Below are 144,179 nucleotides of genomic sequence, written 5' to 3' on the forward strand. Positions count from 1 at the left end.
TACTGTTGATTATTAATTATTTTGAATAAAAATTGTTTTATTTATATTTTCTTTTCATGTACATTATATTGATCTTTATTGTCATATCATTATCATTATTATTATTGTTATCATTATTAGTATTATTAGTATTGTTCTTAAAGCATGAATCCACACCACTATGAATTGCTACGAATGAGATTGAAACTCAGTTTTCCTGCAAAATAAAGAGAACGTGAAAATCTTTAAGGTATTTATGTGATGCCAAACAAAAACACTCAAATCTTCAAGTCAGATAGTCTTATAGTTTTTGGAATATGTTATGTGTACTTGGATAAAGGAGAGTAATGAGGTATTTATAAGTTATCGGCATTGAATTCTTTTGTTCCTCAAGATATCTGTATCATCAACCCTAATACATTATGAAAGCAGTTACTTTCCTAATTTACATGATTCAAACAATCTTATTTAGCACATTTCATGGTATTTAATAATTAGCTAAAATATAGTTCTTGAATATCACTGTTATCTTTTCTTGGACACTCTAAGAAAGACGTAATCATAATATTTTAACAAAAGGGCAATAATTAATTACACCTTTGACATATAATGCTTTGACAGCATCCTTGTACAGACCAAGGTGTAGGCTAAGCTGATAACCTTATTCCATTACCATTACCTATTCATTTCGAAATTATCTCTCAAAACATTCTTGTTAACATTAGCCAAGACATCATTTAGACTTTAGAATTGATTTATTGCTCAAAATAAATCCAACCCGAAAATTATTATTACTATTTTGAAGGTGATAGTTTGTCTGAGGATTATAATATTTTGGAGGAGATTATTCCTTATTTAGTGACAAATGTTAAGAATCAAAGCTCAATTGTTTTCCCCCTTTCAGAAGAAATTAAAGTTGTAGTTTTTAATTTAGATTCTTATAATGCTTCAGGCCTGAGTGGTTTTTCAAATCCCCTTTTTCAAAAATTTTGGGATTTGATTTCTTTAGATATTTTTTTGTCGCTGGTAATATTCGATCTGAATTGAATTCTAACTTTGTGGTTTTGATTCCTAAAGTTCCTGGTGCAGATACTGTTGATAAATAAAGGCCATAATGTTAGGCAATTTTTTATTTAAAATTGTTTCAAGGATTCTGGTGGATAGACTTGTTGATGTTGCTTCTAAAATTGTTTCTGATAATTAATTTGGTTTTATCAGAGGTCGGAATGTGGAGAATTGTATAGTAGTGGCATCTAAGCATGTCAATCATCTGGATTGTAACAACTTTGAAGGTAATATTGCTTTAAAGTTGGACATTCGTAAAGCTTTCGATTCTATAAAATGGATTTTTTGTTGAAAGTCTTGTACAACTTGGTTTTTCTACTAAATTTTGCACCTAAATTAAGAATATTCTTGAATATGCAATAATTTCAATTTTGATTAATGGAGTGCTTGAAGGTTATTTTAGTTGTTCGAGATCGATGAGACAAGGAGATCCTTTGTCTCCTTTTTTCATTTGGCATTACCGAAGATTTCTTGAGCCATTATTTTTCTTGTATGGTGGATCTTAATTTATTAACCCTTATTTCTTCTCCAAGGAATTGTGCAGCTCCCAAGGTATTTTAATGCTTTAACCCATTGTAGCTCCATTTTTGGTCAGCATGTGAATTCAAATAAATCTTTTGTTTATTTTGGTTTTGCCAAAAGAGTATTCTGGATATCATGGGCGTGGGCTACAAATTTTTTGCCTTTTGTTTAGCTTGTTGTTCTTCTTTTTTAAAGGCAAACCTAATTAGGCTTCTTTTGACCTTATTAATTGCATTTTGAAACAATTAGCCATTCTTTATCTCGGACATGACATCTTTGTTTAATTAACTTTGTTGTTACTTCCAAATTTGTTCATACTTTCATGATTTATAAATGACCTGGAGATTTGTTAAGCTCTTTAAATAGAGCTATTTGAAATTTTCTTTGCTCTAGTTCTTTTTTAATTAAGAAACCAATTATTATTTCTTGGTCCATAGTTTATTTGCCGATTTAAAAGGGTGGTTTGGGGAGTGAAGAATTTGGTTATGCTTGATAAAGCTTTATTAAGCAGATGAGCTTCAAAATTGATGATTGAAGCTTCATTTGTTTTTCGATTTCTTTGCACTCATTTTTTTGGGTTATTTGAATCCTTCCTATTATATGCCTTCTTCAACATGGATGGGACTTTGAGATATTTATATTTCTTTGTCGAGGAAATCTTTATGGATTATTAGTAGACATTCTTGAGTACAGTTTTTTGTGATGACAAGTGTGGGCGAGTTGGGGCATTGACAGGGTATCTGATATCCAATCTCACATCGTCCGGATATGGATAAGGGGATAGTTCAAAAATCTCTGAATAAAAAAATCTCATACCGAATGTCATAACTAAATTGGAGACAATATCGGCAGAGAATGAAAAATCCACCAGTGAAAACGAGATGTTATAAATGGTATTAGACCTTGTACCTGATAGAAAGTGTGCTAGAAAAGACATTGAGCCCAAGGGGGTGGATTATGAAGACCAGTGTGGGCTGACGAATGGCATTAGCAGGCTGTCTGATGTCTAATTCTACATCGCTCGAGTGTGAATCAAGGAATGGTTTAAATGTAACGATAGTCATTCTCATAACACCAATGCCTTTTTAGAACGGTTGGCTTTAGGGTTCAAAAGAACTCTGAAGTTAAGCATGCTCAGGTAAAAGTAATTCAAAGTCATATGATCTCTTAGCAAGCTCTAAACAAAAAAAATCTCATACTTAGTGTTGTGGCTAAATTAGGAATAATATTAGAAGAGAGTTATAGGTCCACTAGTGAAAGTAAGAGTAATCTAAGGATGGGAGATCTCCTGGGGAGCAATGAACAAAATAATCCTATACCGAGTGTAGAGGCTAAATTGGAGACAATATCGAAAAAGAATGACAGGTCTGCTAGTAAGGTGGGATATTAATGACAGGTCTGCTAGTAAGGTGGGATATTACATGTTGGGTTGATAATTGATTGGGGATTTCGACTATTGAGTTTGTACCCAATTCTTCTTCTTCTTCTTCTTCTTCTTCTTCCTTTTTTTTTTTTTGAATGTTAATCTTTGTGTCAAAGATTTGCTTGATGATGATGGCAATCGGTTGTTGCCATCAGCTTTTCATTTGGCTTTTCCAGTTTATGTGATTATATTGATAAAGTTGTAATGATTTGCATAAACCAAAAGAAAGGTTGGATTTATTTAGTTGCAGGTTGACTTTCTTGTTAGCAAGCTTACAATCATTTTATAGGTTTAGTTTGTGCACTATATTGGGTCAGTTGCATTTGGAAGAGCTTTGTTCCTCCTTCTTGTTCATATTGGTTTAGTGAGTTCTTTTAAGTCATCTTCCTATCAATGATGCTAGGAAAGGTATGTTTTATGTTTCTAGTTGTCATTTGTATGGTTAACATGTGGAGACTTTGAATAATATATACGTTTTTTGTCTTTATGTTTTGGGCATTTAGGATTGTGTTGCTTCTGCTTTTGGAATTTGGCTGGATTTGACTTTGTCCATTTAGGATTTTGTCCAAACAGTTTTATTTGCTCATGTTAGTTAAAATTGATATATTTGTTGACAGTTGCTTTACTTTTGGGATTTTATGCTATTAAGTTTGCTAAAAAACAAAAGCAACTTATGTTTTTATTCCTTTGGCTCATTCTCTTGCTTTTATATGGGCTGCTGTTTAGGAATCCAATAATTTGCATAATGGTTCAATGTGTAATTTTATCAATGATTTATTAGTTTTAAGGGCTTTAGGGGGTCATTGGTAACCCTTCTAAAGCACTTAAAAAAAATTTCTATGGTTTGGTCTTTTCCTTCACTTGGTTGGATAAAGGTGGATACAAATGGAGCTACCTAGGAATGTCTAGTTTCAAGGTGTTCTTTTTTTTTTTTTTTTCAGTTTTTATATAATAAAGGAGGTTCATTAAAGGAAGTTTTATTGTTCTTTTAGAAATTTGTTGTGCTTATGAAAGTGAGCTCTGAAGTTGACTATGGAAAAGACATTTGCATCCGTAACAAGGATGAAAACCATTAGACTCATCCTTACTTTTTCGGTTACCAAGCAATGGAAAATGTTTCATTTGGATGTGAAATCGGCATTCTTGAATGGTATGTTGCAAGAAGAACTGTATGTGAAGCAACCCGAGGACCATGTGATTCAAGGACATGAAGATAAAACTTATAAGCTTCACAAAGCCTTATATGATCTTAAACAAGCACTTAGAGTTTGATATGGAAGGATTTGTGATTACTTGCTTGGACATGGCTTTAGGAGCAGTCAAAATGAACTCACCTTGTATGTGAGGATTGAAGTATAGTAGTGATTTCTTTGTATGTGGATCACTTGTTGGTCACGGCGAGTACCCAAGGAATGTAGATAAGTTCATGCATGAACTTGAAAAGAAGTTTGAGATGTCTAGCTTGGTTCTCGTGAATTACTTCCTTGATGTGGAAGTAATGCAACGCCAAAAATGAATATTTATATTACAAGAAAAATACATCAAGGATCTCTTGAAGAAGTTTAATCTTGAAGAATGCAATCCAATCCTATAATATAATTATAAATAGAGGAATCCTTATCTAAAGTTGAAATGTGACTTTAAATTATTCCAATATTGTACAAAATAGCCCAATATATAATAATTTAACAATAAAAGGAGAAATCTTTGAAGATTGAAATGTGATTTTGAACTACCCAAAGATTATACATGTTTGTCTTCAATTATATTGCTTAAAAAATTGTAAATAGCTTCCAAAAATGAAGAGGTAGATTCACTTAAAAAATATAAATAAATAAATAAATAAATGAAGAGGTAGATTAATCACATCCAAATTTAACTAACAAATAAAACAAAGCCTATAAAAAAATTACATAAATTAATGTAAATATCAACATGAGAACAAGTATGATGGATTTTTGTATTCTAGCTTTCTCTTTCGTAGCAAATGGAAAGACTAGCTGTTATTTAATGTTTTTCTTGCCATTCTCTCGATACACTCAAAAAAGAAAAAGTGTATAAATGTTCAAAATGTGGTTTCACATGGAAACAAAAAATGCAATTTTGCCGTTTAGGTGCCATTTAATAAAGTGGTTAGTTTTTTTTTTTCTATCTAATATGTGTAATTTTTTTACTTTTAAGTGGTATTTAAAATTTATTTGGTATATATTTACAAAGTTAAAAGGGAAAAAAAATTGAACACAAGTACAAATTGTATTGGTTTTTCTTTTAAATAATACTAAGATATTTATAAAATAATATGCATTAATATATTATTGATTTATATATTTGTATAATTTAAAAAATAAATCCTTAAATATATAAATAAATAAATAATATATTATCATATTATTTGACAAATCATTTTGTTAAATTTTTAATAGTTTTTGAATTATTATTTTTCTTTTAATTATTTAACTGTTTGTAACATCTAATAAACTATAATTTCAACTACCAAAACTTGGGATGAGCAAATTATACCTATATAGGAAGAAAAAATTAGAAAAAAAAAATTAACCTTGTTAACAATTGACATCTTATATTGCAAAAATCTGTTCTTATTTTACCAGCCAAAAAAAAAAAAAAACCGTTTCTTATTTAATGAAACTTATAGCTGCAATAAGGACATTTTCCAGTCTTTCAATGCTATTTTTGGTCAAATTTTAAAGTCTATGAGAAGATTGTTATATGCTATTTTTTTACTTTTATTTATTTATTTTTGCTAAAAAGAGCTTTATATGTTGTTAGGTGTTAAGTACACTGGACGTTTAATCAATAAAATAAACAATAATTTTCTTTTATCTGCTCATAAATCTTTGGTTGCAATGTGTGAACCAATGAAACACAATATTTCATATAAAAAAATTTTTAAAATAAGATTTCCACCGATCCGTGAGCTCAGCTTGTGGGCTTTGCATTTCATTACGAATTGCGGGTCATTCACCATTCGGTAAACCCAAAATAAATACAAAAATAAATTAATTAATTATATGAGCTATTCTAAAATAGCTCTGTTTTTCCATTCCAACATAACTTTTTTTTTTCTTTTTTTTGTTTGCCTGTTTTCCATTTATATTCCGTATTATTTTGTAATAGGCCACACATAAATAAAATGATAATCATTAAAATTATACTGAGACAAAGAGGGGGAGGGAGAGAGAGAGAGAGAGAGAGAGATGAAATTAACCTTATCTTAAACAAAATTAATGTTTTTTGTTTTTTTTTTTTTTGGGGCCAACAGAACATATAGCAGCTATTACTTAAGGTTTCTATGCGCTAGATAGTCTCCCTAATTGACTTTTTTTTTTTTTTTTTTTTCTCCCAAACAATATTTTTCAAGCAGAAACTTGGAGCAAGAGTGTTGTCTGCTGGGATTCATGATCAAGAAAAATAGGTTAATTGTTTGGTTAAAAATGAAAAGAGTATGAATAAAACATTAAGAGATGAGTTTTTTTATCTAAAATAATCCCTCTAGAGGAATTATTAGAAGAAAATATATTCAATTACTACAAAATAACTAAATTTATTTAAAATTTTTTCCTTTCTTTCATTTTTCATTTTTATACTCAATAAAACATAAAAAGTAGTTTTCTATCTTTCATGTCATACCAAACAACATTAAAAACAAAAACAAAAAGACAAAAAATTTCCATGTCTTTTTCTCTTCCATTTTTCATCTTTCCTATTTTCCATCCATCCTTCAAAACAAGGGCATAGGCTCTTAGACGAGAATGAATTGTTGAATGTTGGTTGTGAGACTTTTACTTGGTAATCTCCCTAGAAAAGGGAGGCTTTATTGAACCTTTGACATCAATTTTTCCATTGACTTCCTCCAAACGCCGCTCATGCAATGGCTTATCAACAACATCACCAGCTGGCAAATTCTTGAAATTGTTCTCAGTCAATCACATTTGGTAGCATCCTTGGGGACTCCATGCTGCCCAAATTACAATTCCTTGTACGTGAGGATGTAATGTTCTCAAGTTCGTAGCTGCCCACGTAAAGGCAAGAAATAACAACTCCCTACCAAGGATTCTCGTATTATTATTATTATGACATATTTAATTAAAAACATATTTGCATTACCAAACCCCATTAGGCTATACTACTAGAAGGATTCATCAGTAATTTTGACTACTGCCCGCAGCCTTGAAAGATTTTTCAAAGACTTTCATATAACTCATAAAATTAAGGTGTCATTTGTTAATACCATTGGTTTTTAGTTTTTTTTTTTTTTCAAGTATTAATTAATAATATTTATTATTATTCAATATTTTAAATAACTATAAATTTAAAACAAATAAAATTGAAATTAAAAACCAATATAATTTAAAATTGTATCTAATTTGGTGTTTATAGTTAATTTTTTCTCTAAAAATTATATTAAACATAGATGTCTCACAAACTCTAAATAACATTTAAAATAAACAATTATATATAATTATGTAGAAAAAATTTTAAAAACAAAAAGTAAATACCAACAAATGGCACCTAAATAATATATATATATATATATATATATATATATATTCAAACGGCACCTTAGTAACATGGATTTCTTAATGCCTTTTGGAATCTCGAATCCCCATTGCATCAACAAACCCATGCACTTAGATCTCATGTTCACAAATATTTAAACTGAAAAAAAAAAAAAAAAAAAAAAAAAAAAAAAGAAAGGGGTTGGGTCAAAAGCAAGTGGTTCAACGGAGGGGTTTCACATTCAAGACAAGAAGCAAAGTAGTCAATTTTTCAATTTTTTAATTTTTTAAAACATAGATGGGGGTAAAATGGGACTTCAGTGTAAAATAGCTTAGTGGGTTGGGTAATTTTCATTATAGCCCAATCTCAATGGTATTGGCTGAAGAAAGCCCAACAGGGGGTTTTGATGTCTCAACAAAAGAGATTACTTGTATAAAGCATATTTTAGAAAGGATACAACACCGATCCTCGAGCCTGAGTCTCTTGTCATTGCACACCGTTGAGACTGGCAAGATCCTGTGTTCGAGACCTGATTGGTGAAGAAGACAAAAAAGAAGAAAATGAAAAAAAATGAGCTATTCTAAAATAGCTCTGTTTTTTTATTCCATTCCAAAATAGCATAGTTTTTTTTTTTTTTTTCATTTATATATAATCACCAAAAGAGAGACAATGAAAATTAATATTTTCATTTTCAAAAGAATATATGGTAGCTATTGTTTTAAGTTTTTTATATACTAGTTTATCCTTATGATTGTATTTTCTGCCATCACATTGCTAATCTTATATAAAATTTGTACCTCTTTTTTTTTTCATTTATTTTATTTTTATTAATCCTTCGAAATAGCATTTTTTTTTTAATGTATATATAATCATTAAAATTACACCAAAAAAAAAACAAATAAAAATTAATATTTTCATTACCAAAAGAATATATAGTAGCTATTGTTTAAGTTTTTTTATGTAATAGTTTATTCTTATCATTGCATTTTCTACCATCACATTGCATAAAAATTACACATAAAATTTGTACCTCGTTTTTTTTTTTTCATTTTTTTTATTTATTAATTCTCTGCAAACAACAATTTCTCAAGCAGAAACTTGAAACAAACGTGTTGTGTGCTGGGATTCATCATCAACCCGTGCTGCCACACTCAAGCTCTGAGACAAGAATGAATTGTTGAGTGTCGGGTGAGAGACTTTAACTTGGTAATCTCCATGGAAAAGGGAGGTCTTATAGAAACCATGGCCATCAATTTTTCCATTGATTTCCTCCAAACCCCACTCACGCAATAGCTTATCAACAACATCACCAGTTGGCAAATTCTTGAAATTGTTATCGGTCAAGCACATTTGGTAGCACCCTTGAGGACTCCATGCTGCCCAAATTACAATTCCTTGCACTTTTGGATGTGATCTTCCCTCTCTTAATATCTGCTCCAAGTACGCCACCTGCCCACGTAGAAACAAGAAACTACAACTTGTTATCACTCAACGATTCACTCTGTCTTGCTCATTATTGTCTCATTCTCCGTCTTATTATTACTTTTATGACAAGTTAATTAAATAATAAAAACACAAAGAGCAGCCAAATTAACCAAAATAGAAAAAGAGTCTTTCTTTTTTTTTCTTTTTCTTTTTTTTAACCTGGTTAGGACTGCTTTTAACATCTACTTCTGTAAGCCAAATGGGAAATCCTGTTGCAGCAAGAGTATCAATGGAAGATCTTATATAAGGAAGATTAGGAGGAGTAGTAAAATGGGACTCAAGGCCAATCCCCAAACGAATATTGCCATTGCCAGGAAAACTTTGGATCTCTCTAAGCTTTGCAAGGTATTTAGCTGGTGTTGAGAACTGATCTCCCGGTTCCTCTATAGTGTTGTACTCATTTAAGAAAAATGTGGTAGTTCCATCAGCTTTGGAAGCCAAATTATAGAAAACCGATGAAGCTGTATTACCAATCTTGCTCTCGAAGAAATTGTGGTGCAAATTTTCATTGACAACATCCCAAGCAATCACTTGGCCTTTGTACCGGGACATAATGGAATTTGGCCTCCTTGAAGCAGCGGAAGAAAGTTATTGCCCTGAGAGAGATTTGACCCAGAAGGGTTGGCCTCGGACAGAAATCCCATGTTGTTTGGTGAATTGAAGCATTGCATCAGAGACTGAATAGTCTTCCTTTCCTTGATTTGCTTCATTTCTGTACCATTTCATTTCGTTCTCGAACGTGGTCACTGTGAATCGCCGCAAAGTGAACCAGTTCTTATACGCATTGTTGTTGAGGATGTTCTTGTTTATAGCGCAACCAAATGGGAAACTAGATTGCTTTTGTTGGATTGAGATTGTTGCATTTGGTAGAGGATTTCCTTTTGCATCAACATCTTTGATTTTCACATTCCTCTTATTTGCCTGCCAAATTTAGGTTTTGATGTTATATTTGCTATTGAATATGCTAAAAAATTAATTGGACTCACATTTGGATGGAATATGATTCTAGCTATATGATTGGTTTGTTAAAGACTCTGTCATTAGATGTTCCTTGGCAATTAAAGGCAAGATGGGCTAATTGTGAGGATTATATATTTGGCATTCACTTCAGGGCTTCACATATTCATGGAGAGAGTAATAATGTTGTTGATCCTTTATCCAAGTTTGCAATTTCTACTTTGGAGAAGACTTGGTGATTTCATCTTCTTAGTTTTTGTTATTATCTTCATTACAAGAATGTATAAGGTTTTGAGAACTATAGATTTTCTTTGTTGTCATTTTCAGGTTTTTCTTTTTTATATGTTCTGTTACTCTTTTTCCTTTTTGAGGTTTTTTCCCATTGAAGTTTTTACTAAAAAAGAATTAGATGAGGCCAGTCGGTGTCTTACAATTTTATCTGTCCTTATGGACTAGACTTTGATTATATATTCTTTCTTTATTTTATTGAATTTAATTAATTGTTTGTACGGTTGATGAGGTATGAAGAATGCCCATCCAATTGGGATGTCTCTACGCTATTACCATAGAAGTAATCTCTTTATTATTATTATTATTATTATTATTATTATAGGCTTGTGGTTTGAGGGATGTTAACCCAGTTGGGATATTCTGATTATTGTCCATTTTCCAACCGGCCATTTTAAATTATCAAACCTATTTACACATTTTGTACTATTGATTATTAATTATTTTTTAATAAATATTATTTTGTTTATAAATTATACTATCTGAAAAATTGAAGGCTTAAATAGCTTAATTTAAAAAATTAAAGGAATAAATTATATGTTATGAAGAGGGCTTAAATTGTAGAAACCTAAAGATTAAGGGTACCAAAATGCACAAAGAAATTGAAGGTTTAAATTACACAAAACTGAAAATTAATGATACTAAAGTGCAATTGAAAGAGATCATGGTGTAACACATATAGAAGATCAATTTGTAATTAGATCAATTTACACAAAAATTGAAACTTGATGGCCTAAATCGCACAGTTTCAAAATCTGGATAAAAAATGTGCAATTAATAAAATTCAAAATATTAAAGTGCAATTAATCTTAAAAAATGTTGTCCTTGGCATCTCTGCCTCATAAATAACCGTCTTCTTGAACAATAAAGATGACATTTGAACTCACTGACTAAGAATCATCATACCATTAACCCATTTAAGTACCATTTGAAGATTAAATACCAAACATATTAGGTCCTCATCTTTTCTAGTGTCTCGGTTTCTTAATTTTGTGTACTTTAAGCTGATGTGAATTTTTCTGATTACACATGGCACTATATTATTGGCCATGAGCACCAACATAGATTCCAAAAGGGTACACAGTATATACCTAAGAATTTCTGTACCTTCAAAAGTTTTTTGAGTTTTGAAGGGGCCTAATTCGCTGGTGCTTACTTTGCAAGATGATATAAGCCATTGTTTTAATTCTTAATAAATTCTTCTTTTATTTCCAAAAAAAAAAAAAAAAGAGAAAAAGTTCGTGATCCTTGGTGCATATTTGGTAAAAAAGTTCGTGATCCTTAGTGCATATTTGGTAACTTTTATGTTTTTGGTTTTCGGTTTTTTTTTTTTTTTTTTTTAATTTTAAAAAGGTTTTACTTTGGTTGAATATAATTGGTTTGTGCTTTAAAATAGAACATCTTTTCACCTAATTGTAAGCTTAAAATAACTAACTACAAAATTAAAGCAAAAAAATATAAATACTATATTGAAATCATTTAAAAATGATTGTACAATAAGTCTTATTTAAATATTTTTTTCTATTCATTATTATAAATGACTATCATAATCAGTTTATAAAAAGAAAAAATGACTATTATAATAGTCATTTATGATTTACCATACAAGCGTTACCAATCAAGGAATTAGGTTTTCATTTGCGTTAGATTAATATTTAGGTTGAACCAGCATTCAATATCTGCCAATTGTGAAGGTGGTATTTAATTTCATTAAATGATAAAGTTTATTGGCAATGCAATTAAAAACAATAATAAGAGGTTTGTAACCACAGAAAAAAGAAAAAACATTTGTTTTTCTTTTTTCTGTATGGTTAATTTATACAATTGGCCTCAAATGAATTGTTATACAAATATATGAAAAGGAAAAATTTGGGTTTGATTTCAACTAACCAGGAACAATTTGGGTTGGGGAGTCAGAATCCATCTAAGATTCTAGTTGAAGTTGGGTTGAAACAAGCAAAACAAGCACACAGAAAGACCCATGGTATCTGAAGCCCAGCCTACATAATGCTCTTGGGCTGTGGAGTCCCAAATGTTAAGCAAGTATTTGATCGGCGAATTTTCTTTTCTTTCTGACATTATGTAATAACATAAAAATGATAATAATTTAGGCCTTATCTTTTTATTTCTAGCCCCAAAAGAAGCTATTAACCATAACCCTTCATGTCTCTTTCGAGGAGGTGGTAGGATAAAAAAACTTGGAAAAGACACAATCAAAAACGGGTCCTCTTTAAATTCTTGACGGAAAAGGAAATGGCCTTCTTGCCAACCGTATGCGAGGTGCCATCTTAGTTTTCGTGATCAGTTTACTCAACTGTGTATTGATCGAAAGGTTGGATGGCATCGCCCCCAACTAAAATCCAAAACGTCCCCTTTTATTTTCTTTGGAAAATGTTAAAATTTTGAAGAAAATTCTTAGAAATTAATTTTTTAGTGCTCTGTTGGTTAGTAATGAAAGATTTAAAACTTATAAATTATTAAATTAATTTGTAATTTCAAATTGAGTGTGAAATTTGTCTTCAATAAAATTATATAAAACAAGTTTGTTGGGAAATCTTACCCCCCTTTTTTTTTTCTTTTTTTTTAATGAGAAAAACCACTTTCCACACTACTTTTTCATAATGAAAATTAGTTTTATCGACGGCTTGTTTAGATAACAGTGAAATTAGTGGAAATTTTATTTTTTTTAAAAAGTGATGATTTTTTTTTTAAAATATTTTTTGTGAGATGGAAAAGTATAGACCCAACGAATTAAATTTTTATCAATGTAGAGCAATATGTAGTAAAGTTTTTCTCACATATAAAGGTAATGTTTGGAGAATCTCAAAAAAAATAGTTTTGAAATTTTTTTAAAATATATATTTATCCTTAATTTATCATACAATATTAAATTTAATTATTTACAAGTCGCAACTTTTTTATTATTCACCAAATATAATAAAAAAAAAATTAATTTTCAAAAAACTAATTTGTAGGAAACTAAATTTTGAAAATCAATTTCTCTTTTAACTTTAATACTTTCTAAACAGGATCTGAAAGTCACAATTTTAACCTTTTGAAAATTATCCAAATGTTGAAAATTTTAACATTCCTAAAAAAAATTCAAATTCTGACCATATTTGACACTTTTGAAATGGGGTTTTAAAAAAATATAATATTCTCGATTCAGTTTTTGCAAATTAAAATTTTACACTTCCATAATTTAGCATGAATATAAATTTACTTTTTTGAAGATAATTTAGCGATAAAATTACTATTTTTCTCACATTTAGTTTGAATCCTCTTACATCTGATTTTAAAAAACAAAAAACAAAAAACAAAAACAAAAAAAATCAAAGTAATACCTTGCTCTCTATTTCTAAATTTAATATGGGCATAAGAAAGATTTTATTTTTGTGTTTTATTATTTATTATTATTATAGAAGATGGAAGGATTTGGACTTAATTATTATATGAGAAAATAGCAACTTTTGTATTGAAGAAGATAAAGAAATTCGAACTGTTAATCATTAGAAAATAGTAGCTTTAGTATGAGAAACAAGAACATACAAATTTTAGACAAATATGGTAGTTCAGGTAAGAACAATCCTATCTATTTTTTTTACACTGGATTCGAATTTACCAAAAAATAAATAGTGTCCAGGGACATATAATCAGTCCAAAAAAAAAACAAAAGAAAAAAAAAATTGATGTTTCAATAAAATATATAAAATCTAAATATGTGTGTCTTTGTGTGTGTATGTATAAAGTAAGACTTCCCATACTTACGCAACCACATCTCCAAATGGCGGCTATTCAATGAACTCTCATAGTCATAGCTAGCTACTTAAACGTAAAACAAAACAAACAGACAAATAAAAAAACGAAAAAACGAGACCAGTCTTCTTTCTAAACAGTTGAAGCAGCCATAATAGAACCACATGGACCAAACTTTTTATAGCAAAATGAATATATATCTCATCATCCCAATAATTTAAAGAGATCAGGATATCTATTCTATTTTTCTTTCTCCATTTTTTTTTTACTTCCATAATTGAATCTGATCATCCATTTAAGCACATAGAAAAATAAATTAAGCAGTTAAAATGTAACCCTTTTCTTGATAAAATATAAAATTATATCACCGATAGTACATGTAGAAAAAAAAAAAAAATCGGTTAGACAACCAATCCAATTTAAATGGTGTTTATGTTCAATAAAGTCAAGTTTGGATGCAAGTAGACACGCCAAATGTTATACGTTGGCCATGGACCAAGTCAACAAGTCACCAAGTACCAAGGACCAAGTTTGCTAAGCAACTCTCAAAACCCAAATGGAAATCAACTGTTTTTTTAAGAGACTTTTGGTGATTGGTAGGAGGGGTTTATCTAGCTTCTTCGTTATTTCCTCATAAAGGTTTATATATATATATATATATATAGAGAGAGAGAGAGAGAGAGAGAGAGAGAGAGAGTTCTCTCTAGCTGTACACTTTTCTGGTTAATCCTCGGGCTATGAAGTACTTCATTAATCAAATACTGACAACTTGGAAAGAGACTCATTATTTAGCATTAAATAAAAGAAAGATGGTGGTTGAAAATATCGAAGCCTCCCCTTTATAAGAGAGGTTCATGCATTATCCACTAATATTAAGCACATATACAACTTAACGCAAAACATGGTTGCCGAGAACGTGATGGTGGATCCACTCTTAAACAGTTATGTAGCTATCTTCGACAAGCACATCAGTGCCACCCAACTTGGGCGACCCACAGCCGCCACTTCCATCCTTCCATAAACGTAAATTAACTTAAAAAAAGAAAAAAAAAATATATATATATATATATATATATAAAAACAACCAAATACTTGTATTGTATTTAAATTTGGTGTGTAAACCTTTTATATACATATATATATATATAAATATAAATATAAATATTTTATTAATTATCACATCATGTCAAATATATCATTCACAAATATTATGGGTTTCAAATTAATTTAGTAATATAAGGTGGTATTATTTTATTGGTTTGTATTGAAGTTCAATTATCAATTTAAAGGCCTATTTATTTATATTAATTTTTTAACCAATAAAATAATAACATATTATCACATCAGTTGATAAACAAGTTAATATATTTAGCATTACTAATTAATAGTATGTATATTCTCAGAGACAATTCTAGTGCAAACTTCACCATTTCGTCCTGTATAAACTTGAATTCCATTCTCCTTATTCTCCAAAAAAATAATAATAATATAATAACAAATTTAGACATATGATGATGAAAAGTTTTAATTATAATAGTCATTTTTCATGCTACAATTTTGTATTTTACTCTCATGGGGATGGTTTATAGGGTTCATAACCTCTTATTATAAGATGCTTGTCTAGCTAACATTTTGATTCGACTCTACCCAATTTTTTCTGGTTCACCCCCAACAATTTTCACTTGTTTGACTTTGTTGAGTAGTTTTTGGGCATCTAGTGGACCTCTCATAAGGTATTTTTCATGTGGTCAACTTCTTTGCATTTAGTTTCAAACACCTATTGCTCTAACTAATTATCCTCTCTTCCAAATGTGATTTCTATGCTGTATTTTTTTTATTTCCCTCTATTAAGCTTATAATTATATGAAAATGTCTACAATTTGAAGAAAATATCAAGGTAACTGGATTTAACAAAAAACATAAAACAAAAAATCAGAAAACAGAAACATTACCAAAACCAGTACAGCACATTCACATTATACAAATCTAATTGCTTGAGAGAGAGTGTTTAGCTTACCTTAGAAGATATACTGTTATGGATATTAAAAATAGGATTCACATGCTAATCTTTTATTTATTTATTTTGTTAACATGCTAATAACTGTTCACTTGGTTTCAACGTTCCGTTAATTTATTTTTAATTTTTACAAAAGTATAAAATCTAATATTTCAAAACTAAACTTGTATGGATAACCAATTATATATATGAGAGCATTTGGATCTTAATCTTAGAATTCACATTAGCACGTATCTTAGGATAAGCTGAAAACTATCTCCAGAGATACCAATTACATGTATGGAGTTTATTTCTTATCAAGTTAATATGATAAATCAACCTTTTAAATATATCTATATATATATATATATATATTTGGTTATAATCAACCTTTTAGATTTAGTTTTAGAAATATGCCCAACCTAATTAAATAAACAATATTACCGAAAAGGATTTGAATGTTTCAAATCCAACGATTATTATTATAAATCTTAGTATAATATTATTATGCCAATTAAATAAGAAACTTGTTGAATTTATATACAATCAGTCTTGTATCAAATCAATCTAATAATACTATACTAAAAATAGATGAAATCAACTCACTATATTAAGTTTAAAAAATATGTCAAATCCAATTAAATAAGTTTAAACAAATTCATCAGCTGTGATTAAAAACCTTAACATATTGTTATAAGGTTAACTTAATAAAAGACTTAGCATATTGTTATAAGGTTAACTTAATAAAAGACTTTTTGTACATATATATTGACAATTGCCTTAAATAATAATTTCAAAATGTATTTGTTTTTTTTTTTTTTTGGGTAAGTAATAATAATTTTAAAATTTAGGGAATAAATGTAGCAACAAGGCACGTGTCTTGTATTGCTATTTGTTATTTATGTTGAGAACGTTTGGGATGTATCAACTGATAACCCTCAGGTTTGGCAGGTCATTATATATCTAACTAATCAAAAACCAATGAAGATACATTGGGATAAATATACAGTGATAATCAATGATAATCAACGGATAAATTTAAAATGATTAATTTTTTTACTAAAATTTTGATATATATGATATGACATCATTTAAATGGTTTATTTTTCCATATATATATGGCAATATCAATTTAACATTATTAAAAAACTGTTATATAATTGATTATCAAAATTTTGATAAAAAAAATTTGATATTTATAATATTACTCTAATCAATTTAGTTAACTTTCATATTTATAAATTCATATACAAAATAATTTTATAGTATAGACATCCACGTATAAAGATAGAAATCTCTTCATATAGTACGATAAACTTTACATATATATATATATATATATATATGGAGTTAAGGTTGATATGATATTATTGTGAGTTCAGGTTTATGTGAAGTGCTAACTATGACAGATCCCTGCATGCAGTGAAGTGATAATGGCCAAATGAAACAATCTTAAATTCTCAATTAACTAAAGAAAAAGGAGATCTAATAAAAAGCCAGCTCTTCATGATGAAAACTTGACCACATAAAGTACCTTGAAAATGAATGACGTGCACATATACGTTTTAATTCTCATTTCCTCTTTCTTTCACGTTTGTCCCGCTTACATTAAATAATCTCCCCCATTCTTTCTCCAAATCAAATTCTCATTAATTAATTCCAACCTCAGAAATTTTCATCATACATTTTTTTTTTCCCGTCACAATTTCGTGCAAACAATTTGTTAGAAATGCCAAGGATAAAATCAAGGAAAATGAAGTTAAAACATAATGATATCATTCTCCATTCATAATTCTGTCTATTTGCTTTAAAACATAAATTTGTAAAAGCGTTTTCATTATTATTTTAAACAAAATACAAATTAAAGTCCCATAGCCGTGGTCCACACAAATAAAACCTTTGTTTGGCTTAAAAACATAAGTAATCCGAATATATTTGGATTAATTAGCAGTGTGATCAAAAAGAACTAAGCCAAAAATTTAACATATTATAGAAGATATATAGGATTGAAAAAACCCCTGTATTCTACCATGAATATAACGAACATCCACATGTACACAAACATAAATACAATATACATATATAAAGTCCCACACGCAAATGCACAGAAACTTATGGTTGAATTTGTGGTGAACTTTTTTGCTTTACAGAATATATATCTATCTTTCCAAGTGTAAAAAACTGTCAAAGCAAGCAATCAAGCCAAGCAAGCAAATCGTCCTATCTAGCAAGCTACGTCTGTGATTCTCTCTTGGATATGTGCTTCTTATTGGACAACATTATATTTGCTTTTAACTTTTTGGCTACTATTTTTCCAAATAGCTAGCTTTTGGAGCTGGCCAAACAAGGCATACCCACAAGTGTTTCTGTTCCTTAATTCTCAATATCTTATATTAAAATATAATAATTGACAGATTATTCCAGATAGGACGCTCCCCTTCTATTTATTTATTTATTTTTAAAGTAAAAAGAGAATAAATATTATAATAAAACAAAAATAAATATAATATGTGTGTCTCTGTTTGAGAAGATGATAAGCACAAAAAGATGTCTGTCAAGGCCGCGATTGGAGGAACCGGCCGCGCTCACACGCCACGCATCATATTCATACTTTAGTCTTGACCCATCCATGTACATGTCGGTTTTGATTAGTATTTTCTGTAAAAATGTATTCGTATTCATCTAAAAGATATTTATTATTTGCAAACTCATCAAAGAAAAAACATTTTTTTAGTAAATAGTTTTTGTTTCTAATCCTTTCGAAAAGTAACCAAAAACAATAATAGTAATAATAATTGTTGGGTTAAAATTTTTTTCCTTTTTTTCTGAAAAAATAAAAAATTAATTTTTTTTTGCTATTAATTAAAAATACAAAACAAGAAACCAAAACCACAAAAGGATTCCTTTAGAATTTCTTTTTTAGGAAGTCATACTAAAAGCATTCCAAACATTTCATTAATAGACTAGCTAATAGTTTTACCAAAAAAAGAAAAAATAGACTAACAGGACAAATTGCTAATTGAAACCTAATTCCATTTTTCTTCCTTTGAGCAATGTGATGTTGTATTAGGTTGAAAGTTCATAAAACTAAAAAAGTCTGTGAACAATCCGTGTCCTTCTTGACATCTCATCACAGTAAAAAAATTTTAACCAAACCAATAAAAACCAATTGATTAATCCAATCCAATTGCATTGGTTTTATCATCAATTATTATTTTAAAATCAATCAATCCAAACCGATATAATAATATAATTAATTTTTAATTGGTAAATTTTTAACTATTAGTATGTAATATGCAAAAAAAAAAAAAAGAATATATATATTAACAATTTATGTTTTTAATTTATGAAATTGTTATATTAATTTAGTAAAATTTTACTTTTGAGTATTTTAAAACATATGAAAAAAAAATTAAATGGAGACATAATATTAATGTGTATTTCAATACATTTTTAAATATATGAAAAAAAAATTAAATAGAGAAATAATATTAATGTGTATTTCAACACATTGAATACGACCAATCAACACGGAACTTAGTTGAATTGGATTGAGAAATAAAAAAACCAAAGTGAATAAAATTGGTTGAATCATTTGCCAAGGACTATTGGATTGTATGAACAAACCTCAAATTACATACAAAAATAAATAGGATTTCCATTATTTAAAAAAAAAAAAGAAAAAGGAAGGAACAAATTACAACCATGCTTTTACTCCACCGTGTTGACATATAAGTAGGAAGGAGAGAAATTTAATACTCCTATATACGTATATATATTTTTATATATTAAAAAGAAAGTAGTGTCCTAAGGCACGCAAAAGATGTCGCCAAAATGTGTAATGTGGAATCATAATTATGCTAACATGTGCATTAAAGGCAAAATATGTGCCTACAACCACATGGGAATATCCGTGTCTCACCCCATGTTATCACACCCCCTTCCTACCATGCCCTCTGCACTACGCACCACCAGTGCCCACCATCACCATGTCAATGCCCGCAGCTGTACCTTCTCTGTTCACGCGGCTATCCACCCCCCTTATACGACCTCGTTTACTTGGATTATTTCCCAGTCAATTTCTTGAATTTTCTTTTTTGAATTCATAAATGAGAAGACCAAAACCAAAGACTACCTTGACTTCATCATCATTATTGGGTTTCTTAATTTTGTGTTTTCTTTATTTTTTGGATTTATATTTTAGTTTAATTAAATAAGAGAAACTATACGATTTATAAGAGAAAAAATATACATAATATATATATATATATATATACACACACATATATCCAGAATAAAAATTGAATTGAATAATAAATCGGCCAAATAATACACTAATTTATGGAGTTTTACAGAGGCAAATTAATGAACAAATTTTCCCTGTACAGAAACAATCATCAATAAGCGAAAGTCAACACAAACCACAAAAAAAAAAAAAAAAAAAAAAAAAAAATCATGAATTGTTTTTTTTTCTTTTTTCCAAACTGTAATTCTTCAATCTTGAAGATAATTCAACAACCGTGGTTTCTTCAACGGCAAAGGGCTCTCCGCCTCTTGGTCACCGGGAAGTTGAATTCTCCTACCGACGTCAAGAAATTCCGGAAAGGCAGGCAGATTCAGGTCGAAACCACGGTGGCTCTGACTAAGACTCTGGCTGGAAGCGCCGCCTTCCGACAAGGTGAGACTACTATTTCCACTCGCACCACTATTTCCACTCGCTCCGTCATAGTGACACCTTTTGTGACCACCCAAGGCCTGTCCCGTAGGAAAAGTCTTGTGACAGATAGAGCACTCGTGGGTCCTACCACTTGTAGGGGCGGCACCGCCAGCAGCAGCAGCAGCAGTTGTAGTCGAGGCGGTGGTAGTGGACGTGGCAGGATTGTTGTCAGCAGCGGCAGCGGCAGCATCGGAAGTCGAAGACGCTGACGACTTCCGATGACTGGCTTTATGTCCACCTAAAGCCTGATAAGAAGCAAAAGCCTTATTACAAACACTGCACTTGTAAGAAAGCTTCAAAGCCGGGGGCTGCGGCGGGAGCTGAGAGGCGACGGAGGCGGGAGCAGGAGCATCGCGGTTATCTTGTTTGGGAGGAGGGCCGCCGTGGCCGCGAGCGAGCATGATGAGGCAGAGAGCAAGATACTCTTCTTCAGAGGGGGTGTTGTGGTTGTCGACGTCGTCGTCGTCGAAACGAGGTCGTCTAGAGCGCTTTCTTTTCATCCAAGGCTCGTGAAAGCGGGAATGATTATTATTCTCCATGTCTTCGAAAGAGAAAGGAGGAGCGGTGCTGGGTGATTTCAGAGCTTCCAAGGCCATGATTGTTTGATTGTTTTCTTAGTGTGAGACTAAGAAGGATTTAGTTTGAAGAAGCGAGAGAAGAAGTGTGTATGATTCTGTGTGTGTATTGAGAAATTGAGAGAATATGGAAAATGTTGAAGATGGGAAGAGAAGAGGCAGGGTAGTGGGGTTTATATATAAAAAGTGGGGAGGTTTGGTGAGAGAAGGAAGTGAAGTCGGTCAACTAAGGAGGTTTGTTTAGGAAGGTGTGGAGTGGGAGTGGAGGGAGGGAGAGGCGGTGGACTGAGCTTGCTTTTTTTTTTTTTTAAATAAAGTTTTTAGACGACTTCTTCCAAGTCAAAAACTGTCTTGAACAAAAAGCCAATTAGCACAATATCTCTATTTTACTTAACTCTCAAGGTTTTGTGTGTGTGTGTGTGTGTATATATATATATATATATATTTTTTTTTTAGTAAATTTAGACCCGGCCATTTTTTTTGGTTGGTCTTTAGGTCGTATTGAGCACGCTTCTCTCTTTTTTTTTTTTTTTTTAATCTTTTACAACCGGATTTTAGCACAATTTTATCCCCACTAATTTTTGACCACGGTGGTCAAAGGCGAGACTGGTCAAAGGTTAGTTTTTGATAAGTACTATTTTTTTTTTTTTTTTGTCCCCATACTGTGGTGGTGGTGGGAGAGTGGAACTCTATTCCAAACGTTTTGATAGAGAAAGTAGTGCTTTACTTTATAAAGACAATAAATGACGATAAAATCGGGATGTTTAAACTGATCTTTAATTTTGTTAGAGATAGTGTTTTATTAGGTTGTTCCTAAAAGGTTAATTTTATGGGATGCAAACATATTTACTTTGTTAGAGAAAATATTGGCTTACTAAATTGTCTCCAAAAAGTTAAAAAATAAAAGAAACACTCAAAATATATATAAATATTTGTTCTGAAAGCACATACCTTGTACATGGACACATTGGCATATTATTAGCATCTTTATCATGTGATGGTAAAGTTTTATCTCTTTCTGGCAGAAGATGAATACTGATAATTATTTTTTTTTTAAGATCAATCTTTATCATGTAACAAAGATTAAACAATGAGCTCGGTGAAAACACAAAAACTTGCACGCCCATTGGAACATGTAGGGGTGAGAACCAATGAGCAACAATGGAATTATACCTTTACCATAACATAATTATATAATATAAAATAGCATCAAATATTTAATTAGTGAGAGTTTAATTAAATTACCCACGTATAGAAACCCCACCTTTGGCTCTAATTCATTGCATGATCATCAGCAGCCGGTTTTGGATGAGGATAAGAGGTCAAGTCCAACTACCCCTTTTATTAGGTACACATTAATCTCTTCCTCAATTAACCATGCTTCTAGCTAACTTATTTCTTTTCATTTATCTATTTTTATTTTTTGAAGATTTCGTTGCATAATTTTTGCATGGCCATAATCTAAAATTTTGATTGCAATAATAATTGAATGAGTATTATATCTCATAATGATCATCTTCATCATACGCTTGATTTTTTTTTCTTTAATTAAAATTAATGATGATGGTTTTATTGATTGTATATTCTTAACCTATCTTTCAATTTAATGGTTCTTTTTAATGCTTAATCACCTGAAAATAAGGGAAAAGGAAAAGAAAAGCACAAAAGTGTTACGTTCCCATAACTTTCAAGTTAACTCAGACGTGTTAAAAAAGTTGGAGAGTTTGGAATACCCTTTAAAAAATGAAAACCTTTTTCTTCCAATTTCCTGTGTCTAAGCTTAATCCCCAATCTCTCTTAGTTTTTTTTTTTTTTTTTTTAATCCTTTCTATTGCGCTAAGTTTGCCACGTAGACAAAATCCAATTATACTCTAGAATATTCTAAAGAATAATGTCTTTCCGTATCCAAACACGTACTCCGCTCTACACTCCTACTCCACACGCATGCACATTTTACAAGTAGTTAAGGGTAAAATATATTCCGAATGATATACATTAGTAGCAGACATATAATTTAAATAAATTTGATTAATTTGTATTTACCCTAACATGTAAATTTAACCATTAAATAAAGTATGTGTAGACCACCCGACAAAATAGTTATTTAGCGTGGATTATAAATGGCTTGTAACATGTTATCTCGTCCATGTATGGAAAAGTTTTTGTCCAAAACAAACAAAATTTGTGTGGAAAAGATATTTTTTCTACTCTAGAACCCATTTTGGTATTTGGTAGTTAATGGTTGGTTGGCTTCCTCAAAAGACAGCTAAACTTGGTGAGGATCATCCATCATTGGCCACGTGTTTAATATTAGTCCCATGATTATCCTTATTGATTTTTCTTTTTCCTTCTAGAAAGTAGAAGTTACTTTCCTTCTGTGAAAGTTTGTAATTGCTATTTAGTTACTAAAAGGTCCTTTTCCTTTCCCGCAAGCTTCTTGATATTGAATCTTCAAACGAACTCAGAAAGATCTATAAAATAATAATAATAATAATCAATTTTTTTTTTTTATAAAAATGATAGGGGTTTGATTCGTTGCCTTTACTATCATACTTTGATTTCATAACTCGGCTCACTTCCACTCTCTTTCCTCTTACTTTGACTATTCCTTCTTTGCTCATATTCTTCTCCTTCAAATTTTATAATATTCCATTCAATACCAAGAAAATCTCAGTCTCCCTTATATTCACTAATAGTACTCTAGTTGGTCGACGTGCATATTAATCTAGAAACTCATATAATATATGGTTTTATTTATTTATATAAATATATAGTAAATTTGTAATTATTTTCTTTCAAAAGCAGCCGCGATTAAAAAAAATATTAAAAACGATGACAACTTATATCATTTTCGTTTCTCTGGAGGGTTTTAATATAGCTGTGACAGAAACTTAATGATTGAAAAACATTTCACCAATGACCATTTATAGTGAAAATTGAATACTAAAACTGAACGACATTTTCATTAAATGATTATATATTTTTATATTACGGAGTAAAACTTTGGATACTCAAAAATGATGAATTAATTGTGGAGATTAATTATAAATATTTTATTTTTATCCATGTGTTATTAACTATTAAACCAACCCAAAAAAACGTTTTAAAAATGACTTGTGGATCTAAGCTAGTAAAGCTTAGTCAGATCTTATCAAAAAAAATATATATAAAAAAGCTTTCACATTAAATAAAATATATAATCTATCAGAATGAGATTAAACAACAGATTTATCCAATTATTTAATTTTCAAATCGATGAGTAAGCAGGGGTATTAATGTCAATTCACGGTTCAGACCAGTGAGCTCAGTATTATACGAGTGGTGGTAGAGTGCTGAGGTGCGGATTCACCGACGCGCAACGAGCCGTCGATCACACGACACGCAACGCGCTTCTTTACAGCGATGGACACGTGGCGAACTGGGTCACTATTGTTGGATGCATTCACATGCTTTGGAAAACCGACAACAAAGCAATTGAAAAAACATCCACATCCACGCCGTCCATTAAATTTGGAGTTCTCTCAGTCGACGCCACGTGGAAGATGTTGACGCCTTAATCGTGCCACGTTTTGCTTCTTACCCAGTTGATCAATCCCCACTCCACTCTTTTTGAGCATTCTGATGGCTCTTTTAAGTGTTTGGGGAGATGCCTAAGATGTGCACGATTTTGTGGACAATTGCAAATTCAAATGGTTTGGTTTGGTTTTGGGTATTGTTAGGCTATCTTACAAGTTTTGGTCCGTGACTTCAAAAGCTTTGAGTTGGCGTTTATCAGTTGGATTATACTATGAATATACGTGGCCAAAAAAGGAATATATTCATATTCATGAAGTTAGTACTATTTTTGTAGGAAAAAAACAATATATATATATATATATATATATATATCCATTAGGCAATAATTTGGAGGTCGGATTTGATGTCTAAATAAAATTGAGAGATCAAATTGATAACCATTTACAAAGTTGTATGCTTTGGTCTATCAACCATTAAAACTACTTGGCATTCCTTGTTACACAAAAATGTGAAAAATGGATTTCGTGTCCTTAATTTTCCTCTTTTCTTACCCGTACAAGCCACATGAGCTCAATCTTTTCTACCTCAAAAAATCAATCAAAGTCCTGAAAAAAAAAAAAAAAAAAGAAGTTCGAGAGGGAAAAAAAGGTAGTTTCCAATGCTGTTCTAAAATCTTTGGCTTGTTGGCTTGTAGCCAATACATATTTGACACGCAGTAAGGTTCTTAACATTTGGACCAATATGATTTAGCCATTTAAGAAACGGAGACAAAAGACGTTTGTTGTCCAACCGCCCAAGTCGATGGTTGAGAGTGGTGGTCAAAGTTTGACACAGTGAATGTGAATTTACAAACACTAGATTGCATGAATTTATTAGTAGTTTTTGTGTTGGTGGCATTTGGTAGGAGAAAAGAAGGTATTAGCAAGGCTGCCTAAGTCGCATGATCAAAAAAGGTTGCTTGAGTCATTCCTTGCATAATCAACTTCCATTTTTTTGCTTGAGTCATTCCTTGCATAATCAACTTCCATTTTTTTTTTTTTAATACAAATTTTAGAATTTTAGTTACACTTTGCCTCATTTTTCCAGCCACCATGCTTATTCACCCTTTAGAAATCAAATGGAAGCTTGAAAAAGTTCACGAGAGAAACTAGCTATATTAATAAGTATCAATTTCTTGATCCTTTTGGAATAATAATACCAATAATAATCTTCTTTCCATTTTACTTTTATTTTTTGTTGGGGTGACTTTTTGTAAGTCTAAAATTCAATTTGTAAGCCAATATATGTCAAATAACTCATAAATTGCTTGGAAATATTGGGCTTGGTTGAATTAAAATTGTTACTAATGATTTTCTTGTTAAAAATGAGTTGCCAATCTATCTAAGTAAAATGGAGTACTATTATTTGGATTTAGTAGTGATTATTATTAATGGAAACTATGATGATATGGCCATTATCAATATATTGTATTTAAATCATTTTTAACTTTTTGAAATTAAAAATCTACACAAAAATAAATAAATAAATAAATAATAGGATAAACCATTTAATAATTTAAAAATCGACCTAGATCATAATAGTAATGATTATCACTTGTAACCAATTATGACAAAGAGCATTTCTTTTTATAAATTTTACACTTGAAGCCCAAAAACTATATTTATTTATCTCATAATACGAGTATAGTATATTGCATTTACTATACAAAGTCATAATATATAATTTGAATGAGAAATTCATTTTGTAATATAAAAATAACTTTTAAACAATTCTATAAATATTAAATTATCAAAATATCTATAAAACAACAAATTTATCTAAAAATCCTTTATTTGCATAATCATCTTCTTTTTTGAATTAGGATTCAGGTTTTACCTATGAAATTTTTTCTTTTAATTCCTCTTCTCCTTCATAAATGCTCACAACGTAACTAAGCATTCCTTTATAACATTTTATTTTTTCTTTCAAAAAAAATATAATATCGATTTGGACAACCAACATTCTCTAATCTATATATGTATACAAGAGAAGGATGTCGGCATTTAGAAAACAATTCTATATTTTTTTTTTCCGAACGAAAATCAAATCGAAAAATGGAGTTTAAACTATCGGTGATCTTCTAGCATCCCATTGCTGCCTATGGCTTTTGACAGGAGGAAAGTAAGTATATATATATTTTTTTTTTCAAATTCAAATTTAAAAAGAAAAATTTAAAAGATAATTTTAAATAATTTTAAATTTTTAAAATATAAAAACTGTGTAGACTTTTTTTTTTTTTTTTAAATAGAAATTCTCAATTTAAATTTCGAACCGGAATAAATTTTTTTGAGACCCCTATCGATGATTCAAGACCATTTGACCGTCAACCCGAATTTGGGCCTGGAGATCCATTCAAGTAGGCTACAATTGGACTGAGCTAGGGCCTTGCATCTCGTAACGAGAAACCCATCATTATTATTATGATTTTACATTTCTAGAAGTAGTGAAACAAATTTATTTTTTTATTTTTTTATTTTTTTATTTGTTTGGACTTACAAGTTGAAGTATATTTTTTATTCAAAAAAAATATTTGGGTAATTTTTTGAAAATAAGTTAGTCAATTTTTTTTTTTTAGAACAAAATTACTCTCTTATTTGTTTTACGGGTTTGCATATAAATATTTTATAATTTTTATTTTCCTAGTCTCATTTTTGTTAAACTTTTTTTTTTTTTTCTTTTTAAGCAAAACAACAAAGCCTGCATTTAAATTTTTTTTTTCGTTTTGTTAATTTCATTTTTTTATTTGTATTTCATAGCCATGTACATTTTAAAGATGGTAACAATTTTAACCAATTCAATGAAACCGACTGATTTTTGGATTGGATTTAAAATTTTACAAAACAATTAGATTAATTCATTTATTAGTTTTAAGTTATAAAACAACGGATTCAATAATATATCGATTGTTAATTAATTATTATAGTTTAAAATTTGTTATATGGTATATTTTTCTTCATTAAATATTGTTTAGTTAAATTTGACTTCAAATCTTATAAAATATGCTAAAAATTAATTTTATTAGATTTAATATTAATATATTTTAATTTTTAATAGGTTTGGATTAGATGAAAACCAATATAAAGGAAACGGGTTAAAACAACCAATTCAAATCAAAGATCTCAATTGGATTGGATTGAGAAATAAAAATACCAACTCTAATGAGATTGGATTATTATTACTAAAATAATATTGGATTGGATTGAATGTAATCCATTACTCATCATGGTACTAGCAGATCAATCGTACACATATACTTAGAAACTAAATTTTTCTACAGGCTTACTAGTATAAGGAGCAAAAATATATATAATAAACATCACACTAAAATAATTCATATACGTACATATACTGCTCACAAGGCAATACTCAATATATACTATATATAATATGAAAATTATTGCAGATTACAAAATTGTCACTGAGCTATAACAGTTCCAACTACTACACACCCATCCAGAAACATATGCTCTGTAAACAAATCTATAGATTAGCCTTTATTAGTGGGTTTATCACCATATTGGAATAAGGATGCACACAACAAATGAAACCTTAACCAAAATGATACAACTATAGAATTACTACAATAATATTATGGGCCATATCACAAAATTGCATCCAAAAGCATTTATCATAGTCTCAAAACACGTCATATACCATGCCTCTACAATCAATGAAGTCATAGGTATTTATCCAAAACTAATTCATAAAATAGCTTTTACTGCCATGATTACATTTTTGATACTAGACTTTTAAAAAACATATATTTATATATGTACATATAGCCATTATAATCAGCTTACAAAACCCTATTGCATCAAAATAGTGGTACATTGATCTTAAATCCAAAAGTAGTTATTTCATAGTACACATAACTGGAACTACTCAAGCATTTATTAGAACACACCCACAACATAAATGAACAACTAAATGTAAAAGACTACTAGATTATTCTTATTTGTCCTTTTTATCACTCTCTCACTCTTAGAGCACCGATCCCTAGAGAGCTTATCACTAATATTTGCTGTCATTACAGAAACCTTCTTAAATTAACCTTTTAATTGGTCACCGTAACAAAAGACTTAAGCTCATTCAACTTGATGTTATCCTTCTCATTAAAAAGAATAATAGTTATCTTCTTTAAACTATATCCAAACTTTTTAATGTAACGACGCTTGATTCATATAAATATCTCAATCAAAAGTCGCTATCAAATTTTTACCAACTAATTCCTTTTTATTTTTATTTTTTGGTATTTTAACCTATATGTAAATATATTTAAAATCAATGTGCTCTTTTAGAACTTATTTTTCTATGTTAGACGAGAAACATTAGGAAATTTTTTTTTTCATTATATGCTTAAAACAAAACGTCAACAAATACACTACTCTCCAACTTTTATTTTTATTTTTTTAAATGAAGACAATATGCACATTTTACAAACTTTAATTTCTCATGAAAATATGTGAGAAATTTTGTTTCTCTTCTTTTCTAATCCTATGTGAAATTTTTGTGTTTGAACATAAAGTTGGTTATTTTTATATTTGAGGTGGAAGGATGTTGAATTTAAAATCAGAAGAAATGAGAGCAGCCATTAGGTTGTTCCTAAGCCACTAGATTGTTTCTTAGGGAAAAGATTTATAGAGTTCTAAAACTCATTATTTTGTACATCATGAAAATGTTAAAAATTATATCTAAATAAGTTTATAGTTGTTACTCAACAAAAATATATAAATTCTTAATAGAAATAAAGAAAAAGATAAATTTAAAACTCAAAACTAAAAATGATTTACTTCGCAGAAAATTTATATTTGTATTTTATGATTTAAAAATGTTAAAATCTTTAATAAAGATTATTATTATTATTATTATTATTATCGTAAATGAATAATTGTTTATGGCTCATAATGGGTGTACTAAATATTTATTTTCATAGATTTTTAATTTTATTTTATGGGTAATTTTTAGTATTAAATATGAGGCTTTACAAAATCAGGTTTTTTGGCACAAAATTTTAATCAAACAGTTCTATAAATGATAAAAATTCAATATTAAAAATAAACTCCTAAAAAAAAAAAAAATTGGCATTTTGGGTGACCTTTTAACCTCATTCGTTCTTTTTCACAAAATTCAGAATGAAAAATCCAGAGTTCTGAGGAACAGCAAACAAACCAAATACCTGTCTTTGAATTTCTCTCTCTATTTTTCCTCCTTCCATGGCCACTTCTCTAATATCCTCTCTCCCCACTATATCTCCTTCAGCATCCCAGCTGGGTCCTTCGATTGGGCTTCCAAGGTCATCCTTCCTCCATGGCACCAAGCTCTTGTCTGCGCCATCTTCATCTTCTTCTTCTTTGGCTCAGTCCAGTTGGGGCACAGCTCGAAGACGCTTCAGGTTACCTTATGCGAAATCCTTGGACCATATACCTAAGCAGTTCAGGCAAGAGAATCTGAAAGATGGATGTGAGTCTTCTTCATCTTCTTCCATATATATATATATATATATATAATTTTTTTTTTTAACTGATTTTTGAAAGATATCCATCTTTGCAAATTTGAATTAAAGATGGTGTTTTTGTTGGATTTTTTATTTGGGTATTGATTTAATTTAGTGTTGTGGCGATATATTATGTGGGTTTTAATTCGATAGAGTTCTTTTGGGCTGCGTTTGGTTGCCGAGAAAAGGCAGTGAAAGAGAGGCACTTGAAATTTGGATAATTGGATATTGCTGGAATAGAGAGGGGAAAAATTTTATATTTATTTTAGTAATTATTTGGCTTGATTAAGCTGAATACTTAATCTTTCTTTGCCTATTGAGAACCAGAAGGGAGGACCCATGCTTTTTTATGATTTTTGTTCTCTCTATCTTTTCCTCAATCTCCTCATTTTTATATCCGTGATCATCATTTTGAGGTTTTCCATTTGTTTCAGATAGCAAGCGCCTCAGTTACTTGTAAAACTTATGTTCACCTTTTAGTGTTTTTGCAAAGAGTAAAGAAGTTACTCTTTCTGTGAGGGAGTTTGGACTTGAGTCTAGTGATGAAAATTAAGTAGGGAGTTTGAGTCTATGGTTGCTCATACATTTGACAATGGAATCGTTGATGAAAATTCTTCTTTTACCAAGGCAAGAGAAATTCATCTTTTACCAATGCATGAGCATGGGCATGAGCATTGGTAAAACAGTTAATTATGATTCACAAATATATTCTGACACGTTTTGTCTATAATCAGATACTAATAACGTTGCAAAATATAGCAACACCTTCATGTATGTACTGCATCTTAGAAGTAACATCTGTACTTAACTGAGTATTTACATAGAATGGGATGTGGCCCACCTCAAAGATGTTTATTTGAGGTCCTGAGCATAGGCCCATTATCTATTATTTAAATTCCCTTAGGTCTTAAATTTGATCCCCTTTTTTTGGCTCTCGTTGTCAGCACTGTAGTAACCTGCTAACTTGGTTGTAAAATATTTCAGAATGTATAACCGAACATTTTTTTTTATTGGCTTATCTGTGCATATATGTGATGCCTTCATTTGAACCCTTTTGTAATGGGTATGTGTCAAGAAAAAAAGGTTGTGTTATTATTACTATTATTATCAATAGTATTATTATTATTATCATTATCATTATTCTTTTTCTTCTTTTCATTGAAAATGGTATTCGACGATAGAACTTCAGAATGCTGATTGGCTGTAATCTTAAAATGAATTTCCTAAATATTGGAATCTCATTTTCATTCAGAAGCATAATAAGTTTAAATTCGTAATTTACCTTTATCTCCATATTCTCTTTTGTAGTGATGGATAATTACAAGAATGTTCCTGAGTCTTTGTATGGCCTTAGTCCTTCACAGATGGACATGTTCATGACAGAAGATAATCCCATCCGGCGTCAGTCAGAAAAAATTACAGAGGTTCACTTGCTTGTTATTCTGTGGTTGTTTCCTAGTAGCTTGATGATGTTAAGATATATAAAACCATTACATTTCCCAAAGCGCTTTTTATGCTTGTTCAAAGTTTATTTCTGTAAGAACCTTAATATATTGCAGCAAATCAGTTTGGTGAGTATTATTTTCTTACCACCATTGACAGGATAACATCTCATCCTCTTACAACTATTTGAATCATGGAGGGATGTATACTCTATCAGGCGTGAATGAAAATGGCCCTTCAAAATATAGTATGAGTGTAAGCATGTATCGTGGAGGAGGAGCGAGAGGATATGGAAGACCCCGCACTGCTCCCCCTGATCTGCCTTCCTTACTCTTAGATGCTCGAATATGCTATTTAGGCATGCCAGTAAGACACCATATTATGTTTCTGTATCATTCTAACAATCTAAAATGTTCTCATGTCTCTTTCAGATTTCTACTGTCTTGACATTGTCCTATCTGATTGATTGCTCCAGATTGTACCTGCAGTGACTGAGCTTCTTGTTGCTCAGTTTATGTGGTTGGATTATGATAATCCTTCTAAGCCTATCTACTTATACATAAATTCATCTGGGACACAGGTTGGACTTCAAAGTTGATATTATATATGTCAATTTTCATTCTGTGAAAAAATGCTACATGTTATTCATCGCCCATTTGTATTAATTTTATTTCTTTCATGCAATTTAGAATGATAAGATGGAGACTGTTGGATCTGAAACTGAAGCTTATGCTATAGCTGACATGATATCCGTAAGTATTTTCAGCTAGTGAACACGGAATTTTTGCATCTCTGGGTAAAATTACAGCATGAAACAAATTAATTGGTTACCCTCTTTTTATATTTTATATGTGCATATTATCTGATGACGCCTGTAAGTTATTATATAATGGTCAGTGCCAATTTCAAATTATAGTCTGTATTAGATCATTAAGGAAAAGACCAACTTAATTAAACCATTTTTATTGTCTTTTGGTTAGTAAGCCAGTCAGTTGACCTATTCTTCATTCTATCTGTGCATGTCTGCATAAAGTACGTCAAATCAGATGTGTATACAGTGAATTGCGGGATGGCATATGGTCAAGCAGCAATGCTTTTAGCACTTGGAGCAAAGGGTTTTCGTGCTGTACAGCCCAATTCCTCCAGTATGGTTCTAACTTATTTTTTTCACAGTTTAACATACTTTTGCAGATCATGTTCATTTGGAAGTAAGATGGAATATGCTGTTTTTGCATCTGCATCCTTTTGCTGCATTTTCGTTAGATCTCATAGTTGAAAGTTAAGATGCAGCTTACCATTTTGCTACATTTCATCCATGTGCGAAGATGCTTTTGTTTATCTAGCTTGCTTGTTGACAATGACTAAATATGTAAGCATCTCCATCTACTTTCTGATACTTCTCTTTTACTGAATTGCAGCAAAATTATATCTGCCAAAGGTGAGCAGATCGAGTGGAGCTGCTATAGATATGTGGATTAAGGTACTTTTTCCCAATTCCTGTTTCTGTCTCTGTCTCTCTCACTCGCACTGTCTCTAAGCTTCTGAAGAATGTGAACAAATTTCTTCTGTCAGGCCAAAGAACTGGATGCAAACACCGAGTATTACATTGAGCTATTGGCAGAAGGCACTGGTAAACCCAAGGAAGAAATTGCTAAAGATATCCAGCGATCTAAATATTTCCAAGCACAAGACGCCATAGACTATGGTCTTGCAGACAAAATAATTGACTCACGTGATTCTGCATTTGAAAAACGGGTAATCCTCGCTCTACAGTCTTCTCTGGTTTGTTTTTGTTGCATTTCATGCCTCCATATGAATTCTAATGATTTTATCTCTATCAGAATTATGATGAGATGCTTGCTCAATCAAGAGCCATGAGGAGAGCAGCAGGAGGCAATCCACAAGCGGCTCCTTCTGGACTAAGGTGATAACCGAGGCTGTTATAGAAGATATAGGAAAGGAACTCAACATCTATTTTCGTCCATAACTAGTGCCTAGTAACTGGTCGTACTCAAGGCTTGGATTGAACTTCAGTTTGTAATGCAGATATGATAAAGTCTCATTTCATGATCATTTTAGCACTTCTTGACCACACTGATTTTGGGACTATCAATGCTGTAAATTTGGTTAGTTTTGGACAAAATGTTGCTAATACCATACTCACAACCAAAGGAGATTTACATAGTAATTGTCTTTTTGTTTTACTAGTTATATCTTGTTTCTGTGTTGTGCAAGACGTTCCTAGTCATTTTGTTTCCATGTTGCAAGCTATGCTAATCAACTGCATTATTGGCTATTTGGCTTGGCATTCAAACATCATAAGACTGTTTTTAAGGTTTCTTTGGTGAAATTTTTTGATACCCTCTATGGTTTGTAGGATTAGTATCTCTCCACTTGGGTGTTTTATTTATTTATTTATATATTTATCGGGATTTTATTGAGTAATATTACCAAAATTAATGGTTAAAATTTTATTTTTAATTGGTTCCAATGGTAGTCCGCATTTTATTATTTAATTAAAAAAAAAAAAAAAAAAAAAAAGGAAGAAGAGAATTCTGTCATGGAATCTGAAAACCCTGATATTGCACATACCTCCCCTGACATTTTAAGTTTGTTGCAAATGGAAAAGGTATCATTGTTTCTTAGACGGAAATCTACAGATCAACCTGATCGAAATGATGTTGATAGTATTGCTTTTGGCTTTAAATCTTATATACTAAAGCTAGATAGGCTATATAAAATATAGAATATAGCACCGAGTACCACCTGTTCGAGTGTTGAATGTTGGGATATTTTCATCATGAAAAAATAACCTGTGTTTACTAGTAGATACTACGGTTTAATTGGATTTTGATCTGTTGGGAATCGCAACGAGTATTATAAGGATTATTGTTTACCCAACTACGTTTTTACGGTGTATACCTAACTACGTTTTCAGAATGTATGCCTACTTGAAGAATCACCCATAAGTGTAGCTCTTAAATTTTGTAATACATACATACATATATATATATATATATATATAATTCGTAAATCTAAAATTTTGCAAAAATTCGTTTAGCTATCCATACAAGTGAAACATAATTGATTGATGCTTCCATTAGCTATACTATGACGTTTATTTGGTGGAACACTTTTTGAGTCTAATTTATAAGAACACAATTCAAATAAAGAACATTTTATTAGGTTAAAGACTAAAAAATGCATGGTGAAAGAATTTTAACAATTCTTATTAACCCTCTTTTGGAACAATTTTGGATACTTTATTTTATAAACTTGTTGGTTTACATTGTGGGTTAGCCATTCTAAAAACCATCTTCTCTATTTCTTTCCTTTTTTTTCTTTGGATATTTTATGAGTTAAATTAATTTGAGATTTTTTGCGGCACAAAAATGGTAGCTACAAGGTCCATGCTTAATGTCTTAGTACAAAGGACGATTAATTGAATAGTACAAATAACAGAGAAATGAATCAGCTAAGAAAGCTAAAAGCTTGATCTTCCTTCGTTACAGAAAATTCAACCTGAACCAGAAATAGCTTCCTGACAAGCCTCTGAATCATCAATGCTGGCCAAACCATCCTCGAAACTAGGAGCTTTTGCAATCAGACCAAGAACCTTGAACATGTGTTGATCAGCATCAAAGTCATTGTTAGGCGTGGTCAACAGCTTCTCACCAGTGAATATTGAATTTGCCCCAGCAAGAAAGCACAGTGCTTGCTCAGGCATGGAGAACCGAACTCTTCCCGCTGATAACCTTACCATTGCTTTTGGCATGACTATGCGTGCTGTAGCAATCATCCGAATCATCTCCCATATTTCAACTGGCTGCAGAGAGATGAAATAAACTCTGTTAAACCAGTAAAAAGCTTGAAAATGATCGCTAACCATTTCTGAATATTACTACCAAGACTCCTGAAGTTCAGACCAAGGTGAAATTCGATGGACCTAGACATGTCATAATAGGCGCGATTGCTAGAGATAATGATGGTCAAGTAGGAAATGAAAGGAGTTCATATATTAGAATCAAGGAGTGTTCCACAACTTAAAAGAAAATCAAATTCATGTCAACAATCATTTTGGCCTTGAGGTGCATACTAATTCAGTTAGGTCTCTTTTCCATCATGATCATCTCAAAGTAACTTGGCCTCATCATATTTCTTTTCCATTGCTAATTCTCCAATTTTGGTCTTCCATGTACACTCACTGGATGGAAAGAATCATAAAAATGAAAAATTGTATATGAAAAAATCTCAACTAAAACGAGATCACCAGCTAGGATATTACAAGTATACTAACATTAGATTTAGTAATCTCATATTATTGCATGCACAAAGATAGAATCAAGTAACAATTATTGTTTTTCAACTAAAAAAAAAAAAGGGGAGTAAAAACTATTAAGAAGAGACTGAATTAAATACATAAAAACTTTAATGACAAATATGCTATCGACATATTGCATGCATGCACAAGATAGCTCGAGAAACAAACAGTATCTTCACATGTTTTACCATCATGCAGTATTACAGTTACCTTATGATCTTGGAGAGGTGTGCCTTTCACTGCAACCAGTGCATTGATGGGAACGCTCTCTGGGTGAGTGGGGAGTGTTGCCAATGTATGCAATAAGCCAACCCGGTCCTCCTCTGCTTCTCCAAGCCCTATTATTCCTCCTATCAACCAAAACAAAAATATATACAAAAGTTGTCAGTTAAATATAACCATATTGCTTTTCCTTCCTAAATTTAGGAATGAGTTTATAGTTGGAAATGAAACTAGTAAATGTTAAATATTTGAAAGGCACCCTGTCATTTGAGAATAATATATAGTCATTATAATGCCGGTAAATTTTTCTAATTGACAACTGTAGACAGATTGTTTGGTTCAAGTTTCAAGTTGCCACACCGAGGACTATGGTCTTGCTTCATATTTCTTAATTCAGTTCTAAATATGCGAATTTAAAGAAATTGTAGGATTTTTAAGATAATGAGTCAAGATGTAAGGATTTCATGGGATTATGACAGATTTCAGGCTTCTTTATTTGAGGACTTAATCAGTTTAGTATATTTTTAATATTTTAATACTAAAACTAAGATTTGGCTCATCTGATGTTGCATCTAGAAGCATGAAAAAGGTTATTACAATAATTTTAACAATTACTGGTGTTTGGTAAAACTGATTATGAGAATGTTATTTAATGATCACACTAATTTTTTTCATAAGTAATGACTTATTTCTAGAAATGTACTTCCCTCATAATCAACGCCTTTTTTTAATGGGTTCAAATACCCATCATACTAAGGAATCACAAATACAATGAAGAAGAGATTATTGACTTGGGAAAATAATTAACAACAGAAACAAGACATTAGCCAATGAATTTCCCCACATGTAAGGAAAAGCATCAACGCAACTTTGATAAATTTTTCTTGGTCGATTGCTAACAAGGGTAAACTCATATGTACATGTCCGTATTGTAACATCTGAAACCTGGAGGGCATAAATGAGATCAGATTAGTTGTTTTCACTATAAACAAAAGTAGAAGCAGCTTACCACAACAGACATTAATCCCAGCATCCCGGACAAACTGGAGGGTTTCCAGGCGTTCATCATAACTCCTCGTTGTAATGACGTTTGGGTAATATTCCCTCGAGGTGTCAAGATTGTGGTTATATGCTGTGAGGCCTGCCTTCTTTAGTTCTATAGCTTGCTGTTTCTCTAGCATGCCCAAAGTGCAGCATACCTCCATCCCCATATCCCTGCAACATGAAACATATTGCTAGCATAAACATTTTACCAAGAAGAAAAATAGCATGTACAAGATGAATAATAGAGTCCGAAGATGTGAATAAAAAGAGAAGGGCCATCAAATAGTGGGATCAAATATTACTTGCAATATAATTCCAATTCAAATCAAATGGAAATTTTCCTTATGACTTAAGTTCTTCAGACCTCATTCAAAAAGGGACACAAGGCAGAATTTATCATTTCATACAGATACATTTATTCTTTTAACTATAGATGGGTAAATATGTAGAAGAAAAGTAATAAGTGCCATTTAAAATACTTGGTTATAGAGTTGACATATTTAGAAAATTTCTATTGCAGTTTCATTTTCCAGGTAAGTTTTGAAGCATCAATTGATATGACCTTTCACTAGACTGTCCCTTAAGGACCATAATGACACAATAGTTAAGACCAGAGTCATCACCTATGCAGAAAATGCTAAGATTACTCCAAGAATCTATTGTTAAATGACCATAGAGAGCTGCTTTTTAATGTCTTTTTGAAAGTTCGTTTGGTAAGGATGTTAGTCGTTTACAAAATTTATGACAAAATTCCTCTTCACTAGCTGCTATAGACAACTACTGCATCCTGTCCTTTTTTCTCAACCACAATTTGAATCCTCTCTACCCAAATTTTCTATCATTTGCACGATTGCAATTCATATCAGAATGGATCTAGGTTCTCCACATCCATTTTCCTTCCTAACACCATTGGCTACACCAATCTTCTTCTATTATCTATACAATTTTTTCAATGACCACAAAATGACACACTACAAAAGTTTCCTTCTCACTCAATCTCATTTACTAAAAATGGTATAGCAATGTTGCCTTTCAGTCTCCATATTCCCATTAACTAACTGTATGGTCTTCAGCAAAAGAAGAAGTGGGAATACCTAAATTACCCAGTAATATATTATTAACAGGTTTTGAACTTTTGACAAATGAAACAGGACCAAGCACAATCTTTCCGAAATGACCAATGGCATCACCCTCAACCACTGAAGAATTACCATTTGCCCCATTGTCATGAAGTATCATCACAATAAGTACCATTTTTGGATGGATAAATATTCATAATAAACAGATCTTAATTTATAAGCAAACTAAATAAACTAAAGAGACAATAGTGATCCAAGGTGGTGTTATTTTATTGTATGAATGTAATCTTCTATATTGAATATTATGGATCTTCCTCCCAAGTGATCAGTGTGTCCAACAGTTAACATTTCCTTACCTAATTTCTTTTACATATTCAAGTATCTGATTGAAGTTGGTTTTTCTTCCTACTGTATCTCTCCATGCTGCACCCATGCAAAAACGTGTACTACCAGCATCCTTTGCCTGCCAAAGAATGCAATCATGTCAAATAAGGCAAGAAATGGAAAAGGAAAGACAAGTGAAATCAAGAGGGAATTTTGTACAAAACTCTAATAAAATAATAATAATGCAAGAAGCTAATTTTATAAAATCATTAGCACCTATCAATTAAAGTTCCCAAATTTAAACAAGTAAAAACATGTTCCTAATTGGTATGACTAATATCATATATATCCACATTTCAAGGTGTATTGCTACAATGTTTATGCTAATAACTAGTCATGTGAGAGAAAATGATACAATCTTTGTGCTAATAATAGTCATTCTAGAGAAAACATCTATTAGAAATTGGATATTCAACATCTGTCCACTTGTCTTGCAGCACAATCTAGTCTCAAGAAGAACATTCTTTGTTTAATTCAAAACAAACAATCAAAATGTAGGTTTCTAAAACTTGGGGATATAATTGCAATAAGGACATACCATGTAAAAATAATCTAGGCAACATAGTACATACTTTCTACTACCTAGGCTCTAATTGGTGCAGACTAACAAAATTGGGTCTTACAAGACCTATAATCAGACTAATATCTTCTTCTGAAGTTTACAGACTTAGGTTTAATCTTCTTCCAATTACAACACATCATTTACTAAAACTTATAAAACCATCAAATTGCAACTATGGAATCTTCATATGCATATCTCATTGATTATTACATATTTTAGTTAGTCCTACTAAAGATGCATAAATATGACTCAAGAAAAACATATTTTCATGTCATATAAATTTTTTATAGTTGATTTGTAGGTAGAATATAACTATCAGGCATATGCAGAATTCCAACATAAGCAGTTAGAACACCAAATCCACCAGAGCGTGGTATAGGAAATGCCTTTAATAATAAACTACAAAGCAATGAATATTTCAATCTTCAAATGCAAAAAGTACCAAAGAAACTGACCCTTTTAGCTGCCTGCAACACTGCATCCTTGGTCATAAGCCTTTGGGCTTTTAATCCGGTGTTATACCTGGAGGATTGAGGACAATATGAGCAATCCTCACTACACCCACCTGTCTTGATAGAGAGGAGAGTACACTGCTGCACTTCCCTGAAGTTGTGAGCATGTCTGTGAACTTGAGCCTAAAAAACATAAGAAAATGGTTTTCATACTTAAATGCCACTATTTTCTATCAAAAAAATAAACAATAAATACAAATCCATAATGCCATTGATCTAATTGTTCTAACAAAGAAACTATGGAAAGAAGTACAAAGTGAGCTGCAATATACTTGTAATGTAGTAGATATACTGATCTTTCACACCACAACAACTAGTATTTCCAGAGTGAGAAGAATTTGTTAGAACTTTAGGAAAGAAAAATGTTAGTTCAAAATCATAATATAGGCAGCAGTTCAATACAGAAAGTGAAAAGGTTCAAAATGTTGTGAGTGACTGCATGGTAGATGCTAATAGAAACCAAGGCCAAACCTAATCTTAAGTGTTGAATCTAATAGGAAAAAAGGAAGTTTAAAGTAAAATGAATCGCTCACTAAACACATGGAAAGTTAATATATTCATTTTCAAATTATACATTTTTCTTCTCTATACAGTTCTCATAGCCAAACAATTTTCCTAGTTCATTGTGGAAATGGACGCAATACTAAGTCGAAGCATCTAAATTCACTCCACAAAGAGTACTATCCAAACCCATTTCACTTCCAACAAAATCACATCTTGCTCTTTAACAATCTAATCAATTAGGCCTCGTTTTACTCAGAAATAAAATTCCCATTTCTCCAAACCAAGCAGAGCATTTCAAAAAATAAATTAATAAATAAATAAATAAACGAACAAAAAAAGAAAAAAAGAAAAAAGAAAGAATGAGAAGAAAGTTGGTAATGGCGATTATACTGACTCCGTGGAAAAGGAGATCGAGAACAGGGGAGACATAGACAGACTTGATCTCGTCGCGAGTCCAATCGTTTCTGGAACCTTCTCGAATGGTTCGCTCAGCATGAATTGCAGCAGCAGAACAAGAAGAAGAAGAAAACGAAGAAGAAGTTGAATGTAATCGGAGAACCGTAAATCGTAGTAGTGGCCGCCGAAATGACCCAATCGAGAACATTGCTGCTCTTATTCCGCTTTTTATATTTTCCTTTTTTTCTTTCCTTTTTTGAGTTTCTAGAGAAACAAGCAAAAGGGTGAGATCTTCATTTATTTATTTATTTTTTTTTTGAGACAGCCAAAGAATGTTTGAAAATAATTTTCCGAGAAAATGAAAGGGAAAACGTGAAAGAAAAATTAGGTGAACGGTGGCGGACAGAACGAGAAAATTAAAGGTTGAAGGGTAGTTACACACACACACACACACACACTTAGGTGAACGAATTGACTGAGAAAATCTTTTTTTTGTTTTTTTTGTTTTTTTTTTTTTTTGGAAAATAAGATTGACTGAGAAATTTATTTATTTCTACACAAACACCGTAAAACTTTTTAACAAATTCTCTCTCTCTCTCTCTAATTCTTTTTTTTTTTTTTAATATTTATGGCATTTACTTGATTTTTAATTCAAAGGTTGGGTTGTATTTGTTGATTTCAATAAGTCCTTAAACAATGCAATAATGCTTTATTAATTTTATTTTTTAATTTAATTATTTATTAAAGGGGTTATTTTTTATATTTAAATTAGAAAGAAAATATAAATTAATAATATTTTAATACCCATAACATATTATTTTGATTTTTGGATACAAATCCTTATAATCACACTGGAAATGTTTGTTACCTTCACTCTTACCCAAAAAAATAAAAAATAAAAGAAATAAACAAACTTCACTCTTATCCCCCAAAAAAAAAAAAAATTGTTACTCTCACTACATCCTGACCATTTTCATAAAAAAATTATTTTTACTTCTTATACTAATAGAAAATAAATGTGATTTTATACTAAAGAAAATTTTGAGAAAAAAACAAATCTAGTATTCAAAAGCTGGAACTCATTGTATATCTCATTTATTGCATTTGTTACAAATGTATGACCTTTGCATGCCAAACAACGTAATCCATATTTTATTTACTCAATTTGTTTCAATCATAGCTTTTTTATATCGTTTACATCTTTTATAAAAAATACTAATTATAATTTTTCAAATTTGAAAGATTAAATTATAATATATGCAAACCTTATATAAAGTATATAATAATAATAATAATAATATATTACTATTATTATAAAAACGTTGAAAGAAAAATTCAATATTAAAATAAGAGAAAATTTCATTTATATCTTTTGAAATCTCTTAAAATTTGAGATAAATACAAAAATCCTTTAGCTTTTAATTTCAATAATATCTTTCTCAGAAGAATCTAAATTACCCTTATACCTTTATTTAAAATTCCTTTTATATCTTTTTTTAATAATTTATTTGTAAACTTCAAAGGGTTTTTTTAAAACTATGTGCTTTTTTTTTTCATTTTTATAAAATAATATAATAATTTTAATTATATAAGCTTTTTAAGTAGGTTATATATTTGACAAATTATAATACATTTAATAAAACACATTTGACAAATTATAACTTTGTTGTAAAAAAAAAAAAAAAAACTTATCTTATTAAAATCACCACAGTTTTTCCTTCTTTCTTTTTTCAGACTGAAAAATTACAATTAGTTTAAATAAAATTAATTAAAATATAGATTAACAAAACATTAAAATTTTCAAATTAATTTTTGCTAAAAAAGAAAAAAATAAAAAGAATTTTGAAAGTAATTAACTTAAATAAAGATATAAAGCCCTATTTGAAAAGTATCAAAATTTTGAAAGAATTAGATTATTTTACTAGAAATCAATTTTTTAAAATTTAATTCGCAATGAATAATTTTTTTAGAGAGTTTGGTTTATACAATGATATTTAAAATTTACAAGTAGTTAATTAATTTGTATTTTAAAAATTGTAGATAAAATTGGTTTAAAAAAAAAAAATAAAATTAATTTCCTAGTAAATTTTAAAATGACATTTTCTACGTCATTTTCTCTTGAGATTTTATTTCCTCTAGGATCCACAATATCCTCCTTTTTAAAATTATCCAAATATAGAAAAATTTTATTTTCCAAAGAATTTTAAATTTTCATTAATTGACACTTTCCAAATAGATCTTAAATTAATTTAAATATTAGATACCTGAAAAATATTTTTATATTTATTCCAAACCTTAAAGGTGTAAATAAAATATTCACTTGAATTAATGATGCCAGACCTTTGCAAGAAATAATACATCCTTCTCCACATTTCTTCTTTGAGACTAGAGCCGTTTAATAGAGCTCAAAATTCACTTTATTAGTAAGGGGAAACCATTTTACTCAAAAATTAAGCGTTGTTTTCTCATTGAAATATACAATCAGTAAAGGGATTTGGGCAGAGCCAATGCCCATATTCATGGCAAATATAAATAAAAGAACCCTTCTGCAAAATGAGTTGAGCATATGTGTTCTTCAAAGAGTAAAAGTGAGCTTAAGATTCAACATAACATCATCGTTTAAAAGGTAAAAGCTCAGAGGTTAAATGTTCCTTAAAATGGTTTGTAAGCTTGAATTAACATCTGAGAAAGACAATATTTCTTTTCTTAATAATGTGTAAAAGCTCAAAAAGCGAATTTATGAGAGTTTCTACTAATAAAGGCGACAAGTCGGGGTTAAAAACTAAGAAAAGTAAAAAATGGAGATCATTCGCATGTCTCGGCATTTTGACTGAAATTTACCGGTACATATCAAATCGCACACACTTCATTACAGAGATTTGAAGCATTGCAATGTCATATAAAACAATATGTCCAACAAAAAATTCAAAAATCTACAATTCCAGTTTTATGGGAAGATTAGGAGGGTAACACTTTTGGCTTTGGCTTCACCTCTATTTCATTTACACTACGAACAAAAATGGCATCTGGTTCATGACTGCAAAATGACAATAGTACACATTAGAGAATAAAGATGGAGAGACAGGCTTTTGCTCATCATTTCACCAAAAAAACAGAGAGAAGGAGAAGATAAAATTTGTTCTTACGGTTTTTCTCCTTCTTCATACGTGTAACTTGAAGCAACGGCCAACAGCCGCCCATCTTTGCTGAAAGAAAGTGCTGCGATGCTTGTTGGGTATTTTGAGTACTAGGGAAAGCAGCAAAAGTAAATAAGAAAGCATAGTAATATTTCAGTATGCTGTAGCATATCCATAATCGAGTTTGGAAGGGGTGGGGTACTTTACAAAATCTTACCTGATATAGCCTCTTCTTGTTATTCCCATCCCATACATTAACAAAACCATCACAACCTCCAGTTGCAAATGTACCATAGCTGAAAGTTGAATTTCATGGAATATCTTAGTAAATATGCATGTATACTGGATGGTCAAATCAAAATATCAACTTAATAAACATCCTGCATTCAAGAATCTCAAGCTGCCCAGCCAAGTTGAGAGACAACGTTCAGTAAATTGTAAGCAATCATGGCCTAATATCCTAGATATAATCAACTCAGGTGTATTCATGTGGTTTATGGAACAGATCTAATACAAGCAAAAAGAAATGGTAGCTATCTTGACACAATGTTTTCATTTGTGGAATAAGCAACTGGACAGTTGAAAAATGCACCACTAGACAGTTTGGACCTTTAATATTTTATATAATAACAAATTAATATGCAGGTTTTGGAGGTGGTCAGATATATTGAACAATGGAGCATCCACTTACCTTGTTACTTGACTTTGAACAGCCTTTTTATATTCTTTTATTTATTTATTTTTTTTTTATCTTTATTATGAACAGTATGTTTCAGTGGTTACTTATTTCAAAATGTGCATCTTTGCACTTAGCACTTCAAAACTCACATCAAGGTTTTCCTCATGTCAAACAATTATGCACTGAAACATCTGAACTGCCTGTAAGTTTGCCCAACTTTCTTCTTAGAGTACTGCATTCATCTCTACTTCATCAAACAATTACTCATTCAGATTCTTTCAGTTCACTCAAGCAAACGAAGAAATATCAACTCTTTTTTAATCACAAAAATCATGCCAGCCACTTAGACGACATGAACTGTGAGCCAATAAATTCCATTATTTCAGAAATGGATTGTTTCACTTATTTACACAGATATCACATGAGCATCACGAAGCTGACAGGTTGCAAAACCAAATTTGATTAATTGGATATTTATTAAATTAAACCATGGTAATCATTCAACTGACTCTTTTGGTCAATATCTAGTCTATCACCTCCTTTCCAAGCATCTACCAATTAAAAGGTTTTAGATTCAATATATAACAGATAAAAAATTAAAAAGAACCAAAAAAACAAAAAAAAAAACTTACATGGGGTGGAATGCAATAGCATTTACAGGATAGACAAGGTCCCTTCCAGCTTCTGATTTCCTATGACACTTAAATGCGTATCTGCAAAAATGACAGCATCAATACCAAAATTATTTGTGAAAAATGCATTTTGCATAATATGCATACAAACATGCCTGCTATTTCTTTTAATAGTAGCCTTAGCAGGGCTTCCATCTCCTAACCAGTTGACCTGCCATATCATGGTGCGCTATATCATTGTTGGAGGAATGCTAGAATTAGTTCACCAAGAATTTGCAGGTGGATTAGCTAAAATTTAAACACTCCAGCAACTGTGGTGAACATTAGCACACTCAATCATGATATGGCAAACCCTCATTTTAAGACAAGAATATTAGAGAGGCTCAACTCGAAGTGAACAAGCCATGGGCAGGACAGAGTATATCTCAAACCAATTTTTTTTTTTTTTTTTTTTTTTTTTTTTTTGCGGGCAGTGGAAAGGAGGGATGTTAATATATCCAACAATTTGAAAAAAAAATACACAAAACATCAAAGCCAAAATCAAAACAAAAGTACATTATTTAAATATTTCATGCTTCCCATGCTATGGATCTAGAAGACATACTTTTTCGCTTGACTAGCCTCTGAAAGATCAAAAAACTCCATTGCAACCCGTCCTTCAACCGAACTAAGAGCATATCCTACACAAGTAGTAATGAGAAAACATTATACCAAAAGAATTAAAAAGAAGAATTCATCTCATGGATAAAAAAGAAACGAAATCTTGTTATAAACATAAATCATAAGAAGAAAATTTCCAACATACAAAATCTTCCTTAGTAACTATCCTTCCCTTGCCACTCTATCAATAAGCAATTTTTTCTCATGCCTAGTGAAAAGGAAAATAAAAAATAAAAAAAAATAAAGCACAAAAGTAAAAGTCCAATACAGCTGCAAATTCAAAAAGCGATCTAGCTGCAAGCTTTAAAAACTTAAATATGATATTTTAATCAGGGGAGAAGGAAATAGAGTGGGGAAGAGGAGGACATTAAGCACAAAACAGCTTGTATGATTCTACTAATAATGGAATTTTTGACAACAATAAAATAACATAAAAATGCCAAGCAATATATAGTTCAACATCAAAGCTTAATCAAATACCTGTTCCATTGGGATAACATCGAACACATCTTGTTTGATATTTTAAAGAGGATTCCCTTCGCTGCTCAGGTTGGGACATATTTCTCAAGTCATAAACGTTGACATGTCTTCCTGCAGTTGCTACTACCAGACGATTTCCGACAAGCGAAAGAGAGTATACACGCTCAGGTTGAGGGTACGTTCCAACAAGAGTACGTTCCTGTCCACTTGCACCTCTGGGGTCCCAACACTTGAGTGTTTTGTCCCAACTACCAGTAATTAACTGCCCTGAGATCATAAACAGATAAAAGAAATGTATTATATATTCTGAACTTTTACAAAATGAAACAAATTGACTGTGCTCAAAATATGTTTAACTGATTAAAGAACAATACCCAAATTACCATTTTCGTTGTGAAAGATGGTTTTAGGAAAATATCTTACTTTAATTGTCAAACTCCATTAAACAACAATGGCAGGCTTCCAGCCATTTGATTTCCTATTTGACAGCTTTCCGCCAAGCAATATAACCCAAGTAACTCTACATTTAATTACAAGAGGAATTCTGGATCACTTCTACAACAGGAAGGAAATCCTCTAAATTTGTGAATCAGTAATTTGTTACAACAGTTGGACAACATCCACATCAACATCTAGAAGGGCATTATGATACTTTACATATTCTAACTATGAACAAATTTGCTCTAAGACAATCTTCAATTTAGAAATTCAGCACGCACCAAAGTCCATAGAACACCTCAACTTAGAAGTTGCACAATTTACGAACCTAGTACTGAAATCTAAAACTTTCAAAAAACCAACAAAGATCAAAGCTAAGAAATCATATGCTCCATATCGTCATCAAAGAATTGAAGTGAAATGAAGATAAATACAAAGAATTAAATAAAAAAAATTTAAAAAAAAAAATTAAGACGGACCTGCTGCATAAGAGTACTCAACACAACGTACAGGTGCGTCATGGCGTCCCAAAATATCCTCTTTATTATAGTTGAAAACAAGCCTGAAGAAACATTAAATCTATAATCTTAAGCTCGACATACTAAAATAAAAAGCTTGGTCGAGGGGGAAAAAAAAAAAAAAAAAAAACTAGATAGGCTTAAAAGTTATAACGTATAATAAATGACTCCAATCTTCTTTTTTTCAAACAAGAGCTACTCTTATCCATTTTCAGTCACTGGGAGAACAAAACCCAGATTACATTGACTCGAACTTAGGGCATACTATTCCAGCAACCAAACAACAAAATTAGGCCAAAAAAAAAAAAAAACTTTAACCTCCTGACTGTATGATCTGCACTGGCACTGAACCCCGAAGAATCATCATGGAAGCAACAATCGAGCACTGGACCACCATGCATGAACTCACCTCGCAGCACATTAGCGCTCGCATCGTAGAGACGCACGCTCTAACCGAATCACACCCCCCAAAAAAAAAAAAAAAAAATTGAGTGAGGAACGGAGAGCAAAGTCTGAAAAAGAAAGTTTGTTTTGTTGGTAGTAGAGCAGCAAGAAGTGAGAAGTGAGGGCGTACCTTGTCCCAGGAGGAGACGAGCAGGTGATCGCTGAGGTTGGAGAAGCGGAGGTTGGAGATTCCGTCGGAGGGTGGGTTCAGGAGCTCTTGGCCAGGGACTGGCGGCGGGACAGATGTCATGGCGTTTTTGGCAAAGCGCCAATGTGAGGTTTGGGAATTAGGGTTTTTTCGCTGAGCGGAGAGGGTGAGAGAGTGTTGCAGAGTGAAGAGAGAGAAAGAGAGAGGGAAGTGGATTTGAAAGTATCAAGGTAAAAAATACTGGAGAGGATTTGATTGTTTGGTCCGTTCGTTCGTGATGAATCTCTTTTAAAGCCAAAATGCTTTTTGAATTTAAATTCAAAATTGGGGGACATTATTTATTTATTTATTTATTTCAAACAAGTGAATATAGAAAACTTTGGGGACATTACTATTTTTTTTTTTTTTTTTCATTAGTACAATTTTGCATCTATAAAAATTGAAGATCCCAAACTTGTCTCTTCTAACATGCCGATACTTTACTTGAGTTTCAATACTTGAAAATGTATCAACTTGTCTCTTTTTTATTTATTTTTATTTTTAAATAATTATACCATCGTCTGCATTATTTGTTACATTTTATATATGAAGTTGACAAAATTATGCATTATAGAGAAAAAAATCAAAACTTAAAAAACAAAACATCAATGTGTTACCTATTATACTTATGAGACTTTTTGTAACATTCTGATCTCAAATAACATTCTGAATTTGAATTTTTGATCAAAGTTTAACTAGAATTGATTTTGAATTTTTGATCAAATTTAACTAGGATTGACCAAGTAGATCCTATGATTGACATTTTATTACGAGAGGAGTTTTGCTTTGATTGAGACACTATGGTGAAGTATTTGTCAATTCGAGTTCGGACACTAGTAATACGTCAAAATTGAAACTAAGATTATAAAATTATGGTCATGACAAGGTGCGATCCAAATTGATCGATGAGCCCAAGATTAACTTTTTATTTATATGAATTTTAATTTTAACTTATATACCATGTAATAATGCTCATATGAGTCTGTATAATAACAGTAAACTTAATTGGAACTTACAGTTGAAAAATTATGGATATGTAAAGTCATGCTTATTTTTTTAAGATTGACTTTATCATATAATGGAACATTTAAAGAGGTTCCTAATAAGTGCCATATATCACCTATTGGTAGGTGCCGTGTGTCACTCTAAAAAACTATTTTTTTTTCTCTTTCCTCCTCCCCCATGCATGCACAAAAGGCTCTACCCCTTTCTCTCTCTTTCTCTCTTACTGGCCAAATTCGTTGTGCTTCGGCCGCTGGACCCCTACATGCGTTGGCTAGTGTGGAAGCCCATACTGGGGAGATATCAGTTACCGAATCCTCAGCTGTTTAGCTGGCAGACATGCTGGGATCAGCTTCCCAATGCCGACGCTCAACGTTGCCTAGTTCGCTAATTTTTTGGCAATTCTTAGCCACAAGGTTGGTTTCTCCTCCTAAATTTTGATCCCTTAATTTCGAATATGACCTCTATTTTTTCAAATTCCAATTTGTTGGAGAGATACAATAGTTTGAAGCTTGGCTAAAACTTCTCGGCCATTTTTTGACGACTGACAACGGGATACACAAGTTTGAGTTAAGTATTTTTAATCCTCATCCCTCAAGCTTTCATTTAGTATATAAATTATAAATTTTGGTTGGATAAATGAGATTTTGCCATTTTTAAGTAAATTTTTGTATTTATTGTGAAATTTTGGTAAATTGTATATATATATATATATATATGTATGTATGGGTGTGTAAATATGAAGTAGTGCATGTTAATTTTTATTTTAAAGTTAGGTTTAGTGTTATGATTTTAAATTGTTTTAAAGATTGGATTATTTTGGATCATGCCTGATAAGTCTTGAGGGATGGTGCGCAGTATGGGTGTAGTATCGGCTTTGATAGTGATTTTTTAGATGCTAGCAAAGATGATGACATGGTAATCTTAGTGAAGTGGATTTTAACAAATGTAGTTACTATTAACAAGTGGGTTTTATAAATTGACAATGATATGATGGTCGACATTGTCATCAATTCGCAAATGAATGTGGCATTTAGTATTAAACTTGTATGTTTGTAAATATATATATATATATATATATATATATATTTGTATAGGACTTGGAAGGTACCTGACTTGGATTATCAACACAAAGAATTTAGGATTTTGTTGAAAAATAGCCACTTCACTAATCCATTCTTGAAAAATAGCAAAATGTTTTTTAAAAAAATTTAGCCAGCTGTGGACTAAAATATCCTTAGGTCAATTGCAAATTATGAAATAAGTTTTTCTCTTATCCTTTTCTTTACCCTCCTTTCTCAAGCCCCCGTTAACCTTTAAAAAAAAAAAAAAAAGCATTCTCGCATCTCATCTGCTCTCACTTTCTTTTTCTTATATTTTCTCATTTTTGAAGCTAAACTCAGATAAAACTTTTCTCTTTTTTCTTATTAGATGAAACATTGATGCTATATGAGTATTTTTTCTTAATAGTTTTTCTCTTATCCTTTTCTCATATTTTTTAAGAGTTTTTTAATATGAGTATGTAAGAAATTAGTTTATGAGCTGTTATATTTAAGTTTAAAGATACTTAGGTGACATATGGTGTGAAAATTGGGAAAAAATTGTATAGAACTGAAAAATCGCAAAAAACAATAAAATAGAGGAAAATTAGCGAAAAAGATGAATTTCCACCATTTTCTGCCAGTCTATTAGTTTTCGCTAATTTTCCTCTACGTTTCAGCTAATTTTTCGCCGGTAGGAAAACGTTATATTTGACCCAAAAAAAAAAAAAAACAGAAGCGGTTTTTTTGAGACAGTTAATATGTTTATTCAGTATTATGCTGAGTTCATTTACCCTATGTTAAATAAAAAACAATGGCATGCTCCGGATGATGTGTCAAGTTGTATTGTTCTTCTATCGAAATAGACGCGTAGGCGAGTCGGTAGGCCGAGGATGTAATGTGTACCATCTCAAGGTGAAGATGTTATTGGTCGTAGATGTACCCAATGCGGTGGTGTTGGATATTATAGGCAGAAATGTATGAATCAATTGTCTTATGCTTTAAATTAGAAAATTTTAATTTAGTGTTATGGTTTAATATATTTTGATAATTATTTTGTATCATGTATATATCTTCATCTTATATATGATTATCATGTTTCAATATTTAGATTCTATTCAACAAACATATACGTGTTAAGCGGATTTACCCATTAGATTGCTAGGGGCAATTTTGTGCTAATGCACATGTGAACTCATCAATCGAATTTACAGGTCCGACCGCTCCTTATAGAAACATGCAGCCCATAATAGATAAGGCAACATTTGACATAATTTCTTAAAATATGTATCTACTCTGTTTCGATTGCCAGGCTTATCCGAGTCATATATGGTCATATGACACTCTTTCAAATTCACATGCCCTAAAAGCCAATGTGTGTTCCGCTTATTCAATGGTATCAATAACTATCAATAAATTACATTAATCTAGTTAGAACAATAATCAAATAAAATCTATTTGTGCCACACGACACAGAATTCATACAAAATCCCTCAGAAACCAAAACACAAACATACACCAAAGAATTGAAAAAAGGATAGAAAGAAAACAAAACATAGAACATAGATGATAGAAACATGTTGATGTAAAGGCAAAGAGAAGCCATGGATGAATGGGTTAGCGGTACCTTGCCATGGATGAAAACCTAGCAATTGTCCTTCAAGTTATGCTGAGAAGCTTTTTGAATTGTATAAAGCTTGGGTTCTCAAACAAAGCTACATGAACACAGGGAAGGAGAACCATTTTCTAGAAACTGATTCTTCTACGAAGCCGGTGAATGGGATGACAATTTCGGTCAAAGTGGCAACAACAATGGTGTGTTTCGTGTTCCACACAAAATAGCTCCTTATTGGACAGATCAAAGGATACACCTGTTGAAACAAATTGCATAGCACTCTGAGATTGTGAAGCATGTGTAGGTGATGGTTTTTCTCTATCATAAAATGAACCAATATGAATCCTACACACACACACACACACACACACACACACATATATATTTTTCTCTCTCCCCTCAGACTACTCGATGTGTGGACTCTCTTAGATATTATGAAATTGGGTTTTTGATTTTTTTTTTTTTTGGGTTTCATTTTCAAATGCCCAATCCTAACAAAAGAATAAAAATCAATAAATTAAATAAATAAATAAAATGCACACTGCAATCTATATAGATGTATTGTCAAAAAAGAATTGTATATATATAGAGTCTCTTCATATCTCTTATTGGTATTATAATATAGATATCATTATTAAAAAAATAAAAAAGATTATAACATAGATATGATTTTTCAATATAGTTATCTACTATATGATTTTTAATGTTTTGCTATACAATTCAAAAATTAAAAAAGAAAAACTTACATAGACCTAAATACCTGTATATCCATAGGTTTGGTCTAATGGTAAAATCATGTATTCATGTTCATAAGCTTAAACTAGTTGTAAAAACTATTCGACCACAACTATTCATAAACAAATGAAGAAATTTAACTAACTAATTGACAAGTTAAAAAATATGTTATGAGAATTGGTTTTATTAATTCAATTCTTGTCACCAAAATTTTCAACATACTCTTATCAAAAAATATGGAGGCAATTGAAATGCAAAGCAACACAAGCCAATAGGTAATAGTGTGATTGGGGAAGTGCTCCAAAAGAGGAGCATTCATTTTGCTACGTATTGTAAAAAACAATTCTTAATAATGAACATACAAATATATTAACATATTATATATATATATATATATATATATCAAGAGAGAGAGAGAGAGAGAGAGAGATAGACTGAAAATGAGTTCTTTTTTAACGTTCATTTCTTCAATTACATTTTTATCTATAGGTATAAGTAATTCATCACTGCTTTTCTCTCTTTTTTTTTTTTCTTTTTTCTTTTTTTGTTATTTTCTTTCTACATCAATGGAATAAAAAAAGAGGGACAAAAATCACATCTATTTTCACCACATACCCAACTAGAGAACACCAAAAGAAAAAAGAAGAAGAAGAAGAAGAGTAATCAAGTAATAGAGACAGAGTTGAGGGTCGCTCCAACTAGATTGGGGATTGACAGCCTTTTGTAAAAACCCTACCACCAACACCCACACGAGAAGCATAGATCCCATTCTCATCTCAGAACCCTAAACATAACATGGAAAAGCACACGTTCTAGAGTGCTAGGATTTGAAAAGGGAGGAAATCTCTAGAAATAGAGAAGGAGAGGCTAACCTTTGACAAATTCTTTGAGTTAAGAGGAATGAAGCAAGGCGATATCAATGGTGTTGAGAGTGCAGAGGCTGTGTTTGAAAGGGAAAGTAGAAAGAAAATCAAAAACAATAAAAAAAAAATAGACAAAAGAAACAAAAAAATAAAAGAAAAGAAAAAAATTGAGGAAATATGTGGAAACAGAGAAGGAGAGGCTAACCTTTGACGAACTTTTCGTGTTCAGAGGAACGGAGCGAGGTGATATCAATGGTGTTGAGGGCACAGAGGCGGTGCTAGAAAGGGAAAGTAGAAAGAAGCCCTAGCTGTCAAAAGGGAAAGTAGAAAGAAAACCAAAAAAAAAAAAAAAAAAAAAAAAAAACACATACGTTTCAATAGAGAAAAGAAACAAAAAAAATAAAATAAAAGAAAAAAAATCTTCATTAAAGGTATTTTGGTCCAGATTGGTTAAAAGTGGGTTGGTTTTAAAAAAAAAAAATATATATATATATATATATATATATATATATATATATTTTTGCTACTTTTCAAGTTTCCATTTGTACAATGGCTATTTTCCAAAAAAACCCAAGAATTTAAAGGGTCTAATCCAAGAGTGAGAGTTATGCATCAAAAACAGGCCCAAATCTAAGCAAATTGTTCTACCGGACTGGCCAGATTAGGATTGGCTATAGTCATAGTGAGGTGTTTAGAAGCAAAAACAAGGAATGAGACAACTTATCACCAAAAAAAAAAAAAAAGAACTAATCCTACTACAAAGCGACTCATCTAACTTGTTGAAACCCTTGGGTCATGCTAGGTAAGATTTCTCTTCGAAGCTGCTCTCTTGTTGGAACATGCTCTCCTGTAGCTCTCCTATTCAAAACCCAGTGAAGTCTCTTCTTCTTTGATCCACCTTCTTTTTCGATATGCCTTCTTCTCATTTTTCTCGTTCTTCTTCTTCGTTTTTTATGTGATTTCTTTGCGAAATGTGATTTTTATGTGAGTGTGCTCATGAGTTTAGATGATATTTGGGATTTCATTATTAGTGTTTGCTGGATGATATTTGGGATTCTACCGCATTCAATAATTAAATTGAGTATTTCCTTCATCGTTAAAAAGGCTTGCAATGGTCCTTCTTAATAGTATCATCCAAAATTCCATTCAGCACAAACATAAAATGTAGAACTTGAAATCAATAAAATAAATAGTGGGTATAATTTTTGAGATAATCATTACTTTCCTTGTGGCAGCAATTGATTAAGATAGAGCCTCTATTCTTAGAGTTAAGTTTTTGCCTAAGCTTTTTAGATAATGCTTTTAACCCATCAATATTTCTTGGAAACAAAAATAAGTGATGGACAAATTTCTAAATGTAGTTCGGCTAGAAGATGGATCTGATAGTTTATTTATTTATTATTTATTATTTATTTTTTTCCCGCTAAGAGAGAGATTGATAGTTAAGAAAAAGTTTGAAATGAGCAAGCATTTTTTTCACTGATCCTTCAGTCTCAGTAGATAAATTCTGAGACTCGTTACACCAAATATATGTAAAACTTAAAATTTCTATTCCATTATTAGCCCTAGGATTTCTATTATGCATAATTGATTTGAAACAAAATAGAAATACATTCTTAAATTGAAAAAGAAAGGCTTTATTTTCATAAAAATATTTTCCAGTCACTGATAGCCAAAATAAATAAATAAAGAATAAAAATTCTCCAAGTTTAAATTTCTCTCCTATCATGACGCACAATCTCTTAGCAAGAAGTGCAATTTGAAACGGAAAATCGTGTTTAATAAAGAATAAAATGACTATGGACTAACATTAACGTTTATTTTCTAAAGAATGGAAAGAGTTGAAATAGAAAATAACCAGAAATCAAAGAAAGCATAAAAGGTTGCTAGATAATATTTCTGATTCCACTGCATTTAGTTTCATGCACTAGTTAGCAACTAAAATTTAAAACCAAAAAAAAAAAAAAACACAGAAACATGTTTCGAGTAAGTAGTTAGAACTTAGAAGTAGAAAGAGGAGAGGTAGAGAGACCTTTTTCTGTTTTGTAGCAAAAAAAGAGTTAGAGCCTGAGACTACAGCTGAATAGTCTAAGAATCAAGTTCGATCAAATATATGATAAATACTAGCAATCTGATCAAACAAATTAGAGAGGCCCCCAAATTTTGCCTAAAATTTAATGGCGTCTGTGTATGTTCTTATTATTTAAAATCATTCATTAAAATCTTTTGTCACCAGAACCCATAAGACCGAGCTATGGCCTTGTCTTCTGCTGATGGATTGTTGAACGTGAATACCTAAACACACATGGATTATTTATAGAATGAATTTTTTTTTCCTTTTTTGTTGTTGATTTTTAAGTCTCTAAGGATGTTTTTATTTATCTTGTTTATCATTCTGTGGGCAACAGTTAACAAAGCCAAAGTTTGTATGTAAAACATACAAATATATATATTTACATACAAATATTAAATTTTTTTTTATCTAAATATGAATATATAAATTTACAACTTTAATTAAATATAATATATATATTTTTAAATATAATTATATGATTTAATTTTTTCATTTTTAAAAATAATTATTTTAAATAATTACAAATTTCATTCCAGTCCAATCCTGCATCAAACATGAGATAATTAGTCTACCATTTAGTCTGGAATTATGTAAAATATAGTACCAAACTATGTCTTCTCTATCCGATCGAGACCTATCATGTTCGATCCAATATGGTCTAGACATATCTTGCATACCAAACGTACCCATAATATTTAGATGAACATGTGAAGTCCAAGGGCTCTAGGCGCTCATGCGAAGCTCATGATATATTTCAACCCCAACGATAACTTATAAAATATATAAAGTTTTATTTTCCTGGGCAATGAAGCTTAAAATACCATGAGCGGTGATATGTGTATCTTTAAAAGAAAGATATGTATCCTTAATGTATTGTCGCTCACTAAACATGTGTATCTTTAAAAGGAATATATGTATCCTTAATGCATTGTCGCTCACTAAAGCATGGGGCTCCACGCTCAGGAGAAGATTGTTGTGCATATACAATTTTTGTTCAAATTTAAAACACATACAAATTATTATTTAATTTATTATCGATTTTATCAAATTTAAAATATTTTGTAATGTTGTTTTTTAATTAAATATTATTTGTAATGTAATAAAATTATGATGCATTATCGAATTTTTAATAGAATTTTTTATTATTAATGTACTAGTTATTTATACATATTTTAATAATTTTATATTTCAAAACTATAAATTTATTCAAATGCAAAGTTCTAACACTATAAGATATTAGAATATATTTAACCAATATATTATAAAATATATAATATATGTAAAGGAGTAGGGAACCCTTTTAGTATTTTTCTATTTTTATTGAAGTTAAAAATGAATAAATAATAAATAAGGCAAGGACGAGATAGTTTTCAATATTCAAAAAAATTAAAAAAGTAAGTGATATATACAAAATATAGTGTAAGGAATGGGATCACCATTTTAATTATTTTTAAAATTTTTAACGATGCAAGAAAATGTTAAAATAAAACTAGAAAATGGAGCTTGGAATAAGGATCCTTTTCATTATTATTAAAAAAAAAAATTAGAGAATATATATATTTTTTCTTTGAAAAAGAGAATACTTAATTAACATACAAGTTAAATGCATTTTATTATCCTCTTTTAGTTTTAAAAATTTATAGTTTAATACCTCTATTCTTAAAAAATTTGCTTTGATACAGATGTGCCAACTATTGTTAATACCCCTTTAATAAAAAATGAAAAAAATTAAAGGCTCATTTGGTATACAAGATGGCTATTACCAATAAAACAAGAATACTTATGGAATACGATTTTTTTTTTTTTAAAAAAAAAGGAATACCCAGTTCTATTTATATGTTTGTTCTTATTTATATGTTTGGTAAAAATATTAGAATTAGAATTAAGGTTTAGATTTTATAAATATTTTTTTATTGAAAATTTTCAAATTTGATAAAAATTAAACAAAAAGTTAAAATTTTATATATTTTTAGTATATGATAATCTATTTAAATCTATACTTATCAAAATATAATAATGATATTTTAAAGTTTGTCTAGATTAAAATATAAGAATAAAAACTTTAATGTTTGTATAAAGAATTGTTATTCTTTTAAATGGAGGTATATTTATTCCTATAAAATAACTATTTTCAAATTAAAATAGTATCAAATATAGGAAAAACTAAATCTATAGAATAAGAATTCTTTTCTTACATCTTTTTCACATACCAAACATGCCTAGGGGATAAATATAGTGAATTTAAATTTGATAGTCAAAAATGTAAAATTTCCAAACTAGAAGGTACATATTGCAATTAATCATTTTCCATTTATGTTTAAAAATGTCAAATTATTATGGAGTTTGATGATTAAAAAAAAAAAAAAACTGATTATCTAACATATTGTTCGAAGGTAATATGTGTATCATCTTTCCTTTGTTGCAACAGGTTAGGTTTGTGTTGCTGTTTGCTGTATTACACAGGTCGTAGGTGAAAAAAGCTTGGATCGTAGATTGTTCTTCAAGTTTAACAGGTGGGTTTTCTTAATCTTGCTTTGGTTGATATTTTGTTTGCGATTTTGCCTGAGATTGGATTTACTTAGATTGATAGTGAAATGGATAAGTCATGGATAATAAAAGATAGAACATCAAATGAATTTGCTATGGGTGTGAAGGAATTTTTGGAATTTAGCATGAACAATGCAAATGATTGTAATGCCATATGGTGTCCTTGCATGAAATGTGGGAATATAGAAATCCATACTATTAAGGATATTAAAGGTCATATATATTGGAATGTGTTTAATATCAACTATCGACATTGAATTTGGCATGGTAAGTCATGTGAAGATGGTATTGAGACATCTTCTCAATTTGAGAATATGAATGTAGCATTTGATGAAGATGATAATGGTAGTGAGGAAGATGTGGCTTTCGATAACACAAAAATGACTCGTGCTATGTTTGATAATATTGATAATGATCTTAATGATTTTGCTAAGTTGTTGGAGGATGCGGAGAAACCTTTGTACCAAGTTGTATCAAATTTACCAAGTTATCAGCTTTGGTTAAACTGTACAACTTAAAAGTAAGATATGAATATTTTGATAAAGACTTTGATGTACTAGTGAAATTGTTATCGGAGATGTTACCAAATGACAATGTGTTGTCAACATCCATGTACAATGTTAAGACTTTGAGTGCTTTGGGAATGGAGTACGAGAAGATTCATGCATGTCCTAAAAATTGTATTTTGTTTAGGAAGGAATTGTGGACCTTAATGAATGTCCTAAACGTGGATCTTCTAGATGGAAAATTGGTAAAAATGGAGTTGTTAGCAAGGTTCCAAATAAGGTTTTATAGTACTTTCCCATTATTCAATGCTTTAAAATAATGTTTCATAATGCTGAAACAACTAAGAATTTGACATGGCATGACAATGGGAGAAAGGTTAAGAAAGGGGAAATGCAACATCCTACAGATTCTCCATCTTGGAAGTTGGTTGATAGTTTATGGCTGAACTTTGCAACAGAAGATAGGAATTTGAGACTTGGGATTACATCAAATGGAGTTAATCCATATAGTATGTTGAGTAGTAGGTATACCTATAAGCCTGTGATGACAGTTATTTATAATCTTCCTCCTTGGCTGTGCATGAAGTGAAAATTTATGATGTTAAGTCTTCTAATTTCGGGACTAAAACAACCTGGCAATCGTATTGATGTATACATAGAGCCATTGGTTGAAGACCTGCAGAAGTTGTGGAATGAGGGTGTTCAAGTCTTTGATGCTTACCGTCAAAAGAAATTTAGGTTGAAGATAGTGTTGCTATGGATAATAAATGATTTCCTAGCTTATGATAACTTGTTTGGTCTTGTAGTGAAGGGATATTATGCTTGTTCAATTTATAGTGGAAACACCTTTGCTAGAAGGCTAAAACATGGGTGCAAAATGAGTTTTACCAGGCATAGGAGATTTCTTAACCTAAATCATCCCGACATAAGGCAAAAAAAGGCTTTCAATGGATTTCAAGAGTTTAGAATGCCTCTGATACCATTGATTGAAGAAGAAATCTTAACTAAGCTTAATGCATTAAGTTTTGATAACTCAAACAAACAGAAAATATCTATTGATTCTAAAGAATTTTGGAAAAAGAAGTCCATTTTTTTTGAATTGGAGTATTGGAAATTTCTCCGTGTGCAATATAATTTAGATATCATGCATATTGAGAAAAATGTTATGAGAGCATATATGGTACATTGCTCAATATTCCTGGTAAGATGAAAGATGAAGTTAGTGCTCAATTAGATTTAGAAGAAATGGGTTTGCAGAAAGACTTAGCCCTTAGGCCGCAAGGAAATCGAACTTTCCTACAATATGCTTGCTATATATTATCAAAGTAAGAGAAGAAATTGTTCAGCAAGTGTTTAGTAGAGTTAAAGGTTTCAGATGGTTATTTTTCAAACTTTAGAAATCTAATTTCAATGGAGGACTTAAAATTGGTAGGATTGAAATCTCATAATTATTATACATTGATGTAACAACTCTTGCCTCTTGCAATTCATGCAATCCTTCCCAAAAACGTAAGACACACAATTGTAAGACTTGGTTTTTTCTTCAATGTAATTTGCAAGAAGTCTATCCTTCTTGCTGAATTGGACACAATTCAAAATAATCTTGTTACAACTTTGTGCCTTCTAGAGAAGTTCTTCCCACCATCATTTTTTGATGTAATAGTTCACCTAACTATGCATTTGGTATGAGAGGTTAGATTGTGTGGACCAATATATTTTAAGTGAATGTACCCAGTTGAGAGGTACGTGAAAGTATTGAAAGGTTATGTTCGAAATAAAAATTGCTCAAAAGGTTGGATTGCTGAGAGCTATATTTGTGAAGAAATGGTTGAGTTTTGTAGTGAATATTAAAGAGAATTTGATGCAATTAGAAACCCCATTGGTAGATACCAAAAGTTAAATGATGAAGATGATGTTGGTGCCCCCATTAAAGGTGGAAAAAGTTAATAAATTAATTAACAACTTTGGAAGCAAGTCCATAGATGCATACTTTCAAATGTTCCAGAAGTGAAACCTTACATGAGGTACGTATATATACATGTTAAAGTATAAATTAGTTGATATTTTGAATATATTTATTAAATAGGAAAACTTTTCTTTGTTTTAGAATTATTTGAAAGCCTTGAAGTCAAGCCAAAAAAAAAAAAATTAAGGAAAAGAGAGAAATGGTTTAATGATAAACACAATGTATTGGTTACGTGATAAGGTACAAAAAAGATAAACCTACAATATCATCATTGTTTTAGCTTTAGGTTTAGTGAATAGATATTTTTTATTCTTTTTTTTCATTGTCTATACTAAATAGGAACGAAGTCTACCAAATCACACAATTTCCGAAACATTAAAATGGATAGCATATGGTCCACAATCAGTGGTAACGATGCATGAAGGATATGAGATTAAAGGGGTTCGATTCAACACTTTAGATAGAGACAATAAGCGGGTCAACCAGAATAGTGGTGTGAAAGTAATTATCAAAAATGAGCATTTTGCTAGTTTTAAGGACAATAACCTTATTTTAGCTAAGATGACATACTATGGGGTCATAAGAGAAATCTAGGATGTCAATTACACTGTATTTCGAATTTCCATATTCAAGTGTGATTGGGTTGATAGCAGTGGTGTGAAAGTTGATGAGATGGGGTTTACATGTGTTAACATAAATAAAATTAGATATAAATCTAACCCATTCATTATGGCTTCACAAGTTCAACAAGTATTTTATAATGAGGATCAACTTGATTTGAAATGGTTTGTAGTTTTGACTTCACCAAAACATGGTACTTTTATTGAAGAAGAATTAGTTGAAGAAGATGTTCTTGGCGATACTACGATGGCTCACAATCCATTTGCAATACAGTTGCCAAGTGTGGCCAACATTGATTGTCAGGACCCGTCCAGAATTCCTTCCCCGGAACCGTAGACAAGCCCTGATCCCAGAGAAATACCACCGAACCTTCCAACAGAAAATCCGGCAGCACCTCCCCTAAGGGTAGGACTTACCAAAAATTACCTCCACTGAAAACACACTTCTAAATTCATCCCCTTATTCCTCTCGCAAAACTACAAATTGTTTCCACAAATTTACAGCACTTCACAACAATACAGCAGCCCAGTGCATAAATAAAACATAAGTGTCCAAATAGTATACAGAGCTTCATGAAGTGCTACTCAACAGAAAATACAACAAAGATGACAGAAATAATACAACTGAAATGAATGAGTACAAAAGTACTTCTCGAAACAAGATAGCGGCGGAGAACTGGTTCGCCCCGGAAGAACGTCTACCACCCCTTGCACCTAAGGGAACGGAACTTAAAAACGTAAGATGCTAATCGTCTCAATGAGTGACCCTAGCTACTGAACACTTTTAATAATAATAATATAACAATAAGGGAATTGAATTAATACCAACAATTAATAAATAATAATAATAACAGTTGGAAATAATAATTTTCCCTCAAAACTCTCACTAATCACTCCGTTGGAAATATTCCCTTTTTAAAACAATTTCACAAAACCCGATATTCGTACTTCCCGAAAACCAAGGGATCAAACCATTTGATAAACAGTAAATAAATAAATACCCCAATATATAATTAAAATGTAATAAATCATAATAAATAACTTGAACACTTTTGGGATTTGGAACTTTATCTGAAAATTTACACTTGACGCACCACACCATATACCGGTGATGCCCTCCGATACCCAGCGTCCTGAGCACCGACTGGCGGGGAGATTAAAGAGAGAAACTTGCAAACGGCACTTCGGCATCCCGACAGTACCGCTGCTGAAACCGTCATCCCGGTCAAGGAGGGGGGCGGCTGTGGCCAATAACAAACTTGCCTGCCCACGGTCCAATGGCAACTCACGGGAGACATAATACTTGCGCGCTAAACCACATATACATATACCAGAACACCAATACTGTATGAATGCGTATAAAATAATTATTTAATCAACCGTACCGTTCTTTCCAAAATTACCGTGGGAAATATATTAAATTTTCACACTTACCATCCCACATATTTCATTTAACAAACCGGTACGAAACATCGATAACAAATAAAACCATAATTTTTCTCGTAATACGAGGTTCAACAAATAAAATACCGTGGGCATAATTATAAAATTAAACCACCAATTTAAACAAATATTTTCATAAAATATTTAAATCAATTATGCCCAAAAATAATACTTAAAACCACGTATGATTATTACCGAAATATACTTTGCTCATGCATAATAAATAAATTAAATCACAATAAAATCATAATTAAATTGTACCACATGAGCATAATTTAAATACCAATTAAACATAATTAATTGTCCAAAATATTTTTAAAGGTGGGTCACTCACCTTAAGCGCATAAATCAGCTAAGATCCTCCGCAGGATCAACTCCACTATTCGTACGCGCACCTAAAACATCCACAGTATACCAACCAAATATATTAATATTTTAATCGGGTAACTCCCAAATAGGTACCTGGGGAGCGAACACAAATGACAACTAAAAGTTACGTGTTATATACCGAATCGAAGCTTGAGTGATGAGGATCACGGATTCGGTCTTACTTTCCGGAGATCGGACCCGAGGTGGTCGGAATCTCGCCGGAAAGCTTTCAGGATTCGACTCCTTAATTCTCCCAAACCGTCACGAATTGGCGGAAAAGGATGCCGGATTTGGATTCAGGAGGTCGGAATCAGTGGACAGGGACTTGCGGTGCAACTGGGTACTCGCCGGAACAGTGACTTCCGACGAGCCGCTGCGATCATCGGCAACCGTCGTCGGGCGCGTTCGGCGATCAACGGCCGTGAGATTTTGGGGTTTGGCTGGAAATGGGAAGCCGCTTCTGTCTGGCCAGCTCGTGTAGCAAGAGTCGGCCAGAAAAGTGGATGATTCCGGCGGCCGGTCGGTTTTCTCTCTCTTTCTCTCTCTTCCCCGGCGTTTTTGCCAAATAAAAGCCACCGTGGTGACACTGTTCATCCACGTGGACCAATCAGGTGATGACACGTGGTGTTACTGTGTACTTAAGCCAAATATAATAAAATATTACGGTATCCGGCAAACTTCAAATATCCATAACTTTTTAACCAAATGTCCAATTTAAGCGTGCCGCTAGTCTATGAACTCGTATCGACAATTACTTTACAGCCATACAAGAGTCAAAACAAAATTACACAACAAGAAAAAGTCAACTCCCGGCACCTTTTGGACTATTTGCACCTCGACTTGTTTTGCCCATAACTTTCAAACCGTAGCTCCGTTTTCGACGTGCTACTAGTCTACGAACTCGGGGCATCATGCACTTCGCCATGGTACCCTGGTCAACTAGAAATTCCAACTGGGATAAAAAGTCAACTTTTGACCCCTCTCGGTCAACGGTCAATCTCGGTCAACGTGCACGGATTCCGGTGTGATTTGAAATGGGGTGTTACATTGATAATGAGGATGAATATGAGAATAATTATGTTTGTAATGATTACGAGGGGATATTGATAAAAAAAATACCATCTACTAAAGAAGTCATGGTAAGTAGATTCATTAACTTATGTTCAAATAATTACATTTATTATTAGTGTTTTAATTAATTTTTTCTTCCTTTCTTATATTATGTGTTTTCCATTCTAATCAATATATATTTTTGTTAATTATGTATACATTCACAAATGCTTGAATAATATTTTTGTTATTGTTGTCAAAATTAAGTTTTGCTTATTTAATTTATTAATTTATTAGATTTGTTATTATTATTTTAATTAATTTTTGTTTCTTTCTTATTATGTATTTTCCATTCTTAGGAGAAATGTACTTCCCCAAAACTTAAAAACAATGGTAATTTTTTAACATTTTCATTTACTAAATTACTTTATAATAAATAATATTTATTTATTTTGTGTATGTGTTAATAATTTTTTAACATAATTTTTTTATGTGTAGCATGAGGGTGTGTCACTTCATCACAAGAGGATGTCAACCAAATTAGAGCTAATGGGCATTAATTATGATCTCAAACCTTTATCTCAATGAGTATGTATGCATAAGATAGTTTAATTGCTTTTTTTTTTTTTTTGTACATATAAAATAGTTGACTAAATTGTAAAAACATTACATGAGTTAGTATTTAATTTATACAAAATTAATTATATTTTGTCATGCAAATATTTATTTTAATTTTGTTGTCCTTTAATTATTTTGCATGAAGCTAGCTTTTAAATAATTTAATTTTGACAAAATTTAAACACCATTCTAAAAGAAAAAAAAAACAATAAAGTAGACGCTTTTAATCGAAAACGTCAACTAAAGTAACAATTGCCGACGTTTTAGTAGAAAGTGTTGCTATTGGTTAAGTTTTTAACGATGCTTTTTTTAAAAGTGTCGGCTATTATATAAATATTTAGGGACACTTCCACTAAAAGAATTGGCTTTTGTTTGGATATTTAGCGATGCTTTTTTTTTTTTTCTCTAAGGAAAAGCGTCAGCTATTGTTTAAGTTTTTAGCGACGCTTTTTTAAAAAGTATTGCTAAAAATAAAATAAAAGGCCGATGCTTTCAGTAAAAGCATCGTTAAAAACTTCAACAATAGCCAACAGTTTTACTTAAAAAAGCATCGCTAAAAGTCTAAACAAAAGCCAACGTGAAAGTGTTGCTAAAAGCTTGAACAATAGCCGACACTTTACAAAAAAAGCATCGGAAAAATCAAAACAAAAGCCAATGCTTTTATCGAAAGCGTCACTAGAAGCTTGAACAATAGCGGACGCTTTTAATAAAAAGCTTCGGCTTTTCTCTAGGACATTTAGTGATGCTTTTTTGACTAAAAACGTTGGTTTTTCTTTAACATCAGGGACACTTTCAAAGCGTCGGCTTTTCTTTAGTGGTTTTAGACCCCATATCTGTCGATGCTTTGTGAAGCATCAATTTTCATTTTGCACGATGCATTAATTGTGTTTACTTTCATCATGATTCTTGTAGTGTATATATTTTAATTTGGGATTAATTAATTATGAAATTATTTTTATTTTATATGAAATAGTTAATTTAGACAAGTTAATTTATTTAATTGGTTAAATTTCGTGTAAACGGATCAATTTCTTGTAAATGGATTAATTTCATATAAATGCATTAATTTTGTATAATGGGATCATATTGATCCGAATTGAATCATTTAATAAACATGTTACATTGTTATATCAGTTTATCTTTCTATTAAAAAAGATCATATTCAAATTGAGTGTTGTTGACATAATTAATAAACGAGTTACATTCAGTTAAGCAATTTTGACACAATTAATAAACCGATTGATCCAAACATAATCTGGCAACATGAATGGCCATATCTATACAAAATAGTAAGCTTACTTTCTATCTTAAAAATATACTTAACTCGGATTACTGTAATTTTTTTTTTAATCTATGAAGGCTATTACAAATTTCACATTAGGGTTTTTTTGAAAATAGCCATCATACAAATCAAAACTTGAAAAATAGCAAATTTTTTTATATAAAAAAAAAAAACTAACCAACTGTGGACAAAAATACCCTTGGCTAATTTGAAAGTTACAAAATATTTTTTTCTCTTACCCTTTCTTTTTTCTCCTTTCTCAAATAAACACTCGTTTTCCTTTTGAAAAAAACATTCTCTCATTTTCCTTGGCATCTGATACAAACCTAGGTCGACTTATTCCTAAACCTGTATTATATTAGTCCAAATCGAAAATTAAGTTCAGATTTTAGCGATCACTTTAACCCGTAATTAACTTGTGATTAGAAACTTTGGTATATGATGAAGATGTCACAATAGGTGATAGATGTCCAATTAATAAGTCAAACTAAAACATTTGAATTCTATTAAGTGTTTTAAGTGTTCAAAGAAAACAAAGAGAATTCTTCTCACAAATAATTTTTGAATAATAATCTAAACTGCTTTCTCATTGAAAAATAAGCCTTTAAATAGGCCAAGAGTACAAAATAAAAACCCTAAAATGTTAGGGTAAAATTCGGCCAACATTGGTGAACAAAAGGAAATTGGCAAATTCTTTCCTAATCTAATTTTTATTAATTAATTCTTTAATTTTGAAATAGGAATTAATTAATTTACAATCAAAATAATAAAATTCTAAATTTCCTAAAGTAATTTGTCCAGCAAGTAAATAGATAAAAACCAAAATGAAAGATAGTTTCTTATAACAAAATGTCAAACTCAAATTAGGAAACTAGTTGACTAGTTTGCCAACTAAGCTATCTTTGACCAATCTTCAACTAGTTTAGGCTACAAATCAGCTTCAATATGACATGTAGGGTGTCAAATAGGATTAATATTGATTCCCATATGTTTCCCCTTGATTGGAATAAGTCAAACTTGCTTGATCAACAAAAGAACTCAAAGCCAACGCCAAAACAAGCATTTTCGCCCAACATGAAGCTTCATGCGCAAATGTTCTGTTTGAATGCTTTTGCTTCTATCTTGGCATGATTTTATGGTCCATTGTAATGCTTAATCACATTTATAGACTAAAAAATTCATTCCTTGCTGTCCGGAGTCCATAGGAGTACCAAAACAGCTTGCTAGGTCCATTTGGGCCTTCATAATTTGGATGCATAAGATGGGCTTCGAATCTTCTAGTATTGTCATGTCCTCTTGAGATTGAATCACTACTTGGATGAAGTTAATTAGATTCTCCTTGAATTTCCTAGCTTGTGCCCTAATGATTGGTCTCGTCTTCATTTGTACAGGACTAGCATCCCAACGGGTAGTCGGCTGTACGAGTACGGGCGAATTCTCATTAGCATCTCATTTGCTCTCACTCTCTTTTTCTTGTATTTTCTCACTTTCAAAGGTAAACTCAGGTAAAAATTCTCTTTTTTCTTATTAGATGAAATATTAGTGCGAAATGATGTGAAATTGTCCAAATAAACACCCATTCTTGTATTTTTTTACTTTTGTATTTTAAATTTTTTTTTATATGGGTATGTAATAAATTAGTTTATGAGCTGAGAAATATGGAAAAAAAAATTGTGATATATGGTGTGAAAATATGGAAAAAATTGTGTAGAACTGAGAAATCGCGAAAACCAATAAAAATGGAGGAAAATTAGTGAAAAATATTAACTTCCGCTATTTTCCGCTAGTTTGTCAGTTTCCGCTAGTTTTTTGTTAGCTTTCTCTTCTCACTTCCAAACCTCTGTAGAAAACCCATGAAACCTATAGAACCCATGATACTGTAGAAATTGAACAATTTGAAAGGAACAAAATTCATAATTTTGTTAACTAAACAGACTTGCACAACCCTCGCAGAATGACTTGGTGGTTGCGGTAGCACCAGCATGGACGCAACCTGCTTCAAAATGGGGCTGCCAATGGTGTTTCAACAAATATTATCATTGCCAAGATTTTGTTCTGACATTTTCTCTCTTTCGTCTATTTATACATGCTTCTCAAACCTAACAAACGATTGGATAAATAGAGAGAGCACTGACGAGGCAGGACAGACTGAGAGAAGAATTCAGCCATGGAAGTTAAGCCATAAGAGCAATTGATTCTTTCTCGCCATCGGCCATCGATGCAGTTTGTAACTTTTTTAGAAGGTTTTTTTATTTCTTACTTGATAAATCTAGGGCTTTTTATCTTTTGTTTTTTATTTTTGAAAGGGAGATAGAAAGCAAAGCCATAAGGAAAGTAAAAAGTAAAACCCTAGCTGTGTTTTAGAAGGGAAAATAAAGGAAAAAAAACCCTAAATAATAAAAGAAAAGAAAAAAAGAAAAAAAAGAATTTTGGCAGAGAAAAAAAAAAGAAAAGAAAAAAAATAAAAAAAAGATATTTTAGTCTAAATGTGTTAAAAGTAGTTTAAAAAAATAAAAATTTTATTATTTTTCAAGTTTTGATTTATACTATAGTTATTTTTCAAAAAAAACCCTCCCATATTATTACTGCTTCTCACAGAAACATTTTTTTATTTTGCTAATATAAAAACAAAACATATTTACTTGATGGTGAGGATTTTTAAACTGTTTTTTTATTTTTTGTTTTTCTAAAGTGATTTTCATTGCTCTACGATTGTAATTTCAACATCTATAAGGTGAACCGAAAATTAAATTCAGTGACACTTAAGCTTTTTTGTTTTTTTTTTTAATTTTTTATTTTAGAATGTCACCATTTTCTTCTATAGGGAGAAAAAAAAAAAAAAAAGTAGATATTCACACGGTTAAGAATTAAATCATTTCGGCCCAAAAAAAAAAAAAAACAAAAAAAAAGGAAAATGTGGAAGAAAACGGAAAACGGATCTGTACGGTAAAACTCAGCAAATCTAGAAGATGGAGGAGAAGGGGGTTTGATTGGAGTTCGCAACGGGGCCAAAACGTTTCTGCTAATCCATTAAAACCGTTCCATTTCAGCAAACGCCAGGTTGCTCTCCTTGTCCTCTCCTGCTCTCAAATATTTTCTTCAAACCCTAGCGAATTTTCGTTCCAAAAATCCCCGCTTAATTCATTTCCATTTTCCCTTTTTTTTTTTTTCTTTTTTTGTGGAGGTTGATCGGCTTCTTCGCGATCACTCTCCAGTCAATGCGATGGTGGTCTGCAAATGCCGCAAGGTTCTACTTCTCTCTGTCTATCTTTCTCTTTCTCACACATAGATTCACTGCTGCTTTTGAGTTTCAATATTTTGTTTTTTTTTTTTTCCAAATTTAATTTTTAATTTTTATCGATTTTTGAATTCGTTCTTAAATTTCGTGATTTAGTAGCTTGACTGTTTAGATCGGATCGTTGTAAATCGTGGAAAAACCAAAAGCGATCTGTGAGGTTGTGTTACAATGTATATGTTTTTTCTGTTGGTATGTAGGAATGGGATAATTGAGCTGCACGGATTGTTGTTATTGTTAAATTTATAGATAATTTTTGGGAAGTTGTATCATTCAACGGCATGTTTTGGTGGTTTTCTGTATGTAATAACGGATATTGTTTTAGTGTTGTTTCTGAATCTTTAATTCTTTGTTAGAATGGCAGGCCGAGCTGTTTTCTTTAGCTTGTTCCAGTGCATTTTTCAATCGGGTTATTAAAAGCTTGTTAATTGCTTTAGTCTGAGCTCAAATTCATGTTTGTGACATCTTGGTGTTTCAGGCGACAAAGTTGTACTGTTTCGTGCATAAGGTTCCTGTTTGTGGAGAATGCATCTGTTTTCCCGAGCACCAAATATGTGTGGTAAGTTCTTGATTTTCTATTCATTTTATTCTGTGTGGTTTTGTTGGCGAATTTTGGAATTATAATTTTGGGCTTCATGTTTTGGAATGGATTGTTTGGTATGTTGATTCCAGCTTTTTCAATGACAAAATTCTTCTCCTATACCATTATGGTACTGAATGGGGTTCATGGTTATTTTATTTTATTCTGGTTAAATCTTTGGCTGGACGAACAAAAGCTTTTAAAGTTGCACAGTTGAATTATGCATCTATACAACTGCAGTTTGGTTGGTTATTTTACATATATAAATACACACATATAAATATTACAGATAGATAGATAGATAGAGAGAGAGAGAGAGAGAGAGAGAGAGACTCTCTCACTCTCTCGTGCTTTATCCATATACCGCTTATGAAATCAATTAGCAACACGCTCTGCAGGATTCTTCTATCGATGGTCCCTTGTAAACATTTTTATATATTTTTATTTGGATTATATACCTATTCATTTGATCATCATTAGTTTTAAGTACAACACAAAGCACTATATTCTTGGAAACAATTTTTTACTGTGGCATTATCTATGTTATTTATCGATGATTTCTAGCAGTTGGATCTAGGACTTACTTATTTGTCTTTTCTGTTTGGTGGAACAACCTCATGCCACTATGAGTTTAACATATCATGGAAGAGACATTTAAGGGTGTGTTCCGTTTGTAATCGAAAAATATTTTTCCATTTTTGTATTTACAAAAGCAAGTTAACTAAACATGGAAAAATTTACATAACAAACCACTTAACTTCACTCAAGTTTCAATTTGCTTCATAAACCTTTTTTAAAGTAATATCCTCCTATACTTTGGTAAAATGTCAATTTTCTTTCTGTGTAAAACTTTTTGTTAGAATTTGACAAAATTGATTGGCTAGTACTGAAATTGATTCCTTCTATGAATAAAATATTGTTTAAATCAATTTCTTTTTAGCAAAATTGACAAAATTGATTGGCTAGTACCGAAATTAATTGCTTAAATGAATAAAATATTGTTTAAATCATTTTTTTAATCAAATTCGTTAAAAAATAAAATATAATTCTAAGATTAATTTTTTTATTTTTTTATTTTTTATTTTTGACAATGTTGTTTAAAAAGGTCTTAAGTTAGATATTTTATTAATATAAGCAATGAAATTCCAATATGAGCTAATTAATTTTGCCAGGTTCTAACAAAATTTTTTAGAGAGGGAGCAAATCGACATTATGCATGCCATAGTTTAGGGAGCAAACTGAAACTTGAGTGGACGTTTAGGGCAGATATTTTGAAATTTTCCTGAACAACATATCTTTATTTCAAAACCAATACTTGAATAGTCACAAGAAAGATGAGGCTCCTATATACTTTTTTCTGTCTTTTTCATGTAATATATAACACATTATTTTTATTTTATTTTATTTTATATTTATGTTTTGATATTGTTTTCGAATTCTATACTAAATACATTTTTGAGTTTTAGAAATAACCTGAATGCACTATTGTTTCTGAACATGTTTGAAGAATTTTTAAATTTGTTTAATTTCTGTGTGTTCTTTTAGAGATCAGTATGTGATATGTATGTGCAAATGAATGCCCTAAAATGGCTGCATTTCGAGAATTATGTAATAAAGAAATTTCTTGCTGGTAATGTTCTATGGTGGTTTTGCCTAAGCTGTAATTTCTTGTCGTGTTTTGCAGGTACGTACTTACTCAGAATGGGTAATAGATGGAGAGTATGATTGGCCTACTAAATGCTGTCTCTGTCAAGCTGCACTTGAAGCAGGGAATGGTTCTCCAACTACTCGACTGGGTTGCTTGCGTATGTAATTTCATAGATATAGTTATTGCTTCTTACATGTTAATTTCCTCCATGAATGAGTGCAATATTAGTTATGTTTTTATGAGTGATATATTTGTACTTCTTATTCATTGTAGATATTATACACACAAGTTGCCTGGTTTCACATATCAAGACTTTTCCTTCACATACGGCACCTGCTGGATATGTTTGTCCTGGATGTTCCACATCGGTAAGATTTTCTTCTAACATTTGGCTACAAGATTTATGTGCTAATCATTGGGCCTTTGACCTGAAAAGTTGATGAGAAAGTGAAAGAAGAAGAGGAAATGCAGATTGGGAAAATACATATTCTTATTATGTAATCATCAAACCTTCTATGCCTCAGGGTTGCAGTTAGCAACTTATAATAGACAGTTCTAATCCCATGGAAACAAAAACCAACTACGGACCGCAAAGAAAATGAACTCAAAAGAAAACCTGCTTATTCCTTTAATTAAAAAAATTAACTGCTCATTACTGCTCCATTATGCTAAGTTTTATTGGAAAATCCTTTTGCTTCTTTTGTGTTGTCTAGAACATTTTAGTGCTAGCATTATTTTTTTAAATCTTTGTACCGGTAGCATAATCTTTATGTTCTATATTGTTTTATATGTCACTTGGTGGCAGATATGGCCTCCCAAGAATGTGAAAGATTCAGGATCCCGTCTTCATTCAAAGTTGAAGGAAGCTATAATGCAGGTGAATCCATGAATTTATTGTAATGTTAGTATTTCCTATTTTTCCATTCAGTTGGATCTTCATGCATTGCAGAACTTCCCTTCCAAATATTGTTAATGAGTACATTTAATCTTAGTATTACCTAGTGCTGTTTATTAGTCTTCTTTTAGTGGTCTTTATACTTTTTGCTTTTTATGACAAGTTGGTGCAACTTATTATCTTTGATTTGTTCTTATCCCCCCTCCTAAAAAAAAAAAAAAAAAAAAAAAAATAACAACAACAACTTTGATGAGTAGGTGTGGTTTATGAAGGCTTAGGAAATTAAAAGATTATTATTTCTTTGTTAATTGTCTTTTTCTCTCAATGAAGAAGAAGGCCATTATGTCTATGACTTTCATTGTCTGTGGTGACCTCTTAACTGTCTAAAAAATTCTGATTTAGTTGATACATGGATATTAAAATACACTATGCTGATGGTTTGCTGAAATGAAATGATGTTGACGAGCTTACATATATATTCCAAAACTAGCAAGTTCTAAACTGCTTAACACAAGTGAGTATTTCAACTTCTTAGGGCAATCAGAATCCCTTTTTCCCATTCACCTCTATCCGGAGGAGTAAACAGTAGCATATCAATGTATTATACTCAGAAGGAAATCATGTATGGTTTACCTTTTTATTCTTCTTGCTATGGCCAAGGACCTAAGTGTTTTAATGCATATTATCTAATGATTTTAGTTTATAGGTCTTATAGTAATTTTAGTGTTTATATTTTTTATTTAACTATATTATATTTTATATTTTGATTTTTTTTTTCTTATTTAAGATCTCATCTTCTTCCATCTAGTTTTGTTGTAATGCTGTGTTTACAAATATTTGCAGTTCGTTGTTTTCATGAAGTATTTAAATATTATTTGAAGAAATTGAATGAATGAAATGAAATGAAAAACTGTTAAGATTCTGTTTTTTCTATCTATAAAAGCAGTCAGTGGTGGTTTCTTGCTGCATTGCCAATCTGTGAAAGGCAATGGTGCCTTGCTTAAATGCAGGTTTTTCAACTAGCTAGTTTTAGCATATTCTGCATTGTGAAACTTCATGACATACCATACCATGACTAGCATTTGAAAACTTGTTGCAACATTTAGTTAGGAAAATTTGGAGTAGAAGGTATAGAAATTGGATAAATTAGATGTGGTATCTTAAGTATAATATGACTCGTATTAGCTTGTTTATATGTAGTTGAGTCCATTTGTTAACAACTTAAGCTTTTGCGATACTTTACAAGGTACGACTTTATCTTATCTATACATGTATAGATCCTCAGTCTCTAAGCACAAACCATTTCTATTACATGATAATTGTATGCTTGTGTGTAAGTTTTTGTGAAAATGTTTACCTATTTTCTCATTTAACAAATAATTCCATACTAGCTGTTTTGTTAAGTTCAATGAATAGGAGGGTTTCTTAAGATGAGTGCTGGAGTGAATGCTTTCCTTTCATTATTAGGGTCAGATTTGAACAGATTTTTTTGCTTTTGTGCAGACGGGTCTTGAGAAGAACTTGTTTGGAAATCATCCAGTTTCATTGCCAGCTGCAGAGTCTCGTGGTCCTCCTCCTGCATTTGCATCAGATCCGCTGATTAATGTATCTTCTACTGGTAGCAGGGAAAATAATGTGGGCTCATCACCCTTGGTAGAAAAAGTCGAAACTAACATGACTGAGGGATATTCCGCTGTAGCGGGCTCCGGACTCCCAGTAACAGATATTGTGGAGGTAGAAGGTTCTAGTTCAGCAGGAAACTTCATGAAGAGCTCAAGTCCTGTTGGTGTAAGAGGATTTCCCTGTTATTTGTGAATTTAAGATGAGATATTTTAATAAACTTTTACTCCACTTGCATTCATGTGTCATGGTTAGTATCTATGCCTTGATGTACTTGTCTGTGGTGTTTATATTATCTCATAATTTGGTTTTGGTGTTTGTAATGCTATCCAGCCTGTTGCAACTACACGTAAGAGTGGAATCCATGTTGAACGGCAAAACTCTGAGATTTCTTATTATGCAGATGATGAAGATGGGAATCGTAAAAAGTATACACGAAGGGGTAAGTAGAATTCTTTGATTACAATGTTCTGTAATATTCTCAAACCAATGTTGTCTACTCTTATTTCGGATTACCTAGATGAAAATGCAACTATTAGAAAAAAGTCTTTTTAATAAAGAACACAGGTGCCATTCCATTTCGAAAAACGATTTAGGTAGAACAGTAGTAGCCATCTATTTGATGCGTCTAGGTGCTGCTATCTGCAGGATCTGCGGTTTCTTAATTGTGAATAAAATTTTTAGTACATAAAAATGAAAAACAAATGTTTTTGACCATCTATTCTGTTCTTTTCCAATGCATGTACTCTGGTATTATTTGTGAAAAGTATGCTATTGAATTTAAATTGCAAATACGAACTCTAAATATAAATTGTAGGTCCATTCCAACACAAGTTCCTTAGAGCCTTGCTTCCGTTCTGGTCAAGTGCATTACCAACTCTACCAGTTACTGCTCCTCCACGGAAAGATGCGTCAAACACAAATGATGCCCCAGAAGGTCGTTTGCGGCATCAAAGATCATCGAGGATGGATCCAAGAAAAATCCTTCTCTCTCTAGCGATCATGTAATTTCTTTGCATGTTTCCTTATTCCCCCATGCCGTCTTATTTTTTTATTTATTATTTATTATCAACCTAAGCTCGCACAGGTAATTTTAGTTAAATTGTTGGAATAACTGAGATCTGCTCTAGATTTGGTAGGAAAGATATATTATTCCTGGTCATCATGTAATAGGCAAACTTGTGGATCCAAATTTACAGAGGTTAAATCTCTGCTGGCCTATTGCCTTCATGGACTATTGATTCTATTTTCTGGCAACATAAAATAATGAGCATAGAAGAAAAGTGGACTGAACATTGTGTATTGGCTGTTATCCTCTAACTTCCTGCATAAAAAACATCTTCTTAATCATAGTTATAAGAAAAATATGCGACCAAATTTAGAAGACAGGATTTAGGCAGTATTATTTAAGTTGTACGATATATCTTCAAAATGTTTATCTTATTAATGCAAAGTATTGTAATATTTTGTGCAGGGCTTGTATGGCAACGATGGGTATCTTGTATTACAGATTAGTGCAACAAGGTCTTGGTGAAGAGCTGGCTGATGATGAGCTGCCGCAGTAGTACTTGTGTATGTTCGTGGAGACTTACAGGTGATGGTAGATTGTTAACTTGAAGCAGACTTGTGGATTGCTGGTGCTTCTGCTCCATTTTTTTGTCTGGTTCATCGTTTCCTGGACCTATTGCGAGTTCTTGTAGAAACATACAAATGGACAAGTAGGGAATTTTTTGTTTTGTGCCCATGATGGTGAAAAAAATATTGGATATGATCTTTAGCCATTTCTCCTTTACTGCACTTTTTCTTCGGTCCTTTGAAGCTGAAATGCAGAATCGGGTTAAACGCAAAAATGTTTATGTTTAAACTGCCTTTTCTTCTTTTTTTTTTTCTTTTTTCTTTTTTTGTAATTATCATATTATGTGAATAACCTTGCAAGATAAAGGTGAACAAAGTATAACGAGTTTATATTTTGAAATTTCCTCTCGTTTTCGGGTTGGGCGATCAGAATATTTTTTTTTTTTCCCCTTAATAAATTCATTAATCTATGATTTGGATTGAATTTGAACTAAGTTGGAAGATATTGTGCTGGAAGTAGCGCAAAGTAGGTTTGGATAATTTATCGAGTTGAGACATGGTAACCCTTCGAAAGTGCCAGATTATTGAATAGGTGGCTTTTTATACACCACAAGATCATCTTTATACACACTCCTTTCTATGGAAGATGGTTGTGATTCTGTACAAATTTTACATTGAAGAAGTACAAATGGTATTGCAAATAGAATCTGCCTTTGATGAAGCCACCCGTACTCACATTAAAAACTAACTGCAGCAATATTAGCCCTTTCTTTCAAATAAATAGGAATTAATGATCTATTAAAAAAAGAAATTACAGGAATAAACTAAAAACAGGTTTTAAAAAAATTAGAAAGAGAAGTTAGAGAAATTATTATGGGGCATATCCAATGCCTTTTATGGTGAGCATCATTTGTCATAGCATGATTTCTCTTATGCATTTTCTCTATTTTTGCTTTAATATTCTTGTTCAACATTCAATATGAATAAAATACATCAATCAACCTATGAAGCCGATTTTAAAAATTTTTGACATTTCTTTTTGTTTTGGACATACTGTTTTCTTGTTGAATGAGAGATCAATAAGAATATTGAAAGAAAGATGAATAAATACCAAGGAAAAACATATAAGAAATCACCTTTTTTCCTGTTAGATCACAAATAATGCTCATCATAGGATGCTTACTATACCTCCTATATATAATATTCATTTATTTTATAGAGAAGCTAAAAAGAAACCATTCAATTCATTTATTTGTTAATTTTCTTTTATTTTAAAAGGAAATGGACCCTTTGGTAGGTATTATTAGCCACGTAATTATTTGGGTTAATATACTATTGGTCTATCTTCTTAATCCAATAAAGGTCCACATCTAAGCCTTTGCTACAACGATTTTAGTATAACTAGCATGCACACAAGAAGCTCCTGGGGGCATGCTGGGGATTAAATTATCAACTTCGGATTATATCACAAATAATGCTCATCATAGCATGCCCAAAGTGCTCCTTGTGTGCATGCTAGGGGTTAAATTGTCAACTTCGAACCTGCAAGGTTGATTAGTTGTTCGGTTTCCTTCCACTCACTAAACGACCTTATGTGTTCCATTCATTTATTTTGACGAAATGCACAAGAGGAAGGCTTAATGGAAATTTTAGTTACTTAAGAATGCTTATAATATTAAAGGCAAATTACACAAAACCCTCTAAAGTATTTGACACTTAAAAATAAACCTTTTATATTACAAAAAGATTTTTATTATTTGTTATTAATGGGATCCATTTTGAGATGGAAAATACTAATTGGATGCTTTAATTATATATTATTTTTTATACTAAAAATATAATTAGGGAAAATCAATGTTTTTAGAGTAGTTAATTAAATTGCTAAATAACACATTGGTCTGATTCACAAGTGATAACAAATAGTAATTTAAAAAAAAAAAAAACTTTTTTCTTGTTTTACTAAAAAACCAAATTCTCAAACTATTACAAACACATAAGTTAATGAAAATGCGTACATCAAGACTAAATTACGAATCTATAAAAATTTTAAAATTTAAAATACTTAATATTTTCCATAATGAATAAATTTAATTAATTAATATTAACATTATTTTTAGTATTTTTTTGAAAAAAATATGAATTTTACTTTTTTAAGAAAATATTATTTTCTATATTTTATTTTTTTTGCAGAAAATATTATTTTTAATATTTTTGTATGAATATTCAATTATATTTTGATATATTCCTTACCAATACATTAAAATTCAAGATATTCAATTAAGGTTTATTAAAGTCTATCAATCTTCAAGTTATTCAAAAAATCATTAACTATTTAAAAAAAAAATAGATTTTAATGGATTTCATTGGAGTTTAGGATAGATAATATAAATATATAACAAAATTGTCTTATATTATGAAAATAAATTATCTTAAATCCAGTATTTATCTCAAAATTTTACTGGATTTATCTAAAATTTCTATAAAATCTATATAACTATGAAATTTTATAAAAATTACTCATTTTAAATGCAATAAACTCTATTAACTCTTTTTATGAAATTAAGCTAAAATGAAGTTTTAAGGTATCTGGGTAATTTTTAGTTTTCATTTTTCTCAAATTAATTATGTGTAATAATTTATTTATGTCAAGTGTTAGTTACTGGTTCTTAAAGTTTATTAAACAAATTTTTTTTTTTTTAAACAAAAAAATCTACTATGCTACTTACCCCTTCGTGTATACTTTTTACACGGAGTTGGGTCCCATATATGCGGATCCTACTCCCTTGAGAGGAGTTGTGCTCTAGGGAGCACTAGAAGTTTGTCTCTATTTTAGTTATATTGTTAAGAAATAATAATAATAATAATAATAAAAAAAGATAAACACAAAATTGAACACAATTTCAAATTATGTTAAATTTTAATTTTTTATTATATATATATATATGTCCTTTTTTTTTCAATTAGTTAATATAAATGTCTAACAAATTATAATCACTATTAGCTAACACTTAATATAAATAAATTACTCACAACTCGATAGATAAAAATTAAAAACTAACAATATTACTAAATGACGCATTATCACTGATATTAATTATCACCAATTACTTAAGAAAAAAGAAAAATAGTATATGATGGTTATACAATATGGTCAAAGTTCAAACAAAACATCTAACTATTTAAAAAATATTTGGAAAATAAGGGTTCATCATATTTGACAAAAATGAAAACATTTTTTAAATAAAATTAATCCAAAAACATGTTCATAGAATTTTATAGAAAAATTTAATATAGTAAAATATCATTAAATAAGTTTAAAATATAAAACTAGTCGCCAAGTTTACTCATGGTAGTCATATGTTTGGATTATTGGTAAAAACACTGAAATATACTTCTAGATCCTAATTTGATCGGCTTAGTTGAAATCCCCCATCATAATACTTATAATAATTATAATCATGATTATCTTTTTATTTTTATTTTTATTTTGAGTAGTTTTTATATTTCTTTTAAATAATATATATACAATTATCATCTTTTGGACTACCTAACTTACTTTATGATTGACTATATTGGGGTAGAATTGGCAAATCATAGATAGTAATATTAATTTATAAAAAAAATTTATTTTTATTTTTTAATTCTAAAATTTTCCTAAGAAAAAGTAAACTATTTAATAATAATTACTTAAATTGTTTTAAGATGCGCAAATCATATTGGATATTTCTTTTAAAAAATAAAAATTTTATGCATTTGTTTTTTGCACTTCCATTCAATATTGTACCACCTCATTATAAGATAACCTAATAAGGTAATGAGGTGGCACAATATTGAATGATGGCGGAACGAAAAATGTATAAAATTTTCATTATTTTAAAGAAAAATCCAATATGATATACACCTTATAATAATTTAATTGACTGTTATTAGATGATTTATTTTTTCAAACTAAATTTTCAGTATTAAAAAATAATAATAAAAAATACTTTAAATTTCATCTACAATTTACCAGTTAAACCCTACATAGCCAACCATTAAAGCAAGCTAATAGTCCATTAAATCATAATTATATTGTTTGTGCATTTTTTTTTTATAAATATTTACATTAGAAAAGACTTTAAGCTACATGCAAGGTTCAAAATTTTAGTTTCAATAGAAATATCGAAGATTAAAAAAAAATGTGAAAATTTACATGCAAATATCTGAAAATATTGAATTCAATAAAAACTCATAAAAATGAAGGAAATTGATAAAAATTTATTTGAAAAAATGAAAATTTTTATTGAAATTTTGGGATTAACTTAGTTAATTAATCAATTATTAAATTGACTATAAAAATTGCTAAAATATTAAGTGGATATTGTATTTATCTCAATCAATTGATTCATACTAAGCAGTAATAATCATAAATAAATTATTATTAATAAAAATATGCAAAAAGATATATATTTGATAAAATTTTTTATTAATTAAGATACATAAAATAATTATTACAATTATATTATAATTCATAAATGTCATATCAATATCACATAGAACTCTTAGATTATTATAAATTATTAGTTTTTTTCTCATTCTCATTTTGAAGAAAATTTTATAGTGCAGACGATTCATATGCAGATCAGACCAAAGTCGACGCTTTTTAAAGCGTTGGCTTTTGCTGTGTATGTGTACTTAGCGTACACAGTAAAGCCGACGCTTTTTTTCAAAAAGTACCAAAAAGCATTGGTTTGGATATGGTTCGTACCATAGAACTACTCCTTATTTTGATATATAAAATGTAAGAAATAATTATTAAAAAATATATTTCTTTGATAATTTTCTATATAACTGTTAACATATCCACCATATGAAACTTATATTAAATGTGGTTATCTTTGAAGTTTAATGTAATATATTATATTATATTTATATTTTTATTTGTTTAATATTATTAATTTAAATACTATCAACACCTATTCTTTATAATATTAGATTTTCATATTATTATTTTGCATTCTTATATAGCCAACTAGGTCATTGTAATTATGATATTTAATAAATCCTTTGCTTACAAAATGTATAACAAAATATATATATATATATATATATATTTCAATGAACAAAATCTATCAAGGTTATTCAATTCAATTTATTTTGTTCTACTTATATCACTCAATGTTTAAAATACAATTAAAAAGTAAAAAAAAATAAATAAAGTTAATTTGGTAAAAAAAAAATTACTAAACATTAGTAATTGATCATCTTTTATTTTTAAGTTTTAATCTCAAGAAGCTTTTATTTCAGAATTGTTCATAATTATTGCTTGTTTATTTTTCAGTGGTTGGAGTAACTTGAAAATAGCTTAAAAAAAAAAAAAAATCTTAACAAGTTTATCTTGATTCGTAAGGATCTCAAAAGGTTTCATAAACCACTTAAACTATGATAGAAAGAGAATGATCTCCTACCCACAATGTCAAGTTTTTACTATTTAAATAGCTTTTGAAACCTAACTTTTAAAAATAATTAAGTATGTGATTTTTTGAGCTCTTTTCGAATGGAATTAAATATGTAATTTTAATATTTTTTTGGGAGACGTAGGTAATTCAATATTTATCTTATAAAATATGATGTATCTTATGCAATCAAATATAATGTAAAATTTTTAAGACTTTTTTTTTTTGGGTAAAAAAAAATAATAATGTTAAAGAATAATGCTTAAAGTTTTACAAGTAATTATGATGATTTTAATAAGTTATATATTTTCATGTTCTCCTTAATCAATAAACTTATTTGGGTTGGAAGCAAGTCTTATCCATTACGACGCCACCCAGCATACCAATTGTTTGGTTTACTTGGTCAGCAAAACGCAGACAAGTTGCGAAAATTTTTCTCTTTCCCAACAAAAAACACGAGGAGGAGGCTCAGTCAGAGGCCAAACTAGTAGCAGTTGGTGGTTAGCGACAATGGTAAAGAGAAGAAAGCCTTTGCTACTTGCTTCAACCAAAATGACATGACAATCAAAGACTAGAAGAGATAGGGTTTGTAAACAAACAGATCAGCAAAGAATTGCAAGAGAGCTTTGGCTGAGGATAAATTATGCCGACCCACCTAAAAGAAAGCAATAATCAATGTAGAAAGGATGGTCGGCTATAATGAGACTAAAATGGCTGTTATACTTGTGAAGTACAATTTAACACCACCATATTTTGATTATCTTCGTAATTCCCTTGATCAAATTCTCTACAAAATAACAAATACGTGGAAATCTCTAGGATACAGATATGGTATTGACTAAAAATACTTCGATACTCAAGTAAGATAGTGTTCTTTGAATGCCTAAATCTGATGAAATTTTCAAGTATATAAGAACACATATTTGGTATGGAGAATGTTTTGTTTTTATAGGCATCAGCTTCCTTGGCCCTTAAAGAAACTAGCTCACTAACCCTTAACGGATTTGGACCATGGAACTCTAAATTAGGAAAGCAAGGTTTTTCTAAATTTACTGATGATATTTTCATGATATTTTCAAGCTAAATAGTCGAAGCTAAAAAGCAAAATTTCCTTTGCTAAATGATTTAGTAGATCCTCAATACTTTCTTAAATAGCATTTAATAAAATAAACAAGATTTCCTATAATTTAAATCCAAATTAGCTAATTATTTTCTTGTAATTGCGTTGATTATGCTGATAACCAAGCCTCGTAAGGCTCGGTCGATTCGAGACAACATCCAGTCCCCAAAGCTCTGCTCTTAATCCTCCTTTATGATTTTCCTCCTCTTGGGAATTATGAGGATCGGTTAGACCGAGGTTGTGATATCACGGATGTTATGAATACTTTATATTTTCCACAAATACTTTCAGCTTTCCGATCCAAAGGATCGACCATGTCTGAGGCTATGTTTCAAAGGTGACATGCTAAATACTGTAGCAACTTCATCACATTAAGCTTTTCCAAACCTTAACCTCGATCGTAAGTCTCAGAAAGTATTATACTCACACAATCAACTTCCCATTTTCCAAGTGAAGCATTTACCTAGGGGAGTGGTTACTTCCAAGATAAAAGTTACGTGATACCCAAAAATCCTTAATCATTACAAAGTTGACGTGTTTAAGACATTTTCTCTGATACATTTGCCACATGTCAAGCTATTGCACATCCTAATACCATATTTACTGCCACACATTTCATTTTATAACTCGGCGCCGTTGATCCAAAACTGTAGATCTAAATCACAGCCGTATGATTCCCCTTATTTAACCAAAACTGTTCACTCTCTTTTCTTCTCTTTACACCTAAAATCCCTATAGTCCTCGAAGCTTGAGTTTCCTTTTCCTGCAACCACTGAAATCTTGCTCAAATCCCATTCAAAAAGCCATTTTTGATTAGCTCCGAGTTACCAAGCTTTGCGATTTGACTTCTTGGGCATCAATTTTTGGAAAATTCATCAAGTCGGACTAACATTTCAAGTGTTCGTGCTCATTACTCTTCTGAATTCTTGAAATCTTTGGCCTTCTTTATATTTTTCAACTTTCTTGGGTTAGTTTTACTTTCTTCAATCAAACTTTTATTTAGATCTTGAAAATTTCTCTTTGTTCCTTTAGAAGTATAAAACTTTTATTTAAATCTTGAAAATTTCTCTTTATTCCTTTAGAAGTATAAGTCTTCTAACAAATATATATATATATATATATATATATATTTATATATTCACAATATATATATATATATATAAATCAATCTACACACATGCCACAAGTGTACACACATACGCCTATATATATATACACAAAAATATGTGTACTTACAAAGATACATACACATACGTATACATAAACATGTATTATATACAATCTAACTCAATTTTCCACATTAAATATAATAATTTACTCAAAAATAGCAAAATCTCAAATACCCAACCGAACTTTATAAACTATATATCAAATGAATTGAGGGATAAAGATAAAAAATACTTAGCTCAAGCACCTCAAACTCGCTGCTGGTGGTCGAAAAATCACAAGGAAAATTTGGCCTAAGTTTAGCTCATCATATCTCCAAAACTGTAGAAAATTGAGCTAAGTCGAGCCCAGAATCGAGCTAAGAGGTCAAAAAACAGTGGAAGGAGGAATTAATTTGGCCAGGAGGTGGCCACATCATCAAAAAAATGGTTTCGCCGTCGCCGTTAATAGACGCCAATCTGGGTGAGTCCAGTGATGGCTATGCTGTACCTTTCCAACCGTCGGTCAAATATCTCATGGGCTTCGCCCATGGCCAGCTCATGCAGTGCACAGATGGCAAAAAAGCCAAAATCTAGTGGGGCCCCGCGAGAGAGAGAGAGAAAGAGAGAGGGTGTTTTTCACACGTGACGGTGGAGAGAGAGAGAGGGAAATGAAAAAGAAAAAGAAATAGAAAAGGAAAAAAAATATTTTTTTATCAAAGATGACACGTGGCCCTCTCTAGTCGTGACATGTGTAACACCCGATCCAAGAAAATACCCCAAGTTTGAATTTTTGACCAAGGTTGATCGGGGTTGACTAAGTGGGTCTCAAAATTAATTTTTTACTTTAAGATGAATTTTGTGTTGACCAAAGTACCATAGTGAAGTCTCATTGACACGAGTTGGTAGACTAGTAGTACACCAAAATCAGAGCTAAGATTATAAAGTTATGGTCAAAACAAGATGCGATCCAAACTGATCGATGAGCCCAAGTTGACCTTTTATCTCTATGGAATTTGACGTTGACCCACATACCATTGATAGTGCTCATTGATACGAGTCCATAAACTGGTGGCATGTTTAATTTGGACCTAAAGTTGAAAAGTTAAGGGTATGTAAATTTGTACCTATCTTTCTCGGGATTGAATTTGCTCTATAATGGAATATTTAAAGAATTTTTTATTTGTGCCACATGTCACATTTAAAATGATACCATATGTCATGAACAGAGGCGAACACATGTCATCCCTAATAATTTTTTTCTCTTTTTTTTTCTTCCCTCTCTCTCCTCCCTCACGTGGAAAAACCCCATCTCTTTCTCTCTCTCTCTCTCTCTCTCCCCCTCTAGAATTGATGAACCTCTGGTCACCCGTCAATGACATCATCGACCACCAAGATAGCCCAATCACTAGCCTACTTGGCGACCAAAGTTTTCAATTGCCGGTCAGCCAGTGACACGCTTAAATTAGGCGTTGGAAGCCGATGGTGGCCGTTTCTCCTCCTATGAATCACCATGTTCTAGTGTGTCCAGGTTGCACCGCCTCCATAGTCTGATAGCCACTATGCTAGCTTCGCCGAGGTATGCTCCGATTGCTGGGGAAGCCATTGACGTGCTAGAAAATAGCCATGGAAGCTAATGGCGGACACACTATCTGACCACCAAATTTTGGCCATCTCAGATTGTGTTCCTGGTCCCTCCCCTCTCATTCAAGCCTCCCAAAGTTGTTGGTGGCCTTCGTTCGCTCCAACTCGAGCTCGTTTGTGGTATACAAAGAGGACAAGTTGGCAGCAATTTCCAATGAGAATTTCTGCCACCACCGGTGATGTCGAGCTCAACGGAGTTTAGTATCGTGTTTCTTATACCTCCATCTTTCAATTGGTATCTTTTTTGTGAATTATGGTGATATATTTGAGAAATTGTCATTTTTGAATTAATATTGCATTTATTGTAGAAATGGTGTTAAAGTGTGTATATGTATACATGTTTGTGCATAGTTGTGTGTATACATATTTGTAAATACGTATGTGTGCATGTTTGTAAATACATATACTTCGTATATACATATATTTGTGTATATAGATAGGTGTAAATGTATATATACACATATATATATATATATATATATATATATATATATATATATTTGTTGAAAGATTTTGTATACATATATGAAAATATATATATGTGTGTGTGTGTGTGTGTTGGGTGGGGGGGGGGGGGGTTAATATATAAGTAATTCTTAAAGGTTAATATATGTATATGTGGATATATATATATATATATATATGAATATGTATGCGTGTGGGTGAACATATATATATGAATATGTATGTATACTTGTGTGTATATATATATATATATATGTAAGTGTATGTACATTTATGAATGTGTTTATACTTGCTAGAAGGTTAAATATATATATATATATGTGTGTGTGTGTGTGTGTGTGTGTAAATATATATGAATGCATATAGATGAGTATATAGGTTTGTGTACATATAGATGTGTATATATTTTGTGTTATTTAAAATTTTGAAAAAAATATTGTGTATGTTTTAAAATTTAAGAAAATTGTAGTTTGATTTTACTGTGTAACTTTATGTGATTTAAATATTTGTTACATAGAAGTTATATTTATGATTTTAAAGAAGTTATTATGGTAATAATTAGTTTTTATAAAATTGTTGAATTTATGTGGTTATTTAAAAGGCATATATGAAATTTTATGAGTTCAGTAAAAGTGTATCAAACCTGATAGTATTTGATCAAATTTCGGTATTGATGATATTGTAAATTTTTATAGTCATTTTAGATGCACCATATAGTACTGGTGTTCTATACTGTAATGTTGATTAGCGCGCAAGTTTGTATGGTCATCCTATGGGAGCCATGGACATAAAGGTTGATAAGTATTTTGCAAAGAAAGCATCAACCACCTCCTTCCTTAGCTGCTGAGTGGTTGGATATTATATTATGGTCATCTTGTCAAAGTCATGGGCTTGAGGGCTGAAAAGTATTTTACACAATGAGCATTAACTGCCCCCGCCGCATTGGCTGCAAGATACCTGGTTATTATGTTATTGATTAGTGTGCAAGTTATATACATGGTTGTCTTTTGTGAACTGTGGTGAGAGAGAGTAGGCAAATATGTTTGCAAAGTGAGCATCGACCTTTCCCCTTTTGGCCACAGGATGACTAGTTATTATGGATTAGTGTGGGAGCTATGACTTGAGGATAGGCAAGTATATTTGCTTAGTGAGCATTAGTCACCCTTTTCTAGGTCGAAGGACGACAGGTTTAGCCAGGGTAAGTTATTAGCAATCGACGCTTTGGGATGTCAAAGTGATCGATTGCAGGTTTTTCTCTTTAACCTTCATGTCAGAGTAGTGCTTCGCTCGTCGAGTATTGTCTGACACCACTGATATATTGCATGGTGTTTTAAATATCTTTTTGGTATATATGCATATATATATATATATATATATATATATTATGTTAGGTCTGTAAAGCACCACACCATACAAGAGCAATGATTCAATTAGGCCCACGAATAGCTTAGCTTTGTAACTCTACTACCTACGAGACTAATGGGTCGGATAACAATTATAGGTAACCATCCCAAATCATATTGGTAGTAGTGTACTTGAGACAGCTGATACCATGGGACCGTGTATTAGTATGTTATATGGTATCAGACTCTCTGCTACGAGTGTGCAAATTTCATAGTATATTTATATATTTTAAAATTTTATTTTACTTTATATACTATTAAAACCTGTTATTAGAGGTCGGATTGGAAAGTGAACAATAACATTGTAAGAATTTGCATTTAAGTACATGTCCCAAAAAGCAGTGAAAGGAAAATCTTTGGAAAACTTTCTAGCCGATCATCCATGTTTGGAAGTGGAAGGTGAAATGAATCTAGTAGCAATAGCTTCAATTTCCCTTATACCTTGGAAATTGAGTTTTGACGGATCAAGGACTCAAACTTTAGCAGGGGTGGGAATTGTAATTGAATCCCCTAAAGGACGAAAGACACAATTTTCCTTTTAACTCGCATTTGAATGTTTAAATAATTAGGCTGAGTGTGAAGCCTTAATCATTGGCTTAGAAATTTTGAAGGAACTGGGAGCATCTACAGTTGAAATAATTGGCGACTCAATGTTGGCCTTAAAACATTTGACGGGTGAATATAGTTGTCATAGTTTGGCCTTATCTGATTATTAATGGTGGCAAATAAACTCATAGAGAGTTTTGATGATGTAATCCTTCGACATGTGCTAAAGGAATTGAATTTTAAGGCCAATGGGATGACCCAGATAGCTTCAAGAGTACACATTCCGGTTGAGTTAATAGAGAAGGTCATAAGTATATGGAAGAGGAATCTCTCAACGTTGAAGGAAAGATTCACAATGGGAGATATCTTTTGTGTAGAGATAAATGAAAATGAATGGACATTTCTATTGGTAAAATACTTGGAGAATCCCAACAGAAAGAATAATAGAAAGACTCACCTAATATCAGTTCAATATGTCTTATTTGACAAGCAGTTATATAAGAAAGGTCAGGATGACTTATTTTTGAAATGCTTGGGCAAACATGAAGAAATGTTGGTAACGGCTGGGGTGCATGAAGGTATCTATGGTGCACACCAAGCAGGAATAAAAATGAGGTGATTGATAAGAAGACACGACTATTGTTGGTCGGCTATCCTATTCAATTGCATTAGTATGCTAAAGGGTGTACAGCTTGTCAACGTTATGGTCCAATACAGCACATCCCGACTGTACCATTGAACCCGATAGTCAAGCCTTGGCCGTTTCGAGGTTGGGCTATGGTTTTGATTGGAAAAGTGTATCCTCCATTGAGCAAGAAGCATACGTTTATCATAGCCACCACCGATTACTTCACTAAGTGGGTTGAGGCATGACTGATGAAAATTGTGAACCAAGGCGATGTGATTAAGTTCATCAAAGAAGATATAATCCATAGGTTTGGCATACCAGAAACTATTACTACTGATCGTGGAACGGTATTCACCGATGAAGCGGTTGAAATATTCAGGAAGGAATATGGGATTAAGCTTACACATTTAATCCCATATTTTGCTCAGGCCAATGCTCAGGTTAAGGCAACAAATAAATTCCTGAAAAACATCTTAGAAAAAATGGTAGATGACAATCCGAGGAATTAGCACAACTTGTTATCTGAAACTTTATGGGCTTATTGAACATCAAAGAGATTTGGTACTGGAACCACACCTTTCGCACTAACATATGGGCACGATGCTGTTCTACCCATGGAAGTAACTGTGAGATCTCCAAGAATTACCCAGCAACACAATTTTACTTCGACCGAATACAGTCAAGTCATGATGCAATATATAGAAGAATTAGACTAAGTAAGATTGGTTGCATTGGATCATCTCCAAGTACAGAAGAAAGCTGTGGCCAGAGCATATAACAAGAGAGTACGATTCAAAGATTTTGGCGAAGGGGACTTAGTTGGAAAGCAATCCTACCAATTGGTTCCTAAGATCCAAAAAATGGCAAAGGGTTTCATACCTGGGAAGGGCCTTTCATGATCACCAAAAAATTAGCAAAGGGAGTGTATAAACTTCAGGACATTAATGGTACAAAACATTCTAACCTGATTAATAGCTGCTTCGTAAAGAAATTTTACCTAACTAGTTATAGGAAGCATAAGAAACAACAAAGGCAAAAGATACTAGTTAGGTGCATTAAACAAGAGATTAAGTCTTGTACTCATTATATCATTTGGCATTAATAAAGTTTAGGGTTGAAATTTTCACAGCCATTATTTTTTATTTTTGTATATGGCTTGGCCAATGTTGGCAGCTCGTAAAATATAATTGTTATAAGTTAAGTTTGAAAAACTCAGGCATAGGGTGAATTTCATTGCCAACCTCAAACAAAACCCAATCAACTAGAGAAGATACAATTGTTTGCTGACAAATGACTAAGAATAAATTTACTAAGAAGTCATAAAATTTAGTGGATTGGTCTAACAAAACAAATAAAACAATATCTAGAGAAGAAAAAATAATACAAAAAAAAAAGGCTACTACTCTCCGAATACATCATAAGTTGTTTTTTTGAAAGCTTCCCATAAACCATTACAACGCTGGATAGTTTCTTTAGCTTGAGATCTCCTGTTTCTAATTGCTTTGATTTGCTTTTTGGTATTGATAATTTTCTCTTTGATAGAAGCGGCCTGAGTAGACAAGTTCTTGGCATGATTGACCTTTTCCCTGAGATTAGCTTCTATAATGGATAGTTTTTCCTTCAACTCCTCGATCTCAATAGTTAGAGCAGCAGCTTCTTGCTTTTTTGCATAATGGTCAGCATGCAAAGAAGCAAAATTATCTTGGAGGTTAGAAAAAGAAGTGGAAAGTTTTTGGTCTCGATAATATCCCACTGTGCAGATAAAAAGGGATCCACATCCTGATGTAAAAAGGCATGGATCTTAAAGGCATAAGAATGGATACTAGCATCTAGTAAAGAAGTATTGTTGATAATGCCAAATGACTTGTCTAGTTTTTCTCGTGCTTCATCTTTAGATAAGGTGTTAAAACCTCCTTTGAAAAAGCTAACAACATAGTAAAAAGCTTTTTGGATTTTTTTCAATTTCAGAATTGTCTACTTCTATCTGAGTGACAACTGAAGTTTCTATAGCCGGAGTAGGTGAGACTGGTCCAAGTAGGTCATGAACATTAAGGAAGGTATTATCTTCAAGGTCAAGTTCAGATAGAAAAATGAAAAATTCCTGCAACATAAATAATAGATAAAGAGAATCGTTTCAACATTTGAGATAACTTGAAGTGTGAGCAAGAAAAATACCTTGGATTGGTTTCCTATCGTGACGGAGGGAGGTTTGGGGATAGCAAACAAGGTTGAAGGCACCAAAAGCAAAATAGAAGATTCGGCCACAAGAGAAGGAGATTGTTTATCCAAAGATTGGCCATTTTGTCATGATCCAAAGAAATTGAATGAGTTGACAAGTATGAATAATAGGAAGAAAAGGCCAAAAGGGACATACCTTCATATTAAAAATATCACTGTGCATATCATTTGCTGGAGAGTGACCACCATGAGAAGATTGGATGATAGCTTTTTTGTCTTCGCGGGTCTGGTATGGTTTTTTCTACATTTATCTGAAAAGTTAGTTTTAATATAAATAAAACTAATACCATATTTACGGTACTAAGTTATACTTGATTCGGGGGTACAGGTTTGTCCCACTTTTCCATTTTTTGGAAGTTGTTTCATTGGTAGATGAAGGGGATAAAGCTGAATATCAAATGAACAACCTGCAAAAGTAAGATAGTTAGTTCAAGCAAAACCACATTTGTTGAAGGATGTTTTTCGCATAAACTTACTAATGTCTAGAGATTGGTTCAAACGTGGAGGCAAAAATGAATCCATTATCTGCATGGAATGACCATCAATAACCTTGGTGTTGGGATTGTGTTTGGAAAAGACACGAATTCTAACATCCTCAACAGGATACCTGAACATAGCATTTGCAATATTGGTCCACCAATCATTGAAGTTCAAAGTGGTGTTGGGACTAGACAAGAAGACATTGTATTTGGAAGAATAATTGGATTGCTTGAAGATAGTATTACATTTCCTGAATTCGTCAATTGAGGAAAAAGATGGCTGATCTGTGAACAAAGATTATGGGAAGACAACCATGGTACAGGAATAGCTTGGCAAAGAATAAATTGTCGAGCCATGAGGTTTGGATAGTAGATTTCTGCACCACACTGATTTGATTTGAATTTTTGACCGAAAGGAAGATCTTGATTGATCAGCATACTGAACTAAATAATCTTTAAAGTCTTCATTAATGTAGGGTTTTTCTTTATACCCTGGCAAGGATTAAGTGCAGTACCCAACCAAGAAGAAAGAAAAGGATATCTGGTCAGCACAAAAAAAGTTTCCGGAACCTGATGGTCTGTGGAGTAGAAGAAGTCAAAACAATCTTTGGCTGAATGTCCCTACAAACCATTTTGTAGGATTTGATGGCCTAGGAGTGTATTGGGTTGGCTTGTGGACAGAGATGACTTTTTCTCAGGAAAGTAAGCACGTAGCAAATGCTGCAATATCCACAGAGGACTGGGATGATGTGGGTTCATGTTAGCATTGACGACATTGTTGATTCTATGGTATAGCTGACCAAGAACAAGCGGCCTAAATGCAAAGGGTGAACCAACAGCAAGAGCTTCAGCTATGTGAATGTACCCTTTCGTCACCTGCAGTGAAGGCACGCAAAAGATGTACCTGCACAACCACAAAAGAAGAAAAGAAAGGTGTTCTTGAATAGAGGGTGGCTTGTTTTTGCCTTGGATGTTCTTCAGGAAATGGTTGTAAGAAGATTCACGCTTTAGGAAGTTGGCTTCTTCATAATATAGCATGTCATCTCAAGATAAAGCAGTAATGGATAGATGTTTGCCATGAGGTCTAAGGCCAAACCTAAAATAAAAAACATTGGAAACAATAAACCAAAAATAAATGTAGCTGCAATCAAGCCTTTATGGCATGGGACGTCAAGATATGATAGACATATTGCGGTATAAATTTCAGATTTTTTCCAGATATTGCCGTAGTAGAGGTCCAGACGATCCACCCATGTAATCCACTCCGGAGGTGTGACTGGCCATGACTTGAAAGTTTTAGAATCTTCCCACTTAGCCCAATCCAAGAATGTTGAGGAGAACGGTCGAACTCTATTGGGACAAGTTCGGAATACAACTTGAACTTCGCAAGGCATTTTGTCTTTGAACCGAGTGCCAAAGCTAAATTCCTTGTAAGGTTGGTTTTTCTCCATCAAAATCCTATCACCAATAGCATCTTTGGTGTAATTGATAGCATGCTCAAGCTATGCCACATATGATAATTTGTCTTTATTGGTGGCTTGCCATATATTAAAAAAAAAAAAAGCATACTTTTAAAAAATTTATAAAATGAAAAGAAATATATATATATATAGTATGCTAAATTAAGGCCACTACTACCTGTGGTTGTGAGGATGTACTGTGAGCCTCATTACTTTTTGTACTACGTCTTTGATAAAGTTGTGTCCTCATCATAAAAAAATGGAGCCGATTACCTAAAAAAAAAAAAAATGAAATTCGATGGCTTAAATGAGGTTTAAATGACCATGAGTTGAAAATGGTATATGAACAAAGAGATAAAGTCCTAGCCATTCAGGTACTTTCATGCTTTGATGTAATTATATATATGGAGCCAAGGGAATAGTAGAATGGCTGGATAAAAAGACATATGGATACCTTTTTGTCATATATATATATATATATATGTAGTGGTGTGCTATTGTGGGTGTATTTTCATGCTTTACATGTGCAATATATTGAAAAAAAAAAAAAAAAAAAAAGAGAAGAAAGCATGAGATACATTGATGCTATATATATATATATATATATCTATATATGAAGCCATGTGCTATCGTGGGTGTTTTTCATGCTTTACATGTGTATATATAAATATAAAAGGCATGAGATGCTTTGATGTTATTTAGATATGTATATATATGAAGCTGGAAAATATGCTGGAATGGCTAGTTTGAAGACACGTGAATGCTTTGGTGTCATATGAAGCTGTGAGGAAGTGTGCAGGTTGGAGCATTACTTTGTGTAGAATCCGACAAATAAACCAGTCCATATTTATATGTATACACATATTTCATCTGGTTAATGAACTGAAGAACCATCGGCAAACACAAGGCTACTATCTACATGAAAATTAAGTTTGCAAAGCCAAAGTTTCAATACCAAGTCAGTGGAAAGAAAGAGGCCGTGCAAAGAGAAGGTCAAAGGTCTTCTACATATTAGTGTAAGAAAATTGAGTGCAGTGGTGTGATGCACAAAAATTTTTCATCATTTGGAAAGGATGAAGCTAAATATGGGTGCAGTAAATAAGGATGAGAAGGATGACATACCAATTCGTGGAAGCTATCTGATCGGTACAATGGAGCTTGACTGCAAGGAAAATAGGGTGCTGTTGGCATATATATTTCATAGAGGAGTTTAATTTATAAAAAAAAATGCAGCATGGGTGCGTGTATAATCAGTATGCACATATTGTGATGATGGAGAAGTTTCAAGACGTACCTATGAAGCCATGTTTTTGCACTAGATAAAATTTACATGGGATTTATGGAAAGTATGAGGAGGCTTGAAGTTTATAGGGTGAGAGGGCTTTAGAAATAATCTTTGGAACTTATGTTCTTCATGCTTGAAGGAGGTTTAAAGCAAGGAACAGCTTTGACTATGGAGATTGGAATATTATATATTCAATATAATATGTACATTTAAGGTTGTTTTGTCCTCATGAGATATGCAGTATAATAAAATTTGGAAAAAAAAAAAATCTTTTTTCCCTATTTAAATTCTTGGAAAGTGGTGAAAGGGAATGCTAAATATTTTAGGAATCTCTCTAATTTGGAGGCTTGAATTGGAAGTTTTTTTGAAAGTAAAGGGTTAAGAGAAGAAATTGTTTCTAGCATGGTTATTTGATATATTGGTGGGATTCACGAGGAAATCAATACAACGGCTACGGAATGAATTTGGTTGCTACACCATGTGATATCAATCTTGGCATGGAAGGTCCTTTGTATAAATTTGGAAAGTTATACTGTGGTTGGTAAAACAAGGCAAAATATGGCTAATAGGTGCATTCCTTTGATGGAGCCTAATGGATGCATGCAAGATTGGATTGATTGCCAATCTTGCCACGTATTGGGACATTGTTAAAATAAAGTTTCAATTGCAAGAAATGAAATGAACACGTGCTGGTGTGTTATAACCAAATAAAAGCTAGATATATAAAGCTATTTTTGGGAGGAGCCAAAACTACATGGGAATATTAACACACAGTCTATGAATATTGGTTTGCAAAGGGACTTGTATAAGGCCATAGACTAAAATTTGAAGTGGATAATATTGCTTTGCAATTTTTTCCTTTAACTACAAAACACAAAGCAAGGGGGGCAATGTTTGGACCAAGATATTAATTTTCCAAATTAATATTTTCTAATTTATTGAAATATTATTTTGGAAGATCATTTAAAGAGCATTAGTCCCACATTGATTGGAGATGGCAAAGAGACATGACTTGCACATGTATAAATTATGATTTTGAGGTTGGATTTTGAAAAAAGTCCCAAATCGAAAACGCATGAAGTATTTGGCCAATTTCTCTTATATAAATTGAAGCTCCATTGGCTTTGAGAAAGATCTCCACATATCTCTCTACAAACAACTACAAGACACTAGACTATCTAGTTTATTCTTTTTTTAGAATTTACTTTCAATTAGTCTATTGTTCTTAATTGTTCTTAATTGAAATTTTATTTTTAGAAATCCTTTAATCATTAAGACAATCGGACCTTGTAAGATTATTTTTTTTCTCCAATAATCAATACAATTGTCTGAGGAGTTTGATTTAATTGGCGGATATTTTTTATTTATTTCTTTGAACTATTACAGGTTTGAAGTGGCACACCCACGTATTAAGGAGACAACAGATTGTTGGAAAATTTTCCGACATTATTCCAAAAAATAGTAACAAATATAATAAAAAAAAAGGCAAATTGGCAATTATTGGCTCTCTATATATATGCAAATTAATAGGAAGTTTAATAAGAACAGTTATCTGTATAGTATATAGAAAGCCACAGTATGCCTCAACCAACTTTGTTTGTTTAATTATTTAATTGTTTACCGAACAAACAATGATTCATCTTGCAAAAACATCCAAATTTAAAAGTATTAATGGGGTTTCACCAATTAGATTGTTTGTGAGTTTCGAATTTTACTTTTTGTGTGGTCAGGTTTTGGATTTAATTTGTATATCATTATATAAAGTTTATTAATACAAGTTTATAAATTGGTGACACAATTAGATCGGAGTTACGGTTAAATGTTATGGTTTTCAAAAATTTTGAATATCAACATTATACCAATATCCAAATCAATCTCAGTTTTTAGCTAATAATGTATCCAAAGTTCTACATATACATTGGAGAGCATGTCATGCATGAAACAAATCATAAAATCTTCATTTTGTTCCCAAAATCCTTGGAACCTTATGAAACAATCCCTAAACCCTAGAGACTAGTCAAGTACCCATGACCCATTTCCATAGCCAACCAGATCAATGCCTATTTGGCTAATTTTTTGACCACCACTGTTCACATACACCATACCACATTGAAGCCCAAGGAATTTCTAACTAACCACCATCGTAGTTCTTCTATGTTTTAGTTGAATTTCAAGTCATTTTAGACCAACCCATACACTTTTCTCTATTTTGTTGAAATTTCTCATGATTTGAGAGATCCATCAACAAGAAGTTTGGCCAAACTTTAATAATATTTTCTAATCATAAGTGACAATTTTGGATCAAAGTGATTATTCCAATTTGGTCTCCATCTCATGAGCTTTCCATTGGTATATCATTTGTTAATTTTGGCCAACAATTGAGTATATTTTCAGTTTTGGGATAATTAGTTTAATGCCGAGTAAAATTGGATTATGCTTAGACAATCTAAGAATTGAGGCTGGTAATATGTTCCTAGATATTATTAGGACTCATTTGAAGGGCCAATTTTATGAAATTAGCCTTTAGGCACAAATTTTCAATTTTGGTTATCGGATTCTAAGGGTTCACAGTATAATTGGATCCTTTTATTGTCCTTTTTATTTAATTTTAGAGTTATATAAATCATTTTAAGACATTGGGAATGCGTTAATGTCTTTGGTTTAATTTTTCAAGCATAATAAACATTTTATTATATTATAGGCACTTGTATTGCTCCTAAATATAACCCTTCAGAAGAGTAGGAGTAATCATCAATATCTATGAGTAAAGTATATTTTTAAATGATTTTGGATATATTGCATTATCAGTATATATATTTTACTTGTAGGTGTTATCACTGCATGTAACTTTTGACAAAATTTTAAATGATTGAAATTCTTATGAGTTCATAGTGAACTTATGGATCTTGGTATTTGAATTGATATTTTAGTCTATTTGAAAAATAATTAGTATTGAGAAAGTAGATTGAAATTGTATATTTTTAAACATGTTTACGAGTTTTAAATTTCAAAATGCTTAAAAAAAATTTATGGTGATATTTACTTGTTTTAAAATGGTGATTTGGAAGTTTTGGAATAATTAAACAAATGGGTTGGGTTTTGAACATTAAATTCCAATTTATGGTACATATTGGTTCTGAAAATGGAAAAATATGATACTAGGAATATTATTTATGAATGCTTTAATGTCGAGTTTTGAATGGATTAGTGTACCATAAATACCATTGAATATGTTGAATATTGGTTGTGACCTCTTTGAATGTATTGCCCAATCTCTAGTGCAAAGAGTGACGATTTTCCCCCATAAGGCCTTTAGGATGCTAAAAAGTCATGGCAAGTTTTCCCTTTCCCCTTCTGTCCTATGGTGCCTTGAGATGCCAGTAGCCACTTGGCAGCACTATGAATATCGTATATTACATATATTTCTAAAAATGGATTGAGATTTATAATGATGCTTTATTTGGTTTTGAAAATGAATTTATAAACTTGGATTTGTTTTAATTTTGAATTAAAAATATGAATTTTATAATTTATTCTAGTTGGTACATGTTTTGCTTTTATATGCTTTGAGTTTAAAGAAATGTTTGGAGTTATAATTTCAAAAGAGCTTGGATTACTAGTGTATTCTATGGTGCCAAGATCCAATTGTGTTATAGTGATCATGCGATAACAGAGATGAATATTAGACAGAAAGGTAATATGCGTACTCATCCCTACCTTGTTCATGTAATGAGAGAGATAGATGTTAGACTAGAAGGCAATACGCATACTCATCCCTTACCTTATTCATGTAATGAGAGAGATGGATGTTGGACAAGAAGGCAGTATGCCTACTCATCCCCCAACCTTGTTCATGTGATGAGAGATGGATATTAGACAGGAATGCGATGTACACACTTATCCCTCACCTTATTCATGTGATAAGAGAGATGTATGTTTGACAAAAAGGCAATGTCAAAACCCACCCAAGATTCTTTATCGGAACCCTAAACAAGTTCCAACTAGGGAAAATCCTATCGGACGTTTCTATAAAAAATTTAGTAGCATATTCCCTAAGAATTTGACCTGCCCCAAAATTTCTTGCACAAAAAATATACTTCAATAATACACCACTTTATTTTTTCTATCTTACTATAAGATATTTCACATGGGGTAGCACTTTAATAACAAAACAATACAGGAAATAGGCACAAAAAATAAATAACTAATATTAATAATCTAACACAATAATAATTAGAGCATACTAAGGTTTACATCCAATACAAAATTAATACAAATACAAGAAATTATGAACAAAATATTACAGAAAAGAAAAGAAATGAAATACTCATCTTGAAATGCAACAGTGGATAGAAAGCATCAAGCTTGCCCTCGAATTGTCGATGCTTACTAACACTTGTGCATAGGCAAATATATTTAAAATAAAAAAGTAATAAAATGCTAATTATCCCAGTGAGTGACACCCCAATACTAAATATAATATAATATTATAAAATAAGGACAATTAATGAGATAAATATATGAATAAATAAATTAAGTAATGAATAGATAAATAAATAATTGAATAAATATTTATTATTTTCTCTCAAAATTTCACAAAACCCATAATTTTTATATCCCAAAAAATAAAGGAAATAAATAAAAATATAAATAATTTAAAATTAAAATAACATTGAAAATAATTTGATAAACAATTATTAAATTCATGATAAAATAAAATAAAATAAAATCATAAATAAAATTTATATAAGGGAAATTTAACATAAAAATAAATTAACATGAATATATAAAATTATGATTAAATAAAGGAAAAATTCTAGCTAGACCCCCTTAGGTTAAGAAAACATACAAAATAGGCCTTAAAGTTTGTAAAATTTCAATCATCACCCTTGTGGAGTGATTTATCCATTCAAATTTATTATTTTTTCGACATGGCATATTGCAATGACATTAATATCCTTGTTTCATTAGTTGATGTAACCGTTGGGAATAAAAAATTATTAAAATTTTAAAAATGTTGAAATAATGGTTAGGGAGAATTCTGTTCATCTTCCAGTTTTGTTACCTCATCTTCCTTATTGCTTTCTCTCTCCTATCCATAACTTCTTAAACCATCTATCCAAAATATCCAAGGGAACTAGCAATTTGCTCCCATCAACCCCACAAAACGACTGCATGAAATTGAACAGGTTCTCTCCCACCTTCATTGCCAACCTCTCGATCCTCTTCTCGACGGTCACATCCAAGGACAGCAGGGTTGTCAAATCCTCCATGGAGACCTAGATCTTGGTTGAGAGCAGGATGGCATTGGCATTGAGTTGGAATTGACCGCCGGCCTTCGGCTAGGGGAGAGTGAGGACGGCAGAGGGATGGGAAACAGCGATAGTGCCGTAGAAAAGGAAGGGGGATCCAGGCAACTGAATGTAAACAGAAAGGACTTTGTCTAGTGGGAGAGAGAAGTTGTTGATGAGGAAAATGTAGACCTCCCAAATTTGGGTTAAAAACCAAAAAAAAAAAACAAAAAAAACCCACATTTTTTTATGCTAAAAAGAAGAAAAAAAATCCCACGTAATGAGAGCTAGAAACTTCTTCAACATGATTTGAACATTGCCGAAGCCTTTTTCAACGTCATATCAAGCATGAAACCCACCTTTTTAATATAAAATTACCTGATTACCCATTTTTAGTTAAATCTAGCGGAGAAAGCTTAATGGCAAGGGAAGTAAATGGAATTATACTAAAACTAAGGGTAGTATCTGTAATTATACTAAACGTGAGGGGATCTAAATGAAATTAACCCTTAAATAAATTAATTAAATAATAATAAAATGGTGTAAAATTAAATCCAACAATTTAAATAATTTATAAAATATCATTTTAAATAAGTTAAAACATAAATTCGAAATAAATAATTAAAATGTATTAAATTACATTTTAAAATATTTTTTTATTTAAAAGAAATGTAACAGGAAAACAACTTGATGCACCACACAATATATCAAATAGTGTTACGCTATACTTGGTGTTCCAAGTACAATTCTGACGGGGAAGTTAAGGAGAGATACCTACAATAGGCCACCTTGGCATCCCAAGGCATTGATGCTAATAACCTACCATCCTGTAGTCAAGGAGGGGCAGGTGATGCTTACTGTGCAAAATACTTATCAACTCTCTCATCCATAGCTCCCACAGAATGGCTAATGAATACTTGCGCTCTAATCACAAACACAGTATAGAACATCAGTACTGTATGGTGTATCTAAAACAAAATAGTTGAAAAAATAATATACACCAAAATTTTATAAATAATACTAGGGTTTTCAAATAATTTTTCTAAACACATAAATTTCACAATTGCCTAAACCAGATCTTAAAATCCATCAAATTTCAATAAAATCATTTATTTCCAATCAGATACAATTTAAACAAATTATACAAAATTATATTCACATAAATATATTTCTACGCACAATAAGTCTAATAGAAATATTTTCTTTAAAACCATAAAATCAATCTCATGCAGCAATTATATTTAAAACTACATAAATTGACACAATATATTTAAATAACAATTTTTCTTAAATTTAAACACATACAATATTTTCAGAAATTTAAACAACACAAATATATAATTATAATAGCCAGAAAATAAATTTGAAAATGGACCACTCACCTGAAATACATGGATCACTCAGAATTCTCCATAGGATCGGTCCCATGATTCACACAGGCGCCTAAAATATCATTAAAATACAATACCAATTAAAATTATATTTTAATCGAGTATAATATACAAAGTTTATCCGGGAAAGCTAACACAAACTTTATCCAAAATATGCAAATTATATGCCAAAACGAAGTTCACGATACAAGGATTATAGATTAGGTCTTATCTTTAGGAGATCGGATGAGCGATGCTCAAGATCTATCCAAAAAGCTCAGGTACTAACTATACTCAGATCTCCTAATCTAGCGAGATTTGGATGAAATGGACCTTGAATTTGGGCTTAAAGAGGTCAAAATAGGTGGAAAAGTGTAATGGACATGTCAAAAATGCACTAGAACCAAGGGAACCAGCAAGACACTGCATCGCGGGAAAACTCCTCATGCACTGGCCCATCTAGCAACTATTGGCTGTCAAACTTGGTGAAAGGATAGCCGAAGAATGGGTTTCAATGATATGAGCAGTTAGGTTTGGCGTTGGCTAGATTGAGAGAAATCGGCCGATGAAATTTTTTCAGCCTTAAATCAAGTCGATCTCGGTGAATCACCGACATGCTCGTCATGGGATTCGATTGAATAGTTGGTCTCAAGGGCTACAACATGGGCTAGTGCATGCACACCATCGGTGATCAGAGCTCAGTGAATTGGTAGTTGTCGATTTCTCTTTCCTCTCTCTCCCCTTCTCACCCATTAATGAAGCCTTTTGTGGGGGCCACTGTGCACTCACGGGATTGGTTAGATGATTGACATGTCGTATAGTGTTAGTGAACAGTGTATATGTTTTTCACACACACAGTGATTGGTTTCCAATAAAGGCAATCTTGGAAAAATTTACCAAACTTCAAAGGTCCCTAATTTTCTAACCAAATATCCAAATTAAGCGTGCTCTGGACTATGAACTCACATTGATAAGTACTTTACGATAATGTACATGTCAAAAACCAAATTATACAAAAATAAAATAAAAAATGAAGTCAAACACAGCATCACTCGGACAGTTCATGCTGCAACTTTTTTCGTTTATAACTTTCGAATCACAACTCTATTTTTGGCGTGCTACTAGTCCACGAAATTGGATCAACATGTACTTCACAATGGTGCTTGGATCAATACAAATTTTACCCATAGCAAAAAGTCAAACTCGGTCAACACATGAAAAAATTTGGTGTATTTTGGGACAGGGTGATACAAATGGTATCAGAGCTTGTATCCAACTAGAAGTGTACCAACAAGGAGAGTGGATTATGACCACCAGTGGGAGCAGATGCGAGGAATTGGCAGACTAACTAGTATCCAATCTCATATCGCTCAAATACAGATAAATAAATGAATTAAATATAATAATAGTCACTCTCATAACATCAAAGCTTTTTCAGAGCTATTGGATTTTGGGTTCGAAAGAACTCATACATGGTCAAGCGAGAGCAATCCCAGGATTGGTGACTTCTTAAGAAGCTCTAAACAAAAAAGCTCATACCGAGTACGATGGCTAAATTGGAGACAATATCGACAGAGAGTGACAAATTAGCTAGTGGAGGTGAGGTGTTACCGCAATATGTATATTCATCATCTACCTAATTCAAGTGATAATAGAGAGATATGTATGACAATAGGGTTATATTTGTACCCATCCCCTTACCTTGATTATTCTCCTACTTGATTGCATGACAAGAGGAAAAGATGTATGTAGATCCAATAGTTAGTATGGCATATGGATTTTATATTGACCTTGATGTTTATTTATGATGGTTTATTATCTATTTATTTATGTTTCTAATTGATTTTAATTATGGAATTAATTACTTATGTTAATTCAATTATAGCGGTTATGTTGATGATATGATCTTGCATTTAATTTAGAAAATACTATATCTGAGGTTTGCATTAATTACAATTTAATCTTTTAGGTTTTGAAAATTGTAACTAACACCCTTACGAGGATGTAGATAATATTATCTCATGAGGTGTGAATTAAACAATTGAGGGTGAAGATGATAACTTTTTGGAACCTATAGGGAGGTTGATGATATTTTTGAAACTAAATGTATTTATATGCATTTAAGTTAAATCTCATGAGAGGTGCATAAAATTAACCCTTTCATTTAGTGTTTATACTATTTTAATTAATATTACTTGTTGGATCTTAATTGATTTGATATACAAGTTATATCTAGTTGTCCATGTCTTGTTATAAAGGCTACTTGTGGTTATTAATTAATTTATTTGGATTAGTTTTATCATATCGATAATTCCTTGGTTATTTCAATACCTTTTAAATGAATAAACTTCTATTTTAGTTATGGGCTTATATTGAAATTTTAGCCACGATTTTATATCTATTAAATGATTTTAGGGAGAAAATTGAATTTTATGAAATGATATTTTAAAAAAGGAACTTTTCAAAAGAGTGAGGTGTGATGTGATTCGGCCCGAACCTACACAACAGACAACCCGCTGGGTTGCTAACCCGATATGGATGAAAACCGGGCCGATCACTAGGGATCAAAATAAGAGATTTAAGGTTAAAATTGCTGCCTTTATCCAGGAGGTAATTCATTCTCAAGAGGGCTTGTCCATACTCGAAGATCCAAGACATGTTCTGAGTATACAATTGGTGGAAGCCGGTACGGGACCCGGGTAGCGGTTTTGGTACATTTTTGGAGTCCGAGAAGCATGAAATGGTTCCAATGTTTCATGGATTCAATACATATGTCTAAGAGGACATGGAATTAAGTCAAATCAGCTTCAAAGTCATCCAAAAAAGGGCTGTACGGACAGTTAGTAAATTTGGGCCGGTTTTTGCTGTATTTTGTGCTGTCATTACTATATTGTGCTGAGCTGGCTTTTTCTTTTTCTTCCAAGCAAGGGAAACGTGTGGAGCTTCGTAATAAGCTTATTTAGCATCCTAAAAAGCATATTGAAGTTGATTTGGAGCTCAAATTTGTCAAACAATTGTCAAAGTCAACTTAGTCAAAAAGCTAGTGTTTTAGTTTTCTAATTTAATTCTTTTTTTTTTGTTTTAGGAAATTACCATTCTTTTTTGGTTTTTATTTATTTATTTTCTGGAAAAATAATTTTAGAAAAGTTATTATTTTATTATTTTCATTGTAAATTAATTAATTCCTAATTCAAAATAAAGGAATTATTTAATCCAAATTAGATTAGGAAAGGAGTGAGAATTTCGGCCACCATAGGAAGCTACTTTGTATGGCCGATTTTCCCTTTGTTTTTAGGGTTTTATTTTATAACTTTTTAGCCTATTTAAAGGCTTATTTTTCAATAAGAATTAAGCTTGAATTTTATACAGAAAATTATTTGTGAGATTGAATTATCTTTGTTCTTTTTGAACACCTAAAACACCATTAGTGAATAAGTGTTTGAGTTTGACTTATCAATAGGCCTTCCATTACCTATTGTCACGTCTTCATTATATACCAAGGTTTCTAATCACAGGTTGGTTAGGGGTCAAGGTGACCATTAGAACTTGAACATAATTAGATCTGGGCTAATATAATACGGGTTTAGGAGCAGGTCGTCCTAGGTTCGTATCAAGGTGTAAGTCTTAAGAGAAAGGTTTACAACAATAAATTATTATTATTTATCATACAATGCTACTCCATGAGATATCCTTACCTCATATTTTATTTGTTTTAAATTCATTTCCCTAAGCTCAAACAGTTAGCGGACAATCTATTTTGCACATCATTTATTCATTCCTATATTCCACAGCAGAAGTAGTACTTTATCATTTCCTGTATATCGTTATTGTATCTAGACTTATTCATATCAATTTTACAACCTAAATCTATAATTACTCATAGAGTATTCTGCTATAAGTTATGGACACAGTACTAACCTAATATGTACATTTGCTGATGGTCTATAGTATAATTGATTGCAGTTGTTAACTGTATTTGGTTACTTGCCTTTTGTTATTATTCTATCTATATATATCGAGGTATTATTTTATATTGTATATGTTGGTTGTCTATGTTGTGGATGAGATTCCGTTGGACTTTCCATAAAAAATACTTAATGGGATTTTCTTATGTGGGACCATATGGAATTCCAGATTTCTAGAACAGTCCTATCATAATGAGTGAAAACTATTCATTTTAGATAATTTTGTTTTAGTAGCTGATAAAGTCCCATTCTCTAAGACATTAGCTTATTTTTATTTTGATAATTTTAATATTATTATTATTATTGTATAAACTTCCATTATAGTTCCAATCACAACACCCCCCCCCCCCCACCCCAAAAAAAAATAAAATATATATATATATATATATATATATATGTATATATCCTTCACCAAAAGCTTTATTTTTTACACATATTTATTTTGTTTGCATTTCATTTCTTGTACATAAATATGGGCATCAACACAAAGTTTATTAATACAAAAAAGTATATAAGAACTTATGTTGTTGATTCGAGACAATAGATAGAGAGAATTGTTAGAGGAATTGTTATAAATGATAAAAATAAAAAAAATGACTAAATAAAAACTGTAGTATAAAATTTGCACAATGGCATTCCTAATCAAAATAAAACCATCAAAATCGTTAATGACCTGTTACCCTTAGATGATGGGCTTGAAAGTTATATATTATTACATTTTGATATATCAAATATGCAACAATGTTTTGGTTTTTTCATCTTTTTATTTTTTATTTTTTATTTTTATTTTTTTCACTCAAACTCTTTTCTCTATATATTGGTCTAATTTTTGTTGAAATGGATAAATTAGAAAGAACATTTAGATAAATCGATAATGTTACTGACACCAAATTATTTATCAAAAAACATGATAATAAATAATATGATAATATTAAATTAACTTGTATTTGTTATCACTAATCCATTTAAAGATTTAGTTATACATATTTATTAAATATTAATTTTTCAACCGCTAATATATTGCTATATTATTTATCACATCATTAATAAAATATATGATGCATGTATCATTGCTCTTAAATATACATAAAAACTAAAAATATAATTGTAGATCACAATAATTTTAAGTTTTTAATGGTAGATCACAATAATTTTAAAATAGATGTTAAGCTTATGCAATTATTCTTATTTGTAATTACATAATTATCAATGTATAGACACACACACATATATATAAACTTAGATCTTAAGTTATAAATAAAATTAAAACATAGAAATCAAATTTAAATTTAAGGTTGTAAAGAATATTATGAACATATAGTTTTTTTTTATTTTTTTTGTAGCAATATTAATACGTATACATATTATTATTTCGGTTCAAATTCAAATATTTGGTCCATCAATTCCTAGTCTTTTAAATCTTTGGGAACGAGGGGATTCAAATCTTTGACAAAGAAAATTGCTTTGATATTGGATTGTCCTTAAAGAAATCAATGCTAGTTGATAATTTGGTTTATGGTATATATTTATAAAATCCATGGTCTTTTTTTTTTAATTTAAAATAAATAATACATATATTTTTTATTTTGTTTATAACATATGTGTATATATATATATATATATATGTCGCCAAAAGCATATAGGGTCTTTAGTATGAGAACTAACATGAGATTTTTTTTTTTTCCCCTCAGTTTTTAGATCATATCAAGATTGAAATTTAAAATTATATTTATTAATTGTCAAGTCCCAACAAGGTTCATTATTCCTAAATAAAATGTTCCATGTATCACTAATCCCATGGTTGACTACTTTTTTGAATTTTAAATTCTAACTTTTGATATAATTCAATGGTTATCAAAGATGAATTTTACTTTATTAAAATAAATTGGACCTCTCTAACTATAAATATATTATTAGATTACAAATTTCCACTCTAAAAGGCAAAAAAATTTATTTCGAATCCACGAACTTATAATATAGATATAAGGGACTTGCCTCTAAATCAAATCCATAGTTATTGTGAGATCGATCAGTTATGATAGTTCCAAATTCTTTTAAAGGCATAGACCATGTTCCACCACTAGCTAGAAGGAAAATAACTGATTTTTTTTCTTTTTTTATCAATAAGTTTATATATTTACGGGATATTGGCATCTATACATCCTAAACTATATATGGTTTGACACTTTGTAGCTTACTTTTTTTTAAAAGTCTTTATTTTTTTTTATGTAGAATCTTTATAATATGTACAAATTATTGTTTAGATTTTATAAATATAAAATAGATATAAAAAAATAAAGATCAATAAAAAATTTGAACAACTATTAAAAAATCATTATTTTTTTTTTGAAAAAGTAAAATTTTATAAAAAAAATACATGTTAGAAAATATTAAAAATTTTATTCAAATAATAAATAAAAAATAAAAAATTCAAATAATAAATAAAAATATAAAAAATGCAAAGTGTTATACCGTATATAATTTTTGATGCATTGATACTAATATCCTTATATTTGCAGAAGACGAATACCATGATTTATTTTAAAATAAAAGAAAGATCAATCATGAATTGTTGATTAATTACGGATAATCTTTGATATGATTCCAACCTCATGTAACTAATCTTGAATATATTAATGATTATAGTAATATATCAAACTTTTTCTCTAGTCAATACTAATTAGTAAAAAATACTCTTTGCTCTTTGATATAATTTCAACCTCATGTAACTAATCTTAATGTAAATTATTACTAATGAATTACAGAAATGCATGTAACTCTTTCTCTCAATTAATTATATAAGTGAGATTAGTATAATTAATATTCATCTTACATCTGTACTTATAATTAAGGTCATGGTTTTGAGATATCATACCCTTTTCTTTTTAAATTAGGAATTGTTTTAATAATAATAAGAATAAAATGAATATACTAATATTGTTTTAAACTAGAATATTAGGATTCAAATTTAATATCATTGTTTGAAAAAACAACCACTTATTGTCTGAAAAAACAACCACTTGCTACTAAATTTTTCCAAAATAAAGAGGACATTAATGTTGTTAAGATGAAATTAAAACGACTAATTCAATCGTAATTGATTTCTAACAATATATATATATATATATATATATTCGAACATGATAAAAACTCTAATTATTATTATTATATCGTCTAGGAGGTAGTTCTAATGAATATTTATATATCTGAATGCAACTTTTTAGAACATTCCTTTTCAATATTCTTCAGAAATATATATATATATATATATATATAGATATGGTAGTATTGCTCAACATGTCTCGCCCTTGGTAGCTTCAAGCTACACCAAACATATATATATATATATATATGAGTAATTAAGTAATTGCAAAGATGATTACTAAAAGAAACAATATTATTTCAACAGATATAAACTTTATCATGTGGTATGGCTGCTGCCGAAGCTGAGAGGTCACTGAAACTAAGAAAAAAAAAAAAAAAACTCCGCAAAAAATACAGAAAACTATAACAGTTAGTGTAGAGGGAGAGAGAGGGAGAGAGAGAGGCATATATTTTATGCTCCCTAAAATTTTCTACATTATATTTGATCCACCCCACGAGGACCACATGCCATACCACTACAAATTATTCCTGCTGAGCTAGCTGGATAAGCGACCTGGTCATCACCGATATCATTCAGCATACACACATACATGCATACATACTATACATAAATATTAGAGAATTTGGAAATGTTGAGAATTTAGTTTTACCTTATATTCGAACCCTTGTTCGTGGATGCCATATTTTCCACTTATCGCGTTAGCATGTTCCCATCTATGATCGGATAGCTGAGATTACATTCTCAATAGAACATAACTTTGCATATAAGTCATCTAATCGGTTTGACTGGACAAATTATATGGGATGCTTAACGTCCTATATCCTCTAAGCCACTATGGCACCCAACACATGCTTGATGGTAATAGTAGATAAATTCTATATATATATATATATATATATACACACACAAAAATATCCTTTTAGAAACTATTTCTTATCTTGAAAACATGCGGATGATGGAGGCAAAAAATTGGCGTTAACATGATTCATTGAAAATTTAAATACTTGCTCTCAAAGTTTACTTTTCCATTTTAGGTTTTTTTATAGTATTAAAAAATAATTTTTTAAAAAGGACCAACATATAAAACAAAATAGAATAGTCAATGTAGTTTCATTTTTTTTTTGTCCGTATTATCATGTCTCTTCGGATAAACTAAGAAATTTAAATGCTTACCCTCAAAGTTCACTTTCCCATTTTAGTCTTTTTCATTGTATTAAAATATATATATATATATATATATTGTAAAAATAACATGTAAAACAAAATAGAATAGTCAATGTGTTTTTCATTTTTGTTGTCCATATTATTATATTTCTCCAGATAAACTAAAAAACAGTTTATAGGCATTTGGTTATGTATATATGTATATATATATATACAGTCCGTGTATGATGCGGACGGTCCTCATGCGAACTACAGTATTGGTGATGGTTTTTCATAATATTGGTGACGATTTTCTAAAAAACCATCGTTAATACTATAAAACATCGTCATTAATACTGCGGTCCTCATGCGAACCGTCCTCACCATAGAATTTCCGTATATATATATATATATATATATATATATATATATATATATATATAAATATATATAAATATAAAAATTCTACAGTGTGGCGTCTGCACTTTTTAAAAATTTTTATTAATTTTTTTATTTTTTTAAAGATTTCCTAGGAGGTCCATTATCTTAGAATTGCATCCACTGGAACACACTTCACTTCAGAATTTTTTCAAAGTCTAAAGGCAACCGTTTCAAAAATGCTTTAATTGCTAAGAGAGTGAACACTTTACATTTAAATCATTGTCGTTCCACACTCAAGCTGCCATATGCCCTTCGCCAATAAGGTAGCATGTCAATACCTTGCACTCACATACACTTACCCTGGTGGTATTACATTGGTTCACCCCTAATCATCACAATCTGCCTTAGTGTTGTTTACTGATCTTGTCCTTTCTTGCCTTGCATCCTTTAGGGTTCATAGAATTCACATTGCACCCCCCTTGGTGTTCAGTATCCTCCCTAACACACTTTTTGGTGGGGTACAAGTTCTAGTACAATTTGTAACGCCCACTTTTTCTCCACCGATATTGTCTCAAATTTATCCATCACATTCCAGACAATAAGGAATTTTTATTCAGACTTCTAGAAGGTCACTCATCCTAAGGTTGTTACCATTGTAGCACGCTTAACTCAATGTTTTTTCAAACCTTGAAGCTAACTACTAAGAACAATCATCGGTTGTTAAGAGAATGTATACTTTACATTTGAACCATCATTGTTCCACATATGAACGATGTGGGATTAGACACCAAATGACCTTCACCAATTAAGTAGCCTACCAATGTCTCACACTTGACTATATTTACCATGGTGGCATTACACTGGTTCAACCCTAGTCGTCACAATCTGCTTCATTATTATTTATTGGTCTTATCCTTTCTTACCTTACATTCTTTAAGACTCAAAGGTCTTACATGCTTGCATACTAGTTTTCAAATGTATATAATTGTTCTAGATATTGAGCTTTGAATCATGCTTTTAAAATAATAAATAAGAAATAAAATAAAATAATTGTTAGATGGCTAGGATGCAGTTAATTTGTTTGTTAAATAAATATAATTAATAAGTTGGAAAGGGCTTAGATTCTCTATTCTTTGTTCTTGATCTTAGATGTTGAGGCCTAAGTGAGTGGGTATCTCTATAATTAAAGAGAAGTTCTTTTCACAATTCTAAAACAACTCGTATCATTATTTATATATTACTATTTAAATATATAAATATAAAATAATTTTATATAATATTTCTAATACCTAAATGCCCACAATTTATACAGTTTTAACTAAGCTAAAAACATGTGAATTTTTTTTTTTTGGCCCATAAATCATTTACAAATTAAATACAACTCCACGAAAACTCTTCACAGCATTTTTAGATGAAACTGATAATCATGGAGATACTACAAAATTTTATTTCCAGTAAAAACACTTTTGGACAATGAACAAATGTATTCGTTGGACTGTTCAATCTCAAAATTATATGCATCTCTAAAAATATTCGTTCATATACTTTTGAATATATTTGAAATATTCAGCCATATAATTCTAAATATATTTGGGATGTTCATCTCTGAAGACATTCCATCGTATACTTGTGAATGCATTTAAGATGTTCAATCGTGTACTTTCAAATACATCTAAGATATTCTAAAAACTTCCAATTGCATACTTCTAAATATGTTTAAGATTTTCAATCATATATTTCTAAATATATTTGAAATGTTAAATCCTATACTTCAGAACACAAATATGTTAAATTAGTAAATATTTTTAATAATAATTTTTAATGGGGTAAAAATATAAATTTATAATGAGACTATATATATTTCATTTGGTAATACAACTAGAACATTTCTTAATTAAATTTATATGGGTTAGCATCTTCATTGTAATATCGAGCAGATCAGCATGGATTGATAGAATTATTTTTATTAATTAAAATCAAAGTTTCATATATTTGATTTTCTCAAAATATTTTTGTCAAAAAAAATCTTCATCTTCTTCGCAATATATAGGGCCATGCCGCATCATTTTTCCCTCGGAGTTTTCGGAGCCAGTGAATTTCATATTGAAGAATTTAATATCACTTTGCTACCCTCTAGTTTTATAGTTTTACAATTTAGACATTTAGCTTTAAAAACCCACCATATTGAGCCCTCTATTTTTGATTTTGTGCACATTTGTCCAATTGCATCTAATTTTAACCCACAACTTTAGTTTTTACTTTCAGTTTTTTCATTTTAATAACAATGAACACAATTATAGATTCTAAAATACACAATTTAATATAGCATAGTAAACCATTGATGTCATGTCAATCTTATTTTTGGCATTGTGTCAATTGGATCAATGTACATAAAATTAAAAATAAAGGGTTCAATATTACTGATTTTAAAATCGTTGGCCTAAATTGTAAACTTAAGGATACTAGAATGCAATTAACACATTGTAAAAATACCACAGTAGGCAACATCCAAAATTGTAATAGCTACTTTTTGCTGCTCAGATATCATACATTAATAATCTATATATTGTATACTATGAGAACTACTTACAAACCATAATTTCTTTCTTACACTCTCAAATTTTTCATATAGATATGTTCAATAAGTTATGACCAAACATTCTAGACATATTTGGTCACAAAATATTGAATATCATTAGATACGGTCTGTGACAAATTACCAAATATGTATGTTACAGTAATTTATTAAGTTGTCCAGCAATATAACTCCAAACAATTTCAAATTGTTCGTCCAAAGATGATAACCGAGCAAATAGGTTTTTAATTTTAAATGATTGATTGAGGTATTAATCATACAACTCATCACATCTAGATATCGTATGTTAATAGTTTTGAGAAGAGAACATAGCTCTTTATACATTAAATAAAACAGGGAAAGAAATAGAAACATTTTCTTGGCCTACTTAACAAGAAACAAACAATTTCATTTACTAAATAAGAGTAGTTCTTAATAGAGTTGAATGATAAGATGAATGATGACTAAGCTAGCTCGATTTTCTTTTATATGTATGAGTACAAAAAATTTCCTTAAATTCATTATTAAGTTCTTCTATATAACTCTCTAATTCCATTAATTAAAAACATAAAAGAAAATACAACTCATCAAATTATCTTTGACAATAATCTAAGATAACAATTTTAAAGGAGTTATATAAAATTCTCCATACGCCCAATATCATAAAATATATATATATATATATATATATATTATATAAAATTATTTATTAGTTTAAGAGAGTGTAATGTATTGTACTATATATGTACATATTGTATATACAATTCAACATTACCTTGCAATATTTTTAATCTCATCTACTATGTACACGTAAATAAATCAAAAAAATAAAGAGAGTACAAAGTGATAAAGTCAATTACTAAACTAAAATTCACCCCCAGCCCAAAAAATTAATTAAATAAAAAAGTAAGAGATAAGTGAAGTCAACTTACTTAAGCAAGGTCACTCACGTAAGAAATGCATTAAACAAAGCGAAAAAGGAGAAGTCAACTAATTTAATAACAGGCGCCAGGGGAGAAAATTAGAGAAAAATGATAAAGTCAACCTATTTTACCCTCCAATCCCTACACTCGTACTTAATTAAAATATTAAACAAACTTCCAAAGTCAAATTATTATTTGACCAAATCCCAACTCTCTCCAGGAAAAGAATTAAAAAAAAAAGGGGGAATTGAATTATGAAACCAATTTCCTTCCTTCCAACAAAAGAAGAAAAAACGAAATTTAGAAGTCAAACATTTTCTTAATTAATATAATAGAGTTTTGAAGTCAATTTTTAGTTTAAGTTACTCATGCACATTGAAAATTTGAAGTCAAATATTATTTTATGCAAAGCAAACAGTATACACAGAGCAAGGCGCTAGGGAGCTATAACTTGGGAGAGAAAGAATAAAATATTTTTCTCATTAACTGTAACATTTTTATGCATTCTCCTAACTTTCATTTCTTTCTTAATTTCTGGCTGTTATGCCAGCCAATCCTCTCTCTCGCGCGGCAAAACCTTTTCTCTGTGTGTGTGTGTGTGTGTGTGTGTGTGTGTGTGTGTGTGTGTGTGTCTTGTTCGGTTTTCGATAAAACATATATTAAACACCCATTTCCTTAATCGCTTTTTTATTCTCTCTACTCATAGCTTAATTTCTTAACTAGCCACATATATATATATATATATATATATTAATGCTATTGGGAACATCTTTTTAACATAAAATGAGATTTGAGTTAGAATGACAAATTCAAAAAGTGATACCTTAATTAATAACGTAAATTACAAATTTATTTAATTGGATATAACAACCTTTGGTATTTACCATGTTATTATGGTTCCCTAATATATCAAAATTATGTATACATATAGATATTAAGCTCGATATTCCACATGGCTTCTCAAATGATAGCTTTTAAATTTCCAAAGCAATTCTAAGGTCCTTAGATAGTTTTGAAAGAGCTTTACATTTTCAAAAAAAAGCTTTTAACTAAATTATTAAGTGTAGCTTTTTGGAAAACTCTTATTAAAAAGCAAAAGCAAAAGTGATCCAATATGGTCTTTTTTTCTTTCTTTTTTTTTTTTTTGACCCTTTTGAATATAAAAGAAATTAATCTCCCATTTAATAAAAAAATTAAAGGGAAAGAATTTGCAGAAAGACTAGTATTTGATCCTCACATAAGCGTGTCAAGAATGATATCATACGCGTTGCTTATATATATATATATATATATATATATATTGAGATGGGTATCCAGCTTGATCCATCAATTAAGTGAAGAATTTATATAATATATAATAGAAATTATTTTTATATGCACATATCTTAATTAGTCTGAATTTGTTAATGGGCATTGGTAACCAACTGGCAGCAGCCTCTTTCGGAAAATGGCGCTGGCACTGGCCAGCCAAGGATCAAGATCCCACCAACAATCACCAAGGCCATATCATTTATAATTAGAAATTCTTTTTCTCAAAACTTACTTCCTTAAGATTTTCTTCTTATATCCATCTTAGTAATTTTAATCCATAATATATAAATATATATAGATATATAGATATATCTACAGCTAGATCTTAAGGGTTGACACTCAATATTATTACATCCATATACCATATATGTGCGTGTATATATATATATATATATATATTTTTGTATTTTATATTTGCAGAGAGAGATTCAATGTTGCAAATTAAATGAATTTTCTGCCCATTTTCTAAGCTTCAAATGGAAGGGGATTTTCTTATAGAATATTTTTTATATAATATAAAATCATTAGTAATGCTATAGATGTTAAAATACTCATTAAATTTATTTACCAAATGATATATATAAAAATATTATAGATTATTATATTTATGGTAAAAAGTGAATCTTTAAATTGATAAATAAATTAAACAAAAGAATTAACTGTTGTCAAATCATCTAGTAAATAAATTGAATAAATGTTTTGATAAATTTAGTATTATCGTAGAATTATAAATAATAGATGTATATAATTGCTTTTTCATTTCATTTGTATTAAAATGGGCATTTAAAATATATGTATTAATTCATCTTTATCCTAAAAGCTATAACTGATAGGAATAAGTTTAATGATGCATATCAAATTTATAAATTTATATAAATTTCCTCACATGTAAGTCCATTAACAAGGAGGGAAAAAAATGAACCTTGCATTTGCCAAACAACAAATCAAAATGGGATAGCAAGGATTGAACTAGGGACCTCTTGGTTAGCAAGGTTACGAAGGCTCTGATATAACTAGTAGAAAGCATGCTTAACAACTCAAAAAACAATGAATCACAAATACAAATTCAAAAGGGTGGTGGTAAGTATTAAACTAGGGATCTCTTGGCCACCAAGGCTCTCATATTAAAATATCTATTCCAAAAGATATGGTTAGTAAGAAATTGAGCTAACATTGTATATCAAGTGTTTTTTTCAATACATCCCCTTATATGTAAACCCATTAACAAGGAGGAAAATGACAAAAAAGACTGGGGTATTACACATGTCAAACAATGCAAGCAACAATTTAACACCAAATACAAATTTAAATGGGGGTATTAGGAATCAAACAAAACCTCTTGGTCTTCAACACTTTGATACCATATTAAGTTGTCATCTATCCCAGAATCTATAGCTAGTAGGAAGCAGGTCCAACAATGTATGTCCAACTTATTTTCCAATAATACATAGATATAGTCATCCTTTTATTAGGAAGTGCGATACCATAAGAATCTTTATTTCTTCTTACCATTAGATTACTTCAGGAACTTAAATTTTAAAAATATATTGGTAGACTATATATGAATCTAGCGAAATGCTAAAACGATAGTTAAATGAATTTTGTATGAACTCATAAATCTCAAATATATTTTTAAATTTCAACATTTGAAAAAATTTAAAAATTAATAAGAAAAATTATGGTAGATTTCCATCAAAACTATTCTCATCCGAGAATTCCTGTATATACACATACAAAGTCTCTTAGCCAAAAAAATGCTTATTGAGGATCAAGCTATATAGGGTATATTACAGGTAATAATGCAATTTATTATGGGATATAGCTTGATCTTGGACAAAATTTTGTCCAGAATGCTAGATGAGAGAATGTTTGTATATGTTATATGTATATATGTATATTATTATGATTCATGCGCAGGATCTCTTTTCGGGTTCAAATTAATTAGGCTCCCAAAGATATTATTTATTGTCATTGTTTGGTATATATAGCTCATATCACCAGATAGATCTGGATCACCTTTATTCTGAAGGTTTATTTTAGCAAAACGGGTTTAAAACTATTTGGTGGAGATTCCAGGACTGTGTTGTACAATCAAAGTACAGGCCTCTCATTTTTTAAACAAATTTTCAGAGTATAGGATTTACTGCAGTAAAGTTAATATCTGATAATTTACATGTAATAAAATCATAATATGATTATTGGGTTGTAGTAGAATTCAAATACATTCTCTTTTGTAGGAAAAGTTTCTTTTTTTTTATTTTTATTTTTAAGTATTTATTATGTTAAATTGGTTCTTCCTACGCATGATGTGTGAACTAGATTTGATTTAGCTAGGGAAAGGACCAAAACTTGCTGCATGCCTTGTAAAGAATTTATTTATTTATTTATTTATTTTGGGGGGGTGTCTATCTTTTCCCTTTTCTTTTTCCTATCATTTGTTTTATCAAATAATATGTTCTGTTATACTAGTTTAGTATAGAAATAATAATCATGCGGCTAATTTTGACTTATTCTGACAGATTACAAAAATCTACATAATAAAGCATAAAACCATTAAAGTAGAAAACCTCTCTCCGTTAAAAGATTGCAGAGCTGGAAACTGGCCCATTTATGTATTTACCTATGAACCAAACAACGACCAACAAAGCCAAAAATCCAAGCTTTTACATTGTGACCAATCCCCTGAAGAAAATGCACACACACACATACACACACACATAAATATATGTATGTATGTATAGGTTAAAACAAGCCAATGGAAGTTGGGTTTTGTGCTATCATGCATATGCATTTGTGTAATCCATAGATAAGAGTATGGATAATTATACATGTTCTTACCAAATAGATTCCCAATTTCAAAAACACACATGTTAGTTTGTCATGAGAGAATTTTGGAGGGGACAAAATCCATTTAAGAGATAACATTGTCTGGTTGAAGTTAGATTCTGAGAATGTCAAATTTCAGCCCCATCTCTAAACCGCCCATTTTGTTATGTATGTGTGTGTATGCATATATACATACATATATATATACATATATATATTCTTATCTATAAAACACAATTATCAGCGGTTATCATTACTAACTAATTACAGTTAGTCCTTTTCATAGTCTCTGACTCTCACAAATTAAATATTTTTCTTCTTCTCAGGAAAATGAGAAGGCTTCGGTTTTAAGACCATTGAAAAAAATAATGCATTATTTTAATGAAACATTGCTTGAATTTGGTCTCTCTCTTAGTTGTACTGACCCCACAAGGGACTCGTGCACATCACTGGCTTGAGAATTGAGACTTTTTTAGCTGTACTAATGATTGGTAATAAAAAATTTGAGAGATATACTTCTTTTGTTGGGACATTTTTCCAAGCTTTGAGTATAAATAGCTTTCATATCCTTTGCCTCAAATTATCAAGCAAATTGAGCTTCTCTCAATTATTAGTACCTGAACAAATAAAAAAAATATCCTCTTCATTATCTAGGCACTCCAAGAAAATATGGAACTTGTTGGAGCTATTTCAACGGGAGAATGGAGCTCTCTCAGTGGGATGTACACGTCAGAAGAGGCTAACTTCAATGCACATGAGTTGTTTGCTCAGTGTTCTGTTCCAAATGAGTTTTCAAACTTAGGACTCCCATCTTCTTTTTGTCCTGGCCATGAGTTCCTTCACATGGCAGGCATAGGTTCACATTACTTTTCAGAAATTGATAATTCTTATTTGTATAGTCTTTCACAAGAGAGTAGTCAGAGTGGTGGTAGTAGCAATGTTTTCCCAGCTTCAAGCAATGAAAACTTCTACCTGAGTGAATGCCACCCAACCTTGGGCATAAATTACAATGGCTCCCCAACTTTTTGTTCCGGGGATTTTGACAATACTAACTTGTTTCTCATTGAAGGCGATGAGCGCCTTCACCAAGAAGTTGGCAATGGCATTGTGGAAGAGTCTGGCAGAAACCAACCTGAACCTTTTGTTGCTGAATCAAATTTTCAGCTCAAATGGGATGCTGAGGTGACTGTCCCAGATTCAGCCATGGAAAATAAAAACCCATCTGGGTGTTCAAAGAAAAGATGTAGGAATCCTGTAGAAGTGAGTACCTAAATAAATTTTTCTTTCAAATTTTTTCATTGATGGAATTTTCCTTTCATAAGAATGTAACAGTAATTAGTCATGGAATTATTTATAATCAACAATGTGCCCTCCAGGTCCAAAAGAATAAGAGGAATGTAAGATCAAGGAAGAGTCTAAAGCTTGTCTCAACAAGCGACAATGAAGAAGATGGAAATGGTGGCACCAAAGGGCAGAGCTCCAGCAGTTGCTGCACAGGGGATGACTCAAACACTTACCAGGAGCTAAGTGAAGGAGTGACTCCAAGCTCTAGCCCAAAAGGGACCGCGGCTCTTAACCTGAACGGAAAAGCAAGAGCCACTAAAGGGTCAGCAACTGATCCCCAAAGCGTCTATGCAAGGGCAAGTCCCTCAAAATGCTGGCTTATTGACTCGATTCATTGAGAATTTGTTGATTAAGCTGAACTATACTCTGTATTTTGCAGAAAAGAAGAGAGAAAATTAATGAGAGGCTAAGAATACTACAGAACCTTGTGCCAAATGGAACAAAGGTAAGCAGCATTAATGCAAAAAGGAAAAAAAAAAAAAATGATGTATTTTGTAAGGTGTGACACAAGAGTTCTCATATAATCATATTTGGTTTTCATGGAATTGCAGGTTGATATTAGCACAATGCTTGAGGAAGCTGTTCAGTATGTGAAGTTCTTACAGCTCCAGAACAAGGTAATGACACAGAAAAGTCTTTCCTGACGTAGATTTTAACATTAGCTAATAGTTAACAAAGAAAATGACACCAAACTAGGAAATGACTGGAGAAATTTGATATTAACATAAAGTGACTCAGAGCTCTTGATTGCATTATATCTGTCAATGTTCATCAGTGTTGCTCTTAATTGAAAACAGATACCTGCACCGCTCAGAAACTTTTCAAATGCCATTTACTGACCTCTGATTTGTTTTCTTTGTTGGTTTTGGATCTTTGCAGCTCTTAAGCTCAGATGATCTATGGATGTATGCTCCCATAGCTTACAATGGAACGAACATTGGATTTGATTTGAGGATCGCAAATCCAAAACCAACATAGAAGATAATAATGGTGGTGCATAGTTTTCTGTCTTGAAGTGGCCTGATTTTCCAAAGTTGACTAAGGGACCCTTTTGTATGAACAAGTCTGGTGACTGTTTCAGGGATTGATGGACACAAATTAGTAAATAGAATCAACGTCATCATCATCTCGTTTCACATTTATGATTAATAGACATTACTAATTCTGTTACTGTAATCATCTGAGGGGCATGGAATATGGAAACCTTTTGAGTCATGGTAAGAAGCTGCTATGGGGACGATTAGCATTGTAGTTACAAGATTTTTCAATTAATCTTTGCTCTTGATTTTGTTCGCTTTCATTCCCATGATTTCTTAAGAATAAGATCTAAAAGTTCACTGTATCTTACTATTCCTTGAAAGGATATTCAATGTAATTTATATTTCGGTGATAATTTATTCATCAGAAACTCATGATGGTTAAAGGCTCAAGATTTTATTAATTCTGAGGAATGAAATCTTATATACTATAAGGTTTTTGTGTTTGATATAAGTTGTTCAATGAGAGAATATTCTCTATCTTGAGAGCTATGGCAATGGAAAATCTTTGCTCTATATGTAGCAATAAGAAAGTGTCAGATTTGCAAAAATTTGATATCACAGTTTTATGAGATATGCAGTGAGTTTTCGAACTTTGATTGCTTCCAACAAAATCGAATACTTTTTGGATAATCAAATCTTAATAAAGATATGATCCTTTGGATCTTGATGAGTTCATTTTAAAATTGATCATAAACTGATCAGTTTGTAGTCCTACAAAATATTTGCAAGGAATTGTCAGAAATCAAGATGAAGATATTATGAGAAACCAATACACCATGACTTTATTAACTTGTTAATATTCTATTGATATGGCTCAAAAAGATCAGGACAATTCGATCGAGTACACACCTCCCATTGTAATATCTATAGTCTCTTTTTTTTCTCTATTTTTTTCCCCCAAAAAAATATATACATAGTCTTTATATCATACAGATATCCACAAATTTTTATCTTAAAAATACAAATACAAATAAAGCAACATGTTGCAAGATATATATATATATATATATATTTCATACATGTTACTTAATGCGTATGTATGTCTATATATATATGAGGAGTGAGATCACAACTAATTTATTTTAAGGGTAAATGTTATATATAAATATATATATATATATACATGAGGAGTGAGATCATAACTATTTTATTTAAAGGGTAAATGTATTTTACGCCCATCAACTACTACTTTTCTCACTTTACCCTAAAATAGAAAACCTTTCACATTGTCCTTTGAACTATTATTTTTCATGTCAGTTAATTAGTCCAATCATGTAAATTTCCTTATTAAATTTGGTAAAATTATTCTAGCATATTGTTTTAAAGTAAAATGAAACATAATAAAACAGATTCTAAACAAAATTGCACAAGTTGTGTGTGTATGCATAATTTCATCAAATTTTGTCTATTAAAATGCATGCTTGAACTTAATTATTGATTGAAAAATAGTAGTTTAGTGGGCAAGAGGTTTTGTAATAAAGGAGGCAAAGTCCAAAAATTAGCATAGTCAAGAGAGGAAAATGCAATTATCCCTCATATTTTATGTATTAAACTTCGATGGTTTACAGTCTCTATTAAAGTATAGGTATATCAACTTAACTTTTCCCTTGTGAAATTTGAAACTTTGCTGCAACACATAGACATAAGATACAGCCGAAGAGAGTGCAAAATTAAGAAGAGAGATCTGTAAGAAGAAATAAGCCAACATAAAACTTTTGAAACATAAATTAAATACCTCATCAATTATTAAATACCTGATCAAGATAGATGAATATTTTGTTTTTCGTTTTTCCATCTATTAATTTAAATTAAGAACTAAAATTGTGGTGAAGCCAGACCGCTTATAATATGTTTGCATCAATCAAGCTTGAGTCAGCTGATTATCTCATTACACAGTCAACACGGTATTAATGAAATTAAGTATTCTTATATGCATTTTTCATTTTCATTGCCAGATGTTAGTGAGCACAAATTAAATGCTTATGTTAGCATAATATACTCATATCATAATCATATAATTAAGCTATAAATAGGTCTATCTCCAACCGCCAATCCAAAATATTATAAATAAAGCAGAAATTTGTAGCATTTTTATGGTTTTTAAGGCATTAAGCATGGAATATTGATAGAAAAATCTAGTCAATTTAATTTACCATCAAACCAAAAATTAATATAAGAGCCTCCTTTTTTTTCTTTCTTTTTCTTTTTTTTTTGGTCCAAATTGGTTTAATCTATTAAAACTTTTATTAAATTAAATATATAGTCTTTTCAAAAGAATATATATATATATATATATATATATATATATATTAATATATGTTATTTAACTCCCTAAAAGGAAAGAAGTGATATGTAGAGAATATTGGGAATGCTATACAGGATCGTCTTCTTTCAGTTTGCTTAAATGTAGAGCTACCAGCTCTAATTTTATTAAATGATTACATAAACTAAGATAACCACCAAGAATATATAATTAGTAATTAATTAGTTGCCAAAAAATTAGTAATTAATTATATATTATTACCAAAAAATAATAATAATTATTTATATATATATAAGCTTAAGTTATTAATACGTAGATTTAGTATTAAGCAATGCTAAAGAATTTTTTTACCAAAATTTTTGTAACCAAATTATATGGTAGTTTTTTAATAGTGTTAAATTGATATTGTCTTATATACATAGGTAGATAAACCATTTAAAAGTTACTAAATCATGGATACTAAAATTTTAATTAAAAAAATTGATCACTCTAAATTTATCCTTTAGTATTATGAAAGTATGATTCATTCTGATTGATGAATCATAATTCCGAGCTAAACCATAGCTTAAGAAGTTCAAATGTCTTATCAAAATGGCTGAGCTATGTGTTACCTAGCTGTCTGAGGGCCTTTATGACTATGACATGTATCTTGGCATTGGAAGAGGCTTCACCTGTTTTGCAAGTGGAAGATCATGCTGTATAAGCCTTTCCCTTAGACTGATTGAGCCTCTTCCTCAAGCTTGCTGAGATAACTTGCCAAGAACTTGTTGGGCAAAGTCTAAAAATGTTTGCTTTGGAATGACCAAGACATATACCTGAGGCATATGTTAGGCACATGTTAGGCACTCCGTCTGAATAACTTCTCACATGAAACTTATTCTAAGATGTTACATGACATCGTACTATTTCAATCTTCATTGGAATCTTACTTTCCTAAAGCAAAGCTCTGTGATCTAATGATTTGGTTTTCCTTGTTGCACATGACGGCCTAGTGTCACAATGCATAAATATATGTTATGTTCTACATGCAAGGCATACAACTCATCTATCAACCCTAATTGCACTTTGGCATCCAAAACACTCTCACTAAATTGAGTATCAAAGTGTTTTTAGTCGGCACCACACCCATGCTCTAAGAAATTTCATGGTTCTTTTATTTTTGCAAGATTCGGATCAAAGATTCGGCAAATGTGGTAGTGTGAAAAAGTGCTTCTACATGTATGTATATTAAGCTATGTCAACATTCCCCTTCACTTGTAAATTAGGATTTTGGGCTCTAGTACCATATTAAATTATCAATATTTTCAAAAAAATTAAACTATTAGGATGTGGGTTTAGTATGTATATTAAAGACAGGATCGCTACTAGCGTCCTTCTCAAACATTGTGAAGTGGTCCTGCCTAGGAAATATAATATCATTCTTTTATTTTCCCCTTATTCCCAAAAATGGATTCTCAATACTATATACTTAGCAATATCATACATAAATCATATACAATAAAATTAATGTAAATATTTAAATAACCAAATTTTAAGTAAATCTAAAATATTTTAAGATTATATATATATATATGGCAGAAAGAAAATTAATTGTCCCAAAAATCATTTAAAATAGAAAAATTTATTTAATATTAGACAATCATTTTAAAACATCAAAAATCTTTTAACACTTACTACTCAATCATAGTAACAATTTAAACTCCAAGGTTCATAATCACTCCATGAGCATATTAGAATTTGGAAATATTTAAAATCTTGCCAAAAATCATATGAAATAATAATTTATCTATATATAAAAATTCTCTCATCAGAACGTGCTGTGAAATTTTCATGCGAACTCCAGCGATCTAAATAAGGATATGCGGCTATTTCAAAGTACATGTATATCCTTAATTTGTACACTTAGGTTCGCATGAAAATTTCAATATGATTTCCTGACAAAAGAATGACCGCATATATATATATATATATATAAACATACAATAAAGCTTTAATGAGGACATCATTAACGTTATATATATATATAAATAATGCTTTCTATATATGTTTAGTAATATACTTTCTTGTTCAACTCAAGATGATAATTGAACACATACATATATTTGTAGTCTAAGTAGCTTCTTCTACACACAACATGCCTCATTTTCAGTTTATCCATAATTAGAATATCCTATATTAAATATTATATATATATATATATTATATAAGTGTTAGTACTTATAAAATTTCATACAACATAATATTATAATATAAACTCACATGATAATTTACATATTTAAATTAGCAATTATATGTAAGGTTCATATCAGTGAAATCAAATAAAATTCAAAAGATTAACAAATGAAACACATAATACACAATAAACTTATTTGACCTATTAATGAGGTATATTTGCAATTATGATCATATTATAATTTCAAAAATATTTAGTTTATTACTTAAGCTTGTATTTACTTTTTTTAATTTAATTTTTTAGATGTATAAAACAAACAAGTCTATTTACAGGATTAAAAGTTATATATTTTATAATTTGAAAGCAAAGTCAACTTTAACAAGTCAACGGATTAGGTGACAGATTATATAATAAGTTAATAAATGGGTTTAGGTTTATATATTTTCATACGAAAACTTAAAAGATCGAGTACAAATGGACTAAATTTCACATAGATATAACACAAACGGATACATACATGATTCAGTACGATAGTTTACCAAGTCTAGTAAAATAAAATCAAACATAATTACTTCAAAGTTGAAAATCAAAAGTAAAATAAAATCCAACATAAAAATTAAACTTTTTGGGTCTTTTTCTTTCTTCAATGTTGATTGTTTAGGAGGCTGCAAAACCAAATGATCTTATAATCTAAAAGGTTAAATACATAGTTTCACTTTCGACCCTTTAATCTAAAACCGTTCAGCCTTCAAGTTACAATTGGTTATAATTTGGTCCAACCAGAATCTTTTTGAGTTCAGTCCTACTTCACCAATGTTAAATGCAGTTTGGTCTAGCATGTTACAAGTTTCATCTTCCAGTTTTAATTTATTGAAATTTAAATATGTTAGCTTTATATATTGCATTTTTGCGCTTTTCAATTTAGGTCTTATATATGTTACCGCGGGTTGTCTAAAAGTTAGATTTGTAAAATGAAACAAATTGAAAGTTAAGAACCAAAATTACAAGGTTTTAGCTTTTAAATTTGAAACTCCAAAGTACAATAGTACAATTATCCCAAACTAGAAAATAATAAATTGAAATGGATCCTATTTCAAAAGTTTGTTGTTATAGCAAAACCTTTCCTTTTTATAAGGTGGTCAATCGTTGTTATTATACCAATTTTTTTTTTTTTTTTTTAGGGGACAGGGAGAGATGAAAATGATGATAACATTAATGAGAGGAAAATTGACATCGAGAATATAAAGGAAAAGGAATATTATGCCTAAGTATTTGTTTCGTTAAGGCACGTTCGCCATGCAAAATAATTGTAAGAGTAGAATAATTATTCCATAGAATTGACAATTACTATATTTAATATATTTTAAATTTTAGGAATATTTATTTAATAGAAATACTTATTCCTTTATTTTAAAGAATAATTATTCCTTCCAAAAAATTTAGAATTGCTATTCCTTCATTTAAAAGATAAATACTTACCATATTTAAAATATATTAATATCGAGATTGATTATCCTGAATTAAAAATGCATATTAAACTAATTTTCACCAAATTTTAAATTTTGAAAAAGAAAAAAAAATCTTTATAAATACTAAACATTAAACCTAATTCAAGATAATAACCAAACATATCAATAAGAATATCTATTCACTTTTTCTTTTTTAATTCCTATCAATAGGTATTCCCATTTTATTAGGAATAATAATTCTATATACCAAATGTGACTTAAGTATTTTATACAACAAATTCGATCTCATGATAAGCCTTTACAACCATATGTGATATAGGATTTCTTTTTTTTCATACTAAAACACTTATAACTTTTGGATTGATTGCTTTTTTTTTTTTTTTTTTAATCATTTGAACAAATTCCTATTTTAAAGAATAGAGGACATGTTTCGAACCCATGACTTTATAGGTATAGAAGTGAAAGGTATACCAACTAAGCCAACCTCACTTAATTGGTTTGATTGCTTATGACTCAAACAATTTGTGCTGGTTTGCTAGGCTAGTAGAAGAAATGTGGATTATAATGGTTATAGTTAGTCCATGCAAAATTTATAGGTATAGAAGTGAAAGGTATACCAACTAAGTCAACCTCACTTAATTGGTTTGATTGCATATGACTCAAACAATTTGTGCTAGTTTGCTGGGCTAGTAGAAGAAATGTGGATTATAATGGTTATAGTTAGTCCATGCTAAATTTAGGTTTCAATATAGATGACGCTATTTACACCATGGGTTATTCTATTAGAATTGCATTTGATTCATCCTAAATTCCCTTCTTCGAGCCTTAACTTTTACGCACTAAAAATTTTCTTTAAACTACCATATGTTTAGCCTAAAAATTTCAAATTGTTAAGATCTGTTGGCTTTTTATTTATCCTCTTTGCATTAGTTCAAATTTATATTACTAAACAAATTTAAAAAGATTGGCCATAAATTGCCAAACATACCATGTTTGTATTATGTGAATGGACATGTCTAAAATGTTTGACCTCAAGGTAATTGTTGTAATGGTCAAGTGGGATTGGCTTAATTGGTAAGTTATTTATATCTACTATTAAGAAGTCGAGAATTTGAGACATCAAGATAAGAAAGGAAATTATTGTAAATGATAAAAAAATAAAAAAGGTAATTGCTATAATGGTAAAAAATAAAAGATAAATTATATAAAATAATAAAAGCTCCCAAATTTTATGTAACTAATTTCTAAAATTCTTTTTTTTTAATCATTTTGACATTCATTTTTCAAGGAATAACTATTTAAAGAACCAATGTTTCGGAGAATACATTTCATTAAAAGAAATTGAGAATACCATATGTTTTGAGAAAATTATTTTTTGTTAGCATTAGATATATTTACTTATTTGCAAACTATAAAATTTCATATTAATATACTAACAATATTGAAAAGAATAAGAATCCTTTCCTTATTTTCTTTCAATCCTTACTTATGCTTGTTTTTCAATCCTAATTGTGGATTATAAATCCAAATAGTTGTTATCAAACTATTTTGATCAATAAGAAATTTGAAAAAGAAAATAAAAAATTCAAAAGAAAACATGTGCTAAATGACCAAATATAAATAAGTAATGAAAATAGGTAAGCAAAGGATCCAGGCATGATGGAAATAGTGGCTCTATCAAAACTATACTTTTTGTTATCCATGTTACATTCTACACATATTCAACCTTAACTTTATGTTTGTTTTGTTTTATGCATTACTAAAATATACCTATTTTACCCTAAACCTAAAAATAAACAAAATTAAGGGGGGTGTATTCAATCTAGAGTCTAATGGATTTAAAATGAGTTATAGATTTAAAAGATTTAATGGATTGTAATGGAACTCCATAGATTTCATAAAAAGTTTATAAGAATCTAACAAAATCTTTGGGATTAAGGTTGGATTTCATATTGACAATTTTCTTCATAATCTTACAGTTAAAATCCTTTCAAATCTATTAAAAATTATCATTTTTTAAAATCTTTTAAAATTAATGACTTTTTGAATACTATCAGATTTCAAAAGAATTCTACGAAGTTCTAATTGAATACATCTGGATTTTAATGGACATTAATAAAATCCATTAAAATCCGAATTAAATATTATTGGATTTGTATAGATTCCTTTAAAATCTAAATCGAATACCTTCAAACTTTTAAATACTTTTAAAATCCTTCAAACTCTAGATTGACTACACCTCCCTAAATATTTACTGCATATATTTTTGTGCCCTAGTTCTAAATCTGATTGCAAAACCGTCCTGTATATTATACCAAGGGAAACAACAAACTCTAACTTATGTAATGTGGATGTATTTTAATCGCATAAAAACTTAATCGCTATACATAACCTGAATGTATTAATATCCTCTAATATGTGTTCTGGATAAAATAACAAGCTCCAATTTATGTAAACCAACCACACTTTTTATGGCATGTTAACTTGAGTAACATACATAACTTAGATGTATTACTATTGTCCATTATATGTATATTAGAAAGGAAACAATTAGTTTTGCTTTATATATAAGAAATTATAAATATTGCACCTATACTTGTAAACTAGATTCCTTTTCGATTCTGGGATCTCAAATAAGTTAGAATACATGGAAAAAAGTTTTAAGAAATGGATAAAAAAAAATGAAACTAAACACATAAATCATTAAAAAATTATCTTGACACTTATTTTTTAGGTTTAAAATGGATAATTTATCATGCATTTTTCCCCAATTGTTTCCAACTGTTAAGGGGTTTAATATTTTTGTTAAAATGTGAAAAATAGTATAGCGTATGAAGATGTAATTTTTTTATTTTATTTAATGTGGTACTAATGGATATATGTTTGGAATTTAAAAATATAATCAAAATCGTAGTGTGAGTAATAAAATATGTAGCATGGATGAACCCACTCTAATGGAAAAAAGGCAAATTTCCAATCCTCATAAAATTAATATCTTAAATGCTTTAAGCTTCCAGAAGCACATTTAACCAATACCAATGAAAAGTGACTTCTTTGGGAAGCACTTTTGGAGAAGCAGAAGAAAAAGCAAAAGCAAAAACAGAAGCTGTCCTAAGCATGGCCTTAATCCAGGGTAGGGATCCTCAATCCTATCAGCTCAATTAAAATGTAATACCTAATTATTCGAAAAAAAAAAAAATCTAAGCCAATAAAGGTATGAAAACACATAGCAGCATTAACTTCTATTTTATTCTCTTATACCACTTTCCTTTACCATTGATTGCTTTTTCAGGTTCTTTCTTTTTATTATCAATTTCTAGTAATTTGTTCATTTTTTTTCTTTAGACCATTACATTTTAATCACCAAGTGGTCTTTATTCTTGGGATGTTTTTAAAAATGTACATCTTGAGAAAAAGGTTTTGCAAACTACCCCAATATATTTGTATTCAAAATTATCTTCAAACCTTTAAGAAATGAGATTTCCAATTCGGATACAAATTTATGAAAACTTAAAAGAAAAATTTTCAATTATTGGTAATTAAGGAAGACCAAGTTTGAATCCCATGTGAAGAAACCATCCAATAATAGGTAAAGGATGGTTTAATTCTTGATATATGACCTCTCAAATGCAAAATCAAACATTAAAGAGAATCATATCATTATGCATGATTAAAAAAAATTTTGATCCCACGTATTTAATTAACTTACATAATATGTAATGATACTTTATAGGATGTCGATGAGATTTCTAAGCATTAATGGTAGAACCTGATGAACGATAAGGCTATACAATAGCATGATAGGAATGTAAAGGATGGTTTAATTCTATATATATATATATATGACCTCTTAAATACTCTAATTTGATTGGTTTGAACTTAAAATAGTCTAGTCTAATCAAGTCTAGTCCTGTAACACAAACAAGTCCAATGTAAAATGAAAAGAAGTTAATGGAGCTAAGAACCTTGTTCACTTTAAAATTTTATCTTGTAACACAAAGAACTCCAATGTAAATGAAAAAGAAGTTTATGGAGCTAAGAACTTCATTCGCTTTAAAATTTTATAAATGACGTGTCAATTGTTAATTGACGAAACAGACATGGAGACATTAAAATGGTGCAAAAGGTCTAACTCCCTTAATGCAAACAAAATTTTACCACCTTCTCTAATATCTCCACCACATAATATTTTGTTTTTTCATTTATTTTCCTTTTTCATCGAAAGGTTATAGCTTGTATTCATTGGCTTGATCTAATAGTAAAAACCAATAAAAATATACATTGATATAGGAAGCCACTAAAACAACACAGTATTATTAAACTTAAGTTTAGAAAGAAAATCTGAAGCTCAAGTAGTCCAATTCTCATTAATAACCAAGCTCAAATGCTTTAGAATTGGCAAAAATGGCAAAAATTAAAACTATCTTGAGGATGATGAAGCTTTTATACAAGTTGAAAACACCAAAACAACATAGCTTGACAAATGTTTGTTATCCACGTGGTAATTCAGATGGTTTTAAATGTGAAACACACCATGTTACTTAGCTTGAAATGCCTCATCACTTAAACCATTTCCAGCCATGACTTAAAACAACAACGCTTAACAATAAAACCAAATACAAAATATATAAATGATGTTGTAGCACGAATATATGTGGACCAATAAATAACAAGACTTAGTATTGGTAACAAAACTCAAGTTAAACCTTAAAAGCAACAAATGACATAGCCTCAAACTCAAAATGATGTAGAGATGTAGTTTTCTTCTTCAAGCTTAAGCCAAGACTATTCATTATTCCTTCCCACCCTTTGAGAGCTCAACCATGAGGGAGGTTGAGGATATTTGAACCATGTCAAAAGGGTGGTATTCAAACATATATGAGACATTAAAGGTATTAGAGGTTTTTAAGCTCAAAAGTAGATTGATGGAATAAGCATTGTCCCTAAGCCATTTAAAACTTAAAGAAGACCTTTTTTTGGCCTTCAATTTATGGTAAGTTCTAACTGGAAACCTTTCCTTTCATAGATGGACCATTACAAGGTCACCAACATTGAAGATTTTTGGTCTTTAATGTTGATTTTCTTGGCTTTTGTGCTTCTAGTTGGATTCCTAAAGTGCTTTGGCCATTTATTGTTGAATGTCAACAATGTGTTTGGCCAAATTAGTTGTTGGCTTGAAAACCCTACTAGTATTAGGTACAATGTTTGTTATGTTGTTAGGTGGTTTCACACACACAATAGAATGGACTAAGGCTAGTGGATCTATTGAATTGCTTTTGTGTTTCAACACATAAGGAAATTTTTGGATTGTTTCCATCCATTAAGCATGAACTTGATCATTATTCTTTTGAAATTGGATAAATTGTAGAGCTTTAATGGTCATTGTGAATGATAAATTCCTTAACAAGTAGGCAGTGTTCCTGATGTTTAAAGTTTCATACAAAATCATATTGCTAAATCTTGTATATAAGGTCCATTTTTGCCTTGCCTCACTCAGTATTTCACTAAAAGATTCAATTGGTCTTCCCTCTTGCATCAAATAGCAGCAATTCCAATCATGGAAGCATCAATTTCTAATTTAAAGACCTTGTCAAAATTAGGTGGAGCCAAAACTAGAGTTTCACCCAATTTTTGATTTAATATATTAAAGCTTTCTTCTTGTTGTGTACCCCATTTGAATTGATTCTTCTTTAAAAAAATTTAGTTATGAGGCCTACAATGGTGTTCAAGCCCTTGATTAATTTTCTATAGAAATTAACAAGTCAATGGAAACTTCTAACTTCAATGATTGTTATTGGAAACTTCCAATCCTTTATAGCTAGCACCTTCAATGAATCAATTTTGATTCCATGTTGATTGATGATAAATCTTAGGAAGATTAATTCTAAACTCTTTAAGTCGCACTTATTCAAGTTTAAAACTTGTTAAAGATGTGACAAGTTTTCCAATTCAAAGTTGCTATAGAAATGAATGTCATCAATGTAAACAACTACAAACTTGCCAATCATAGGTTTCAAGATATGATTTATGAATCTCATAAAAGTGCTTAGGGCATTGCAAAAACCAAAAGGCATTACCTGCCATTAATAGAAATCTTCTTAGGTCTTAAAGTTTATTTTCCATTATCACCAGACTTTATTCTTATCTAGTGGTAGCCTTTCTTGATATCTAATTTAGTCAATAGCTTAGCACCTCCAAGTTTGTCAAGCATATCCTCAAGTCTTTGGATTGAAAACCTACACTTCATAATGATCTTATTAATGGCTCTATAGTCCATGCAAATCATCCATGAACCATCATTCTTAGGAACAATTAAGGTAGGTGCGAGGACTCAAACTCACTCTAATAAGGTGCTTATGAAGTAGATCATCAACAATTACTTATAAAATTTAATTTTTCATAGGATTCATTCTATAATGAGATAAATTTGGTAAAGGCGTCTCAAGAATAAGGTCATTTTAATGTTGCATGTCCCTCATGGATGGTAGAAGTAATTTTTGAACTGAAAGAGTGGGTACATGTTTGGGCCATGGAAACAATGTAAATATATTCTTGTTGTGTTTGATTTCATGTTCAAATTTGCTACTACAAATGGTGAGCGGTACAAGTTTGGAAGGTTGAGTAGGCATTGTAGGGGTGGGTTAAGTGGCGTTTATGGTTGATTTTGGATCATTTGAGGCTTTGCTAGGTAAAAGGACTATCTTTTTGTTGTTACAATGGAAAAAAAAAAACAAAGCATTTCTTTGCCATTATACAGCACTAAGTTTTCATGTTGCCATTATCTATCAAGTAGAACATGATAAGAATCAAGGTATTTCCCTATGTTGAAAGAAACTTTACACATCTTTGTGACCTTTGTCAAGACCCTCCTAGAGTTATCTATTGAAACTCTAGGATAACCAGAACTAGGAGAAACCCTGCTGGAAATTGTATAAAAAATCAAGCAACATCTCCCCTATAAAATTGACTTCCCCAGATATTCTCTTTCACAAAAAACTTAGTCCTAAAGTATATGCATGCCTTATTCCTCTCCGCATTACTACAAGTTTTCTTTGCATGATTCTAATAATAACAGCATAAAACTATAAATATGAAATATATAAATAATAAATAATGAAAGGTAAATGACTTTTTATAAGTCAAGATCCTTCCCAAGGTTTCCTACCTGAACCCAAAGGTGGCCTCAACTCTCCCCGAATTTTAACTTAGCATAAGAAATACATAATTCTATAAAATTCATAGCTATCCATGCCTCCTTATTACTACAATTTTACAATTTTACAGTATTTCATAAATATACCAACACATAAGTGTAAATAAAAAGATGATAATAATAATAACAATAATAATAATCATAATAATAATAATAATAATACAGGCCATCCCAAGTCCATGACATGTTAGCAATAATAAATACAACTATAGCAGTATTTGCAATAATAATAATAATAATAATAACAGATAAAGACAACCTAAGCGCCAGACCTTAAACTTAAATTGAATAGCTAAGGTCATAGCAATAATTCCGATAACATTATCACAATCCAAAACCAATGTAAATACATAATTTTTTTTGTATATGTATAAATATACCTAAATATAAAATATATATATATATACAGTCTCTTAAGGGACTTAATTGACCTGCTAGTAGGCTACACATATTCTCGAAGTTAAGAACATATGCCTGGAGGTTACAATACCTGCCTGAATGCTAATATACATATCCAAAGTGATAAGAACTTAGGTCGACTTGCTCCTAAACCCATATTATATTGGTCTGGATCGAAATTATGTTCATATTCTAATAGCCACCTTGACCCCTAATCAACTTGTGAATAGAAACCTTAGTATATCTCAAAAATACACAATAGGTTATGGATTGTCCTATTGATAAGTCAAACTAAAACAATCGCTTTTTATTCGATGTTTTAGGTGTTCTAAGAGAATATAGAGAAATTTTTCTCACAATAATTTTTCTAGATCAATAATACAGTGCCCTTTATTAAGAAAATAAGCCTTTAAATAGAGTAAAGTCATAAAGAAATAAAACCCTAAAAACAATAAGTAAAACTGGCCAATGTAGTTAAATACAATGATGTGGTTGATTCTCACATGTCTTTCCTAATCTAACTTGTATTAATTAATTTCTTAATTTCTAAAGAGGAATTAATTATTTTGCAATAAAAAATATTAAAATTCAACCTTCTTAAATTAATTTTTCCAGTAAATAATTAAATAAAAATAAAAAATAAAAGACTATTCCCTAAAACAAAAGTCAAATTTCAGATTTGGAAAGTAGTTGACTAGTTTTCCAAATAAGCAGTTCTTGTCCAATCTTTATCTAATTTAGGTTACAAATCCGATCCAACATGCCATGCAGAATGTCTAGTAGGATTAGAACTGGTCCCCACACATTGTCATTGATTGAAATGATCAAACCTTGCTTGGAATGCAAGTAAACTGATTCCCAGTGCCAAACTAGCTCAATCCGGCCAATGTGAAAGCTTGGACACTAATGACATACTTGGGCGCCTTTGCTTCTACCCTGGCATCATTTCATGGCTTTTGGTGAGCTCAAACATGTTCATAAACCAACAAACTCATCCCTTGCTACCCGGAGTCCTCAGATGCACCAAAACAGCTTCCCGAGTCCATTACTACCTTCACAACTTGGATGCTTAGCACGGGATTAGAATCTTCTAATATTAATACACCTTCTTAAGATTTAATTACTCTTTGTATGAAGCTAACAAGATTATAGATTATCCTTAAACCTCTTAGCTTGAGCTCTAGTAATTGGCTCGGTCTTCAATTGCACCGGATCAGCACCACAACAAGCAGTTGGTTGAACAGATACGGGCAGGTTCTCATCACAAAGGCTGTGATACTTGCTTGAAGGCTACAATACCTATCTGAAAGCTAGAACATCTACCCGGAGGTTGAAATATCTTCTCGAAGGCTAACCTAGATTTTTATTGTCAGTGCTAAACGAATTTTCCCACTACTATACAATGTTACACATGTACTCTCTAATTCATAAAGTCATCAATTCAGATAAATATAAGCATCGTGCAATAGACAATAATAATAATAACAGTAATCACAATTAGTTAAAATAGAACTAATAAATTGCACACTCATAGCAAAAATACATCCGATTTACTATAAGATATACCAATACACACTCCTATGATATTAGTTGTCCATAGATATACCACTACTAATACTGCCAAAGGTGGTTGCCTATAATGGTCATCCAACCCATTGATATCTTTAGTAGTAGAAATATGATACTAAATCATTCATGGGCCAAACTAGATCATTGCTTTGAGATAGTGTGTTGTACCTAACCCCTAACATAATCTATATATGTATATATATATTGAAAAGACACCTGATGCATCATACAATGTACCGATGCTGCCAAGTGATGTTTGACATCTAAATACCACTTGACAGAAGAGAGAGAAGAAGAGAACCTGCATGCGGCCCCTTTAGTGTCTCAAAGGTACCGATACTAAATAACATGTCATCCTACAGTTAAGGGGAAGGTGGCTAATGTCGTCACTATAAAAATAATACCACCAATCCTTACTCACCTTAGTACCTATAAGATGGCTAAATATAATCTATTATTCTTAAGCTATAAAGAGGGTGGCTAATACTATTATTGCAAAATATCTGCCCACCCTCGCTCACCATAATGCACAACAAATGACTACATATGACCTGAACACCAAAATCAATTCCGACACCGTACTATATGGTGCAACTCTAGACCAACTAGTCATGTATAAACATACAAATATGAAAGTATCAACTTCTCAGAATTACATTTTAAAAACCATGAACAAATGTTCTAAACAAATAGATAAGTAAATAAATAAATAATAAGGAACAAATAAAAATAAGAAAAATAATCAAATCTAAACAAAACAAATACTTTTACTATTCCATAAAACTAATCATAACTCTATATTTTTAAGAACAACCCAAAAATCAATAACCAATAAAAAAAATTTTGACATCCCAATTATAAAATTTTAGGAAGAAAGATCACGTTAAATTCATCTTAATATTAAATACCTTGATAACTCTCAATCCTTTAAAATCAACATTTAGGTTAATAAGTAAATCTATAAATAAATAAATAATTAATTAATCTTGCAAAATCATATACATTTACTTAATTATGTACACATACACACACACACACACACACACACCCTATATATATATATATATATATAAAAAGACATGTTTTAATAATATGATTGTTTTACCAAAACTAAAATTTATGATAAACAATTCTACAACCAACCTAAATAATAATTTGACATTAATTATGACCAAATTACTTTAGAAAGAAAATGGAACCTTTTTCAATCCAATCTCATAAAATAATTACTATTATAAATAACAATTATACTAATAAAAATATAAAAATACATTTACACATTCTATTAACACGAACACCAATTCCATCAATGTGCCTCAACAAGCTGGGTAGGAAAAAATCATAACGTATTAAAATGTCCCTCTGACAGTATAAATCCCTTAGGTCTACAGTTTCACATACAAGCAAATAATTAGGTAGACTTAAATAAGCATAACCCAATATTTTAAAGTTCACAAAATTATAAACCAACATTTAAAACAAATCAATGAATGAAATATTTCTTATTAAACATAAACATCTAAACCCTTTTTGGAATTTTATAAAATACCCAATTAATACTAACTTGTAAAATAACACATTTAAATCCAAATTTAATATTCAATATATGTGTGTGTGTGTGTGTGTGTGTGTGTGTGTGTGTGTGTGTGTGTGTGTGTGTGTGTGTGTGTGTGTGTTTATTTATTTTACTCCAAAATAAAATTTAGAATGCCACTCACAGTACTAACATTTTTCCATCCTTACTCTGTTACAGGTTCCACCATAAGTTCCGTGAGGTGCCTAAGATGCACCAAAAATATATTTTTAATATCAAATACATTATCCAAGTAGATTAGAATGCTTCAAATATTTTAAATTTTACTTTTACCACTACAAGTTCCCAAAGTTGGACTCTAAGGGAGTCCAACTATACAATGATCCCAAATGGCCTACTGCCCAAAATTTGATGTTTTTCTTACTTATGCTCAATTTTATAGAATTGAGTATTTCATTACCCCTATTAGTCACTAGGAACCTATGTGCAATAATTTTCTTAGGAGGAGCTTCCAACACATATCAATTTTTACAATAATTTCTAAAATTAGCTAAAAAATGATATAATTTTAAATATTCAACCATATTTTGCAAGCTATATAACAAATGAAAGCTTGTGAGATAAAGATTAAGAATACTTAGCTCAAATGAACCCAACTTACTGTCCATAAGCAAAAAATGGTTGGAAAGTTTCAACCCAACATTGAAATTGACATAACTCTCAAACAGCTTGGAATTTGGAGGAATGAAGACTATATTTGGAGTCAAGGGATCCAAAATAGGGGAGAAAAAGGTATGGGTTGGGGTGGGACTGCCGGAAAATAGTGGAATTGCCAGAATTTGGAACTAGGCACGTCACCAATCGTCTAGTCGTAAAATTTGGTGGTTGAGCTCGCTGACAACTGGGCTTTACCAGTGCCCGTGCATATCATCACTAAATGGCCAAAAAATAGTCAATTTTGGCCAACCCAAGAGAGAGAGAGAGAGAGAGGGGCTTCATGGCATAGGAGAGAGAAAGAGAGAAAAAAAATGAAAAAAGAAAAGGAAAAGAAGCTAGCCATGTGTCACATGTAGATTGGTGACACATGACACCATCAGAGATATTTCCACATATCCTTTTATATGCTTTCTATTAAAACTATCCTATAAAATCAGTTCTAAAAAAATAAGCATAACTTTACAGATCCACAGCTTTTTAACCGTAGGCCCAAATATAGCATTTCACTAGTCCACAAACTTGTATCGATGAGTTCTATACAATGGTATACAAATTAAAATCAAAATCCGTACAAATGAAAAGTCAAATTGTAACTCGCTCATTAATCTAGAGTGTAACTTGTTTTGACCATCACATTTTAATCGCAACTCCAATTTTAGCATGCTACTAATCTATGAACTCGAGTCGACGCATATTTTGCAATGATGCCTCGGTCAAAATGAAATTGCTCTTATGGCTAAAAGTCAACTATGGGATCTTCTTGGTCAACCTGATCAACTGTAGTCAAACTTGGTTAAAAATTCAAATTCGGAGCGTTTTTTCTGGTCGGGGTATAACGTCATGGTTTCACATACCTTTTTAATTCATCCAGTTGTATGAGGGTTTAGATGCTTTATTACAATGAGGATAAAAGTTTTCACAAGAGCTTTGGAAACAATGCTCTTACTGCTTCCACCTTCAATTAGCATTTCATGTTGTATGAGAGTGAATAGTAATTTCTGCATTTTGCACAATACGAACAAAAGGTTCATCTTGGTATTCTTTCACAAGCTCAATTTTTTTTTTTCCATTAGCTTACCTACTTTATCCACATAGTCTTCAAATTCATTTTCAAAGGCTTTTGCATTGTCCACATAGTTTATTTGTTTTCTAAAGGATGCTCATTAGATTTGTGACCAAGCCAATTACATTTAAAGTATTAAAGGGGTTAGCCTCAAAGATACAGGTTTAAAGGTTGAGGTTTAGGTCACTAAAATGTGGGTTTAGTGTTTGGATTAGGCTACGAGTTTGGGTTTTAAGGCTTTGGTTTCTCATTGTAACATTTGTAAGTGGTCTCACGTTTGTGGGGCATGAGGTTTGGACCTTTATAGCTACCTTTCAATTTTAGTTGCCAAGTTAATTAAGTCACACAAGATCCATAATGGACTTAATTAAAGCCTTTCTTAAATTGGTAAACTTAAGTCATTAATGTATCTAGTAACTAGCTGCTCTTCATTCTCATTGATATTTTTTCTTACACTAAGTCTACAAAACTCTATAGTGTAGTAAAATACTCTTGTAATGTTAATTGCAGTTGTCGTATTTCCAAAATAACACTTGCCATTACAATTAGGTAAGAATCTAGCCATCAATAGCTTTTTCATCTGCAGCCAAGTTTGGACTAGATTCTTATCTTTTTTTCATCTATCGCAATCTCCCCAAAAAAAAATCTATAAGCCATAAACTTCTGTTTTTCTTTTCAAGTACATAAGTACACTTAAATAAATTTTCAATAGCACTAAGCATGTTTAAGAACTTAACTCCTAGATTCCCATCATAGTATTGTATATCCATTTTCAACTTAATTTCAGAGTGTTGGTGATTAAGATTACACCTGTTTTACTCACTGTAAGCTACTTGTCCATTAATTGGTTCTCTAAGAATCTTCAATTCCTCATTTAAATCTGAATCAGGTGCCATTTTCTCTTAAAATCAATGCTGAGGTTGAGTATGGGCAATGGGCAGTGATAAAGGTGTTAGAGTTTTAACCTTAAACTTACAATCTACTTGCGACTGGATTCACCGTTGTTTCATTAATGGGTATAAAGTAAATGTGACAACCAATGTGGGTGGGTGCACGACACTAGCAGGCTACCTAACATCCAATCTCATATCGCCTAGGTTTAGATTAAAAGATGCTTCAAATATAATAGTCACTCTCATAATGCCGAGGATTTTTTAGAACAATTGCCTTAAGGGTTCTAAAGAACTCCAAATTAAACATGCTCAGGCGAGAGCAATCCTATGATGGGTGACCACCTCAAAAGTGCTAAACAAAAAATCTCATACTGAGTGCAGTGGCCAAATTCAGGACAATATCAACAAAGAGTGATAGGTTAGCCAGTGGAGGCAGAATGTTATAAATAATATCAGAGTTATACCACATCTAAAATGTGCCAGCGAGAAAGTTGGGCCCCAAGGGGGGTGGATTATCACATCCAGTGTGGGCGAGTATAGGGAACTAATAGGCAATTGAGTGTCCCATCCCACATCGCCCAAGTGTGAATCAGGGGATGACTCAAATGTAATAATAGTCACTGTCTTAATGCTGAGGCTTGCAAAGCAGTTGTCTTCAGGGTTGGAAAGAACTTCAAAGCTAAGCATACTCAAGTAACAGTAGTCCTAGGAAGAGTGACATCTTAGGAAGCTCAGAACAAAAAATCCCACACCAAGTGTGGTTACTAAATTGGAGACAATATCGATAGGGAATGACAGGTCTGTCAATAGAGGCAAGGTGTTATAGCAAAGTTGTCGACTCTCCCTTATAAAGGATTCTAGCTGCTTCTCAAAACCTACCATGGATGCTTATGAGGCTCGCATGTCCAAAAAATCACTTCTCCACACCTACCATATATGCTTGTAAGGCATGCACATCTAAGAGTTGCCAGAAGTGTATGAACCACCTTCTTAAAGCTAGTCAATAGAAAGAAAATTCAAAAGAACCAATGCTCTAATACAAACTGACATAGGTAGTCACTTAATACAACATAGAATTAATAAAGTTAAGTTAAGAAAGAGAATATGAAGCTCAAATAGTCAAGTTCTCATTAAGAACCAAGTTTGAAAGCTTTACAATCGGCAAAGATGGTGAAAATTTAAATTGACTTGAGCTTGGTGAAAACTCAACTTTTATACAAGTTAAAAACGCTTCTCCACACCTGCCATTGATGCTTGTAAGGCTACATGTCTAGGAGATCGCCAGAAGTGTAGGAGCCATCTTCCTAAAGCTAGTCAATAGAAAATTCAAAAAAACTGATGTTTTGATACAAACTGACGTAGGCAATCACTTAAAACAACATAGAATTAATAAAGTTAAGTTAAGAAAGAAAATTTGAAGCTCAAGTTGTCAAGTTCTCATTAATAACCAAGTTTGAAAGCTTTACAATGGACAAAAATTTTTGTGAAAAATTAAACTAACTCAAGCTTGGTGAAAACCCAGCTTTTATACAAGCTAAAAACACCTAAATTGCATAGCTTTGCAGCAGTTCATTGTCCACATGGTAATCAAGATGGTTTTAATGGTGAAATGCGTAATCAAGATGGTTTTAATGGTGAAATGCACCATATTACCTAACTAAAATGTCACATCATTTAAACCATATCCAGCCAAGTCTCAAGATGATGATACTTAACAATAAATCTAAACAGTATCGTAGCACTAATATTGGCGGACCAATCAATAACAAGAACCGGTATTAGTAACAAAACTCAAATTAACCCTAAAAAGAACAAAACAACATTGCCTCAAGCTTAAGATGACATAGAGAAGCAATTGTCTTATTCAAGCTTGAGCCCATACTCATGCTTATTATTTATACACTACCAGATCTATTCATTCAATGGATAAGATGATATTTTTTAAATATATTGATACATAGAACTAGTCCCATAAGTTAATATCATAATTCTTATATATAGGTTTTTAGTTTTATATTGTGCCTTACTTTGTTCTTAGCTTTTTCCTCACTCAATAATAACAATTAATATATATAGAATTTTTGTGTCAAAGTTAAGTGTAGTCCAAAAAATAAAATAAAAATAAAATAAAATAAAGAAAGAGTCTAGTCCAAAAAACTAGAAAACAAAGTTGAGTGAAAAAAAAAATTGTGTATATATATATAGTTTTGCTATAAAAAGTGCATGTCTCTCTCCATAATATGCACGTTTAACATCAAGCAACATGTAAAATTAAATCTATCCATATTTGCACGTACATCCAATGGATTATTTGATCCATATTGGTGCAAGGCTGCCAGATGAAGAAGATTGGCACCTATTGAAATAAAACAAAGTAAATGAGGAAGACTTACAAAACGATTTAAGGTAGCATTTTCCATAGAGAAACCACCCCAAAGCCAAGTCACTATGGTATCTCCTACTACAGGTATTGATATGAACCTAGGTCGACTTACTCCTAAACTCGTATTATACTAGCCCGGATCGAAATGAAGTTCAAATTCTAATGGTCACCTTAACTCCTAATCAACTTGTCATTAGAAATCCTGGTATTTGATGAAGATTCCACAATAGGTGATGGATATCTTATTAATAATTCAAACTAAAACACTCGATCTCTATTCAATGTTTTAGGTATTTAAAGAGAATTCTTCTCACAAATAATTTTTGAATAATAATTTAAGCTACCGTTTCATTGAAAAATAAGCCTTTAAATAGGCTAAAGTTACAAGAAATGAAACCCTAAAGACATTAGAAAATTTCGGCCAACATAGAGAAAATATTAGGAAAGTGTCGAATTTTCCCTAGCTTCCTAAACTAATTCTGTATTAATTAATTCCTTAATTTTGGAAATAGGAATTAATTAATTTACAATCCAAATAATAAAATATCAACCTTCCTAAATTAATTTGTCCAACGATAATTAAATAAAAACCAAAATAAAAGACTATTTCTTAAAACACAAAGTCATATTTCAAATTTGGAAAGTAGTTGACTAACTTTCCAAACAAGCTGTCTTTGTCCAATCACCAGCTAGTCTAGGCTCCAAATCAGCTTCAATATGCCATGTGGGATGCCAAATAGGATTAGAACTGGTTCCTATATGTTGCCCTTGATTGGAATAATCAAAACTTGCTTGGAATGTAAGTAAAGTCTTTTTCAGCACCAAAATGGTGAATTTTGGCCAAATTGAGAGTGTATGCGCAAATGATGAGTTTGGATGCCTTTGCTTCTGCCTTGACATAATTTCATGGTCCCTGGTGTGCTCAATCACATTTAAAAGCTAACAAATTCATCCCCTGTTGTTCAGAATCCATAAATGCACCAAACAACTTTCCGGGTCCATTTTGGCCTTCATAACTTGGATGCATACAATGGGCTTTGGATCTTCGAGTATTATCATGCCCTCTTAAGATTTAATAACACATTGAATAAATTTAACCAGATTTTCTATAAATTTCTTAGCTTGTGCCCTAGTAATTGGCCCCGTCTTCAATTGTACAGGATCAGCACCCCAGTAGGTTGTAGGTTGTATAGGTACAAGTGGATTCTCATCATTCCCCTCATCTTGAAAAGGATTTGCCCTCAAATCAATATCATCACATACAGAAAACGGAGATTAAGTCAGCAACATTAAATGTGGCACTCACATTATATTCACCTGGTATGTCAAGTTTATAGGCATTTTCATTGACCCTTTCCAAAACTTAAAAAGGTCCCTCAAGGCATTAGTTTTGGCTTTCGTTGTTCCAGAAACATCTCCTTTCTTAAATGCAACCAAACCCAATCCCTGAGTTCAAATGCAACTTTCAATCGGCCTTGGTTAGCAATCTTGGCAATTTCTCAATCCTTCTCTCAATGTTTGGTTTTATCTTGTCATGAATCTGCTTAACAAATTCAACTTTTTGTTTTCTATCTAGATTAGCATGTTCACTTAAAGGCAAAGGTGTTAAATCTAATGAAGTTAAAGGATTCAAACCATAAACAATTTCAAATGTTGAATATTTAGTAACACAATATATGGTTCTATTGTAAGCAAATTCAATATGTGGTAAACATTATTCCCAAATTCTCAAATTTGCACTAATTAAAGCTCTTAAAAATGCAGACGAAGTTCTATACAAAATAAGCATCTTTAAATAAGCATCTTTATGAATCATGACCAGCATAAGTTTATCACTCAAAAATCCTTTTTAATCTCACCTTGACTAAGATAAAAAAATTTCTTTTTCTTCTTACTCTTGAGTTTAGAAAACTTACCTTGATGATGATGTTCGGCCTTACCTTCTTGGATAATAGTTGAAGCCATGGGTGCCATGCTTGTCTTCTCATTGAGCCGCTCGGCCTCCCTCATTTGTTGCATTTGTACTTGGTCTCTAAAAACCTCTTTTAGAATTAATGGCTCAAGCTTAATTTTGTTACCTTTGAATCGGAATACAATGGCATTCTCTCGACCATAATGTATGGTGTTTTATCAAATTGTTGTGGCCTTCCCAACAAAATATGACCAACATGCATAGGCACAACATTACATAATACAATATCCACATATTTATCAATGCTAAACTTTACCTTGGCTTGTTTATTTAATTTTATCTCTCCACTATCATTAAGCCATTGAAGTTTATATGGTTCGGGATGTTTGATTATTATTAGACCTAATTTCTCAACTACCACATTACTCATTATATTAGCACAACTTCCACTATTAATTATTATACTACAAATATTATCTTGAATCTCACATCTAGTATGGAAGATGTTTTCTCTTGGATTTGATCCTCATTCTTGTACACGATTAGAACCTTCCTTGCCACCAAGCTCAGTCGTTCCTTGAAGCCTTTAAGGTCTCGAGTTCTCTATGTTCTTCCTCTTCAATTTCTTCCTCAACAAGTTTGGCTTCTTCTTCGAATTCTTCACTTTCGGACTCCAACTCTACATTGCATTTCAGCATCATAATTGTTCGGTTTGGACATTGGTTGGCAACATGTCCTCGACCTTGGCACTTAAAACAAACAATGTCACGAGTTCCTGAGGGTTTAGGTTCAAATTTACCTTCCAACTTGGGTACCTTATATCTCTCCTTGGCCGATTGGAGCTTTCACCTTCTAGCTTCGATTTTTGTCTTGACTCCAAAGCGACATCTATTGGAAACCCCTCCAAACCATGAGCTTGTACCCCTATTCTTGAATTGGTTCTCAATTTTATGGCCACATGAAGCATCTCTTTCAATTCCATATATTGTTGTAACTCCACTTAATTGGCTATTTCTCGATTTAAACCTCCCAAAACCCGAGCCATGGTTGCCTTACGGTCCTCATTCATGCTCAACCTCATCATAAGCATCTCCATCTCTTTGTAGTAGTCCTCCACTATCCTACTTTCTTGTGATAATGATTGAAGTCTTTGATGCAGCAACCTATGGTAATAAATCGGTACAAACCTCTTCCTCATGGCTCCTTTCATTTGTAGCCAAGTGGTAATTAGTTCATCCCCAACTCTCCTTCGCTCATTATTCCACTATTAGAATGCATAATCACCAAACTCCAAAGCGGCCAATTTAACCTTCTTTGCCTCAGAATAGTTATGGCAATCAAATATCATCTCCATACGTTCTTCCCATTCTAGGTAAACCTCCGGATCACTCTTTCCTATGGATGGTGGTATATTGACCTTAATATTTCCAAGATCATCATCTTCCTTACGGGTTTGCCTTCAATGATTTTGCCTTCCTTAGAGTGTAAAAATGTCTTTAAACTCTTCCTCAAGATTATCTCCATAATTACCTCCTTCGAATTCCTCCCTAAAACATCGGTGGCCTCCTCGACCTTGACCACAACCATGGCCTCCATGTGGTTCATCCCTTGGATTCGGCCCACCTTGTGATGTTTCAAACCTATCCATCCTTTAATCAAGTTGATCAAAGCAAGCATTCATCCTTTGGAGTTGTTCCAAAACCGCCAACATGTCGGTAGGTTCACAACCAAGTCTCGTTGCTTTTGATTTGCTTTTGAATCCCACAGATACCTCTTCAAGACTTCTTAAAGAACCATCTCCTCTTCTCATTTTTAGATTTGTCATGTTAATAAAATTAATGTAAAAGTCCTCACCAATTCACTCTCTCATGTCTATCACTTAAACAAGGTCTCGACCCTCGTGTTTGCACACTAGTTTCGTCTTTTAACCTTCTCTTTAAGCTCACACTTTCTTGTTTCTATTAAAACAAAATTAAAAAAGCAATTAGATCACAAGTATGCCCCAATTAAAATTATCAATAAAACAGTAACAAAAAGCAAGCAAATACCGAGTGAATTGATAAAACCTAGTATCGATCCTAACTAACCAAACAAAGGTAAAATTAACAAGGCAAATTTTTGAATTTAGTAAGGAATAAACCAGAATATTAAGG

At 31.0% G+C, this 144,179-nt stretch overlaps 7 protein-coding genes and 1 pseudogene across 8 annotated transcripts; 4 read left to right on the plus strand and 4 right to left on the minus strand.

The window, feature by feature from the left end:
• Positions 1–8,593: 8,593 nt before the first annotated feature.
• Positions 8,594–12,316, minus strand: LOC107426834 (endo-1,4-beta-xylanase 5-like; annotated as a pseudogene).
• A 7,959-nt stretch (positions 12,317–20,275) lies between these two features.
• Positions 20,276–21,643, minus strand: LOC107426833 (zinc finger protein ZAT10). Its single transcript, XM_016037129.4, has one exon. It carries the CDS (start codon positions 21,300–21,302, stop codon positions 20,484–20,486), a length of 819 nt encoding a protein of 272 aa, XP_015892615.3. The 5' UTR covers positions 21,303–21,643; the 3' UTR covers positions 20,276–20,483.
• Positions 21,644–29,902: 8,259 nt separating this feature from the next.
• LOC107426836 (ATP-dependent Clp protease proteolytic subunit-related protein 1, chloroplastic) lies at positions 29,903–33,984 on the plus strand. 2 transcript variants are annotated; one of them, XM_016037133.4, is made up of 9 exons: positions 29,904–30,296; positions 31,639–31,754; positions 31,933–32,139; positions 32,249–32,353; positions 32,463–32,525; positions 32,807–32,918; positions 33,192–33,253; positions 33,346–33,528; positions 33,615–33,984. In XM_016037133.4, the coding sequence occupies exons 1-9, from the start codon at positions 30,050–30,052 to the stop codon at positions 33,699–33,701; spliced, it is 1,182 nt and encodes a 393-aa protein (XP_015892619.3). In that variant the 5' UTR covers positions 29,904–30,049; the 3' UTR covers positions 33,702–33,984. The 2 variants fall into 2 exon arrangements, with proteins under 2 accessions (XP_060676351.1, XP_015892619.3); XM_060820368.1 differs by lacking the exon at positions 32,463–32,525 and having other exon boundaries at positions 29,903–30,296.
• A 1,185-nt stretch (positions 33,985–35,169) lies between these two features.
• Positions 35,170–41,242, minus strand: LOC107426838 (biotin synthase, mitochondrial). The gene is made up of 6 exons (XM_016037135.4): positions 40,796–41,242; positions 39,841–40,020; positions 38,796–38,902; positions 37,326–37,531; positions 36,305–36,444; positions 35,170–35,599 (listed from the first exon to the last, which is right to left on the minus strand). The coding sequence occupies exons 1-6, from the start codon at positions 41,003–41,005 to the stop codon at positions 35,291–35,293; spliced, it is 1,152 nt and encodes a 383-aa protein (XP_015892621.3). The 5' UTR covers positions 41,006–41,242; the 3' UTR covers positions 35,170–35,290.
• Positions 41,243–43,572: 2,330 nt separating this feature from the next.
• Positions 43,573–48,221, minus strand: LOC107426840 (mitotic checkpoint protein BUB3.1). The gene is made up of 9 exons (XM_016037137.4): positions 47,916–48,221; positions 47,660–47,790; positions 47,303–47,385; positions 46,386–46,652; positions 45,850–45,925; positions 45,246–45,326; positions 44,152–44,230; positions 43,944–44,044; positions 43,573–43,834 (listed from the first exon to the last, which is right to left on the minus strand). Exons 1-9 carry the CDS (start codon positions 48,033–48,035, stop codon positions 43,756–43,758), a joined length of 1,017 nt encoding a protein of 338 aa, XP_015892623.1. The 5' UTR covers positions 48,036–48,221; the 3' UTR covers positions 43,573–43,755.
• A 20,348-nt stretch (positions 48,222–68,569) lies between these two features.
• LOC107426837 (uncharacterized) lies at positions 68,570–75,724 on the plus strand. The gene is made up of 10 exons (XM_016037134.4): positions 68,570–68,762; positions 68,887–68,949; positions 69,476–69,556; positions 71,262–71,382; positions 71,499–71,593; positions 72,031–72,102; positions 73,624–73,908; positions 74,074–74,182; positions 74,558–74,744; positions 75,215–75,724. The coding sequence occupies exons 2-10, from the start codon at positions 68,926–68,928 to the stop codon at positions 75,303–75,305; spliced, it is 1,065 nt and encodes a 354-aa protein (XP_015892620.3). The 5' UTR covers positions 68,570–68,762; positions 68,887–68,925; the 3' UTR covers positions 75,306–75,724.
• A 40,999-nt stretch (positions 75,725–116,723) lies between these two features.
• Positions 116,724–117,326, plus strand: LOC132799393 (uncharacterized). Its single transcript, XM_060811199.1, has one exon. It carries the CDS (start codon positions 116,724–116,726, stop codon positions 117,324–117,326), a length of 603 nt encoding a protein of 200 aa, XP_060667182.1.
• A 29-nt stretch (positions 117,327–117,355) lies between these two features.
• Positions 117,356–118,439, plus strand: LOC125424180 (transcription factor bHLH84). Its single transcript, XM_048480987.2, has 4 exons — positions 117,356–117,694; positions 117,778–117,843; positions 117,950–118,015; positions 118,278–118,439. Exons 1-4 carry the CDS (start codon positions 117,356–117,358, stop codon positions 118,374–118,376), a joined length of 570 nt encoding a protein of 189 aa, XP_048336944.2. The 3' UTR covers positions 118,377–118,439.
• The last annotated feature ends 25,740 nt before the right edge of the window (positions 118,440–144,179 follow it).

The sequence above is a fragment of the Ziziphus jujuba genome, chromosome 9 (genome assembly GCF_031755915.1).
Source record: "Ziziphus jujuba cultivar Dongzao chromosome 9, ASM3175591v1".
Classification (NCBI taxonomy): Eukaryota; Viridiplantae; Streptophyta; class Magnoliopsida; order Rosales; family Rhamnaceae; genus Ziziphus; species Ziziphus jujuba.

Excerpts from the sequence above, each read along its gene's own strand:
- LOC107426833 (XM_016037129.4), bottom strand. The coding sequence starts at position 21,302 with ATGGCCTTGGAAGCTCTGAAATCACCCAGCACCGCTCCTCCTTTCTCT.
- LOC107426836 (XM_016037133.4), top strand. The coding sequence starts at position 30,050 with ATGGCCACTTCTCTAATATCCTCTCTCCCCACTATATCTCCTTCAGCA. Across the intron at positions 31,755-31,932 it reads AGTCAGAAAAAATTACAGAG|GATAACATCTCATCCTCTTA; the intron begins GTTCACTTGCTT and ends CACCATTGACAG. Across the intron at positions 32,526-32,806 it reads CTATAGCTGACATGATATCC|TACGTCAAATCAGATGTGTA; the intron begins GTAAGTATTTTC and ends GTCTGCATAAAG.
- LOC107426838 (XM_016037135.4), bottom strand. The coding sequence starts at position 41,005 with ATGTTCTCGATTGGGTCATTTCGGCGGCCACTACTACGATTTACGGTT. Across the intron at positions 38,903-39,840 it reads TGTTGCAGGCAGCTAAAAGG|GCAAAGGATGCTGGTAGTAC; the intron begins GTCAGTTTCTTT and ends ATTCTTTGGCAG. Across the intron at positions 35,600-36,304 it reads CACCTCTCCAAGATCATAAG|CCAGTTGAAATATGGGAGAT; the intron begins GTAACTGTAATA and ends ATCTCTCTGCAG.
- LOC107426840 (XM_016037137.4), bottom strand. The coding sequence starts at position 48,035 with ATGACATCTGTCCCGCCGCCAGTCCCTGGCCAAGAGCTCCTGAACCCA. Across the intron at positions 46,653-47,302 it reads TGAGTACTCTTATGCAGCAG|GGCAGTTAATTACTGGTAGT; the intron begins GTCCGTCTTAAT and ends TTATGATCTCAG. Across the intron at positions 44,231-45,245 it reads GCTATTGCATTCCACCCCAT|CTATGGTACATTTGCAACTG; the intron begins GTAAGTTTTTTT and ends TTCAACTTTCAG.
- LOC107426837 (XM_016037134.4), top strand. The coding sequence starts at position 68,926 with ATGGTGGTCTGCAAATGCCGCAAG. Across the intron at positions 71,383-71,498 it reads TACTCGACTGGGTTGCTTGC|ATATTATACACACAAGTTGC; the intron begins GTATGTAATTTC and ends TATTCATTGTAG. Across the intron at positions 71,594-72,030 it reads GTCCTGGATGTTCCACATCG|ATATGGCCTCCCAAGAATGT; the intron begins GTAAGATTTTCT and ends ACTTGGTGGCAG.
- LOC132799393 (XM_060811199.1), top strand. The coding sequence starts at position 116,724 with ATGGAACTTGTTGGAGCTATTTCAACGGGAGAATGGAGCTCTCTCAGT.
- LOC125424180 (XM_048480987.2), top strand. The coding sequence starts at position 117,356 with ATGGAATTTTCCTTTCATAAGAATGTAACAGTAATTAGTCATGGAATT. Across the intron at positions 117,695-117,777 it reads CCCAAAGCGTCTATGCAAGG|AAAAGAAGAGAGAAAATTAA; the intron begins GCAAGTCCCTCA and ends TGTATTTTGCAG. Across the intron at positions 118,016-118,277 it reads TCTTACAGCTCCAGAACAAG|CTCTTAAGCTCAGATGATCT; the intron begins GTAATGACACAG and ends GGATCTTTGCAG.